Consider the following 144,179-nt stretch of genomic DNA (forward strand, 5'->3'; position numbering starts at 1 on the left):
ATGCTCTTTCTATCTTAAATGATTGTACAGCTCCCCTCTCTCCTACTTTTCTGCTGATACCCACTTAGATTTTGACACTCTTCATCCTTAGTTTTACTCTGCTTATAAAGTGCTGCCACTGATTTTGATGGAAAAAAACTGTGATTATCTCTATATATGTTGAATAGGTAACAATCCTTCTCATCAGGAGTGATATAGAAGTTAGTTGAGCAAAGATATTGCGGCTGTGAACAAAACCTGTGTGTAAAAGCACCTTTTTGTCCACATGTCAACAAGAGCTGGATTTCAGCAAATTCTTTGCCTCTTGAGCTGTGCTATATGATTTTAGCAGGGTTTATTGATGTAGCAAAAATGGTATTTATCACCCAGTTTGGAAGATAGCTGTAGGAAAAACAGTGTCATTTACCCCTTCCAGTTTATTTAAGTGAACTGGCTCATCTAAAATCATAACTGTGACAATTACAAGTGAATCAAAGCCTAAATCCTTTCTGGACTTGAACCTTGAATGGTGTAAAGAAGCACAGTACCTCCCTTGTCTACGGTAGACCTGCACACACATCTGCATAGGACCTGTTTTGTTGGTAATGTGGATGGCAAAATTCCTTGTGAGGAAAAAAATCAGGTTACCCGTTGAACAGCACAGACGTGCTGCTGGGCAAAAGCTGGAGACTATGGTTAAGCCAGAAATATTTAAAAATGTCACTTCATTGGTGTTTTATTAAAAGGTCATCTGGCATGTTAAATAATGGGTGATTTCTGAAGGCAGTATGTGGAGATAAAATGGACACTTGACATGGTATGGAACATGCACAGCTAGTGTTATTTCCCTGGATGGACCCATTATAATATTTGCAAAATGAATGTTCTCACCAGGTCTTAATCATCATTTGCCCAGGTGAACTGCTAATTAAGCTTTTTAAGGTCAATAGGTGGTTTTCTTGGCATGCTCAGGAAGTTGTACATCGAAGTTGTACATCTGCACCTTTTCAAACCAGCATCCTGGGTATCTACAGTAGACAGGCAAAAGGTTTCTGAACTGTTCAGAGCCTGATGGTGATCTTAAAAAGTGACTGCCTGAGCTACTTTCTTGTTTCAATTTCTGTAATGAGTTTCTGGTTTTAATTTAGCAGAAACATGAAATTCAGTGCACTGATGGGGCTTGTCTAAGACTCTTGACACAGACATCTTCTTTATCTCCCTCACTTTTGGAGCTGTTCATTTCCTCCTCAGAATTACAAGCCCTCCTTACAGAAGGGGTCTTGGAAAAGGCAATAAGTGCTATCAAAGATCTACCTGAGAAAGGCAATAAGTGTTATCAAAGATTTACCTGAAGAATAACATACTATTCTGGCCTCAATTAGAGAATGGGCATCAGTTTAGTTCCCTTCAGAGGAAGCATTTCTTCCATCTCTACTTATGAACACGAGCAAAATTGCTGTTTCATCTCCCTCGTGGTATCTGTGATATATAAGACATCTCAAAGGAAATTTACATCAGCCTGTTATGACTTTATACCTCCCCCATCAAATAATGGCCTTGAGCATGGAACAGAGACCTGAGGGAAATATGACAGAGAAGGAAGAGAGCCAAGCAATTAATAATATTTATAATACTGCCTACGTTCAATAACCTATGATAAGGTTAGTTCCTTTTTTTTTCTTCATTATTTCTCTGCATAAAAGCTGCTGCATGATGTCAGTACATATATGTGCATAGAAGAAGTATGGAAAAGACTCGTTTCAGAGTCTGTGTCTATTTACAATTTAATTTATTATATTTTACACTATACACTATGAATACCCAGGAAATCCCTGTGCTCAGTGATATCTAGGTCTTGCACAGCTAAAAGTACACAACAGAAAACTTGGGCATTTTACTGGCAGGAGACCCATTTGCTTAAATTAGCTTAAAGAATTGAGAGAGAGAGAGATAATTACTACAAAATTTATGTGTGATAAAAAGATATTTTGTGTGTTCACTCAGGTGTAGTTTTCTCAGGTGTAATTACTGAGTTACCACACCATCACGCACATAATACTGGGAGAAAGAGATAGCAGGAAAAACAAGAGGGATCACTTGAGCCTATTACTTTAGTTAATACGAGATAAGGGAGGTGCTCCTTGGCATGGCAGGGCCAGAGGCTGGCTTAGAGGACAGAACTGTTGATGTAAAAAGTCAACATGTCAAGTTACACTGCTAAGTGGAGCTGATTTTATGGTGGGCTTTTCACACAGGTGATATTACCTAGTTTTTAATTACTGCAGACAGAACGTCTTAACATAGATCCACTGGAGGACATATCAGTTGTCATTTTGTTGGTTCCAGTAAGTGCTCCGAGGTCCCAGTTGTTACTGTCTGTGAAACATGCATTGTAAATCTTATCCTATGTGAATATCCTTGGTTATTGATTCTTCTCTGAACTTGGCAGTCCTGTCAATAAATAGGGGGGTTGGTGGGGGTGGTGGTGTAAAGGAAGAATTAAAGGAAAATCAGTGTCCTTGCCTTATTCAGTAACCTGAACAGTTCTTGGGAAAGAGTCCAGTACAGGCACAGTAGCATGGTTAATTAAAGCAGTAACATCATTAGTATACTAATTCAGTAGTGTGTAGATGTTTGGTCCATGTATATCAGGGACACAGTGTAATTGTTACCCTTCTATTCTTGGTTTTTAGTTTTCTGGAACTACGTACAAGCTGAGGTAAAAGTAGAAGTGGTAAATAAGTCAACTAATACCTGAATTAAAAGACATAAAATTTTTTAGGGAAGACTTTTTAGTGCCAGAAAGAGCACAATATTATCAGGTTATTTGGTCACTAGAAACCTGAGGAAGCTGTTCTGAGATGGCTAATGTATGGGCTTGGATTTCTGCCAAGGAGCCACTGGGATCCATAACGAGGCAGAGGATTTTGAAAACTCCTTATTCTCCTGTACCCACACAGACAGATTAATGTGTGTGGGTCAGGTTTCTCTCCAGTCCGACACTGCACCCTGGCTTATTACTTTACATTGTAACTCCAGCAGGGCAGTGCCACTGCTGACTGAACTCTTTAGTCTGTTGCAAATTGGGAATGTTATTAAAAAAAAAAATTTTTTTTTACATTTTTTTCCCTCCTGTTATTCAGATTTCATTAGTTAATTGGATGCATGAGGTACTGCATAGAGCTACAGAATGATGCTGAACCTCTGCTCCAGTCTCTGTCCTAATTTGTATGGAGCAAGATTCTCCCAGTGTTTCTGCTTTAGAGGTCACAGAAAAAAAACAATGCTGCTGACATGACATTCCTTTTTCAACACTATTAAAAACAGGAATAATGAAAATTTCAACACCTCACCCACTGCTAATGTAAATAAAGTATCATTCACTGTGTCCCACACTAAGTACATTTAAGAGAAGGATTTGAAGTGTAATGTGTACATTAAATAGCAAAAGGCAAAATGTGCCCTCGTGCATACACAGATTCTGCTGAAAGACTCACAACCAAACAGGAGCAAATTTAGGCCCCTGTTAAATCATAGTAGAACTTGATACAGCGCCTGCAAGAATTCAAAGCGCTTCAGTCAGAAGACTGTTATCTTACTTTGGAAAAGCAAAGCATCCAGACTGTGGTCTCATGCTTGCAATCCATGATTTAATGAGTGTTGTATCACACAGGACAGTATTGTCAGGGTTCATTCATAGTGAACATAAAAATAGGTATTGACACTGCAAACACAGTGTGAGCTCACCTCACTGCTTCAGGAATACTACACTCATTGTGGGCTTGTGGAAGGAAACTTTGGGATTTTCTCATGGAAACATTGAAAAAATATCGATTAAAGCAAAATCCTAAGTCCATCTTCACTTTACCTTTCGGGACTGAGACTGGATTAGGAGTTCTGATGATTTGCAAACAAAAAAGAGCCCAGGGCCACTTGGAGAGGCTGATAGCATGCTGTCTGAGAGAGTGATGAAGATCACCAAACTCTCCAGAACTTAATCATTCGTGCCAATGAAAGCTGACAGAGTAATGCTTTTTTTCAAACCTTAAGGTTTCTCAGAGGTGATATCTAGTCCCATACATCTCACAGGCTATCCTCAGAGCTGGCCCTCTGAGTCCTGATATCTTGCACATGGATACAGGGACATGCAAGGACTATTCCTGCCTTGCTCAGACATTTCCCCCTTGTTTTCCTCCCATCAGAAGGCAAAAATTGAGAACACATTCCATATTCCCCTCTCTTAAAGGATCCCTGCTGCTTAGAAAATCATGTTACTTCTCTTTCGGAGAAGAAGCTGTTACTGGTTGTTACTTCTTACTACTAATGGAAACCCGATTGGGCAGCTCCATAAGGAGAAAATGTATTCCCCAGCTGTTCTTTATTTATGTATTTTCCACTGGGAAGCCTGCAGTGTTTGGGACTGATGCTTCCTGACATCAAAGTGTTTCTGATGAAACCAAATAGTGCCAAGCACAAATTTTACGAGGATTTTGTTTTGTTTTATTTTATTTTATTTTATGTTATGTTATTTTATTTTATGTTATTTTATGTTATTTTATTTTATGTTATTTTATTTTCCCAAAATTTTCTACTTTGGTTCCTTCCAGAGGTCACCCTGTGGATCCCAAGCGCACGGCTGCGGCAGGACAGCAGAGGGAGATAGTGCTCAAAGGAGGGGGAAAGGCACAGCCTTCCTCCGGGACACCCATGGCCGGGGGCGGCAGCCCAACAGCATCCCGTCCATCAGAAACGAGCAGTAATTGCGTTTCCATGGCTTTGCTCTCCCGTGGAGGAGCACTGGTGTGGGTAAGTGGCAGCAGGTTGCCTCCCTGCCCTTCCCCGTTGGCCAAGAGCAGCAGTGGCCATCCCGAAAAGGGTCCCCGTAACTTCGCCGGGTGTCCTGGCAGCGATCCAGCAGCCTCGTTGGTGATTCCTCTCAGGCAGTGACCTTGCTGGGTTACAGCAGCATGCTGTACTGACTTTATTAAGGCGTGCCCTTTATTGAGAGTGTGTTTAGTGCATGTGTTGGGTCTCTAATTAAAATGCTAAAATATGGTTCCAGGAGAAAGTTTAACAGATTATTATCTTTCCTGCACAGAAGGAAGAGAGGGCTAGGACATATCTGTTTAAAGTGACTGTGCAAATGACATTTTGATGTCCCATATTTATTGTACTCTCCCCCCAGTAACTTGCATATAAAAGGCTGGATTATACCAGCCTGCCCCAGGAAGAGGTCGGAGAATGAACCTGGAGTCATGAGCACTCTCTCTGGCTACCCAGCCTTCCCCCAACACAGAATCACACAGAATCATTTAGTTTGGAAAAGACCTCCAGAATTATCCAGCCCAACCTTTCCCCCTGCTTCCCGTGGCTGGGATGCCATTTTGATCAGGATAACATCAAAGCCTTATTCTTCCCTGCTGAGCTGTGTGTCTGTGGTAGTGTGACTCTTGGTCCCTTCTTTTCAAGTAAGCCAGAGAAGGATCGATAATGTCTCATCTGGAATCCAAGCTCTAGTTATAATTCACCTGTCCCACTACTGGGACAACTTTCTACTAGGCCAGCTTTATGCAAACTAGCAGTTAAAAAACAGTGAGAAAGAGAGAAAGTATTTTCAGACCATTGGGCAGGGAATGAAAGTGAAAGCTTCTCTGATGTCAAAGGGAGCAAGAAAACATGTTTGGCTCTACATCTGGAGATACATTTTTCTTCAAATGTATATACAATGCATGCTTCAGAATATAACTTTTCATTAGAAACTGTGGTTTAGAATGGAACTGAGACCACTGAAACAGGAGTGGTACAGGTAAATGAAAGGTTTATGCAGATTACACTAATCTATTCATTAAAGAAAACTGTAATTGTAGGAGACAGCAAGGCTATAAGGAGTGTTTCAAGAGGACTGATAATTTTGAAGATTGCTGCAGGCGAAGAGACAAAGAAGAGTTTGGAGGAAAAACAGTTCTGGATGGGTGAAGCGAGCATCTGATGGTGCAAAGTCTGGAAAGAAGAAATAGGTTATTGAAATATTGAAATATTCAATAACCTATTGAATAGGTTATTGAAAATACTTAGAGATACAGTAAAAGAAACTGCAGCTCATATGTTGAAGAAGCTCACGAGGGAAGAAGATACATGTGAAAACTCACAGTAGCTCATGGTACTTACTGGGGGAGGGGGCAAGACATGGGCAGGAGGAAAAAAGATGAGTCTTCAGTGTGAGGAAAGCTGACAGTGGCCTAAAGCATACCAGGCAGAGCTAAAAGCTAATACTGGAGAGGGCTTTCAGTGAGAATTGGGTCTGCTGAGGGCAGGACGAGAAGGCAAGGATGCAAACTGTAGAACAAACCAGGGGTGAGGCCAATGGAAGGACCCAGGGGAAATGAGATAAAACGATAAAGGGATTTGGAGAGGAGAAATATCATCTGCAAAGCCAGGAAATGTGGGAGAGCTTTAAGGAGATAGTGTCCTTAATTTTACTCCTACAACCCTGCAGCAAGTATTGCAAAGGGGACATACCAGAAATCTTTATTCATTGGTAATCTCTAACTGTCATAATGACCCCTTGGAGGTTTTGGCAAACTCCAATTTAAAATAGCTCTGAGATACACTGACATTAAAAAAAAATGCAGCATAGTTTCAAGAGATCTTAAAACTGCCCTAAATCAATGAGGAGTCTTCACCTGCAACTCAGGGTCTGGAGCTCAGCTGTGTATTTTGGTTTCTCCAAGCATCTCCTGGTTTTATAACCCGTTAATCCAGTGATCCCCTTTCCTGAGCAATATCACCCAAGGTAATGCTGGAGACATGGAGGTGAAAAGGAGGGTGATTTAGTGCTTTCCTGCCAAATGTGTATCCATGTAATGCGAGGGCTCATTACATGGATAGCCATCCACTGTTACTAAGCTATCTGACCTAAGCAGGGGTTTGCCTCCCTAGTGTAATGGCTCTTTCTGGCCTGACCATTTATGAACATGAATCTATAGTCCTCTGGTATCTGTGGCGTCCTTGTGCCTGCAGGTTCATAGCACAGGCTATTTTCAGTGACTCCAAGAGGTGGATAATTCCCACAAGAGAGTTAAACAGAAGTCCTGTTTCTTACAGTGATGTTTATTAGGAGGTTTTATGCATCTCAGTGAGGAGGAAGGGAACCAAATATTGCAGGTGAAACATATCTTGAGCTCAGCTGAGTGCAGCTGTCAGCATTCTGCAGGTTTGAAGCCAGGCTACTGTGTGCTTCTCAGTGGTCCTGGGGCAACCAGTGCTGAATGACAGATCAAGTCCTCCAAGGAGTTCTGGTGCTATGAGTGACTTACATGTATTTATCAATTGTCCAGAGATACAGGAAGACGGTGAGGTGAGTTGTGGCTTCCAGAGTGTGCCACAGTTTGGGTATACACAGATACCCACAGAGCTCAAGGTCTCAAATTAAATATGGAATGCTCGAAGGATCCCTTTTCTCCTGTGTTCCAGGTGAATCTAAATGCTTCCACAAGCACTGCTTCCATCAGTCAGGAGAGCTGGATATAGAGCAAAAGGAGAGAAAAGGAAGGAAAAACAGCTGGTTATGGCTGTTTAGAATATGTTTGTGCATATGTGTCTCCTTTTCCAAACACTTTGGGAAGAAACAGTCTGCAACTGAAGTCGCATCAAAAGTCTGATTCAGAGCGCCTAATCAGGTAACTTTTACTTACCCTGGTGAATGATTCAGTGGGATTGTGCATGTGAGTTCACAAATTCTTTATGCAAGTACAGGAAGAAAAAGAAGGAGAGAAGTTGCGCTTTAGGTCCTTGCTGGTGTAAATCATTCAGATTAAGTCAGTAAGAGATACCCACTTTCACTGGTTGCTTATCTGATGACATTTCGGAAGAACATAGGAGATAAAAATATTAAACGAGAAAAACCACAAAGTTGTGGTTATGGCATGTCCCTTCCTGACAGTGTAGGGACAGAAAAGAGAACTGAAATGGTAACTATTCATGAATTATGTAAATGGTGGATATTTATTTTTCTGTTTGTTACTTCATGAATTGACTTTGGAAGACATCCCTTTTTCTCACTCTTCCTTGTTTTAAATTATTTGTCCAATTCTTCCTGCAAATAATTCACATTTTAACTCATCTGCAAGCAGCATAGTGGAAGACTTCTGAATGGACCTGTGGGTCTTTTAGGGTCTGTGAACTACCTTCTTTTCTTCTCTCCCATGGACTTTACAGGGATCAGATCATCAGCATGAATGATGGATGCACATTAAAAAAAAAATTGCCATTGAATACCCATGAGCTGCACTTGCTTTTTGATTTTCACAGAAACAGATACAATTCCAACTGGGAAATGTCAGGTTCTGAAAGGCAAAATTTTTTCCGAGAGATGAGGGCTCTGGAAGCCCGTGTCCCAACTGAGTTCAATGAAGTGTTAATGATGCAAGGGGGGACAGAGAAATGTTCTCATCTCCCTAAGGAGGTGGTTCTCCATAACCAGCTTTTAAGGCCAGAACCTCCTTCACTACAGTCAGTGAGATCAATAGTCAATGCAAAGGTGCAGGAAAAAAAAAGTGTCTTTGCTATTTTTCAATCTTACTTTAATATTTGAATTCGAGCCACTTCAAATGGTCTGGGGTTGGTTTACACCTTCTGAAGTTACAGGTAAATCAAGCAGCTGGCATGGATTTGGTACATGCTCCCAAACTGGGAGACTCTTTAAAAGGATAGGGCTTGTTTACAGCACTGAAGCCTCTGCTCATGGGAGGTCATCAGAGCCTGCCCTTTCAACAGAAACAGCTAAATCGAGAGGGTATAGTAAAAGCTTCTTTGAGCCAAAAGAGGGTACTTTAAAACTGTCTAAAATTTGCAGTGTGTGCTTATCAGCCCTTCTGCCACATGGAAATTGCTGTGTCTCATTATAACATTTACAGTTCTGTCTGTCTAACTGGTTGTGTCAGCAGGGAAAACACCAGGCGAGCAGGCACTGGAACGCCTTCGAATGCTGACCAGGAATAGAAACACAGACACTGGTGCCTCTGGAAAGTGATGACCCAGATACTTTCCCACTGTGTAATTATCAGTCAAACATATAAATGCAAGATTTATATCACCTGGATATGAATTCTTATGGCTTTTGCTGTCACAAATTGGGGTGATGTCGTCACACAAATGATGCAGTTACCAAGTAGATTTTAACAAACCAGCATTTAACAAGGGAAGATTAATGAACTATTCAAAAACTGAACTTTTATACATACTGTTTATACAGGAGTAATAAAAAGAAAAAAAAATGGGCTGCCAGAGTACTGATGGCATGCAGAATATTGAAATAAATAGCTGATGATGCAAAAAATGCTGAGAGAGGAGTTTATTCAAGCCCTGCATCATCACATGCTCGTATCATTGCTCTGGAGCTGTGTCACACCTCAGCTGCCTGTACAGTCCCCACGACTGGTTCTTGCCATCGTTACTCTGGAGCTGCTACTCCTGACCCCACTGTATATATAACATGGGGGGAGTTGTTCTGTCAAGGTAACAGGATATTAGTTGAAAACAAGAAGCTCTGAATGTTTATTTGTGAAAAGAACAGTATGTTCACCGATCTGAGTAGTTGATAATTGCTTTCTGTAATGTCTGTCTTCAGCAAGCCTCATTCCAAGGTGCCCGATACTGCCTAGTACTGGGAAGTACCTCTAAAATTAATATTAAAGTAATTACTTAAAAAAAAACCCTCAAACAACCAACCCTACATGCTATATATAATACAGCAACAAAGCAAACCTAACACAAAACATGAAAACTTCAACATTTGTATTACATCTTCCTCCCCAGAATCTCAAACTCCTTGCTAAGTGTGGTCATTCTAAACATCTTTGGTATTTTTAGTTGCTTTGTTTTCTCTGAATACTGAACTGACAAATTTTTTTTCAGATTCACTACTGTGTTTGTATTGCAACAGATACTTAAAAATCTCTATCTTCAGATATGTATATATTTTATTCTCTTTTCAATACTGAAATTCCTGTACTTTGGAGGTTTATTGTTGCTGCTACTGAAAAATATTCAATATGATCTCAAAATGTCTTGGAACAGGACATGAGCTAGAAATCCGCAGTTGGTGAAATAAGGATATAGTCAGTGATATAGCGTTACATAAGCAGGAATTCTCCAAGGACATTTCAATGAAGTCCTCTGTTGCTGTGCACAAGATTATTAATGATCACAAGTGGTCAGAATGTTTTGCATGGTCAGGAACGGGATAGAAATAACACTCAGCATTTTTATTTTGACAGTGGGCTAGGATGGAAACATGGTTTGTGTTAAGAGTCTATCCTTACTGTAGTAGATCAGAAATCTATTGATCTATTGATTCTTCTGCAAGCAAGTGAAGTACAATGTCTGGGGAACAGTGCAACCATCACGCTGAGCTTGAGAAGCAAAGGTTTATGACACTCTAGAATATACTTAAAAGCAAGAAGAGGAGATCTCTGAGAGGAAGTGATTGCAGTTCTCTGGAGTGACTGAAGGGTGTGTGATAAGCAGAATCCCTCCAGAATAATAAGGGGAGGCCGGAAATGGGAATCACATTCTTGTTGGTGTGGTATTTTCCTAACCACATGCTTCTAATGAAAATTATTGTGGCAGGGTCACTGAAAATCAGTTTAACCATATGGCAGGCACGGGGGTTGCTTCGTAATGCGTGGGTTTGCCAAGGATTAGAAATCTATTAGAGAACAGATTTAGAATTCCATTGAAGAAAGTAATGAACTGCATTTCAGTGGAGAGAAAGTAATCTCAGATAAGCAGAGAGCACAGTCGGTTTGACAGTGGTGAGTGTTGAAGAGGTTCAAGAGGTGAACTAAAAGTCACACAAAACCACTGAGGAGATAAAGTGAGGTGAAGTTCTTTTATTTGTTTATTGTGCTGTGGATTTCTTGAGGAGGAGTTCTGCAGATGAAGTGCCTGCAAGAGCAGCTCTATTAAAAGCAACTCTCAAAATACTGAACACACAGGGCTAAAGGAGCGCTTAGCTAAGGAGCAGATAAAAAGGTGTCAAAAATCCTTCCAATGAAAAATTAGAGGCTAGTGAATAATGCTGTTTCTAAATGTTCGGTGAACTATTAGGAGACCAAAATTATATGTAAATTGACTCAACAGGATACAGAAAATCTATCACGTTAGATGGGAGATATTTTATATCTCCAACGCCTGAAAGGAGACCAATATGGTATCCCAAACTTTCATTTTGCAAACCAGAATCTAACCCCCAAAACCCTAGAAGGAATCTCTGTCTCATTATAGAGTGAACTGTAAACAAATAGTGATTCTGGTTCAGTTTCCTCATGTATTTGGATATGATACCTGTGTTTCCCGTGAAACTGCATAAATATTCTTTTTTTTTTTTTTTTCAAAATAAAGAGCAGTACCACAGAAATCAGTATGCAAACAGAGCGTTGCTTCAGTATCACTGCCAGGCTGCCCTGGATTCCAGACTTGACGTGTCATGAGAATTTATTCTCTCTGCATAGCATGTATATTGGGCCTAAATTAGCTGTCAGCATAGGTGGATACTTCACGAGAAGTGAATTTTTACCTTTTGTTTCTCTGTGCTATGGGAAACATTAAACTCTACGGGGGTGGTTTGCTTTCTTCTCTGCCCACCTATCAGCAGATAAAAAAGTGAGCCATTTCTGGGTGTGCCTTTGTTTCTACCATTCCTGAGTTCATGCTGCATAAAGGAAACCAAGAAAGGCCATAATATTTTGAGGTATAATTTGCTGTTTATCTTGAGTGGCATCTTATAAGATGCCCTTCCATTCATAGACCTGTAAGAGTCCACAGAGACCCCCTATAAGGGGGGTTATTAGCTCACAAACTATCTGACCTGGGATTCAGGGGTCTTAGGGCCAATGTTTGGCTCTGATTTCTGTGTCACTTCACACAAATCATTTAATCATTGCACATGCCTGTTCTGTGTCAGTTGAATTGATCTGCAGTGTGGAATTTATCCACCCTGGAGGACGCACGGTAAGAAAGTATTTAATCTCAGGGTAGTGAGATCAGCCACCCACAGGCCTTCTTGCTTGGCCTTTTCCCCCATCCTTTCTTACAAGCAGTAGCTGATAATTTCTTACCCACTCTCAGGCTTTTTTACTGGTTTGGGACGGATATTTTGGGCTTTTTTCTTTTGGGGGTGTGCGCATGGATTTGGTTTGTTGGTTGTTCTTTTTACCTTGTATGTTGATGCATTATTTTCTTTCCATTCACTTTTACCATTAGTTCTTTCCGGGTGTTCTCTAATTGCATGGTCTGGCCCCACTAAGCTGCAACTTAGAATCACTTTTAGCCTTCAGTTTACAGAACAGTGTATTAACAGTGCAGTGTTACAATGAAATCTGCTTCTCCATGCTTGTCTCCTCCTACTGCAAAAGAATTCCATTTGTGTTTCCATTCTACAGTCTTTCCAACTTAACAGCTTTTCTCTTCCAGCTCAACAGCCCCATGCCTGTAGCCTCACTCATATCCTTCCCACCTTGTATCCCCCTTTGAAACCTTCTACACCTTTACTCTCGACTTCCCTGGGCATGTTGGTAGCAATTTCTTCCAGTGAAAACTGTATGTACCTTTCCCCTTTGAAATGACTATTTGACCGTCACAGATTGCTTTACAGTCTTTGTAAAGGTTCTGTGTCATCATCTCCACTGATTCAGGTGCAAGTTCCTGAGTAATGCTCCTTCTCTAATCACCTCCAGTTGCCTCAATACCATCCTGTTTTGTCCTCAGTCTGTATCTATATGTTTCCCCTATGTTACCCACTCTTTTCTTTTAGATGCTCCAGCTTTTTCTTCACAGTACAGTCATGCTTTGGCCTTTCTTAATAAAAATTGCTTGTGCACCCTTGGATTCATGTGCCTTTACATATTCCCTCTTTCTTCTTTTAATTTCTGTGTAATCGAAAGTGTGATTTAGAACTCTGAAGGTTTCCTTTTCCAGTTATATCTCACTTTTCTCCCCCTTTTACTCCATCAGACCCGCCCAATGAAGTTACTAAAACCTCAGAAATGGCCAGGGCTGTTATTCGGGGCTTATTTGCCTTGAAACATCAATTACATTCATATCGAGTGTCAACCTTTCTCATGATGGCCATCGTTCTTGGCAATGATCCCAATAAATATCTGAAATTTTGTCATGTTTGTTATCTTAGCATGTTTCAAATCTTCTTTAAAATTCTTGCCCATAAAGCCATTGGTGATCCAAGTCCTCCCTGCCATGCTGACCAGCACTGATTCACAGTTTTCCATGTGCAGATCCATGTTAACTATTAATGTCTCTCATATTGCTCTGGTGACAGTAACTGTCTTACTCTGGATCTGTGTGTAGCCCAGTCAGGTCTTGCTCCATAATTGCTGCTTTAAGTGCTACAGCAATAGTAATAACATTAATAGTAGACAGAATCCTATTGACATTCAGCACTGCAATCAACACCTTCAAAAATGCTTATAAATAGTACAGAGAAATTATTGGCAGGAAGGTCAGATGATTTCTAGGTTGCTTAAATAACAGAAAACAAAATTAAATTCCTCTTAATGAGTGTGGCTTGCGTCTGATTTTCTTGGATTAAAACAGATTAACCCACTAAACATATCTTCAGATCCTGATTCAGTTATTTCTTTTCCTGAAGCTAAAAGATGTTTAAGTCCTTCTTGTATTGATTCACTATTTCCCTGTCACTGTGACAAACAAGGATATAACAAAAGAATTTGGCAAAGAAGGGGTTAGAGGACAGGTTGCAGCCACTTGATCTGAGTGTTTAATCAGAAGGGTAGTCAGGTATGGTAAGCTGACTCTCCTTTTTACACTAATAGAAAAGGATGTGGGCTGAACTGCTAAAAAACAAGTTTTTCAAAAGAGAACTCCCAAGAGACAAGGATGGAAATGTGTTTTTCTCTGGTGTGTGGCCAAAGATTTTAGTGTGAATATTGGATTATGCAAGCTGTTATTTATGTCTAGCAATGGAATAATCAAGACCTCCCTTACTCTTACATTTTTCTGCTGCCCCATAAAGCCAATAACATTTGCATGTCTCTCCATCCTTGCTTTGAAGAGCTTCACACTTCATCTAGATCCTAATTACATCATTAAGAAAAAGTACTCTTTCTCTCAAGCCCGGTAAAATCTTTACCAAAACAGTGTTCTCTAATTGTATTTCTCATGCAGCTTCTTACCTGAACCTTACAAACTGGGCTTTGAATGACCCCTGTTTCTTATGCAGCCATCTCCTGTTCTTCCTAGTGGTTTTCTTGTCAACAAGAGCTGTTTCTTTCCCAGCTCTCAACTATTTTGCATTTCTCAACAAGGCAATCTCACAGACTATCTCGGCGTGACAAAGTTAAAATATGATAATCTCTTTATCAAACTTCTAATTTGCAAACCCCTAACCCAATGTGTATTTGTAGAATCACTTATGTCGTTGTGGCTGAAGGGTAGGACCCAGCACTTCACCTTCTTGAACCTCATACCACCATCCTCAGCCCATGGATTCAGATCCCTATGCAGGGTCTTCCTGATGTCCAGCAGGTTGACACTCCCAACCAAACTGGTTTGCCCTGCAAACAGGCTGAGGGTGCACTCCATCTCCTTCTCTAGATTATTGATGAAAATATTATACAGAACTGGTCCAAATACTGAGCCCTGGAGAACATCACTAGAAACTCAGTCCCAGCTGCAGTTAACTCTATTCAGCACCACTTAGTGGGCCTGGCCATCCAGCTAGTTTTTTATTAATGAATTAATATTCTCCTATATTGATAGTGTCCCTATTACCTATGCATTTTCAGTGTATATTTTTGCTTTTTAAGGTAGAGCAAACCCCAGCTTTAGGGATGACTGGAGCATTTGTGTGGTTATTTCCAGCTTTTTTCTTTATGGCTATTACAGCATATTGATTATCAGAACATAATGGTGGATGGATTTTTAGTAAATTAAAATTTTCTCTGTAGTCCCAGATCTCAATGTGACTGTAAGATTATAGAGATATTATCCAGGTAACAAGGGAAAAATCAAAGAGAAATTCTGCCTTGAAAATTTTCCACCAGCAAACCTCCCAAAATATATTTTCCTTGTATTTTGTTAGTCAGGTAGTCGAATTTTCCCTTCCTTCACTTTTTTTGAAGCTCACCAGAGAACCACAGGGAAACTCAAAGGACTTGGTGTTAACCTCACCCAGGGACTGAAGTGTCCCTCCTGGCCTCTCATATCCATCTGGTTTTGCTTTCAGGAGGGGTACAGGCAGAAGGCATCTTCTCCTGTAAGAAGGGACTGACACATTTGTACCCTTAGAGGTGCATTCTTCTGGTGGCCTGCAGTTCATACCCTTTGTTCCCTCAGTACAGGGAAGTTGTAGCTTTCATCATGCTTCACCACCAGCCAGATCCCTCCAAAAAAGACTTGGCTTTATCCATCCATCCTGCAAAAATATAGGCTTTGGGCTAAATGGCAAAAGGATAATCACGGTCGTGTAAGTAGTCACTGAAAACACCCTTGAATTTCTACAAAGCCTTTTCTGAAGAGAAGGCTGTGACTCAAGGTTTATAGTATTTCTTGGCGAGACGTTTTTGAAGTCTGTAAGGTCATGCAATCACAAAGTGGTGCAAATGTAAAGGCCTGACAGAAGGGAAGGTGTTATTTCCATACATAGCATCTTGCTACCAAGGCAGGACTATGTGGGGATTGTACAGTTCTTCATACACTGAAAATGCACTTCAGTCTCTGATATTCATTGCTGGGTCTCCATCTCTAATGAACAGTCCCTTCAGGCAATATTTAATTGGGTAGTACAGTAATTTTGTGATCAAGATATAAATTCATTACAGACTGGATTGTGACTGACAAACTCATTTCACCTATGACCTAAACTGAATATGAACTCAACTCTTCCCAGGTAGGAAGCTGGTGTATAAAATTGTTTTCAACTGACTGCCAGGGGATTTAGAGTGCACATTTTTAGTGGTTTAATCTGGGATTTAAACCTGAAACCAGTTATTAGAAGAGCTGTTCAAAACCAAGATATACAGATAAAGCATATTTTTTTTTTCAAAATGGGATCACTTCACAGAACTTTAGTGTTACCAAAATAGTGCTTTTGATGGGACAGATGGAATGATTAATTTTTATCTTAGCATTGAAGTACATGGCTGTACTATTTATCAGAAATATGTTTACAGGTTATGTTCTTGACTATCCATTAAAAGTACAAAAGCTAAAATAAATGTTACAGTGCACACAATGTGTATATTTTTGTATGTTTTGCTCTTGATTACTGATTCAGCAGTTTTAAAAGATACTTTCCATGAAATGGAATACAGACAGCACTAATGGCAGATGTTGGTCAACTTCTTCTTTAAAACAAATCCCTAAAAATTTACCACAGCTGGAAGGAGATGGAATGGCTTCCTCAGAGACTTTAATATGTTGAAATTAAGCAAACCAAAAATTACTTTTATGCTGTGCAGTTAATAACTTTTAATAATCATTAAAATTCTCTCTTTTTTAACAGAAATTAAGAACTCTCTAGCTTCATGGCTGGGTGAACAAAGACCTTTCAAGAACATTTCTCTGCTCTTTGGTAAGTTTATTGTCTTAATAGATATTCCCATTGATCACTGTTTGCTTTACATTTTTCACTTCGTATTTAAAATTGACATATATTTGAATACTTACCATTATATGGTCAGTGGAGCTATTCATTTAATAGGTCAAATAATCATTATATTTCACTGGGAGGCTGGGGTTTAATTCATTTAACATTTTAATCTTCCATCAGTTTTTCCTTTAAGAGGATTTCAGTGCATATACAGGATTTGTATAAATCTGTGCAGTAAATTTATTCTTTTAACAGTTTTATTCTTTCATCAGAAATTCATTTAAATGGATTCTACTATATATCACATTCACTGCCAGTGTGGCTTTAGGTCAGGCTGTAATTGATGCAAAAGCAATGAGGTATTAAAAGAGAAAGGAAATATCTGAAATTGGAAAGGGTTCAAAAAGCATGCCATTGTAAGGCCATGACATTCCTTGGATATGATGAGGGACGGACCACTCATAAACCATTTTGGTCCAAAGCCTGGTATAGTTGCTAATTTCAGGTTTTGCTAAAGTCAGATTTTGTGCTGAGAGGGCAGTTACCTTTAAAGCTTGAAGGGGCACATCAACACAAAAATCACCTATCAGGGTATAAATATGGTCCCCTCCATAGTGCTAAGTCTAGAAGCATCAAAACAGAAAACAAATTGAAGAAAATGCCTTCTTTTTCTTCAGTTTGTTCATGCAAATGCATTTGGCATATTCAGGGTTTAGGGTTTCTTTTTTTGGGATCATGTGGGCTGTCCTGTTGGTGTGGGGTGCACAGAGCAGCAACTTTAATACATTCTTTAAGGTAAATTGGTAATGACAAATACGTGCAGCATATGGGAAGACTTTTAAAAAACTTAAACAGAGTTAATTTGACTGTGACCTTTTCATGACTTAGCTAAGGTGTTACACTGTGGATCGATACAGATCCAGCCCCACAGCTCTCTATGGGTAACCTTGCTGACAAAAGATTCTGGGTCGTGGATCTGGGGAATCCAAAGACAGTCCAAAATATCAATAAATTTCTTGAAAAAAATTCAAATAAAAAATAAATTGTTACACCTCTATTTTTAAAGGAAAAACATAAACCTGGATCCTTTGTTTTTATTTTAGATGTATGGCCCTTGTATCTCAGTCAATTTTAAAATTGTTCTTTTGCAAGAATAGCCAATGGTTGGAAGGAAGTTTGAAATATAACATTTCAGCACTGATGAGAAATGGATGATTAGATCAATGAAGAAAAATATAATGAAGGGTCTGTTGAACATGTACTGTGCTTCTGATTTTAATTCAGCAAATAACTAGCTGTAAAAATCAATGATTTACATGTAAAACTAAAATGCAGTCTTACTCAGGACTTACAATAGTTGCACATAATTGCCTTTGTTTTCTTCATGGTGACCTTTTAGATGGTATTGTGTAATTATTTCCTTTGTAATAACTTTTTAATTTCAAACATGTCTTGAGGACCCAGGCTATGGCTCAGAGCACAACTCATTTTAGACTTATGGTTAAAAGTACAGTGAAGATAAGGTTTAGTATTAGGAGAGGCACAATGCCTAAATCTCCAGCTGTATTGAGGCTGAAAGAAGGTTGGCAAGAGGAGCAATATCCTGCAGAACAATTTCTCTGCTGACAGTTTTTTTTTATCTGGGTGATGGCTTCTGAATGTGGGCTCAGACTCAGCCCATCCTAGTGGTTGGGGTAAGGGTTTGGAGAGAGACAGTTTGCACTTTCTTCAGTCAACCTGATAATCAGTTTTTCATTTTCCCCTCTAAGAGAGCTCTGTATTTATAGGATATCCTTCCATCATATTTGAAGTTACACCCTTAGACTGGTATGATGGTTTTGTGTGCTAGGGACCTAGTTCCTTCAGCTTGCTGCAGTGAATTTACTTTTGACAACCAAGAAATTTGATTTTTATAATGAGGCATAAATCACAGGAAAGGGTTGTCTATAATGGACTTCAGCAGAGTTAGGAGCAAGAGTGCAGTAGTTCATATCGAGAGGATTTTAAAATAGCTGCACAGTAGAGGACAACCTCTTCATGGAGAAGGAGAATTTAGAGAAATTTGGGACCGCCAGGTAATAGTTACACAACTGGGAGGTTTAAAAACTGCTATTGTCTTGTTATGGTCCATTGTGGTTCTGGGATGGCGCTTGGTTTGATATATAGGAATGCCACTGGGCCAGGAAGCTGGCTGAGAACAGAAAGATGGGGTGAAGTGCAGCATGCCCAAAACAGCTGCAGTACACTGAGCTGAATGTTTGTTAAATTGAATTATACCTTTAAATTAATTCAATTGAATGTGAGAGGAGTGAATTATAAGTCATCCTTGGTGAGGCTATAAATATGGCTTGATAGAACCTACCACCACAAATAGGAAAAGCCAACAGTAATGTATTTGCATGTTTACATATCACTCCCCTGTGGTGGATTAGCAAGCAGAAAGAAGTCTAAAACCACAGGGGGAAGGTTTAAATAGGATGATGCAGACATTAGTGAATGATTAACTGTAATTTCACAAAGGTGGAGGGTAAGCCGTTCATTTTGCAGAATCTCACAAATGTGTTTTGAACGATTAACTAAATTTGCTTGGCAAAAGTTTAATTAAGGCTGCCACTGATTAACCACAATTGTTTAACTCGGTGTATAGATTGGCTGCACACACTGCGGGGAAAGCACAGCATTACCCGACACGAAGGTGCTCAAGGGCTCTTGGGAGTGTCTGTGCTGGCTACCCCTCTGACACCCCACCTCCAAAGAACAGAGGGAGATACTCAGAGAACATTACACAGCTCTCCTCTGGTAGCCTCTGACTGACTCCCCTTAATGGAGTGCGTACACATACCCAGTGTGCATACGCAGCCAGCGCCGTGGGCCTGTGCCCTGAACAGGGTCAAATCCCCAGTGCAATGATGGATGCTGCCTTCCCCACTCCTGGCACTGGGTCTTGTGTCTGCAAGTGAGCTCAAGGCAGGGAATGAACGGAGCTCCCTTGCCTTCTCCTTTGCTCCTGCTTCCTCCAACGCCCCTGCCCTCCCCTTCCGTCTTGTTGCTCTTGTTCATTATGAGCCTGAAAGTGATCTGTCCCTGGCTGGTTACAGCAATGTTTTCAAGTGCTGCTTACTGTCTTTTATGGGCAATACTATTTTGGCACAATTGGACACACTCATGAGAACAAGTGACAACTGTGTCATTTAATTGCTTTTTCTTTTTCCTTGTCAGAAGGAGAAAAAAAGACTACTGCTCTTAATGATAACTTATGACAAGAGCTGATTAGGAAATAAGTATTTCCTGGAAAGCATTTTGAGAGGAAGCACAAATTTGCCTTAAAAAAAAGAACAAAGAATTCTTTTCATGGGTTTATCACAACCTTCGTACCTGTCGTTTTACTCCACTATTAAACATTCTTCCATCTTTTCATGTCATAGATTCCAGTTTTACAATGAAGCTCTGGTTGTCTTTATCCCAAGCTCCCGTGAAGAGGTGTTGATTGTCACATAATGGCAGGCCAGGTGAATCTCTCTGATGGCTACTGAATGCAGCTCTTCCTTTTAAACAGCTCTGTGAATGTTATTATAAAATTAGTAGGAAAAATGGTACATTTCCATGGTTGACATAGTGACATTTCAGTTAAACACTGTTTATTAATGTTCCTTATGACTAAGAAGACTCCTGAAATCCAGGCAGGATTTCTGGGGCTTCCCAAGACTTGACAAAGATGTCTTACAGAAGCAGATCCTCCTGTAACTGCATCCGTTCTGATTTTAAGCCTAAATCATGCAGTTTACTAGTGTTCCATCCACTGGCTTGGTGTTCCTCCATATGCTTTGAATACTTCATATTTTGGAGACACTTGGTATTTTATTTATATCTCTCCTATACTGTGATGTTTGCAGAGTCATAGTGTTATTCAAGCAGTAATTTTGCATGTTTCAGGAATTGCAGCATTACTTCATTAGCAGTTTCTATCAATGCTCCGTTCCAAAAATATCTGTTACCTTGTTTAGAGTGATTTTCAAGCTAACACACAAAGTCACTGAAAGGCAAACAAACTCATTTTATTGTTCTCTTGAGAAAGCCATATGTCTTGCTCTATATTTGCACCCAAGGCCTAAATTTAATTTCTAATATACCAAGTATGGTATTTCTGTTCTTCTATTAGCAAGTTTTAGAAACTAGCTAATTTTTAGCCTGCTTGCTCTCTGTTTGTTTACCTTTAAATCATTACTTTATATAGCAGTACAAGAAACAACACAGTCATATATTATCATAGACACAAAAAGTTTAAAAAAAAAAAGGACTGGAAAACATGAATTATCTTTAGATCAGGTTATTAAGAGAGTTCATATCAATCTGCTTCCATGCTTTGTTTGTCCTTTGAATATTCATAAATAATTAGCTTATCTTCTTCTGTCAGTGTCTAAAATAAGGGACTAATGATGTCAGGCTAGCTTGCTTTGACATTTATGAAATATGCTATGATCTACCTGTAACTGATTGTAGGGGTTGCTGGAAGAGCATATTTTTAGATTGCTTCATTTTCTGTTATCAGAAAATCTGTCAGCCCTTAGCTGGGAGGCTTTAGCCATTCTCCTGCTTCAAGGAGGCGTCTACGTGTCATGCCCTTGAGAAGCATCTGTTGTTTAATTTTGTGAACCGATGTTTGGGTTAAACTGCGGAAGATTAGCCAGGTCCTCCGCCTTTTTTTTGTTCCCCCTCCTGTTCTTCTGAGCCCCCAGGGCCTCGCAGGGAGCTGAGTGATGTCTCTGGGACAGACATCACAGCCTGTCAGCTGGGTGCCCAAGGAGGGCCTTGGGACCAGGGTGAAGAGAGAAGCAGAGGAAAAGCAGGTTGGTTGGCAGTAGTTCCCCCTGTTCTCCGACCTTCTGAGGCTCAAGGTAACCCATTCCCTTGCTTCTTGAGGCATCAGCTTTGAAGTGAGCTTTCCTTCCCTCCCAGAGGCAGGGTTTAGACCCCTCCCTGCTTCTCCTACAGGATGCCTTGGATTACTGTCTTTATTGATAACATCACACCAGGTCCCCAAAGGGGCAAACTGAAGACAACACAAATGCCCTGCATTCAGGTATTTCTGTTCTTCAGGAGCTTTTTGAAACTTCCATACTTACAGTTGCCTGTCTGGACCACTTCACTATTCTTTCATGCAACTGCAATTTAGCCAGAATGGGTAGTTTCTCGTTTTTCATCATTACCAAGCTGCCTTGAACTCCATGTGTCACTTCTCCCACTGCTGAGCACAAATCCGGGCTTGCCAAATCCAGGCTTGCCCACTAAAGTGCTCTTTGCTCACCACCCACCCTACACCACACCGAAGGGCAGAATCATGTGGGTCAGGTGATGAAGATGAGAGCTTGTTCCTTTGCAATCCCAGCAGCCAGCATTTGTCAAAGAACTAAAGAAAATAAAATAAACAGGAGGATCTTCTTATTGGCATGCGCTGTATGAAGCAGCTCTGTTTCAACGTGAGCAGGCTACCTGCCCCCACAGAAAAATCCACAGACCCTATTCTCCACCCTGAATGCAGGAGATTCAGCACAGATTTGGCAACTTGGAAGTCTTAGAAGCAATTGACAGGTCTCAAGAGAAAGTGCTGGATTGCCATAATCCGGTTGTGAGGTGACAGATGTTTGCTTAGCTGCGTTCAGGTCACCAGGTGGGATTGCCTCTATTCTTCAGGTTAGTCCCAGGACAGAGGATAAGTAGTAAGATGTTGTTCTGAAATTCAAAGTACCAAGGGGTTACAGAGGAACTCTTTCTCTGTCAGAGTGTTTTGATGATTTGTGGCTGTCTGCTTTAGATGCTGCACTGTGGCTGCAGATTCTTCAAAGTATCTGCTGCTTCCTGCAAGTATAATCTCAATTTTGTGAAGGTTTAACATGAAGCGGCTGTTTCACAACCATATGGTGACCTGAGCAAGACACTGGACTGTCTGGATTTCAGTAGTTTTACTGAATGTAGGTTTTTATGTCGATACAGAAAAATGCAAGACAGAGAAGTTTATTAAATCTCTCTGCATTCACTTTTACTCTTGAAGCAGCTGCTTATGCTCAGCCTCTGAACTGAGTCAGTCAATTTACTCCAATAGATACTAAATCAGTTCCTTTATCCTTAATAGTTAGCAGCAAAAGGCACATCTGATAAAATGTAGAGAAATCCAACACAAAACTTAAGCTTCTCTGACAGAGAAAGAAATGAGTCCTAACTGTGACTGAGCAGGTTAATGGCAAAACTGCACCAAGTAAAATCATTCTGCAAAATGAAAGCAGGATCAAAGACATTAGGTACAGGCAATAACATATTTAAGGTGCAATAAAAAGAGTGTCTCAAGCCATATTTGTCAGCAACTATTCCTGCATAAAGAATGTCTTATAATTAACAAAAGATTACAGTTGAGCTAAGTCTTAACACTTTGCATTGCAGATTTTCTATAAACAAAGTGATTTGTCTGGCTTAACTCTGTATTCCAAGTAACCTTTAGTAAAGGTTTACTTCACTGAAAACTACCATCCATCTCTTAAATTTGACAGTTTTATCTGACCTGGCTCCCTTAAACATTTTACTTTTTTTTTTTTTTTTTTACAAAGATTAAAAAATACACTGTGGAGTAAAATTATCTCAGCTTTGAAAATATGAAATTGCATCTGAAGCAATGCTTCAGTATGTAGTAATTTACTGTGGTAGCTTTAAAGCACAGATGGGAGAGTATAGAAAGAGGATTAAGCTGCTTTCCATATCCTAAACTTTATCAGGGATAACACAGAAAACTGTGTCATTCATTACTGCCTAGGGAGTTCTTAAGTGTTAACAATTTATCCAGATGATACATTAGAAAAGCTAGGAAGTATTTTTTTTCATTAGCAATAACAGACTGCAACTAAAATGAAAGCCAAAGTTGCACTGCAAGAGTTTTATTCACACGCCAAACAGAGGAAATTAATTGCTTCACCTAGAAATATTGATCATTGTACATCTAAGCCAAAATCTAAATGCATGGACTCAAGAAATGCACTGCTGAAAAATTTATTATCCTGACCCTTTATTTCAAAGAGAGTTCTTTTTTGTTATATTAAAAATAAGGAATAATGAGACTGTTTGTGATACTTCATGTCATGCAAGGTTTGTGTTCATACACCAAGCTTCACATCACAAAACCAAAATAGTTTGGGATTAAGATCAGAACCTATTAAAATCAGAAGAAACACCCTCATTAACATTTAGCAGACTTTGGATCAGACCTATCCAAAGATTCAGCTGATAATACCAATACATGCAAGAGATTACAACCAAAGTCTTGTTATCCCTTGTAATTATATCCCCCTCATGTTTGTTTTCACTTGGATGCTTTGGCAATTTTTCTAGACACTTCTGTTTCAGCTGTGCACTTGGATTTATCAGAGCTTTAGGACTGCATTAGTATTTCAAAGATTTCTGAGTTTCTACAAATCCAGAACTGCAATCCTCAAGTGACAAGTATACTGTGGTTTTCCATAAATATGACATTACAGAGTTCTTCTGTAAAAGCCCGTTAATATAACATGGATTTTCATGAGAAAGAGAAAACTAGATTTATACTTGCAGGTTTTCTATATTTTCACAGTGTCACTGTTTTCTCTCAACTGAGATTCCCTGTGTCCACTCAAACCAATCAGCTTTTTTCCAGCAAAGCACTGTTGACAAAACCAACTGACTTCCCTGTGGTAATGCTACACACAGCAGCTCAGTACACAAATCTACAACTCTGGTGTGTGATTAAAATATCTGTCTGCTGCAGACTTCTTACCTGACTGCCCATAGCCAGTCCTCAAAAACGTTTTATTTTACTTGCTGCGAGAGTTTTAATTTTTCTCCAGTGAGCTAAATTAATATTTATTTTGTATTGGAGCTGGGACTGGGGAATCCTGTGGTATCTTCTGTCAAGTGACTGCTCTGCCAACCAGGCCAAGGAGTCATCTGCAAACACATGCACGCACATTCACACATCTCCTTAGCTCAACTGATACAAAATTAATTTGTATAAAAGCAGAACAGCTGATTCAAGGTTCTGGAGAAAGATAAAGTCTCTCACCTGCTGGTTGGAGAAATCACACAGAAGAGGAGAACAGAAAAACAAAAAGAAAATTTGAACCCTGGTGAGAAAGGATGCTACAATGTGAGGGCTCTGACTGGTGGGCTGCCAGGTAAGAGGCAGCAGGAGGGGTAAGTCCTGTCCACTCCTCTACCTTTATTCTCTACAAAGGTTCCCTGGGTATGTTTGCTCTGAGGAAAGCCAGCAGATTAACCACAGAGGTAACATAGGAACATGAATGCATAAATTATAGATCCTGATTTAGCTTAAATGTAGGGTAGCTGTCTAGCTGCTAAATATTGCCAAGAATTCTACAGCATCTGAATTTCTTCACAGACAGACTTTGCATTTCTAAGTATCATTAAGCATCTTAAGAGCAAGGAAGCAACTGAAACTACACATTTGAAAATCAGTGTTTTGGCTTTAGACACCCCATCATCAGTAACTGGTAGAATGACATGTATATGATTTGGCTTTTTAGTGACACAGACAGTAAGCTCGGCTGTGTGATAACATTGGTTTAGTCCCACATTCCTTGTCATGGGGATGCTGAAAGAATAACTGTGCTAAAAACTGTTAAACTTCAGATCTGATAACAGTGGTACCATGTGAGTGCCTATGATGAAGGTGAGAAGGTGTGGCCAGCAGAGCCATTTTGAAGTCCCACCTAGAAACAATACTGGGTAAAAACCGCTTCTAGAAGTTTGTAGCACTAAACCAATGCATGTGTGGCTCACTGAGCTGTTCCTGAGGGGTATTTGGAGTTTATTCATGAACATTATTTTCTGCATACAGCAGTGTTTTTCTTTCTGTGTTATTAGGGTAACATGGGTTTGAACTACATGTGGATTCAGTAGAGTTAGAGTAAATCTTGGCTGATCCGTGGTTATCCAGGATAAAAAACCCAGTCATCTATTCCACTGAATCCTACTTTGAAGAATTTGAGTGAAATAAGAGCAGGAGGAGTCACAGGGGGACGGGTCACTCTTTGATGTACAAGTCTTTGAACTGTAACTGTGTCTGTTGTCTGTACCCTTTTTGCAGATTGGTGGATGTCAGTCTTCGTCAAGGACTGTCCTGATTGTTCCTTGTTCTCATAAATAAAAAGAAGTTAGGCTATCCAGGTAGAAGTTCCTATTCAAATACAGAAATAATGCTTTGCAGTTTCCTCTGTCTCCCTTCTCAATCCATCTCTAATTCATTAGGATGATATTAATTGTGCTGTTGAAAGACTCTGTGCTACTTGAAGCAGAACAAAGCTGAAATTTCCTCAAGAGCAGGATTTTTGGTTTTGTTGTTTTAGGTGGGTTTGTTTGTTTGTTTGTTTGTTTGTTTTTCCCCCTCTCTAATTTTTTTTTCTTATTAATTGTGTTCCAGTTTTCAGGTTATCCATCATAGGCTTTTGGTCAGTTGCCTGAGGTGATTGTGTTCTGATAAATCAGGGCAGGGGGGCAAGAAAGGTTACCTACTCAACCTTTAATAAAGTCTCTGGAACTGCCAGCTCCAAGCATCTTGTTTTAACTAGGATGGATTTAGATGAGTGATAATATCCAGTTACTAGCTCTGAGAAAATCTGGCCATCTGAGGTACCATGAGGACTCAGCTACAGCAAGCAAGGCTGTTCCCCACAGAAATGAACATGTGCTGGTGTGCTGCCAAGATTATTCTAGGGCTGCAGATGGCATCTACAGTTCCCACTGTATAAGCCTGGGATTAATGTGACTGGTGCAGACAGTGTGTAGCTGATGCAATTTTTTTGCTGGGACGTGATAATCAAATTTAAATTTTCTTTCCCCTAAATATTTTAGAACATGCTGATGCGCCATGTGTTGTTCCTGTGTGTCCTGACAGCAGTGTACTCACTTCTTCCCCTTAACATCAGCCTCTTGTGCATATTTGATTACCTTAATAAAAGGCAGTAATAGTGGGTACAGACAGGTCCTATTTTGCAGGTACATAAAGGCATGAGTTGCAACAGGGCACAAGAACTGCCATTTCTCTTAAAGGGGCCCTAAAAGGCAAATACAGTTTGTCTCTCACATGGCATAGTATGTTTGTAGAAGTAATGGAAAGTGCTGTAACACATGGAGAGGCAGTAAGACAGTGTAGCAGGGTCATGGATAGTCAAAAACGAGGACACTCTGAGCTGGAGGCTCTGCAATCACATGCACAGGGACATAAAGAGCTCAAATTGCCACTGTGTCAGTCGCTGTATCCTTGCCTCTGAAAACCAACACTGCTGTTAAAGATTAGCGACAGGGGTGTGACTGCTTGGTGACACTCGATGGGCTGGCACAACCCAGATGAGAAATACGAGGCTTTGCTCGTACCTATCAGCGAAGGGTCTACCCAGAGTGACTTCAGAGACTGTAAGTGGTCTGTCCAAACAGTGTGGAGCTGTTAGGCTATGAAAAACAGCAAGGTGGGAAAAAGTGCTCTCTGTTGCCGCATCTATTTCTTGCCGAAACATGAAAATTAAGTTACGTGGTTGATTCCAGCTCATGGCTCAATTTGCAGCCCCAAAGTGTTTAGACCACTGTCTTTTCAGAAAGTTTTGTATTTCTTGAGTGCATTGGTGCTCACACTTCAGAAGTGCTTTGGAATATTGGAATCTCATTTTATTTTACTAAGTAGAGATTGAAATTTAAGTTGCAAAGTGTTAGAGAAAAGCTTTATTTGACACAACAGCAGCTTTATAGTCTTTAAGGTATAACTGACATGGAATACTGGTCTTCTCAGGTGGTATAAAATAATTTATCAAGAAAGATGGTTTTAAAGAGCTCCTGAATCTAATTAGAGATTCAATTCTCTAATAGAGAATTAGTGTGGTCAAAATGTGGTGCTTGTGCAGCAGAATTTATTTGGAATGATTTGTAAAAGAAGAGGCTGCAGGAAGCAGGTACATATCTAAATCAGCTAAGGATCCATGAGATATATGAAAACTGAGTGGGAAATTTCTGAGTTCCTAATTCTGATTTTCTAAAAGGTGAGTCACACACAAACCCAGTAAAAATATTAAAACATGAGCCAGGAGCTAACAAATGTAATTGTTAGGCTTTATTTTTTTTTATTCTAGATACTACTGCAGTGTCACTGTTTGCCGGTGAGTTACTCCTGATTTGTTTGAGAGTGAGAGCACACACAGAGTTAAAGAGTGTCAGGGTAGATTTCTGAGGACAGAAGCATATTTTTAATCTGATGTTGTGACTACAAATGTAGGCAGATGCAAGTCAGAACTGGCTGGCTAGGATCCAGAACCAGCCCAGAAAAGTGCAGAAAAGATGATGGTATGGACAAAATAGTATATTCTGCTCAGAAGCTACTCCTCAAGGTGCAGGGGTGGGAGGGGTGTGCTGTGTGAGCCAGTTGGCTCTTTCTGTTTCACTTGGAGCATGATGCTGTCAGCAGCCATCTGTGACTATCTCCTGGAGGTAAGGAGGTGCTTGGGAATGGGAGTAGGTGCCTATGGCCACAGGCAGTGGGTGCAAGTTAGGATTGTCCTAGAATCATAGAATCACAGAGTGGTTTGGGTTGGAAGGGAGCTTAAGGATCATCTTGTTTCAACACCCTTCCATGGGCAGGGACACCTTCCACTGGACCAGGTTGCTCAGAGCCCCATCCAATGCTGAACACTTCCAGGGATGGGGCATCCACTACTTCCCTGGGCAAACTGTTCCATGGTCTTGCCATGCTCACAAGAAAGAATTTCTTTCCAGTATCTAATCTAAACCTATCCTTTTTCTGTTTAACACCATTCCCCCTTGTCCTACCACTGCATACCCTTGGAAAAAGTCCCTCTCCAGCTTTCTTGTTGACCCATTTAGGTACAGGGAGGCTGCTATGAGGTCTCCTTGGAGCCCTCTCTTTTCCAGGCTGAACAACCAAGGTATTCCAGCCCTCTGATCACCGTGGCCTCCTCTGGAATAGCTCCTTTTTATGTTGATCCTTTTTATTTTGGGGACCCCAGAGCTGGAGGCAGCACTGCAGGTGGGGTCTCACCAGAGCAGAGCAGAGGGGCAGAATCCCCTCCCTCCCCTGCTGCCCACACTGCTTTGGATGCAGCCCAGGATATGTTTGGCTTTCTGGGTTCCCAGTGCACATGGCTGGGTCATGTCCAGCCTCTCACCCACCAGCACCCACAAGAGCTGCTCTCAATCCATTCTCCACCCAGCCTTTGTGCTTGGGATTGCCCTGAGCCAGGTGCAAGGACTTTGCGCTTGGCCTCGTTGAACTTCATGAGGTTCACACAGAGCCACCTCTCAAGCCTGTCAAGGCCCCTCTGGATGGCATCCCTTCCCACCACTGCTTGGTATTGTCAGCAAATTTGGTGAGAGGGAATTCAATTCCACAATCCTGTCACTGATAAAGGTGTGTCCTCAGGCTGTATCCAGCATAGTGTATAAATTGCTGGAGGAACTCGGAATTAAATTGCCAGAAATGCTCAGATCGATAGATGGATTCCTTTTGGCTTCATTTACCTTTGGATCACGTTCTCAAGGAAGAAATAGATGACTAAAGTCCTTAACCTGAATTCTCATAGGCAAAAGTGGAGAGGCAATCTTTCTTGCTGAGTGGATTGGAAAGTCTCTGCTAGCCTTTGGAAATTCTGTTCTAAATGCTCACGCAAGGCCTGGGTGGCTACAAACTTAGAAGGTAGCACTGATTGTTTGGGGCTGTTTCTAGCAGAGTGTGCTTAATAACACTGTCATCTTGATATTAAAAAAAAAAAAGACATCAAAGTAAAAGGGAAGTGGGGTGATGGGAAACGGAATGTTTGGAAAACAGGCTGGTTCTTTGAATTTCCCAATCCATTACATAACAAAAATGCATGAACTGTGTGATTAAGAATACTAAGTAGTAAGTACAGAAATCAATTCTGTTTAGTGAGGATTCCAATCCCCTTGAGGCTTTAAAATGTTTTTTAAAGTCTAAGGAGGTGTGGGGGGGTGACATCTTTTCTGTAAATGCATAGAATTACTAAGCACAGGGGATTTATTTAACCAGAAAACTTACATTACCGAGATTAGACATCTCGTTTTCAAGGTGCTCCGGGAAGATAATGACTCCTATACCCATAATTCACTGTAGACATCAGTTTTGTCTGATAATACATAAATTGACCTGATGATAGAAGTTAGCAGTTTTCACTCTAAATAGCAGTGTAGTGCTAGATAGCAATAAAGAATGTGTGAGCCTGATTCATTGAGTTTCAGTAAATTATAGGGCAGGGGATTTGGCCCTCCTGTTTAGGAAATAAACATTTCCTCTCTGAAACAGAAACACAGTTTTTCTTTTGCTTAAAATATAAATGTTGGGGGGGGGAAGAAAAATAAAAAATAATAATCTTTGGGACAAGGGAAAGAAAAATGTGATTATTTATCCAAAAAGGGATCTTAGCTTCAAGGCACAGTTGGATGTTATTATGAATCATATGGAAAGCACCATGGACTTTTATGATGCTGTGTTTAAATGTGATCAGTTAGCAGGAGAAGGTGTGTGAAATTCTGATTGCAGAGAATTTGGTGGGAATTTTGCCAGTGACTTTAATAGACTCAGAGGATTCTGGATTCTGGAAGTTATGAAAGCATCTCACTTGCGTGTTTGAGTTAGAGAATATTGGCTCTTCTTGTCTTTATTTGCTTGATTTTCTGTGCTGAAGTAAATTTTATAGCTATTTACACTGAGTAAGTTTAAAATAATCTCTAACTGAGCTAAACTCTGTTGAAAATCCTTGTTGCAGAGGTGTAAAAACTGCTGTGTTGAATTGATCACTGCTCCTGTAAAATTGTCTTTTCAAAGGAGGAACAGAATATTGCAATTTGGCAGGGGTGAGGAGGGTTGTGAAGCTTTTTCTTTACCCATTTTTAATTAGCTGCTGAATGTAAAAGGAGGAAATGAAGAAGCTGTCTCTAAATTGAAGGAGATTCTAAAAGAAAAAAAAAATCAATATCGTTTAAGGAATCCGATTTTTAGTTGGTACTTCGTGGGTCCTTTCCAAACTATTAAGTAGATGTAATTTAGAGCCACTGATTGGAACATCTGATTCAGGAATATCGAATGCTGGTAGCTCTGCCTTAGAGACACTGTTGTGTTTGTGGTCTGAAATGGAGCTTTCTACCATTTGGAGAGTCTTTGGGGGGGACATTCATGATAAAAAATGTTAAACCTCTCTTATAGCAGCAGTCTCCTGGGTTCAACTTGGTCATGAGCTGTGGATCAACAAGGAAAGCATTCTGCACAGAACTGCTTCGTCACCTGCCTGTTGGAAGTGAACAGAAGGAGGTGAAATGATGCAGGGGTTTCATCCAGTGTGCCACCTACATGACTGCCTTCATGTGGTGTACCAAGTAGGCGTTTGCTGCAAGTTGTTCTTTCCAAAGGAACTGGGAGAGACAAGAGGAAGCCTCTAACTGACTTAATTTCTGAATCCCTCACGTTCCACCAGGATAGCCTATGGATCATAGTAGCAATGCACTGTGTTTACCTTGGAATGATAATAGAGTCATAATTCAGCCTTTTCTGTGGAGTGAATAGAGAAATGTGACCACTTTGCATATGATTGGTTTTATGTTTAAAACTTGTACTATATCAGGCAGTGGCATTGTTGCTCTTAGTTTTAAACCTGTCTGAAAACACTGAGATGACAGATAAATGATGATCACAAGAGAGGTAGTTGTACATTTTAATTAAATGTATATTAAATGTAATAAATGGAGGAGGAAAAAAATAGGAGTAAATATTAGTTCCAGATTTGCTGAAATGTGTCCAAGTTAACAACTGCTAATACATTATTATTCCTTTGTCTAGCAAACCAAAGAAATCTGCGAATTACACAGTCCTGCTGATGAGTTCTCCCAGCGGCAGATGAAGGTGCACCAGTAGAATGGCTGTCACTGGACTGGAAGCCTGGAGGCAGGGCCCACTTGTGAGCACCTTCATCATGGCTCAACTTTAAAGCTCGTATGCCATGTTAGATTATGGTTTGCCACTTACTGTGAGTACACAGCTGAAATCCAGTCTCCTGAAAAGGCCAAGGAGGCCTAGGGATCTCAGCTATGCAGTCTATTCATTGTGCAGGAATAGAAAACTCAAAATATGAAAGATTTGATTTGTGCACTTTTTTTTCTTTAATTTTTTTTTTTTAATGGCAAGGATTCAAAGCCCAAGCATGTAGAAATCACGTAGCAGTGAAGAAAGAGCATTAAATGCTAAGAGTGGTTCAAGATTAGAGCTGGGAAATGAAGGTTCAAGTGTTTCCTTTCTGATAAAACTCATTCTTGTACCCTCATTATAGTGTGGCTTTGCTGTTTTGCTATGCTACTGCTGCAGCCAAGTTCTCTATTTATACCAGATAAAATGTACATAGATGTCACAACTCTGATGTTACCTTCAAACTTGCTCTACTTAGTTACTGTTTTTTTAGTTATATTCAGAGCTCAAATTCTTTACACAGATGGCTGTGATATATAAATTCTTACTGAGTATGATATTTATATTATTCATCCTGATAAACCAATTATAAACTTTTGTTATTTATTTTAATTATTATAGTAAGTATTTCTTCACAGTTTGTAATGTATATGTTAGTCAAGGACTGGAACCCGCTGAACAATGTCATTTATAATTTACACCTATCAACACCTATCTGACCCTCACAGAAGGCTGTATTAGTGAACAGTAGATGTTTAAAATGTTACCATCTCATAAGCAGAGTCCTGACACTGACAGTTACTGACTCAAAAACATGTAATGTATTTGCAGTCTTTAGTCTCAGGGTTTTAGTGGCTTGCATCCAGAATATCTGCAGCAGTGCTTAGGGATCCCACTTGAAGTCTTCACTGAAAGCTGTTTCTTGTAAAGCCATTGGCCCAGAAGAGTGGAAATCAGAAAGGGTTAAATTTCTGTTTGTCAAGCAGGATATTTGAACCAAACAGTTTAAACCTGACTGGAATAACTTTCACCAAGTACTGTGACCATAGTGCCTTCAGTACAGACACGGACGGAGAGCTAATACAGATGGAAACAGAAGGATGAAAGCACCAGGACGTGGAAATGAGAGCAAGTGAACGCTGGAGGTCTGCTTTTTGGAGAATGAAGGAAGTCAAACAAGCAGTCTGGGCCCTGCACTCAGGAGATGTCCACAGAGTCCGACCCAGGACGACTCCTGGCTTTGATCTCCAGCTCTTTATTAGTGAAAAGCCTTCCTCTGGTTTTCACATTTTACTCCAGTGGAATCGTGCCTACCTTGTGAGATTTCAAGCCTGATGTGATGAATTGCACCTGTCCAAATGGTGAAGCAGGAACTGAAACGAGAGATGGCCCAGTGCCTTAGAAAGTTTCCAGATTAGCATTTATCTCTCTTGGACAGCTCTGCACTTTTGCCTTCCTACCATAGTTGCTTGCCATACATGTGTATCTGTAACTGTGAATACAGACTTCTTTTTATATTTTGATTTTTTTTCTTGAATTAGTCTCTTTTCTGCATGTCTACAAATATAAAAAAGCTGCAATTTAAAATCAAGAGATTAAATTGGCCTGAATGAAAGACACATTCTCCTGAGTTACTTATTGTCATTTTACTAGCTTTTCTAGTCTTACGGAGTTTTCCAGATAGATATTACTCTAAATAGGCATTAAAGAAAGAAAGGAGTAATTCTCTTTAGCTGGGAAAGGGTGCTTTTGATCATTACTTTCACAGTTCTTTGCACATGAGGTTTGTGCTCTTAGTTAAGATTTCCAGCTGGAGAACCTGAGGCACAGGAAGGATAAGAACTTGCTCCCTCACAAGGAAACTAGTAAGTGAGCCATAAAGCAAATGCAAGCCCATCTGTGGCAAGCTAGGCCTCTCAAATGTCTATTTTTGTGTAATCACATTAGGGAAGTGTCACTAGGTGGTAATTGACAAAATCTGTTACAGTTTCTCAAGTTTATATGAGGAGTAAATGAGAAGTCTCTCATTAATTTGCTTCTAAACCTATAACATTTGTCACGAAGCTCTTCATAACCAACCCTACTTTTCTAATATGTGAAACCAACCTGAAATTAAAACTGAAAAAGGAAGCCTGGGGAAAGCCTTCAAAAAGACTTTTATATAATTCACAGCAAATTGGAAAAGTGCAAACTAAAGATTTTTTTCTTTTAGAATCTTGAATCTTATCTGTCCTCTGGTGTTTGTCGGTTTGTATGAACCTTATCTGGGTTTTGCTCAGAGAGCAAACTAAATTATGTTAAAATGTATTTATTCTGACAAAGTACAGACATTTCAATTTCACTGGGATGCAGATTCAACTGGAAAATTAATATAATAAACTGAAATATTCAGGAGTGAGTGATGAATGAGATGCCTGTCATTTACAAATATGAATCTCTGAGCCCAAACAAAGAAAACCAAGATTTTGGTCACAAAATAACACTGCCTTTTCATTTGTGGTGTTTGGTAAGCAATATTATTCCAAAACCAGTCTTATTTCAGGTATTTTATAATCTGAAAAAAATGGAGTCTCACAGTGCTTTCAGCATTAATTCTTTGTCAGACAGTTCCACTCCACTACAGGTGATGAAATTTTCCCAATTTATACCAGCTAGTGACATAGGTTACTGTTTTTCTTTACAATTGCTTATTCCTTGTTTGCCTGTCTGTTTGCATTATAATAATCCTAACCCATGGATCAGCTTTGACCACTCCCAATTTTTTATTTTCCAGATTTGCCATGTTTTCAAACAGCAAAATTGGTTTAGTCCTAATCTTCATCATCAAGCAAGTCAACAGGTCAGGCAGCAGTTCGGTATCTATTCTTTACTGCACAGGCCCAGAGTATGAGGGGTTTGTATGGTTGTTTGGTTAGTTGTGGGTTTTTTTAATAATTTGGTTGTGGCCCACAGTTTTTTTCCCCCTGGTCCCTAAAGAAGATACTTCCATTTAAAATGTGGTCAATAATAATTACTGAATTTTGTAAATTAATTTATATGTCTAGGAAACCAGCATTTCATGAGAATTTCTGTGTGTCTCTTGATAATCTGAACAAGCTGAGAAGATTTGCCTTGCAGTTAGCTGTATATTCCAGTGGTCTTAGACAGAAGGAGCTTTATTTCTCTTGGATGACAAATTTTAATGGAAACAACAGCCTGCAAAGAGAGCATTTTCTAAGTTCATGAAAATCATTCAGACCATGCTTATGTTTTGTTAGTAAACACTGTTCTTTAATTCAGAAAGCAGTTCATACTGGCCTGGGGAAGCCTGTCTCATTTGATAATGGGCTCTGAATCCAGTGGATTATTGCAGGGATTTTATCTTGCAGTAATCTCCAGGGGGGAATGTACAAACAGCTGGGAGAGCAAGAAGGAACTGCATTGTGCGGCGGGAGTTTGTCGAGCGGAGTTTTAGGGTGCTGGAGTGGATCTCAATACCAACATGAATCTTTTCTGTTTTTCTCTGGTAAGTGCATATGCACATGTTTTTATTTAGTGGATTACTGAGTTCATAAACTGAACTGGAGGGCGTGTTTCGATGGAGCAGTAATGAAGGTTTTATATCACGAACTGTGCAAGGGTTGTATTACAACAGCAAGGCTCTCTAGCCTAGACGAAGGAGCTTTTGTATGAGAAATTATACATAGCAAAATATGATTCCATAAAGATATGAAGCAAAGAATGTATAACAAATGTACCACACACTATTTGTGACTACTGCAAAACCACGCAGATTTAGACATGAGGCATTTGATCCAAACACAGTGAAACGCCTCATATATAATTTAAGATTACTAAATATGTGTGTGTTATAATTTGCTTTAGGCTATGGTTTTGGGATTTTTTTTTGAGATGATAGTATCTGTTTCCCTCCTTCAGTAGTTTGGGAGAACTACTAGAACTTTTCAAATAATAGCTTTCTATTACCCAAGCATGAATAGATGCTCATCAGGGGTAATTTAGTCATATGGTAATATTTGCTCACAGACAGAGGACTTAAGATCCTCTTTAGTTGGGGTTGTTTGGGGTTTTTTTACTTTCTCTTTTTTCTTTTTTTCTTTTTTTTTTTTTTTCCCTCTTTTTCCTTGCCCCAAGGCAAGTGCTCAGAATGAACAGGTAAATCAGGATAGGAAATCCACAGAAACTGTTTCTGGTTTAAAAGCTTAACCATCTGCCAATACCAATGCCCAGTATTAGTGATGATAATTAGCTGAGTATATTTGCTGTATTTACCCAGCACAGTAGATCTGTTTGCCCATTTTTCATCTTTTGTCCAGATGTTTAGTATATCTTCCCCATATGTTTAGAAAGAACAATAAAAATCAATGTTCAAGCTGCACTAACACAAACTCAAATAGGGAAGCTGCTTTGTGTAAACCTTTGCTCCTGGTTGCTAAAGCTATCTTAGTGCAGAGTACCGGTGTTTTCTAGATCACGAGGATTAAAAGCTGTTTTTTTACTTAAAGTAAAATGCAGTGGTATTTCAGGATTCTTTGGCAAGAGTCACTCAGAAAAATAATTCCCTGGGAATTCAATGAAAATTTTGATCATAGTTTAATGTGAATGCCTGTGTATTTGTTCAGAGTTAACAATGGCTTCGTGGTACAATCTGTAACAGCTCGAAAATACTCATTTTTGAAGTTAGTCAGAAAAGAACAGTACTTTACTGTTCCACTGGAGCAGCTTCCTGTTTGCTCTGTAATTCGCTTTTAAAAGAGGTGTTGAGCCTTGTATCGGTTGAGAAATCAACGTTTAGGCAAAATGTCAGGTGGGCTGTGCGGGTGAGAGAAAGTCAAGCCCCACTTTCTCTCTTAAGCTCAGTGTGCAGCAACCCGAGTTTCTGTGGGAGAGGTAATGACTGCAGCAATAATGGGTGGTTCAGACAAGTGAAAGCTGGTGCCATGATAGTTTCTGTAATGAAATAATTAGTTCTGTTTAAAGACTGCTGCTAAGAAGATAACCTCCGTTCTTTACAAGCTTTACAGGGCAGCCATTCGGTCTGCTTTGGTAACCTTTTGCACAGCCAGAAAAACACAAGTTATCAGCATCTAAAGATAATTTATAGGTCATTTATGTGTTTCATAAAGTGAAGAGCCCTGTGCAGTCCTCCCTATGCATGTGACACAGTGCAGTTGCTTTCTGTAATCAGATTGTCTAGCTTGGAAATGAGCAAGTGATCCAAGGATGTACACTAGCCACTTTTACTGTGCTGACTTATGACTTGAAAAGACAGGCTAAAAAAGTGGTTGAAGTAGCAATACGAGGGTATTTTTCTATTCAAGTGAGTCAAGTAAGAAATAATGTGCAGCAACAACATAATAAGTATTTAAAGATGCTAGAGGAGTCAGGTTCTTTAGTAGATACAGCCACTGATGAGTAGAAATCACAGCTGATTTACATCAAGTGAACATCTGGAGCAACTGCTAAACCTGAAACCATGGAAGAGAAATTTAGATTATTGACAGAACAAAAAGAGCTGTCCAAAAAATTAGTGTTCTCATACAAGTGTTTACCTTCTGGAGACTGACTGACAAGATTTCAGACTGCAAAGTGTGTGTGCTTGCACGTATATGTGTGTGTACATATGCATATATTGTTAAAAAACATTGTTTTATAGCTCAGAAAATAGTTTTATACCCTACACAGTATAGTGGTTGAAGTAATCTAGATGATGAGGGAGTTACAAGAATATTCTGTTTAAAAACAGAGTATATCCAGACTTCTGGTTCATCCACAGTGGAGGAACACCGGTGTAGTTAAAAGAACATCAGTTCATGCTGTTGACTTTGACTCTCTGTGGGTTTGCCTTCCCACCTGCCCATAAAACTGAGACAGTTTTAGCAGAAGAGACACAGTGTTATGGGCCAGTGTAGGAAGTGGTGACATGGAGGTTGAGGACACACAATAGTCACAAGATGGTTGTAGGGGCTTTGGAGCCTCTGCCCTTCCCAGGGAGGCAAACAGAAATTAGTCCCCTCTGTCACCACCTGGGAGTCCTTTGATCTCCTTGAGTAGGAGTGTTCCAGCACAGTGTGTTTCCCCAGCAGTACTTTGTGTCCTGAGTTGACTTCAAAATGATTTGGTTTCTCCACTGAGATTATTTTTTGCATCAGACTCATTGCCTCGGTCTCAAGGGATTTGCAGGCAAATTAGATTTGTCTTCAAAACCTTGTGTGCCTCTCCCATTTACAAAATAATCAAAAGGATGAATGTCCCTTCTTTTGTAGATATATTATGTTAAAAGGTCAACCTTAGACCCTGAATTTGCAGTGTCTTTTCCATCTCATGGTGCTTAGCATGTCAGACAATTGAATCAGAACAATACTGTTTGTATTATGGGCAATATACAAGAGAGGGGTCCAAATCAAGCACTGCTTCTATATGAACTGCAAGGAATTATTCCACCAAACCATCTGTTTTGGTACCCTGCCTACTAAATGGCAGAATCCGACAAATCTGAGAAATAGAAGTTATTATTGAATTATGAAGTCCTTCAGTTAAGGTAGAATATTTTTCTTACACTATTTTTCCTTTATCGACTCTCCAGTATCAAGGGTATGCACACTGGGGTTAGCACCAATTCACCTGGAATATTGTCTGTTAAACCTATCCCACTGTTTCCTGACAGGGAATACTTTTTCTCCTTTGGTAGCATTTACAGATATTTCTTCACAGATATTATTTGCAGATATTTCTTTACAGAGGCTCCAATTAATAAAGTACACAGATTTAGAATGTGCCCAGGGACAAGTACCTGTTCCTGTTCTAGCAAACCCTCAAAAATAAGGTGGCTGCATGCAACTTACCTGTCAGGTGTAGTTTTAATGGTTTTTTTAACATCTGTGCCACGGAATCATTTGGTTGTCTGTTAGCTGAGGTAAGCATGGGCCAGGGACTGTTCTGGCAAGGGGCACCAGGGCAGATGATCTTACCACATTGCCCTGATTTGTTCTTGTCCATCATTTCATTTACTAAGAGAGATGCAGGAAAACGTATTTCTGTTTCAGTAAAAAACCCAAACCCCATTATTTCAGTCAAGTTTCCATAAGAAAGTGGATGTGAGGGGCATGAAAATCTTCCTTACACAAGGCAATACTGAAAGAATAGGCCCTACCTACTTTGACAGTGAACAGTGGCATTAGTAATGGGAACTAATGAAGACAGGGAAGTATTTCAGATACTTAAGAAGTGTCAACCTCTTGTATAGCAGAAATCCATGTAAGAAGGTCAGTCGAAAAAGGCTGTGACACTCCTAATCACAGTGTTGTTCAGATCAGTTATTCCAGTTGAGCACTTGTCTTCGGGTTTCAGCCAAATAAGATCACTTTCATTTGTCTATTTCTCTCCCATGAAGTAGCTTTCTAACCACCACTTCTGCTGGTAAAATATAAAGTACTGAGGGAAAACCTAGTCATCTCAGTGATTTTCAGTAGCATCGAACTAGTTATACGTTTTACTTTGATTGTTGGTTTAAAGATGTGGTGACAGCACAATGTAAAACGTGTTACATCTAATGCTATCAACTGAAAGAGGCCTTGGCACTAAAAGCTGATATTTCTATGGTGCAAGATACAGAGAGAATAAGTATTAATAAAGGTGGTGTTGTGATAAATTATGAACTAGTGGAGTCTCTATATGTTAAAGAAACCATAGAGTAAATAGAAAGATGCCAGTGCTGCTATGGCTATTGGGTCATGATGGTACTTAAAAATAGATTGGACTTAAAAATATGTGTTTTAACAACAAAGAATTACCTGAATATGGAAAGACCATCCTCCAAAGTGTAGTGTGAGCAGAAGAGACCTGAGTGGTTGAACTTTGTAGTGCTTCCCATGTAATCATATCCATGTACTCCTTATTCAGTTTAGCTGGTTGTCACCATACACATTTAAACCTGATCTTGAGAATGGCCTGGCTGCATTACTAAATGCTTCTCTCCTTCTTACAATCAGTCTAGTCTCTGCATGCCATGGTGATAATAACATCATGCAAAGAAAAGAACTGCAGACAATTATTTTCTTCCAGATCTGTCTCACACCCATGCTTTTCCTTGAACCTTGTCTTCAAACTCACTCTCTCTCTCACTTGCCCTTGCACTCCCACCCACATCCACACCCTCCCTGTTCCTTGCACACAAGCTCCCTCTTTCTTTTCTCTCTCTCTCCATTCTACTCCTTCTTCTCTCTACTTCTGCTCTACTCTATCCTTCTCTTTCTTTTTGCTTCTTATTCTTTCCCTTCCTCACAACTCTCCCTCTCTTCCTCTCTCAGATGCACACACACACTTCCTCGTGTGCACTAGCTCTTTATCACACATGATCATGCTTTTCCTTGCCCACTTGTGCTCTCACTCCCTCTTTTATATCAATGCATTGTGCCCTTGTACACCTTCTCATGGCTTTCCCCCCTTTTCTCTAACATTACCCTTTTTCTCTTAGTCTTGCACCCTTTCTTGCAACATTGTTCTTGCTGTCATGTGTTCTTGTGCTCACTTTCTCACATCACCTCTCTTTCCTAAACATTCTGGCTTAGTGCACTCTGCTTCCCTGCAAACTCTCTCATTCATGCTCCCTCTATGTCCACCTTGCTCATTTTCCCCCTTTCCTTCTCTTACACCCTCTTTCCCTTCCTCTTTTCCCATTCTTTCTCTTTTGCAATTCATCATTTTGTTTCTTTCCCTCTCTCTCTTCATATTATCTTCTCCTCTTTTGTCTCCTCTGTCTCTCCTTTTCTATCACTCTTTAATATGCTCAACCTTTATCTCCTTTCCCTGTGTTCTTATTATTTTTATGCCCTTCCCTGTTCTAAGAACCTTGCTCTTTCTTTCATGCTTGTTCTCCCTTATTTCTTGAACTCTTGTTCTTTTCCTTGTGCCGTCACACCCATCCTTTCTCATGTGCATTCTTTGTCATGAAAGCTTTCTGTCTCTCATTCTTGAGAGCTTCCTTTCTTGGGGGACCTCTTCCCCCCACCTCCCCCTCTCCAAGCACTTGCTCTTTCTCACTTTCTTGTCCTTGTTCTTTCTTCCAACCTGTTCTTCTTGTGTCCTTACTCTGACAAGCCCCTATTCTCATTACCCCATCCCTTCTTGTGACCCCACACCCTTTCTCTCAACCTCATCCTTGTACCTCCTTGTTCTCTCTCACCCATTTTTTCATGCACGCTTTCCCTTTCTCTGCCATATTCTCTCCCGGTTTCTGGTGTGCTGCCTCTCCCAGTCTCTTTTTGAGCTTTAACTCCCTGCCCCATTCAGTCTCCCTGTATTTCCACCTCTTCCCCTTCATTCTTCTTCAGTCTTGCCATCTTTCAGACACTACCTCTTCCTTTCCAGCTAACACACTCAAACTCTTTCTTGCACACTTGCACTTTCTCACATTAACTCTCTCTCCTGTGCCCTCACACACACACCTCTTACTGTGCCTGTTCTTTCTCACATAAGGTCACGTTTTCTTGTGTTCTTTCTCACTTGCACTGGTGCTTTCCCATGTGCTCCACTTCTTGCATGCATTCCCATTCTCCCATAATTCTTCGTGCCTCTCTCTTCCCGTGCCCTCCCTCTTTCACATGGACTTGCTTTTTTTGTGCTTACTTGCTGCTTCTTATCTGCCCACCCTTTCTTGCCCCTTGAGCTCCGTGTTTCTCACACAAGATTTCTCTCTCTTGCCTGAGCTCGCTCTCACTTTCCCTTTCTCAAGCACTAATTCTCACATGCTCCCCAGTATGCTCTTTCTCCCTTTCTCACTGTTTCTCCTATCTTTCCCCACCTGCTTCCTCTCTTATCCCCACTCTTTGCCTCCCTTTCTCTCTTTTCACTTTCTGTCTTCTTTTACTTTCCTTTCTTACCTTTTTTCTCTCCCCCCCGCTCTCTCCTTTCACTCTTCCTTGCCCTATCATTTCTCTCCTTTTTTATCTCTCTCATGCTCCCTTTCACATGAGCTCTCCTTTATGCTTCTGTTTCTTAATTAAATACTCTCCTCACAAAAGTCATGTATTAGTTCCTGTGGAGGGAGAAGTATGTGGTCACATTTTACACTGGAGAATCCTGGAAGTTTGTAATAAGGTTTTAAACTTATAATTTTTTCTAGAAATGCCTAATCCACAACCTCAGACAAGTAGGTGAACCATCACTGCTATATGGCAAAATACTTAGTAATAAAAAATAAATACACTAATAAAAAACCAGTGTTGCTGTCAAAACTCAGGTGGATGTTTACCATACCCATGTGTAGTGTGTTTCATAAACCAGGCAACAATGTCCCAGGATGCATTAACTCATTAGTTCCTACAATAGGCTCAAGTACATAACTTGAGTATTTTCAAGAACAACATGTAATATTTCTCCCAGAGCATTTATTTGGGCTTATCAAAACTCTGGTAGACTGAAGCAAATAAAGATGCATAAATAGACATTGTACTTGCAAAAATTAATCATGTCTTTGAACTGCTGCCTCTCCAGACAAAAGTATTGCCTGTAAAATTTTACGTATTAACAATATGACTTCAAGTATACATCTGTGTTTATCTTCTGTGCTAAAGGAACAAATGCCTGTAAATAATAATAATGAAATTGAAATGCTAATTTCAATGGTGTTACTCTGATGTAAGTCATACTGCTATAAATTTGATTTATTCCTTAATTAATGCAGTTAAAATTAGTAATCAAAATTAATTGGGAAAATATTCAGTGCAGATCAAAATGGCAACATCTAAAACGTAGGATCATCAGTTAGAGTGTCTTTAGTGTTGCCATCTGCCTTCGCTTAACTCTTGAATTATGAAATGGCAGTGTGTACATGTAAACCTTATTCTTGGAGTTGTGGGATAAATGAGAAAATCTCAGTTTCTATTACCATGTTTATATTCTCGGTGGTTGGAGAAAAAGAACCTTACATGCACGTTACAACATGGAGTTCAAAAATTTGAATGCAAGTGGAATTTATTTTTTATTTTAGTAATTATCATTATTTTGGGAGCCTGAATCATGATTATCAAATTCTGGGAGCTGGCAGAATTGTTTCTCTTTATTTCTAAGGAACGGAGTTACCTTTCTGCATCAGATTAACTTTTTATTCACGTTAAGAAGTGCTAACTATAAAATAGTTCATACAGAAGTTTTCATTGTTTCTAATTTTCACAGGAATTTTCATGTAGTTCTCAAGAGGAGATATACACCTGATTTTACTCCTTCTGAGCAGATAATATTAATTTTGGTGTACCCCGAATTTTACATCTGGCAATCTGTGGAGTCTAAGTTGTGATACTGTGAATTCCAGCACTTGGGTACTTATTGTAACTGACTTCTATATGCCTTTTTAGGGAAAGAACTAAATAAAGGATTTCAAAAGACGGGGGAGGAAAAGCACACTCCATTTTGTAAATCACAGAAACGTCTTGCTTTTTTAAAATTATCATCAATTTTATATGTTTACAAGTGTTTATCTTTGAAAATCTGTTTAAATGTATTTTAGGAGGGCTCAATGGACAGCTTGTACGAGCCTGTCCCAGAACATCAGGAACCCAAGGATACAACTACTACTGACAGCCAGGCTAGCACTCCAGCGAGCCCACATCTAAACTGTGGACCACCTGACAGGTCTAAGTCTTTGGTAAGTAACATTTGATTGCAAAGTGTGCAATTCATTTTGTAAAAAAACTATTACCCTGTATGCAGACACATGTGTGTTCTGCTGGCTTCTCTGCCAGTTTGGGCTATTTGGGCTCTTTAGAGCCACTGTTAAAATCTCATCTCTGTAGCCAATGACCTCATTTCTGTCCAGTCTTAACAAGCACACTTGAAAAGCAGGTCATGAGTTTCTCTACAGTTAGTAGCAAAGGGAGATTAGTGCAGCTTCACTGTATGAGGAAATTTCACTTTGCAAGTAATAACATATGAAAATGCTGGGAACAGATCTGAAAATAGTTTGTCTCTAAATGACATCCTATTGGTGTCTTTGGTTGTCCTTTTTATTTTTAAAAAAGTGCATTTCTAAAGAGTGTGAGTTGTATGAATTTTGTAACTGATGGCTTCTGGAATAACCTTTACATTTTGCAAGACCTCATTAGGTAAATGTCTGCAGACAGTTGTCTTCTGTTTTTTGCATTTCTTTTTTTCCTTCCTAAACGACATTATCCCACCTAATCTTTTATTATTGGTGTGCTGTTGGTATAATATATACCTGAAGCTTTGGCAAATACTTTAAAATAGTATATTAAATTTCTTAATCTTATTCATTTCATAATCTCTGTTACAACTGTATCGAAACATGCCATTCTACATTCCTAATGTCTAAAGGTGGACATTCGAATACAGTTCCAACATCCATTCATTTTCTCCTTTGCCATGACTACAAACTAACTTAATATTTAATGATTACTATACTAATATTTTCTTGGCCAACAGATGTTTGTCTGATAGGAGCAGTATTTAGACAAAGTTAAATGAAAAGACAAGATTTTTTTTGTTTGTTTGTTTGTACCCAGAATGTGACATATGATGTCTTAATAGAGCTGGCAATAGATAACTACTAGAAATTGCCCTTTAGCTTATCGGGGTGTGGTACATCCACAGCACTGTGCACTGCTATGGTTTTCACAATGTGTAAGACTAAGAATTAAAACTTCAGTGGTTGTATCAGGCTTATTGTTTCTTGCTTTTTCTTTTTTTTTTTATTGTTTTATTCTGTTTTTTTGATTTGACAGAAGTACTTCAGACTTTTCATTGTATTAGTGTAGAGTTAGGCTTCATAAATTATTTGACTAAGTAAAAATAATAAATCTATTTAATATAGATTTTTATTTCCATTGGACAACCTAGTGAAACAGATTTATTACTAGTGTAGATTGGAAAGTCCTGCACAATAATCTATAAACTGTAGCAAAACTTCTTTCACACTGCTTATTGCTGAGTTTTGTGGGATGGCACTGCACAGTCCATGAAGATACATGAATAGCAGTGAATAGAAGAATCCAGAACTTTAGTTTTTGCTACCTGTTATCATACATTTTTGTTTTCCTAAAGGGGATGTTTCAGTGATGGCCCATTTACTCATCACTAAATGTAAAACTCATCACCAGTAAAAACAATACTAAAACGGGTAAGCATACTATTGGCTCATGAGATATTAACAGGAAGCTTCCTAAGACTGGCTGTGGGTTTTATTTTCTGTTTTGAGAGAATATTCAGCTCAGCACTTAACTAAAAATAACGGCTGGGTGCTGTGTCACTGTGCTGGCTGTAGAATCAACACGATTATTTACGAAATACTCTCTAGAAATGGAAAACGAGATTAGTGATGACGTGTCAGCAGTAAGACCTATGGAAAAATGTCACTAAGGCCAAAGGCCTGTGTGTAATCTTATCTGCTATTTCTAGCATGTGAGTTATTAGACCTACACCTTGGATGAAGCCGTTAAGCTTATTAACTGAGCCCATTTGTACTTCTCCCCTATTTTTAATTCCGCCACTTGGTTCCAGGCTGCGGGGCAGCCCCCACAGCGTGATAAATTCAGAACATTATTGACTCCATTTAGCCATCTATCATTATTCAGTAATGCACGTACTTAAGTGAACTGCTAAGTAGGTGTGGGCTTGAGTGTGTGTTTAAATGGTTGGCTGAGGAACGGCAGATTCCACAGAGCTCTTAAATCTCCTGAGAGTGGAGCAACCTGCCATGGCACGCTTCCCCCTCAGGAGGCTTTGGCCCCTTCCTTTTTCTTACACAACTTGAAAACCAGCAGAGCAGGCATCCAAGGTCTGCTCTCCTCGAATTTAAAAAGGGTGACTAGGGCTAGAGAAAATGTTTCCTTATATTGCAACAAGGTAGTTATTTTCGTGCAGTTATCTTGTCTGTTGTGATTCGTCCTAATCACAGCTGGGCTGTGGTGTTCTTCTGGGGAGGTAGGAAATACAGGGTACTGTGGACACTGAAGCTGTGCAGGACATATTTCAGTGAGCATTCTCCTTGGTCACCTTTCTTTGACCCATGGATCTCTTTGCTCCTGGCCAAGTATCTTCACAAGTGGCACATCCTGGATGAAGAATAATCTTCCTTTCATTTACACTGTTCTTCTCCTTCACACAATTGAGGAGACACGTTTAGTTTACAGAATTTGCCTGGGATGTTCCTACTCTGGGTTTCTGTGGTACTGTCTTGGGCCTATTACACACACTTGCCTTTTGATTTGAATACTCTTGGAGAATCGCCCTGTTTAACTTTGTAGTTACTTTGCCTGTTGCTCAGCTTCAGTAATATTCCCAGATAGAACTTAGATTTATGGAGTTGTTTTTGGACTTCGTGCATAGCAAATCTGAATTGGACCTTCCTCAGAAACAGCTGGTAGCCATCAGCACATAATAAATCAGATGGGTGCTCTTTGTCTTTGATGTAACTACACTGTTAACTGGGAAACTCAACTTCTACCCCTTGTAGCTTGCAGTCTTCTGCCTCATGAGCTATCTCAAGTTCCTAAGAAAAGTCTTCGGTATTAAAACTATTTTCATATATTTCCTGTCAGACTGCAATCACCAAATGTCATGAGATCCACATATTTTTAAACTGCTGACCGGGATTTGATTGACTACCTTGTACAGCAGCAAAGGGCCAAATAATTGATCAGTCTTTCCAAGTTGCTGCCAGGAAAATCACAATCCTTTTTGATACCTGCTTTAATGTGCAGTGTTTTAATTGGCATTTGATTTCAGTGAGAGAAAGAAGAGAAAGTTATCTGAAATGATCATTTCCCTGTTTGCAAGTCTTAACAGACACAGGAGTTTTCTCAGCCGGCTTGGAAACACTGGAGGGACTAATTCAGCTCCTTATTCCAGAGTCATTTGACAAATCAGGGCAGAAAGGACCTTGTCAATAATTTCATCCTGCTAGATTTCTATGTGTGCAGTTTGTTTCTAGGAAACAGATTGTTCTCATTTGGTGTAGGGAAGGAAAGATTTGTTCCCATAAACAAAGTAATTATGCTTTTTGGAGGATCTAGGTGAGTCTTTGGAGAGTCTAGGTGAACTTTAATTTATATGCTAAGATAAAATATGTTTCTAAAAACTAGTTTCACGTTAAAGTTACATACAATTTTAAGTGTAATCAATGCTGAAAAGATAATTTGAAAAAGTACAAACAGCAGTGATTTATTCTTGTACTCCAATTTAGCCAGCTGATTCAAAAATAGCAAGAAGGGTGTGTTGAATGAAAGGTGCCATTTTTAAATGGCCATTTAAATCCACTATCATATTTCATTTTGGCACTGCATCCCATGATATCCAGTGAACTCACATCAGTTATCACCTCAGTGTATGATGTATTGTCATCAGTGTAATTTAGCTGGACTCTAGGAAGCCCATACAGAAGAATTGGTTTCAAATTGTGCAGAAAGAGATTAAACCCATGTTTCATGATCCTCACCAGATGTTTTGCATGTGAAGTTATGAATTAGTAGTCTTTCCAGGTATATGGCCACACTGGGGTTTAGAGAGGATTCTGTCTCCATCTTTTTCCCTGGATCATGTACAGATTTTAACTTACAGTATCCTTTGGTCTCTGAGCTCCATGCATAATGCTTCCTTTAATAAGCCTCTTTGAAATCAAATATTTGATATTTTTTAATGAGATATTGACACTACCCTTTTAAATAAGACTTAAAATTGCTTTTTTAAACATTTTTCAACTTCTCTGTGTTGCTTATGCACCTCATCTAGTCATTTCTCTTGAGCTATTGAAAAGATTTGTACCAGGACTAAAATGCTGATTTTTTTTTTCTTTTCAGCAATAAAATTATCTTATATTGCTTACATTATTTTGAAGTGGATGATAAATTCTGTATACTCTTTTGATTTGCACACAGCAACTGTGAAAAAATCAACACATGCAAAAAACCTAAATCTGTGTGGAAACTGCATACATTTATTAGCATTCACAAATATCCAGGCTAGAAGGGCCTCCTACACTCAGCTAAAATAACTTTGTGCAGGAGAACAGCCTTTTCTCAATGCACTCTCCTGAAGAAGCTTAAAAAAGTCTCTGATGGGTTTTACTGAGAGAAGGGAAAAAAAAATAGAGAATGCTCAAGTATGCACTTACACAGTTTAATGTAGTACATGGTTTGGTTTTTCATCAAGCAACCTGGATGACACTGTTAAATTTTACTGTGGTTAGAGTCATGCAGATGTAGGTAGTGTTACATGAAGGAAAAAGCTTAAACGTATCATGAGAAATGGGTCCATACACTGAAGTTTTCGTATTTATGAAATTATGAGTGTTTATACTTTGTTTTAATGTCTCTTGTTGCACAGCAGATTGAAGTGGTATCATCATGGACATTTTTATCCCAGTTCCTGCTTTCCAGGCTGGAAGAAATAGATATGAAAGTGATGCAGTGCCTTGATATTCTGTCTTAGGGGATATCAAAATATTATAGGGAGCAGAGATCTCTTCTGTCCTAGCATGACATCCTCAGGTTTTCCTACAATTAAAATTAACTTCAAGTCCCTGGTTAACTGTGACAGCAAACATGCATTGAGATGTTTTGCCATTATTTGCCTGGTGAGGCACCCTTTTGTTCACTCTTTCAGCAGGTACACAACCCTTCCCACATGTTATCAGGTATATATTTTGTCTGGGTCCTGGTGTGTGTGTGGTCTCTCATCCAGGTCAGTGCTTGATTCTGATCAAGCGCAACTTTCAGTTTTATTTACAGTTTCCTGCACTCTTCCACATTCCTCTGCATGTAATGGCTTTAAAAGGTGTGTGTCCTGTCTTCATCAGAAAACCACATCCCATTATGACGTGTGGGTACTTTAATCCTCATAGATTTTAAGATAATCATACTATGGAAGAAATATGATATTGATTATTGTGGTATGATTCTCTGTTTTTTCAGGGGTATTATGGTTGTCAGCTTCTTGGGAGCCATGGATATTGAAGCTTCCTAAAATCAGGACACATAACTATATATATTCTCTTCTGCACTGTCTCCTCCACAGCTTCAGCTGTTGGAAAAAGAAAGACTGGAAATGCTAGTGGATATTAAAAACACCCATCATTGTCTTATCAGTGACAAAAATATTATATTTGGATTAAAAAGTTTTGATTTTCATAGATTTTTTTCTCTATCTTTTTAAAAGGAATTTCCTGACTTTGAGAACACAGTGACCAAAAAAAGAAAGTAAGTTGAGACCAGTTCAAGGTCTACACAGTGTCACTATGTTTGTCTGTACCTTTCATCCTTGTTGTTTTATTAATGTTTGCCAATGTTGCTTTGATTCTCATAAAGTACATGTATTAATGTTGCAGCTGAAAAGCATGTAACAAGCTTGTAATGCATTACTAAAGCTCTTTTGCCATGATTTTTCCATATACACAAATCTTTCTTCCAAAATATCAGAACCAGGACAGCTAAAATCAAAGGCAGTTAATCTGGGCTTGGTTTAACCATATGTCTGCTTTTTCTGAAAGATTGAAGTGGTAACCTATTTTGCAGGATGTTTGCACCATTGACCTGATAATCTCCTGAGAAGGTTTTTTGTTGTTGTTTGTTTGTGTCTTTAATCCAAGTAAAAAATTAGTTTGCAAAATGATTCAGATAAAGCAGGTCAGACAGTATTTTATGAATTATATTTGTGACAGCAGTGTGCTTTGCATTCATTTTTAAAAGCACAATGCTTGTGGTTTGGGCTAATGATTAATATGTATTAGCAGGCAGAGGAATTTATTTTGAAAATTTTTTTTTTTTTTTGCTTCAGGTTGAAGGATATTGCATTTCTGTAGTAGTCTCCTTCAGACAAAATCTGAAATCCTACCTAATGGAATGATAGAGACAGGTCTTATCTGTCTGCTCTGACAGACATGAAAATCCCTGGAGGTTTTATGTTTTTGTTTTTTTTTTCATTTTGGGTAGGGCTCCACTAAATTCAGAACATTAATGTTATCTATGCCTATCGCTAAGAAATCTCAAAACAGATAAAATTTTCTAAGAAAAATCAAGAGCTCCTTTGTCTTAAGTCACAGTTTTAATCTGTTTCTGGTCATCTCATAAAAACACTAGGAACTTATCACAGAGATGTATGCACTCACAGCTGTGAGATCTCACCTGTCTGTCTCCAGCCAGGGCCTGGTGAAAGTGCTCCCAGAATTTTGTTAATTAAAGTATGGGCATAACTCTATTATTTGTGGTTTTCTCATTGTTCTTTAACACTTTAAAGGAAGTCAAACTATTTTGTTGGCCTTACCCAAGGTTTACCCTACCAAGATCTACCAAATATGATGCAATTACCTGCATGCCTAATAGTGTCCTACTTAGATCAGAACTGTCTGCCCCAGGAATAAAAATAGCAACTGTATCAAATTTTTCAGTGCAAATAAAACTATTTTATTTGAAACTTAATCCTATTCTAGATTAATTATCAGAATTTAGAAGGGTTGTTGAGATCATTTGACTGATCAATAAAAAAAAAAATTAGTAAGCTGGAAGAAAATATTGGAATCAACATGAAAATATTTTGCAGCAAAAATTATTTCATTGTGAATGTCCAGCCATCAGTACCCTGGCATGGTATCTGTAGTAATAAGGCAGAGATTTTCATACTGGCCTTTTCTGTAGATGTGGAGAAAGGGAATAAGGAATTATCATTCTCTGTTCTTTCCTGTGTCAGGGCAACAAAGAAACACCAACTTAAATAGAGTAGCAGAAATAAAATAAACAGAAGTATGCCTTGGTTAGACAATAAGAATTAAATTGTGGAACTCTGAAAGCAAAAAAAAAAAAAAAAGTCATGGTTTCCTCATTACAAAATAAAATTGAGTACCTATTTTTGCAGAATGAAACCTCAGATGCTTTCAGAGCATTGTGTACCATGTGGGAGTAGATGATTGGGTGAATGAGACAAGCCAAGTAACTCCAACTAAAGCCAGTGGGAATTGCACAGCTAAATCCCTGTGCCCTGCTTTGAAGAATTAGTTGAAAATAACCATATTTGATTAAATGAACTTCCTTTTTTTTTTTTTCATTCTGACTTTCAGCTAATGGTAAATTCTTTTAATTCTTTTAGATCCATCCAGAAGTCCATGTCTGAAAATGAAGCATTTGGTTAGTAACTGCTTAAATAATTTACTATATATTTCCTAATCTCAGAGAGCCAACTTTAATTAAGGGTCTGATTTACTTTAGAGCTGCTGGAGCAAACGCAAAGGAAAGGGAAAAATACAGTTAAGCCATCAATATAGTCTTCCACCCTCCCTGCCTTCCACAGACACATAGTAGGTAGATGTTGAAAACAAACTCGTTAAACGTAGTAACCATGCTGAGATGTAAAGAACCTGTTCTGGGACAGCATTAGAAATACTCAGCATGTCCAATGTTTCTTTTAATCATTTCAATAAAGCCCTGAAATATCTCTGATCTAATAAAATTCAGGTCCCTGCCCCTTGCCATTTTAAACTACTTTGTAATAGCTTTCACAAACAAGTTCACCGAAGAAGAAATTCAGGTTTGCTTTTTTTTTAAAACCCATCCTTACACTGTTGTGTATTATTTTATACACTTGTGGTTCAATGGCTTCTATTTTGTAAATCCTCTATAGGAAATAATAATCAGCTTCTTAAAAAGTAAAAGTTCTTTTTTTTTTCTTCTTTTTATTTTTCAGTGAGAGCTTCCTGTTAACATGCTTTCATTTATTGTTTGGATTTTTAGTTTAGTTGTTGCATCTAGTCCTTACTGAGTAAAAAAGGTTGTTACATCTGCCTGTAAAGGTGCAGCTGTATTTCATATCAACGTGTCTCGGGTAGATGAAAGCTCCCCTATGTTAAGGCTTCACTCTGTAGCCCTGCACTGGGAAGACTTTCATGTAGATCAGTGTCATTTGGTCTGCAGCAAACAGGCTGCCATGAATTCCCAGCACTTGACGGGATCAACAAGAGCTTTCATGAAGAAAGTTTTCTGACGCAGAGTGAAACCCACCATTAAATAAAACTTAACAAAACAAACCCGGAAAGCACAAAACCCTGATAGTTGATATGTTGTGAAGCATGACCACTTTGAAGCTAACTGAGGGAACAGGAGAATGGCCATCTCTTCTCAAAGCCAACCTAGTTTCTGCCATCCAAGCTGAGGCAGCACAAGCCTTGGAGTGCTTGGAGGGGGCACCTTTGATGTTGTTTCTTGCAAAGACTCTAGCTTGTTAACTGTAAACTTAAATAATATCTATACAATTCCTGGAAGCAAAAGAAAGGCACAGATGTTCTGTGGGCTCTTAGGTCTTAAAATCAGGGTTAAGGTAAAAAACCCTTCTAATCGAGTTTTTAACAGTGTTAAATGAGGTATTAGCAGCAAAAGATAATAAAACCTGAAGTCTGACTATAATAAATACCATCCATCCATCAAAATCCATATACTGCAAAATCATCAATTCATTTCCATGTTGAAGCAGATGCTACACGGTTCTGCAAGCTTGTTTGATTTGCATTTTGATGCTATTTTTATAGAATTTCCTGTTATTTCACGGGTTTGCTATGAATTCAGGTGACTGCTCTCTGTGCTTTTACTTTAGACAGGAAAAATGTGAATGGCACACTTTGGCAGGGTTCCAGGAAGCCGGAGAATGATTCGTACATCAGAAGGCACTGTCAGCTTGAAGGTAATTGCTAAACATATTTCAGCTGATTTTGCATTTTCCACAAAGTATTTTAAAGGGCACCTAGGAAAATTTCTCATTTTTCTCCAATAATCCAGCTAAATAATTTGTCAGGTCCTTTTGAGATTTATTTTGTCCTCAAGGGGGAAAAAAAGTAGTTAAAGTAGAGCTTATCTTAAAATTGGTAAGCTAAGAACACACTCTGTGACCAATTGACTCTCTAGTCCATGGGCCAAAGGAGACTTTGCTACGGTAAATTGCCATAGTTGTGTTGTATAGGGCTTGCCAACTGTAGAAATCCATGTTTCCTGGATATTTTACGCTGTTCCAGGTATCCAAAAGGGAAACAGTGCAACTTTCCCCAGGAAAATAACCCCAAGACAGGTGCAAAAGAGATTTGGTAAAATTTTAGATGCAAGTACTTTGTCTGATTCTCCTGTTTTGACCAACTTTGTTAAAACAACCTTGCAGCTAATATATGGGAAGCTGCTTATGGCACTGTTTAAGAGCTGACCAGTATAAATTCATTAAAACAACACTGAGAAGTAACAAGTGAGCAGTCACCTTGTCTAGTTAAACACAAAAATCAAAATGTTTTGACAATCTGCTTAATGTTGCTTCCAGGAATGGCAATTATGTTTATACTTTTTTTAAGGGAAGGTAGATCCCTTATAGTTGCCTAACCAGACCAAACCAGACAAGGTTCAGCAGAAGCAGAAATCAAGAAATCAAGAGATTGAAGTGGGTGCATGTTTTTTCTCCACTTAAGTCAACAAAGCAGGAATATGGCCATTGCCTCAACTTTTAATATCTTCTGTTCAAGTGGTCTAGAGATCTTCCACTGCTAAGAGAGACTCCCCTCTTACCTGGATATGTCAAAGAAAGAAAAGCACAGGGCACCACCTTTCCCTCTGGATTGTATTCCCTTCACCACTTGAAGTTAATATCTTAAGTGTTTGGAAATAGATCTAAAATTGCAATATCTATTGTATTTGCCCATGTATGGGCTAATTAGGATTATTGACCCAGAACAAGAAATAAGAGAGGACAGGAAAATTTAGAGAAACTCTGCTCTTGTGATGAACTAGAGAGAGGGAAAGAGACCTTCAGTAAGTGTCATTGCCTTGCAAGGGAAAAGGTTCTGATTATAGGTGAAAGAAATATTAGGTATTTCTCTTCAGACAAGTGTTACTTTTAACCAAAACCCTTTTGGAATGATTCCTCAAACTATTCCAGCAGTTGTCAGTTTAGAAGTGGGGAAAGGCTGAATGAGAAAGCAGAACTTTTTGACCTTCCTCCAAAGTCTTTTCTACTCAAGGCACTTTTTACCCTTTTAAATATCCAAAGCATGCAAAAGAAGCAGTGCACATTTTAAAAGCTGACAAGTGTTGTAATTGAAGGGCAGGGGCCCAGAGGGAACAGGAAGCAAAGCTGGCAGCTAAATAAAAATCTCCCTTTTCCCTGCTGCAGTAAAATTATTTCAGGGGAAGTCCCCTTCACACAGTGGTGAAAACTACTGCAAGGAGATTTACAGTGTATCACTATCGATCAAGATAATTTGTCATTATTGATCAAACCTTTCTCTTAGCAGAGATAATCCTTCAAGGTCTGCAAGTCTATTGCATAATATGAATTTCTCTTAGATGTAAAATGCCATGCATGGTGGTCAGCATAGGCTTCTCTGCTTACTTCAGAGCTATGTTCACAGATCTGTCTCAAATCTCACCAAAATCAATGAAGAGACCTCCACAGATACTGTCAGCTTTTGTATGAAGTTCTTAATGCCACTGTGTGTATTTCCTCAACAAAACCAAATTTTCCAGGCTGATAAAGCAATGAAAACATACATCCCACAGACACAATAGTGGGAATATTTGTGTTTGCTCACAAGGCCAAACCCAAATCATCGAGATTTGCCATCCTAAAAGCATCATTGCTGAAAAGTTGACTTGCGAGTCACAGTCACTGGGCTTCCTTGAAAGAGTATTATGGGGACAAACAGGAAAGAACTGACAACTCTCAGAGTCAGCAGGTGTAATTCTGCACTGCTCATACTTCATTCCACAGGAAAGTGACTGGTACCCACTGCCAAACTAGGAAGACAAGAACACTGCAGCTTATATATGTCTTTTCCATGGAGTTTTTTTTTTGTTTGACTGTTTTTTTACACAAATACCCTATTCCATAGTTCAGTGGTTTGGAGAGCTGATCTAGGCAAGATTTAAGACTAGTGTGGATGCACATTATTATGGCCAGCAAAAGGCATCATGGTGGGGGGGAACACTAAGGTTTGCTTTAAGAACTTGCTGTTTTCATTTGGTTTTGTACAGAATTATGTTAAAAGTAGTGTCACTGCATTTAGTCTATCAGGTTAAGGACATTATATGTAACCCCTCAGTTTTTTTGTGATTCAGCTGCAAACAGCTACCAAATAATACTATTTTGAATTAGACTGTAAGAGGACTTTGGGGCACAGGACTGAACACGGCAAGACAACTTTGAGACTAAGCTTACAGAGCACAGGGCTCCAGTGTGCTGAGATGCCTGCAGGAGGTGAAAACAAATTAGCCTGAGGACCAGAAAGAACCCAGTTATGTTAATCATGTGTTGCATAAGCACTGCTAACATGAGTTATGCTGCTTCTAGAAGTCCATCCAGCTCTAAAAAGGAATAAACAACCAGATTGTCAGAAACCAGGCCCTCAATGACTTCAAGAAGATTTGTAGCTGCTTAAAATCTGGGCTAGGATTCTATGTACCTCTTTGAATATAATTTTTTGTGATCATGACCTTTTTTTCATGGGATAACTGAAGAATTTCAGTCACGGAATTATTCACTGACTTATTCTTTTTCTGTAGATTGCAGAGAAAACAATGCAATCAGTCTCACCTGCCTGCAGTTAGCTTTTGTGAATCTGTATGTTAATAAGCTGTCCTTTTGCAAACAGGAGAGCTACTGATGGTTTAAGGTATTCCTCAGCAGCAATATGGATACCAAGTTAGAATTCATGAGGAAGAAAGCCCTCAACATATTCCTATTGGTTTCTAGTAACTTTGGAAAATTACAGTAGCATTCTGTGCTGTGATTAGCAGATAATTTTTCTTCTGTTTTGGTGTGGGTTTTTTTCCCCTGCAAAACAACTGAGCGCTTCTGATATCTGTGGTGATGCAATCTAATCACTAGGGCCATCCTACTCGAGCATAATGGAGGATGCTTTGCTTTGAGATTAGGAGTAAGAGTAGATCTTTCAAAGTAGACTTACATAAAGTAAACTTTTCAAAGAGTTATTGCTCCTTGTTGCAGTGAAGGTTCATACTCTTCCCATGCAAAGCATTCATTTCTTAGAAGAAACAGGAGGGTGTTCATCCTTTGAAAGGAATTTCTAATCTAACCTGAGTTGAACAGATCTCAATTGCAAAGATCATTTTTGCCCTTAACTTTTTATATGAATATTCTACACTTTTCTGCTTTAAATTAACAGAGCAAGAGAAAGGTCTTGGTGGGGTTCTGTGTTAGTAAACTGAAGACTAAGTATAGATAAGAAGGAAGCATGAATGAGTTTTCTTTATGTGAGTCAGTTTGCCAGTTCGTTCTCCAGTCTTACTTCAAAGCAGTTTAAGATAAAATGTATGTTTAAATGATATAAGATTAACTTCACAGAGTCAGAATGTCAGCTCAAAACATCAGTGCAATTCAAATGATATTCCTCATAATAACATAAACCAGAACATTTTAAAGCATGTTTTCTCTTTTTTGGTCATAATTCACAGAAGATAATATTATTGCTGATGGAATACATTTGCTGCAAGGAAAGAAGATAGAAGAAACAACATGCCAGGTGAAAGAAATACTCTTTCTAAAATCTAAAATTTCATTCAAATGAAATGCATATTTCTTGTTTCCATCCAGCATTTACCTAATCTAAACTTTATACTCAGTATGCTTGTGTATTTTAGAAGCTGAGTTTAAAGGAAGACTCTGGTGACTACCAAAGTTGTTCATGATTTTACTTATGCAGACCACATGGATTTTATTGCGTAGGAAACCTTCTCTTTCCCTGAGTGAATCCATTTCTGTTGAACTGATGTGCTAGAATTGTGTCTAGCAAGATCTATACTAAGTGTTTAGATTAGTCCTCCATGATTCATGTTGGCATATGTATCCTAATGCTTTCTGAATTTCTATAAACATATACAACATCTCATCTTCCTAATACTACATTAATTATCCCACTAGCATGAGCAGTAAAGGAAATCTGACCCATGGGTTTACATAATCATAACAGCATAAAGGTAGGTAACAAGCTATCAGCTGGTGAACAGCAGAGAGGTGAGGAGAAAGACTTGTATCTCTGGAATTAGCATGACTGATGCTTGCTTTTTATTCACTTCCAGCCCGATGTTTGCCCTGATAATACGTTACTTAAAGGAACAGTTCATACCTATTGCAAACCATCTTATCTCTGCTTTCTCTGCTTTCACAGTTTGGGAATCTGACTAAAAATGTGTAACACCCCTGTCCATATGTGTGTCTTCTAAATGAGGAATTCATACAGTAAATTATTTAGAAGCTGAAAATCTATTAAATTTTCCTTTGCAGAAAAGTATTAAATTCAAGGTGAGCACTCAACTTTAGAAAAGGCTCCAAGCTGAGTTTCCTCTGTTGCTTCTATGCAATGTCAGGAGTCCTTTTGGATGTGTAGGTTAAAAGCAAGAAAAAAACTGTACATGCATCACCCTGAAGGCATCTGAGATAAGACAGAGAGCTGTGAAGACCCAGCATTTAGGCAGTGCTCAGCTCCAGTGTAGGCCAAAGACACAATCAGGATTAGAGAGAAAAGTCAAATGATCTGCATATCAGGGGACAGATGACCGTATTGGAAACTTGAAAGTCAGTGTGTTCCAGGTTCCTCCTGCTTTCCCTCAGGGTTTTATCTGTCTCCGCACTGTTAGTTTGTTCCCATGATTATCTCCTCTTCCAGCTGCCAAAATAGTAGCTGAGGAGGGAGGAAAGGAGAAAAGAACTCTTTCTTTTCTGCATCTCTCATTCTGTTTCTCTGATTTGTTCTTTTCACTTTCTAAGTATTATGGAGAAAGATTGCTCTTTGATTTCCCACAACAGTTCTTCCCTTAGTGCGAGGGATCTCTTGCTCTGCCCCTGTCCTGCCATGGCAGCTTTTGGGCTGATTCCTGGTTAAGATCGTGGAGGTCATTCCCCAGACAGGACAGAATACGGAAGGGAAAAAGGGAAGAACAAATAGGGAATAAGGCCTATATTTGCTCGGAGTATAAGTTTTCTTAAAATCCCTTAAAGCTTCTTCCCATGAACCATTTGTCCCATTTTAGAAGCAAAGTTCTATTTTTCACTTCTCCAAGTGTTTGAAGGCACTTCTTGGGGTACATAAATAATGAGCTGCAGAGACTTGGATACCCCCAAACTTTGGTACCAATTTAAGAACTACTGCATTTGCTTTTTAAAAAAATTCAGGGTTTATGACATTATTTTGAATTTTAGTGATTGTTACCTCTCGCCTTCATTATCATCAAGATAACATAGATACAATGCTCTTTTAAGCTTCCAGCATAGTCTGATTATGTCTGCATTCATTTGCTGTGCTGCATTATGTACACAAATAAGGAGATGCTAAGAGAACAGCACTGTGGGGAAGGCTCTCACTCTTTTTCTGCAAAGTCAGCACAGATGAGTGCCCGTATGAAGTGCCTGTTTGCTGATGCACAGAGAATGGGGATCAAACAGGAGGAATTAGAGGTCTGCATGGAATTGCAAGGCTACAAGTCTCAGGATCACAGCAATGTGGTGGGATAGCTCTCACAACTGAGCTATCCTCCAACTAGTACTCCTGTCTTTAAGAGGGTTGGAAAGAAAGTTCAGGGAACTACAGAACATTGGTACCTCAATCCCTAGGAATGTGATGGAGCAATAGGCACAAGCTGAAATGCAGGAAATTTCACTTAACATAAAGAAAGCACTTCTCTAGTGTGAGGGGCAGTCAAACACTGAAGAGGCTTCCTGGAGAGGGTATGAGAAGTTCATCTTTGGAGATTCTTCTGTCAGAACACGGACCTATGCGGCTTGCTCTGGTGACCTGTTCTGAGCATGGAGTTAGACTAGACAATTCCCAGAAGTAAATTCCTGCCTAAGCTGGTCTATGTGAGTTTGTGATTCTATAAGGCATGGAACAGGCAGATTTACAAACAAGAGTAAATAGCATAGATGAACATTTTAGATTTTTTCCCCTTGTTAAAGAAAAAAAAAAAAAAGAAAGAAAAAAAGAAAAAAGAAAGCGAATAGTTTTCCCTGAGTCCTTCACAAAGGATTTAACCTTCCTCCGTTTCCCAAATTGACACTCATTCATTCTGTAAGTGCTGGAAAACAGGGGCTTGAAACAGAAGTACAGGATGAGGGACATGATGTGAGCAACACCGCAATAATTGTACCTTACCAGAAAAAGTAGCTTTACCTTCTGCATTTATTTTTCGTACCTTTGTTCTTGTTTACTCATGTCTAGCAGGGCTCCCTTGATGGCTCAAACCCTTCGTAGCATATTGGAAAGGACATAAAATATCAAGTAATACAGTCTTTGGGCTAATACATTTTCAAAAATGTTTCATGCCTCATTTCTCACGTAAATTCTTAGGTTGCATTCAGCCTTCAAAGTGCCATTCATATTCATGAAGAAAAAAGGCCAGCGTTCATTACTTTCCTGATAAGCTATGAGCACTGTCAGGCTTGCCCATTGGGGACTGCATCAGTGCCCCAGGGAAAGTGTATTCTCATGGTGTTCCCTTTGTGAGGACATTGTGACCAAGAAATGGCTCCTGGGCCAGTGGTGGCAGTGTATTTAGTCCTGTCTTTGCTTAGTTCTGGGGATGGTCCCAATCTCCATGTGGTTTTAATGCAGTTCAAACTCACACCCTCAGAGCTCAACATCCCAGGCAAAATGAGGCGAACTGAGCAAGACCCTTCTTAGGGTAGCACTTGCTGCTCACCTGGGGGGTTGGTGCTGAGGGAAGTCTTCTCTGGCTTTCCTGCTCACCGAGAAAGGAAAGCCAAGATGTAGGATGAGACCCAAAGATCCTATACTACAGTGCACGGCTCTGCCACTGCACCGCATATGCTGTGGTGTCCCCAGGATGTTGCCAAGTCCCAGATAACTCAGGAAATTAAGACAGCTCAATATCAAAACAATTTCAGTGGGTGTCAGCTGGTGGATATCAGCCATTTACTTTTATATGCACACAGTCCTGCATTGAAAAACTGCTGATCTCTCATCTATATTCATCTACATGATGCAAATTATGTTTATTCCTCTTACTTATGTTGGATTTCTTTTTAATTTTATTTTAAATTATTATATTTTTCTTACCATCTAGGTGATAAACTATGAGCAATGGATTCCACCACGAGTTCACAATGCAGGTGTGCCTGGTAACAGTGAAATGGTGAGTTGCCATGAAAATTGTTCCTTTTTTTTTTTTTTTCACTAGCAGCCAGCAGCTGGGAAGAACAGGCTGTTTTAACAGAATTTCCTTTACTATATGTTCCTTCCCCAAAAGCTGAAAGATCTTTATCCATATCCCTGTTATTAATCATGATATCTCTTGTCTTTTATAGAATATCTTATTATTGCTCTGCTATTAATAATAGTGTTTCTTTATAATTTATAAAATATCATATTATTGCTCTGTGATTCCCAGGAGAAAATCTGTCTATAATCTTAGCCTGCTTAGGTCTGACTCTGCACTTATTTTGGACTAGCTGGAGTACCAGACTAAAATAATGGGAATATTTAAAAGTCAGATATATGTGGGCAGGAGCTTTATCCAAATTCAGTGCATTTTACACAGCTCTTTGTATAAACAGAGCAGAAAGTTCTCTATCATCATATACTATTTTAATAATCACTATGTGCAGCCAGGTTATTACTGAAACTTCCCAAAAATTTCTCTGGTGCAATAACAGGAGCGCCCTGGATGCAGTAAACATACAGCAATTTTTGTCTCCTCACTATTGCAGTGTGCACTCTGAATTTGGGCGCACAGGTAACCATGATTAAATCATTGCACTTCTTTGGGAAAGGCAAAGCAGTTGAAGGAAAATCACAGAGATTAGACTCTGCCGTGACTGAGTTCTTTAGGCTGAGAATTGACATGCTGTGCAAGTAGTTTTATTGGAATTAATGCAGTTACACCCAGGAAAGAGAGTGCTCAACAGGACCGAGATTGCTGGAATCCGACCAACAGTGTTTTACACTTAGCTTCCAAATTGCTGTATTTCTGTCACCAGGTTAATCCTCATAACATCTCACTGAGCAGAGATTTCGAAGGTATTTAAAATACCCCAGGATAAACTCAAAACAGTTTATCAGTCTCGATTCAGGTCTTTCTTCTATAATGCATTTTTCGAAATGCATTTTTGAAATTTTTTTTTTTTTTTGTCCCTAAATACTCATGCGCACTTCATGCAAATTGTTTGCAACTAAAGGGCAGCCTGTGATTTATTTTTTTACACAATTCATTTTTATTTGTGATGTGACATGATTTTTCATCACTAAAATCCACTAACCAGAGAAAATAATATTCTTGTTACTTGGTCATGCAGGAATTCTTTCCTTATAAATAGCTTTGCTTATAGACTGGGGAAAAGCACAGTTCACCTGATTGTCTGTCTGGTTTCTATATCAAAATGTTTTACCTCTATTTGGACAGACAGCTAAAATTCCAGCTTTGAACACTTTGGTAGACCAAAATAAAATACTGCAAATTTAAATGCTGCCCCAGCACCAGCTGATACTGCATGATCTTTTTTCTCCATGAAAGGGGGTTGCTGCATTTATTATTTAAGCATTTATGACTTTTCCCTAATGATAGACTCTATGAAATGAGTGCTTTTAAGGCAAAGAGGATTAGAGTTTGCCATTAATGAAATTATCTGAATAGATTATCTTCCATTTATCTTGATGTCTCCATGATGGAAATCCCAGATCATAACTCAAAGTCATCATGTTGCTTTTGTGTCGTTACTTATAAGTGAACAAATTATTATTGCTACAAGAGATCTTATATGAGAGCAATATTAGCATTTTAAACCCCTATGATTTATTTTGCAAAGACAACTCACAGTGAAAGACTGAAAAATTACACCCCAGTTTCTCTCTTTAGCTGAGGTAAAACTGAAGTCCTACTATCTTGAATTTGGAAGAGGAGAGAGGGGGACTGAAATGCAATTCAGAACATGACCAACCAAAGCATTCTTGGATTTGACCCACAGAGGATGATGAATACTCAGAAACAGGGTGTAAGAGGGCCCTAAGCTGACTGGAGTTTTAAGGTGGGTCTGCTGAGACCTTACCCAACAGTGAAGAGCCTCAAGAAGACCTAAATGGTTTTAAACTCCAAAATGCTATATTTTATAAGTCTACAAAATAATAAAAACATGGCAGAAATTGAAAGGGTTTTGTCTATATTAGTAACTAGCACAGTAGTATCTGACTATCCTAGCATTGAGGAAAACTGTAGCACCGCCACTACATTCCCTTTCTCCTGTAGATTTGATCATAGCAGGATTTCTGCCTGCTCTCGATGCACAGTGTGTGTTTAATCTACACACAGATGAAGGAAAGGTGAAGAACAGCAGAATAGTTGGTGCTGATGAGTTGATGTCCACTCTGTATGTCTTATGGGAGGTCTACCTGTGTTCACATCTTCTCAGTTGGACATCCAGGAGTAGCTGGAGTTCTTCAGCTGAACTTCTGGAAAGTGTCTTTCATCTTGATTTCATCTGTGATGAATTCAGTTGGTGGCACTCTGAGACCGAATCACAGCTTGTAGGGATAGATGTGAAATTCTCTTCAAAACTAAAATACTAATGTAGCCATAACGTACAAAAGACAATGGAGACCTGGAAGGGTGTTTATATTCAACTCCCTGGTTTCCTGCTTTGTTGCTGTGGTTGACTCCCAGTTTTCCAGGACACTCTGCAGATTTCAAGGAATGTAACATGCTGCTGAAAAGAGGGGAGTCTAAACCCAAGTGCCACCCACCGTGGGAACTTTTGCATTACTTATTGTGATTAACAAAAGGAGGACTCCTAAGTCCTATCCCTAAGGAAAGAAATCATCGTTATCTAATAATTTCTCATGTCAATTTATAGCTAGAGCAAGATGAAGTGGTCATGCAAATCATTTGGTACAAACCCTTTCAAGGTTTGAAATTAAACATCTGAATATACAGGAAACATCTCACTTATTCTCACTTACCTTTCACTAACTCCCTGCATCAACTGAATATAATTTCAACACTGTTGTCTCATGGCACAGACTAACTAAATACACATAAAATGACTGGGCATAGAGGTCTTGAACTTCTAGTTGTGCTTACAGAACCTCATGTCTTCCTAGAAAAATATCTGAACTTTTGGCACTTCAAGCATAGCAATCTTTATAAACAGTTATCTGTCAAGTGAACAGTGGACTTTTTTAAAATCTGAAATCAACATCCACCCTCTCCCTTATCAGTGCTGCAGGGAATGGATGTGACTTGTAATGTGTGAATGCTGGAGCTTCTGATGTGCTTCATGCTAAGACTTTGTAAAGAGGCTTTAACCCAAATGAGAGCTGGGGAGTTCAGGGTCCCTTGAGACCCATTCCTAAGCAGCCTGCCCTCTACACATTAGACTGCTGGCAAACTCTGGGATGCCTTTGTCTCAAAGGATTATGCATGTGAGGAAGAAAAAAGCATCTATGATTGTGTGACCTATTTGTTGGGGAGACTGCGATAAGCACCTTCTGATAACATCAGCGCTAGCACTTAATCACTTCAATATTACCAAAGATTTATTGCTACAATGCAAAATCATTATCAGTTTAAATAGGTGAATATCCACAGAAGGCAGACAGTATTGTTCCAAAAAAGTAGTGAGCATATATGATCAGATGGCTGCATTTCCATGAGGTTCCTGCTCCAGGAGCCTGTAGTATCTAAACCTTGAGTTTCTCGGTAGGAAGCTGCTGGAGTGTACAATAACAGATTTGAATTGTCTTTTCAATTGTTATCATTTAATCTAGGACACCAAGTAAGGCCTTGAAAAAAGAAAGACATCAGTACTTCAGAACACACTGCCATAAACACTTAAATGCAGTAGCTCACCACATCAGGGATTCCTGTGAACACTTAAAAGGCTTCTAGATAATGTAGTGGATGCATGTATTAGAATGTTTTCTGAAACAAATCTGGAATTAAGTACTAAGTAATGCTGTGGTATTCAAGAAATGTAATATGTGAACAGCAATATGAATAATGCCCTAAGAATTTTTTTTTTTTTTTACCTATTTTTCCCAAGCAAGGAAGTGCCTAACTTCTAAAGCATTGTGTCAATGATCAGTTCTCTGAATCTGAAACTTTATCATTCTCCAAATTAATGCCTCGTTATCCTTAGCTTTTATTTGTAGGATTTGAATAATTTTAATGTCTTTGGGGTTTTTTTTGCCAGGGTACAGAACCAGAAGATAAAATAGAGTCCATGGGAACATTAAAACGATTGCAGAAATTGGTCCGAACAAAAAAAACGAGTACACAAAGCTTGGAAGATGTCAAGCATGTTTTGCTCCCCCTCAGTAAGTACAGCATCATATCAGCATTCTTTCCAACATTTGGCAAATGGCACTGTATTGAACATAACTGTAAACAATCCTGTCCTGGTCTGTCATTCACCACCCACAATTTTCAAACCCCAGCTGAGATGTTACTGTGATACCACTTGAGTGCTGACTTCCTCATAGTGTGAAAACCTGTTTCCTGTCACACTAACTCGAGTTTTGTAACAGTATATCTCGCAAGTGGGGATTTTAGATAAATAGAATTGTATAACAGCAGGGCCTCCGTGATGGGGAAAATTTGTTTTTGCAGCAGTTCCTAGTTTTGTATCACGTTTCGGATCAGAAAGGCAGAACTCAAAAATGTGAAGATAACTTTCAGTGTTAATCCATGAATCAGTAGCAGCTGGGAGTGCAGGAAGGTCTGTGTTATGATAAGCAAGTCGGCCTCTCATCATACTTGATTGCCTTGGGCCATAAGACAAAGGAATTCTACACTGATTTTGGGATCAGGTGTCTCCTATAGATCACTGATCTGACTGTGCAGCAGTTCTTCCTCTGAACTTGTGTTGCCAATTTAAAAGTGCATGCATTTTTTGTACAATGCATTTGTGTATATGATTACTTTGAAACCAGTACTAGCAAAATGAGTTTAAACTGTCTGATGAACTACTGCTCCAGCCAGCTCCTTGCTTGGGCTGAAATGCATGAAGAAATAATGAATTTCAGCCACTACTTTGTAGCTACATACTGAGAAGGGGTGGGAGAGGAATCATCCAGCAAGCTTCCTGAACTTTTCCAATATCTAGGTTAAACTCGCGCTCTCTGCAACTGTGACATCCATTTAGGAAATTTTCATATTCGGGGCAGAACCAGTAAAATTTGCCAGGCTTTTGAGGGAAGAAGACAAATTTAACAAATGGAGAATAAATCTTACTTTTGGCACAGACGTCTGACCCAATACAAAATAATTTCCATCTCCCTAATTATCAGTTGGTTTTTGTTTTGATTTTGGTTTTTTGATTGTTTTGGTTTTGTTGTTGTTTGTTTTTTATGAAGTCCTTTTTTTTCGTTATATAGAATGCAACAGACAGCATTAAAAAAAAAAAAAAGTGCCACTTTATGAATTGCAACATATCATAACAGAAGTATTTGTATTTTTAAAGATACGTTAGAGGATGCTTGTCTCTCTGAAGAGGATGAAGAAGCACTAACTTCCTGCATGAAGTTGGCAAGACCTCAGGAAAAGAAGACCTGGAAAGGCAGCTCAAAGAGGAAAGAAGAGAGTGAGACCAGGCCAGATTTTATTTCTGCGTCCCTGGGCCGAACATACACTTCCAGACTTAATAACTTGGGAACTATTTCAATTCATTCAGAAACCGAATTTCACTTGTGGAGTGACTGGAAGCCGTTTCCTGACAACCAGCTCTGTCCTTGTGACTTCTTGATTTCAAAAATAGAAGAATGGGAAAACTGTACTTGCTCTTCTCATCAGTCACATCTCACATATTCCCTAACTGATATGGATCTACAGTACTCCTGGGTAAGTGGAAGTGGTTTCTTTTGTGCTGATATGCATAAAAAGTGGAAACTTTTTGCTCTGATTCAGCACTAAAGGGATGCTGTCATCTTCCATGTGGTTATGAAATGCAATAAACCAAATTTAGATTTCAGGTAAATGGATGTGGATGCACTGTTCAGGCTAACACCGGGGTTCATATAGCCCTAGGTAGTTCATTTTTAACCATGCAGACATCAGCAGCACAGAGATGGAAGGCTTTAGGCTATTCTGTTTCTCATCAGCACACTCATGTATTTTTGGGTTTTTATCTGTACATTAAATACTCATCCTTCCAGGCTTAGAAAACTTTCTGGAAGTCTGGGGTGAGTCAGTAAGGGGCAATGAAGCAAATGGTCTTGAATCAGGTTCCTAGAGGTCACTGCAATTCTAGTAAAGGGCACTAGAATTATTTAGGCAAATATCAGAGGTTGAAATGGTGTCTATGTTTCTGCCTTCTTGGATCAGCTCAGCTGGTAGAGCCTATTTTTGCAGTAGCCTGTGTGGCAGCAAGAAGATTTTAGGGACAGAATCAAAGAGAGTTTAATCTTGGTCTGAAATTATCTTTCCGGATAGTTATCTAGGGGAGGCTTTTGTATTTTAATTGATGTCTTTTTTTTAAAGGGGTCTTTGAAACGGGAAAAACAAAAACAAGAAAAAACTTTTGTTGGTGAGATATACAAAATGTAGTCATTGCAATGAGGCTTTTTTCCCTCTCCTCACTGGGCACAGCAGGTCTTCTGGCACTCCACATGGTGGTAAGCACATTGAGGTGGGGGGGGACTGGTGGAGTGAAATGTGTCAGGGAAGCAGTAAAGAGCAGCCTCTTTTCCTTTCATGCCTGTTCCCTCCACAGTGCTCTGGGGACAGAGCTGTCTCTCGCTGTGAAATAAGGCCAGCTCCCAGGAAAGTGCACCTAAACCACAGGGGGCAAGATACCTGCTGAAACCTGCCAGCTGAGTTTTCAAAAGGAGACCTGAGCAACCGCAGCCTCCTGCTGCAAACACCGTGTTCTGTGATGGGTGCTCATGTATCACTGGGAAAGGTACACGAATAGATGGGTGGGTCTATATAGCACCCATATTTCTGAATACATGGGGGTGGTAATTCAGTTCCTCTTCAACGACGCAGTAACTGACATAACAGGCAGTACCTGAAACATGGGATTTAGCCAGCTGCAGCTTTTCCTGGGATTTGATGTAGAAAACAGAAAGTCTAAAACTTCCATTGATAGAACTGTAATTAGAAAAGAGAGAAAGCAAACTACCCCTAAAAAAAGCTGAGGAAGGTGCAGCGCTGCAACCCTAGACAGCCCTAGCACTGCAAACTCCCAGGGAGAGTGCCTGCAGACAGACCTCTGGGGCAGAGTGTTGGCAGAAATAGGCTGGGAGCTGAGAACAAAGCCTGTGCTCTGCTCTGCCAGGTGAGTCCTCCTGCCTGCCGGTAAATAGGACTCTCTGTAGAAACTGAATGGTGTCAGGGATGCTGGGCTCCATCACATGCCTGGCTCCTAATGAAAGCAGCTTTCAGCATCCCAAGCCAAGGATGAAGTCCCAGGTCAAAATAGTAATAGATGTGTCGGTCAGATTTATGAGACCATAAGTGTCAATTCAAGTAATTTTTTTCATTTTGTCACAAACAGGCTGTTAACATTCTCTGCCCTGGTGAGATTTGTCCTACCCATGTTACTATTAACTGCCAGCAAGGGGTTTAGTGCGTTTTTTTCCTGAATTGTTTATTTTGCCATCTGCCTTCCTGACGGGCTCCCTGACTTTAATGTATCTCTGTGGGCTTAGTGTCTTTGGATTTAGATTACAGTCAATGGCAAGTCATCTCATTCTTTGCATTTGCATTCTACCAACTGGCTCAGTTGAAGATTACAGAGACTGGATTTTCAGTTTTGCTGTTTAAGGATCAAAAAGAGGACACTGGTGGTTTTGCTATGAGAGGATCAGACACTGGGGATGGTGCAGATGTTCTTTCTGATGTCGATTTGCTTATTAGAGTAAACCCAGTGTATTCCATGATACTCTTTCTGATTCCATGAGTAAGAAGGTATAATTTAATTTTCTTGACTTGGCAACTACTCTGTTGTCTTTTGCTGCAGCATGTTGTAGAGGAGATTGTCTGAGATGTACTGCTGAAATGCTTGTTAGGATGTCCTGAATTGAGGCATACAGGCAAAACTAGTAGATGCAAGACTAAGATCCAAGACTCTGCTATTCCATCAGCAAACTGTGGCTTAGCTGGCTTGAGGGACAAACAAATATCTAGGTTGGACACATGTTATTCAGACTCATCTCAGCAGCATGCACAAAGCTGATTGAGCCTAGCCTTAATTAAAGCCTGAGTTGCAGATAGTGAATTAAGTAGTGCTCTTCTGTAATCACAGGGAAAAAGACCTGGACTCTCTTCAGGATAGATTGCTGTTTAGAGAGACAAAATATGAGTAATCCTAATTCCCTTCCTCCAATTTCTTCCCTTGACTCCTTTCTTCCTCTTCCGTTCTTCCTCCTCAGCACTTTACATAGCCTCCCTCACAGTGTTTCCTATTGCCATTTTTTTTTTCACCTAAACCAGCAAAAAGGCTGACAGAAGTCATCTGAGCTGGTCATCTAAATGAGAACTGTGAGAACAGACTGCAAAAATCACATCCACCTTCAGCTACAACAGGCTCCTCCAGCTCCAGTTACCCTTCCTTCAGCCTCCCCCCGTTAAGCTCACAACACTCCTCTGCCCCTGGCTCAGGGACGTTGCAGACAGCTCACGTCTCACCCATCCTGACCACCTTCATGTATTGTGAAAATATTGTAGGAGTCTGTGTTTCTGTCCTTTAATGAAATCCAGAACTGTGTTACCATTTTGTAGCCACAGTGCCACTATTAGCAACTTTAGGCAAAGTGAACTTATACATGGGGGGGGCGGTTGTGTGTTTTTGTTTGTTTTGGGCTTTTTTGATTGTTTGTTGGTGGTTTTTTTTGTTTGTTTGTTTGGTTGGTTTTTTTATTATTATTGTTTAGCTCTTTACAACATAATTAGTGGTTGGTCAGAATTCTGCCTAGGGCAACACAGAGCATTGCTTTTCTTTGGTGTGTCAAGAGTGCCATGTGATATTATTGTAACTGGTATTCTTTCCAGAGACATGAAATTTACAGTTAGTTCTTCCTTAAAAGGTGGAAGATTATGTTTTTAAAAATTCAAAATACCTCGGATTAAATATATATATATATATATATATAATTGTATGCTTGCCAAAGAAACTACTATGCTGCATATTTTCTCATTATCACAAAGTATATTGGGGGGAGAAATGAGTGATGCAGGTTGATGTTTGTGATGTTACGAATCAGATAAAAATCAGGCAGAGAATGGAAAAAAGATTGTCCAGACACTGCTTTAACAACCACTTGACCTAAATGTGAAAGGTTATTGCGTTTTAATGCTTCTTTTTATTCCTCAAGCTTAGCCCTGCAGAAAACAGTTCAGCTGTCTGTCTCAGAATTTTTTTAAATTGTGGTTACTACAAGCTGCCCTTCTGTTATTTGTGAGCTAAGATCCTCACTACCCAAACAAAGCAGTATACTTAGAAGTGCCATGTCCATATGACTTCTATACAAGATATTTCAGCCTTCTGTTGCTTTTTCTCAATCTGTGCAATTGCATAAGACTTTTGCAATCTCGGATAAGGCATGAAAAATCCACAGTCAGAGGCTTTCAAAGTACAGGAGCTCGATAGGCTTGAACGGACCTGAAACTGCACATTGTGGGGTCACAGATGAGAGCTCCTCTTCACATAAGGGCTCAAAGTCTGTCCTCCAGAGCCTGAGACAGAGAGGAAAAAGCTGATGAGTCCCTTTCTCCTCTCCCGCAGCACTTTTAGATGCTATTTCACTGGCTGACCCACCCAATCTCCCAATAACTGTGCAATATGGAAGCTGTGTTTGTAGAATCATCCAGGAGAGAGAGAGGAAACAACATCCTCTGTTGGAGACAAATCAGCAGAGTTACTGGAAGTAGGTCTCTCTTCTTCACACATCTGAGCAGCATGGTTAAGTTTTATAGAAGAAGAATTTAGTCATTGATACCATAAGAATATTTATCTGTTGCAACCTGTGTTTGGCTTTCAGTGAGAATGAAATACGAGGGTAGAGAAGACCTGGGATTTTGATGAGGAGAAATAAAAAAATCTAAAGGTACTTCAGAGCAAGATACTTTTTCTCTCTCATTTTCAGGTTAAGGGGAGAGTAGAAAGCTTCAAAAGATTGGTTTCTCTCTGATATGAATGCATTACATTGTGATGTAATAAGTTTGCGTTGTGGAATAATAAGTTTGGGAACGCTACAAGTGATTTTATGCCAATACCTGTATTCATTCTCTCCATATTCCTCTCAGGAAAGTGTCATGGTCTTGTCATGCTCTGCTGTTGTGTCTGTAGTTCTCTGCAGTGTCAGTAACCTTGTGGCTTCCTGCTTTCCTCCTGGTCTGGCTTGCTTTCTTGTCAGACAAGCCGTTTCTCAGCATCTCCCTTTGACCCCTGGTAGGCATGTCTAGTTTGACACTCTTTTTTTCAGTTGAAGAAACACACTTATTCTCAACTCTGGTTTTGGACATTTTCTTATCCCAACTTTTCCTGACATATTGTACCTAACAGGATCTGGTTCCCCTGTTGCCCCACAGCAGCCTTGCTTCTGTGCTGTGGTGCTCCTACCCTGCCCTCTGCACTGCCTCTGCTGCTCCTGCTCATCTTGGTTCTCAAAAACATGCTGTGTATAGCCTTGAGGTTTGTGCAGGTTATTGGATCTGTGATACCAGTGACTGAGCATTGTTCCTGAGTTTGGTGAAGTGGGGAGGAAGGGTGTGGACAGTCAGTACTGAACAAAGAGGACAGAGCGCTCCTCTCTGGCAAAATGTGCTCTGAAGCTGAAAGTTGTATTGACCATTTACACAGCCCACTTGTGGGAAGATTTCTGCTTCGTTTCAGCCAACAGTTTCTCCTGCACACTAGAATGCTGTGGGCTTCAATGGACTTTCTGATTGCTCAGTTTTCTTAAGCAATTTGACTGTTTTCTGCAGGTTCTGATTTCTTCAGTAATGTCTTTCTGTTGAGAGACACCTGAACGTGCCTCAGAAGAGCTTTCTCAATTGCATTTTGAATCCTCATTTGGCACAAATATAGCACGAAAAAGAATGCCTGGAAATCCCCAAATTGCCTTTCTGAGACACCAGTTTTCAACTGGTCTGGTCACTGTAGCTGCTTCACTGCCAGTAAGAAGTGGTCCTTTTGAAAGCCGTAGCTTTTGTTCCTATTTCAGTGACAAGGCAGGAAGCCAGATCCTCACCAAGTACAAATCTATTTCCTACTAGTTAGAAAGTCCTGCTTAGCTGTACCCAAGCTGAGGCCCAAAGTCTTTGCCCAGGGAAGACATAAAGGGCAGCTGGAAGGGTGGCAGTAAACAAAACCATCAAGACCACGATGATGGGTGTTCAGGTGATAAGCTGTGGCTGAGATATGAAAACAGGATTTGTTTTCTAAGGTATGAAACTGTCCCCAGCTGCTTCTTTTTTCGTCCTATCATATCTTGATTTACAAGGCTCCTGACAGGTTTCCTGTTGCTTTTTATAACGTTCTAGCTAATTTCACCTGTTACTCCGTTCTTCCCACCAGTCCAGCACCTCATCCCTTCACCCTCTGTACTCAGCACCTCTCTTGCAAGGTAAAGACAGAGCTAAAACACCCCCATTCTCCCCAGACTGCAGACTTTGAAGATACATGAGCTGATAGACAAAAAGGAACAGTGCTACAGTTAAATTTAGCACATGATTAAATTCAAAGGCATTCACTTTTTCCCAGTCCAAACCCTGTTCCAGAACCTTGTGAAAAGTTATTTTGCATTTTAAGACCTGTGAGGGGGTAGGGATTGAGATATGTTTATGCAAGTCTGTTGTGGTCAAATGCCGGTGAAATTTGAATGGCTTTGGTTTTTTAACTGGTGAAAAGTCAAGAGCCAGGACTAAATTTTCGGTGTTTACTTTTCTTGGAAATACCAAGCAAAATATGGACTCAGACAAAAAGACAGAAATGCCAGTGAACTTAAGAGCACGTGTTTCCCTGATGCTTCAGAGTCTGTAGAGGTTTGTCTCCTGTCGCAGGGAGCTTTATTTAAGAAACAATTACATCAGTAAGTTGGTAAAGTTATATGTCTTGCTTCAGTTAAACACAAAAAGTGAGAGAAAATCACCTCTGAAAGTGCAAGGCTTCATCTCTCAAGCTTGTGCTTGGAAGAGAGAAGCCTGCGAGGGTGTCCAGCCTCTCTAGAACTGCACCATTGCACTGTGCTGATAGCCAATATCTACCACTTCCATTCCACATCCTACAGTGATTTTTGCTGTTTCCTGCATAGTAATGTGAAAAAAAATGTGTCCTCATCTGTGGTGACTTTGATATTGTAGTCTTACAGCAGGTTTTAAAAAATATGAAAAAGCTGATGCCGCTGCTCTTCACTATGGTAACTCTTGTCCTATTTTGTATTTTTCATACCTTACTAGAATTTTCATAACTATATAGAGAATGATGCCATACTTTTCATTAATCTTAGAGGCATGTATACCTACCTTTACCAAAAAGCTTGCCAAACGTTTTCCTCTCCACATTTCTGGGCTGTTCTGTGAAGTTGGATTGCTAGCACTTGCTAGTATATATAAGGCAGAATGGTAATGAAGTGAATTTATTTGCACTAAAAGATACTTTAGAATATCACAACATTTTTAATATGGTTACAGATAACTGCAGAACATTGTAATTCACCTTAGCAGATTTCATGGGTTAGCTGCTGGGTACTGCAGAGCTACAGCTAGAGAGAGAAATGAAAGATTTGGGATTACTGTCATGAATGAAGTGAGAAGGGGACTGTAGTTGTTGAAAGTGTGGGGAAAATTGTGCACTTTGTATACTTACTCTTTGTAAATAGTGTATGAATTCTTAATAGAAAAAGAGGAATGCTACCTACTTCATGAAACATGATTAAGTGTCAAAATATAATTAAACTAAGTGCAGTTGTTGATAACAAACTGTCTGATGAAAGGATGGCTTCCTGTTAGCATCCTTTGGAATTGCCAAAATGATGCACTTTTGCATACTGAAGGAAATACATTCTCTTGCCTGTCTGCTGCTTTACACACCTACACTGTGATAATATTATCCTTATGTTGATCTGCTGTCAGCCCAGTATTTTATAATAGACATTTTTCTTGGGTTTTTTATTAAAAAATAACAATAATTATAAAGGTTATCTTTCTTCCCATACACCACACAAAGCAAAAAAAAGTACACGTTACTCTGCTTGAGTAGAATGCTCCCACCGAATGAATCAGCTAATACAGGCTGTGTTTTCATGCTGTGTTATCCTAATGCATCAGCTCCTGATGCTGGCAGGAACATTTTGACCAGTGAAGCCATCAGGTGCCCTGAGATAGGCTTATCCAAGTCTGCAACTTTTAAAGTGCAATTTATCTTCTCACACAAAGTAATGCGGTTTTACTTCTGCATAGATTTTTGAAACCCAGACTTTTTTTTTTTTTTCCCTGATCTTGTGCTTGTTGACTTGGTGACGGGCTTCCCGTTTGTAGTCAAAATGTTTAATCTTCACTGTGCTTGCATTAGCTCAGTGCACCTTTTATGTGTGCTCATCTTCATTCAGGAGAACAAGCCAGCTCAGCTTCAGGTTTCTTCCGAGTCCCTGATGAAGCTGAAATTAAAGTGCTACTCACATGACTAATTAGGTAAGGATTTTGAGGCTTTGGTAAGGAAGCCACAACTGAGGATGTCTCAAGGATCCTTACTGACCTTAAGTTACTAGAATACGTAAGTGGTGGGTAGCAGTGCATGCCACAATGCCTGATACTCCTTGTCTTCTTCCCTAGGTAATTCAAATGACTTTTCTCTCAGGGGACATATATTTTCAGGAAGTTCTGAGCTGGCTCAAAACCTGATTATGTTTGCTTGCTTGTTTTGTGAGTGTAGATTAAGCTAGTTATTCTCTTTGGTAAGTCATTTTTGTATGTTTTAAAGTGCTCCTGTAAAGCTTATTTGTGAAATAAGCCTTTCATTAATCAGAAGAAATTAGTTCTGTTTTCATCTTCCTCACGTAGAAACGAAGGGAAAGTCACACGATATTGGTGCTCAGCAGTGGCATAAATGGAAGAGTGAGGATTTTCAGTGCCAGAAAGGCACTAAGGTTTCCAGGGCTGCAGCATTATTTTAATTAATGCATTTCAAAGTCCTTTAAAAGAAACACTTTTGTTGTGACATTCTCCAGAAGTAGGGTATGTCTTGCATAATTTCACACTTGTTTTTAGAAACTGAAAATTTAATGTGAATACTGGGTGTTCATCCAACTTTGAAAAAAATATTTGTGGGTGAAATGAACAAAAATAGGGCCTGAAAAATAAGACTGGAAGTGAAACAATGGACGCACAGTGGACACACCTCTAACTCTGCTATTAAAACACTTCTTGGTATTTAGATCATTAGAAGACAAAAGCCAGAGCTTTTCAGAAAGAACTGGAAAAGGTTTCATATCTGACTGTCCTCTTTCATTTTGAAAGGAATTCACCTATGGTAATGAAATTTCTGGACCAATTTTTTGTAGACATTTAATTGATTGAAGAAGTTCACCTTCCCTAATACATAAGGAGAGCAAATTGGAAAGTTGAACACAACATAATTCTTGCTGGAAGTGCTTACACTCCAATCCATTTGAAGAAATCTGGCTGAATATTGTTTTTGCAGAAGGACCAAATTAATTAGGTTAAATGACATGAAACTTCTTGTTCACTTCTACTTACAACTTATGTTTGATAGCACAGCACAAGAAATGATGACAAACAGTGTGTGGGAAGTCGGAAGATAAAGAGTTCAGATAGTTCAAGATCATGAGGAAAAAACTTTTGCAGGTATCTTGAGGGTTTCTATATTTAGTTCTAGGTTCTGTAGGTGTTTCAATACCTAGCTTTCTTCCCTCACATTCATGCTTCCGCATAATTCCCCTAAAAGTTACGTCAGGATAGTATTCAGATTTTCTAGTTTGAAAGGCTTGAATTCAAACTCCCCAAACTTTTCTTGCAGCTGTATTTGCTCAGATTTTCTGCACATCTAACCACAGGGTCAAAACCTTAGAATTGCATGCAGTCAGTGATCAACTGCAAAGTAGATAATTTTTAACATAATTTCTTAGTGTTTTCCTGAACTAGAATGACAAAATGAATCCACATTCCAGTTCTTCATAACTTCCTTAACCCCATGAATCATGATCCAGTGATTAAGGATGTAGATAATACAGATTCAATTCCCTGCACTTCTACAGACCTCTTGTGTGATATTAGACAAATCACTTGACTTGTCTGCCTCAGGCTTCATTTGCAAAATGGGGATAGAATGTTATTTTACACATCAGACGGTTGTTGCATGAGCAAGAATACACATTGCAGTGTACCAGAAGTGCAGGAGTTCAAACAGGCTCTGACATCTCCATTTAGATTCACTCATTGCCCTGAATGAGACAGCCACTGAGTAGAGAAAATGTGGTAACTAATAAAGCTGCATTCTTAAAACTGCATCATAAAATATCCACGCATAGGGGTGAGATTCAGGTATCACACATGGCGTTCATTATGCCTTTTCTTGACTTTAAAACTTTGTTTTCTTAATCTAATGAGTTTACGTGTGCGTATGGTATGTAAGGGTGTTAGTTTTTAGGGTTTTAGGTAAATAGGCTTTGAAACACAAAAATGTTTCAAAGATTTTTTTGTGAACTTTCCCCCCCAAACTAGAGGAGCATAATATTAATATTTCGCTTCACCAGTTTGTACACAAATTAAAAACAAACATATAAACAAAATTTGCTCTCATCTGGGAAATCTATATCTGTCTTTCAGAGTTTTGCTGCTCCTGGAGAATCTTTTCCAGTTTGGTGCAGAACTACTGCTACTTTTGTTCAGCAGAACTTTTAGCAGATCTTGGAGCTGTGGAGGGAAAAGTTTTGTCGCCTTTTCATCAGCCTCTGCTTTCTGTGGCAGCAACAAGACAAAGGAGACAGAAAACACACAGAATAATGCATGTGATAGAAGTAAAAAGGAGAGAATAGGTGAGAATAGGTGGTAAAAAAAGATTCTCTAGAGAAGAGGTATTCAAGGTATGAGTCAAAAGCTCACACACCTTGTGGGAGGTAAGAGGAGAGGAGTTTGATAATATAATGAAAAAAGGTCAAGATTGGTGGAAGGAATATGGAAAAAAAAGTGGGGTGTTTGTGAAGAGGCAAAGTATCAATCTCTCTTTCCACAGAGCACAGTTTCAGAAACAGCCTCCCTTTTCCATTCCCTTCTCTCCCCAAAGACAAGTTACTGACACATAAGTAATTACCTTAAACATACTGAGCACCATGACTGTCCCTGTGAGTGCTTTTAGCCTACAGGCTGAGATAAAGCATGTTATCTTAAACCCTTAATGAAACAAATTTATGTGACTGCGCTTCACTTCATCTTGTTGATGGGCTAAGAGAGCGTTCCCACCCCATTGGTGAGGCTCAGCTGAGCTGGGGCAGCTTAGTCAGTTGTGACCATTCAGCCACAACCTGCAGTGTCCCATGAAATCCTGAGTGAGGCAAATAGACACTGACCGTGACCAGCAAAGGGTGCAGTGATCACCTTGCCAGTCCTCACCAGTGAGGGACTCAGCGCCAAAATCCAGCTGGTCTTTTTTGTGGGGGAGCTCAGCATGGCTGCAGCTTTCCCAACCTCCTTCACCAGTGCCCTGGAGCAAGTGGTTGTTGGATCAAGGTAACCATCTACACCTGCCAGACAGATGCACAGAGCAGGAGCCAGACCTCCCTGCAGTGAGGTTCAGGTCTGAAAATGAGAGAAAAATCAACCACTCAAGTCTCATTCCCAGTATGTGTGATTTGGCTGTTTGCTGACGGAGCTAGTTTGACCCACATCCTGCTTGATTTTTAAGGTATTGCTATTAATGTCAGCATCTGAATCAAGTTTTGTAACAGTAAGCCCACAGGTCTGGTATAGAATGAAAAGAAAAAGAAAAAGAAAAAGAAAAAGAAAAGAAAAGAAAAGAAAAGAAAAGAAAAGAAAAGAAAAGAAAAGAAAAGAAAAGAAAAGAAAAGAAAAGAAAAGAAAAGAAAAGAAAAGAAAAGAAAAAGAAAAGAAAAAGTTGAAAATTATCACCTTTTCTTGATGATGGCTTTTTGTGTTTCTCCTGGCTATAATCAGGTATCACATTATTTAGATGGGTAGAGAGAGAGTTTTAAGCCCAAATACAAATGAAGCTATCTTGTCCCTCTCTGTCTCTTCCAAATAATGATTTTCACTCACTTGATACCATATTCAACATGAAAGGAAGAATAACATTTTCCCTTAGAAGCAGTGTGAAATCAAAGTCCTGCAAGTGAATATGCAGTATGCCACACATTATTCCTTTTCATGTTACTATTTGCACAGCAGTCCTAATGCTGTGATGGCACAGCAATGTGACACTCTGACACCAGTGAAAAAATTCTGCAGGAGATATTTACTGGTAAAAGGTGGTTCAAACTATGAAGAGTTTTCTGACAGCAGGCTGTCATTAGAGCTAATCAGAATTTACTTCTCTTGATATTGATTCTAATCAGAGATAGGCTGGCAGACATCATGTTCATACCTTGAAAAAAATCCCCTGCTGCACTGTCAGTGCTCCTGTGTTAAGCTGGTCTAAATACCAAATGAAGCATGTCATGTTTTGTGTATGAGATTAAAACAGAGAGCCTACATTTATTTTTGTATCAGTTCCCTTTATCGAAAATCTCATATTTGAGCTTTCTGGATAGATGTACGAGGCAACCATCACTCTTTATCTGTAAAGGCATTTCAGGGAGGCTGAGCTTCGGCTGGATGACTATAAAACAACAGTCACATAAACCTGCAAATTACGTGGCATAAAATGCCCTTGTATCTGATTAGTAACTGCAGTGTTCACTCAGGGAATCCATTGGGATGTTCTGGGTATGAACACTGCGATGTAGCCCCCATTTTAACATTCACCCAGACAAACAGTGTGCTGTTCTCTCCCACATCTGAACTCACAGCAGCACCATCCTGCCAGTTACTTTCTGTTTTTCATCACAGACTCTGCTTACAATAAATTGTGCAGGAAAACCACCAGTGACGCACACATTTCTGTAGGAAATCATTACTCGGATTCTGGATAAGACTGTGGCTGTGTTTTACAAGGCACCAACCTTGCTGACTTCGAGTTTTCTCAACAGGAGTATCTAGAAGATATAGACACAACTTTGGCTCTTACTCTTCAAGGTAATAAGAAAGGGATTTGTTCAATAGGTGAAAGCCAATCTCCTTGAGAATCCTTTTGTCACAGTAGTATAGATTTTTATTAGTGTTAGTGCTAACCTGACACAGTGCAGGTATGACTGATCTGTTCATCTGCTGCTAATGCAAGAGAATGTGTTGGGATCAAAGCTTGAGATAAGTTCTTGGTACTTCATTTTCCCTTTAGGCCAGGTGGTGTTGGGAACATGCCAAGGACACAGTCTGAGGGCCTGGCAATGAGACACTTTTTCTTACTCACAGGGTAGCAACCTCTTTTTTGTACCAGACACCTCTTTAAATTCAGTAGGAGCTCCTGAAAGAATGATCTTTTAGCCTGTCCCTGCCATATTTCCTCATGACTCCACTGACCTTAGAGGCAAAAGATTAGCATAAGAAAAGAAAGAATCATAATAATATTTTTTTTCAGGAAGAAAAGGAAGACCAATAGTCTGAGGGAGGCCAAATTCACAGTTCCTGGGACTTGGTGTGCTGAGGGTATTCCTGCTACATTGAGGCCCTAATGGTTGCTCAAACAAGCGTAGACTCCCACTCTTTGTTAGTGTCTTAGGCCTTTTCATTGAATGTATGTCAGTAAACATCTCCCAGTGTAAATTATTTAGCAAAGACTTAAGTTTTTGGATCAAAATTCAGGTATTAGTTATTCACTTTGCTGAATAGCCAGTTTCTGCAGGTTTCATAAAAATTAGGCTTTCTATGGGATAGGAGTCTTCTTGATACACTGTCAACAAACTGCCAAATCAAAGCTTAAAATATTCTTTGATTCTGTCTTGTCTCTCTAATATTCTGAGTTTCTGTAGCCTCTCCATTTTCTATTTCTGATGAAAAAAGCACATAAGAGCCTATTCAATAGAAAATTATACTTTGTTATGTGAAATCCCTAATCATTTTGGACCAATTTTCAATACTAAGTTCTGGCTGCTCACAGTGATGAGTTTGCAGTGAGTGTGGGAGTTTCAAAGATGGGACCTTAAGCATCCAGTTCTACTGCCCAGCATCCCAAAATTACAGCCTCTATCTTTGGAGTGAGTGTGTTTAAATAATTATAAACACAGTCCAGCCAGAGGTTGCAAACCTCTGTCTTCTTTCATGGATTCTTGTCGGGGGAGGGAGCACTTGACTTCACTTTTTCACACTTGTTCCTTTTAGTTTCCACAGAGTCTTTGCCATGTTGATTTATATGGAGACAGCTCTGTTGAGGATTAGCTGTGACTGTATCTGTGGCTGGCCCTTGCTCAAATCAGACCAGGAGAGGGAAGTATCTAGCTAAATTCTGGCCCATAATTAATACATACGAGGAAATTGTGTTCTGCTCATGAACATTCCTTGAGGAAATAAAGATTAAATTTGTTAAGTAAATTATTCACTGCAAATTATCACTCAGCTTCACTTGCTATTCTGAGATTTCTGCAGTATCTGAGTTAGATCATTCAGGGGGAGGCACAACCATGAAAGAAGAGGCTGAAGGCATGATTCCTTTCTTGTACAAAATATAAATCTTCTTTTAATTAAAATAAACAGACTAAGACACTCTGGGATTGCTTGGCATTAGGGAAAGCAATGTACAGCCCCAAGGTATCCTTGAGTCTCCAGTTAGATTTGGACCAGATTTGTCTGATGGACAATGAAAAACGAGTTGCTAATATGAGGAAAGTATCATTTCATTTGCTTTTTGACAGGTCGCCAGTATGCTAAACCTTTCAATCTACTTCACACCCTACTTTATAGTTTAACAGAGTGATCAAGTTTTGAAAGGATAAATTTACACTGGGAGTGATCTCTCCTTTCAGGGCAAGGTAACTGGATGGAGCTCTGAGGGGATATGGAGCTGTTGCAACACTTTGATACCGTGTGGGAGGGAGGCACATAAAGCACTTGAATATCCAGGACCATTCATCATGGTCCGTTCATTAAAACTGAGTAATGATAATAATAAGCTATAAGGTATGTTGCCTTTTATAAATATAATGGCAGTGGGAATCATTCTCATGGGGTCATCTTAATTATTTTTAAGTGGATAGCCTTTTCCCCCATAAGACTTTCCAGATAAAAGAGTGACATTGCCTGGTTATTTCAGGATGGAGGAGTCAATCCAAGCCCCATAAAATTCACCTGAAAAACTTCTATTGATTTCACTGGAGTTTGGATCAGATTCAAAGCCCAGCAAGGAAATGGAATAAGTTACCTGCAGTCATGTCCAGCAGAAAACTAAGTATAAGAATTTTTCTTTTAATTTTACATAGATACTCATTCTCCTTTGAAAAATTAGTTTCAAATACAGAGGATATAAGCACCAAGCTTATTATTCATTTTTAATTCAAAAGAGCTCCTTTTGAAATGCATTGGTTAACCAAATTAAATGAACTTAATGTTATATATGTTTGATTTTCTTCACTTTGTTACTTTTTAAAACTAGTGTGGGTCACCTATCCAAGGGCAAGAACATAATCAGGTCAGCTTTCAAGCTGCTATAATTTTTCTGATATGTGGATGAGGATAGGAAATAGATATGGGTGGGTACTATATCTCTTGAAATAGCCTCTTTCCTCCTGTTTAACAATAAATATTCTACAGAAAGGAAGCTCATATATTACTCTTCAGATGAGTTCCCATTTTATTAATCATGAAGATTTTAACAGTGGCCTGAGACAGGAAATCACAGTGTAATGATCAGCAGAGCCTGATTTAATCCTCACGTTTGGATCAGATTAAAAAGAAAACCAATATACTGCACTGTAAGTCTAGGTAGATAAATAACAAGTTTAATTACATTTAAACATACATACAGCTTTTATAACAATGTATGGCTCTGCTGAATTACTAAGGCTGATTAAATATCCATGGTAAAACCTCCTTATGCTTAGAAACTTAAACTGACATTTCAGGTGGTGTTTTCAAATATAGAAAGGAAACATATCTCTCATAGTTCATAATTATTAACAATTAATTATTATTAATAATATCAATTATTATGAACTCTGATGGATATGTTATTTTTATTAACGAAAAATCCCTCATTTAACTGTGTTTTAAATTATTGTAGCTCAGATTAAAATGTGAAGTGAAACATCTTGGTTAGTGGGTTGAGGTTCAACACACACTCCATTGCAACCCACTAGCCTGGAGAGTTTTTTTTTACATTTGACAGAATTTCAGTATCTTAACTCCAGTTACTCCTCCCCCACTTCTTACCCACCCCATTCTTAGAAGGCTTGGAAAGGAAAATCTCATAATACCATTAGCATATAATAGTTATTCTTTCATCAGTTGGTCCATTCAGTTGCCCACCCATCAAAATCCAAGAAACCCTCCAAAACTGTTCTTAAAACTTTAAATAAAAGTCAAAAGAGCAAACTGAAGTAGGCTGAGGAGCCTGTCCTTGGAGTACTCATATAGTAGAGGAGGAGGAAGAGAGCAATTCATCCAAGAGACTACTTGTCTATCTAGCAGTGTCTTCTCATGCATGTACAAAAGGTTAGAAGTGGTTTTGGGACTGGGAAAGGCAATTCTAAGAAATAAGACCTGTGCATTACTTACCAGCTTTCAACCATCAGTTTTTTTTGTGGTTTCAGTTTGGGTGGTTTCTTGTTTTAGCTTTTCTTGAAATTCGAGTTCCATCTAATCTAATATTAAAAGAATGACATAGAGAAAGAAAGTCTGTGCACTGAGGATTTGGATTCACAAGGACTTTGGAATTTTTATTAGGTGCAAGAGACCTCCACAGTGACTTGCTTTTTCATAAGTGCTTTTATTTACGCAAAACTTAGGAGTAAAGGCTACTTAGAATATATTTATTTGGAAAAAAAAATGGAAAATTTATTATCAAAATCTTGAAAAAAAAAAAAAAACAACCCCAGAGTTTTTTCTTGACACTTACTTTAACCTTTTTCTTGCAATTTACTGAGAAATATATTTCTTTTTCATTTGTAGTAATCTTAAATTAGAGTTTAATTGAAACCCTGTGGGTGACCCAAAAAATTTGGGGTTTTGAAATCGAGAATTCGCCTCCATGTTTCAGCAAAAAGTTGGGAGTGTTTCATAGTTTCAGGTTTTGTGACCTATGATTCACAACAAATAAGTTTTACTTAGAATACTCAAGACTTTTGTTTGTCTTTGGCAAATAATACCAAGCAAAATGAAGCAAAAATTAAAAGCTATCTTAATACCTCCACATTCCTTTAGCCTCTGGGCTGCTTTCCAAGAGGGTGTAAAGGACCTTTGCCATTCTCCTCCGTCTCTTTGCTGTAAGCCTTCTGTTGTAAGACTTACCTTTTCTCCCTGTGACTTTGTCAGCAAATCAAGGACAGTGGAGGACTGAAAAGTGCTGTCCAAAATCCACGATGAATGACAAAATAATTATTTCACCATGCAAAAGAAAAAGATGGCTTTGGATACTTCCCTTCCCTACCAAACAGTGAACTTTAATCTCAATGCTTTTATTACACTACTGTAGAGAGAGGAAGGGAGGTGTGAGGGACCAGCTGGACCACGCACCCACAGTACAGTGCAGATCCCTTGGTCCTCTGAACATCAGTACACCTTCTTCACAACCGAGTCCCAACACATGATGAAATAAAGGCTCAGTTAGTGACATGAGGCTGAGAGGGGGAAAGCGAGAGAGGAAAAGAGGATGATTTTCTTGAGGTTGTCCAAAGTCTTTCTGAGGCCTGATGGTGACAAAGAAGCAGATAAGTTTTAAAACATTTCTCACTTTGAACCCTGTCCTCCTTTTCAACTCGTCTCCTTGGTGCACCTCTCTCTTTCTTGTGCCCGCCACTTCCTCCCCACCTTCCTCACCCCCCTCCCCAACCAAAGTGTTCAGTTTGCTCCCCCACTGCAACAAAGCAGCTGCGTGAAGTCACATCCTGATAGAACAAGGAAGTAACTAACATAGACGTCTGTAGTATCCCCTGTTGTGCTTAGTTTGGTCCCAAGGCAGTCGCGGCTGCACATCCGCTGGATAGACGTGGGTTAAACATGTTGAAGAGAAAACCATCTAACGCGTCCGATAGGGAGAAAAGTCAAAAGCCAAAGGTAAGAATGTTCAATTTTTGTTGCCAGTGAACAGCAGCAGGAATTTTTACCAATTTTTAAGAGGAGGGTTTCCTTTTAAATCCTAGCTTCAGGAATTTCCTGACTTGCTAGTGAGCGGCTCAGTGCTATAACCTCAGGTATCTATTTGAATATGCTCACTTGATGATAGTAAAGATTCAATTCAAGGAATCATCACTGTGAAGCTGCTATAGCTGTGCTAAAGAGTCCTGGTACTGGACTTTGTCTATATTTTAAGTTCTTCATCAGTCTTTTAACAGAGGAGCTCATAAAATCCCCTGTTTCCCTTTGATCTATGATAAATTGATGGTGTCCCAGAAAAGAGTGTGAGAATTGGTGTAGAATTAGAAAAGCTATTAAATTTGTTCCTTATTTTAATAAACTTGCTTTTGCATCACCATAACCAAAGGAGGAGAGGGTACTTGACAATTAGTGTTTGTCATCTTCTTTTCTCTGGGAATTATTAAAATTTCAGCCTGAAAGAAATACTCTGAATAAATTGATAATGTGCTACACAGGACACTTTCCACAATCTGGAATCGTAAGAAAGGAAATGAGAGTTTTGCAAGAGGCATAACAATGTGTTCTGTGATAGAAATTTATTTTCAGTCCCCGCATTGAGTGCAAAATGACCTCTGTGTGTTGTATTGTACATGAGTATTGCAAGACTGAAGTGAAATGGCTACTGCTTGACCTTATCCATTTCTGCCTCAGTTTATCAGTGCCAAAAATTTAACAAAGAGATTAGAAAAGTCTTTTAGTATATTTCTGTTCCCAACAATTTGGCATCTCCTAGTTTACAGACCCGTCTTCTCATTGTTTGGGAATACGCCTCCCTTAGTGACTTTTGTGTCCTAAAAGACTATTGCAGACACTGTTCCAGCAAGAATCTTCTGGTTTTACACAGCATTCACTTTTGCATATTGTGCTTGCAGTTTTAAACTATGACTCATTAACACTTAAAATTAATATTTTTTTTTTTTTCATGGATTTGAAGCAATTTCAAATCCATCTTCCCACACACGAATGGTTTTTTTAAGCATTGCACTAGTTGGTTTAGTGTGCATTTTCTTCTGTTCAATCATCATACTGTTTTTTAATGGCAGGGAAGAAGTATAATTAATATCTAATTACACTATAGATTAAACAAGAAATTACCATGAAAGACTCTGTGAATAGGCTTTGTTTTCCTGTCTGCTAAATATTTTCAAGAGCCAGTTTTGTTCACTCTCTTCTTCTAGAATAAGACATTTCTTAACAACAGTCTGATTTTAATTTTTTTAAAAATTTTTTTTCCTTCTCAGTTATTCATTCATGAATTCATTCCATACTATTAAAATGCTGGCATTATGGCTTCTCAATCATATATATATATGTGTGTGTACATAATGCTCATGCATTTGATTCACTGTATGTGTAAAGCAGGGACAAAGGGACTCAAACCACTTGGCTGAGTTTCACAGCTGCCAACTTTGCTGTGCTGTCTTTGTCTTACTTTGTAAGTGTTTACAAAAATGGAAAGGTCTCGTTGAAGTGTCTCAGGATGTCTTTCTGTCTCAGGAGTGTTCTTTGAAACACTTCACCTACTGTTGGCCCACTTCTGCACGGAGCTTTGCAAACTTTCCATGACGAGAGGGCTTTTGCTCAATGTGCTGTTCGCAAACAGGGCATTGGAGGAAAGTGCCCCACTTTGCATAGAATAGAAATCTGACTTTGCTGTAGGACTTTTTGAAACTTGTCCCACAGAAGCAACGTAAATACTGAACTTGCTTAATGCAGAATTGGGTAAGTTGGGGCACAGGTCCTTACCTCCCAGCAGAAGTTACAGGATTTCACAAGTGACTTCCCCAGATCACGTCCTGGCTGCCCCTGCTCTGAGCAGGCAACATTTGGTACCTCCTCATACTCACAGGTCAGGATTCCATTGTCACTGTGGAGGTCTTGGGCTACCTCACCTTGCCTTTAGGCAGCTTAGACATCCAGCACATCCACACGGGGCCAGCACAAGACATGTGGGAGACCCATAAGGTCTGGAATGTTAAATGAAAATCAGGTCTGCTACCCTAGACCTCAAAGAGATCTTTTTTGGTAGCTGACTCCTAATCGTGATTACTGGTTGTCTTTATCACAACCGTATGAACTTCTGTGCGTTAATCCAAGTATTTTACCAAGATTTTCTTTTTAATCCCTTTGGATTTGTTCCTTTCCAACATGAAGAATGTTGGCAACCAGTTATGCCTTTTGGTAGGGATGAAGGAATGAGATGCAAAGCTAATGTTAAGGCCCTTCTTGAGGCAACTCACTGTCCCTGTATAAAGCCTCTCTTAGTGGTGGACAAATGGCCAGCGCAGCAGTAATACAGGTTTGCAGCATCTAATTGCCAGTTCTCTGTGTGCAATGCATTTACCTTACTTTTTTACTATTGTGGTGCTCAAGGGACTTCTGCGGATGTGGTAAGTGCTGCATAGACAAAAAGTCTCTCTTAGGACTCTCAGTTTCTGCGATGAAAAGTTTGATCCCGTGCCATGAAATAGTATTGTAGTTTTTTTGGTTATGCAGCAGGATTTCAGTAGTGATGCAGTCATGCCAATAACTTATTTGAATGTCTGGCAGCTTTTGTGTATGCATGGATATGCATATAACTACTGAATGCATTTTATGTAAACTATATAAATAAACATTCATTGTTAGGCAAAAAAAAAAAAAAAATCTACACCTGGTGTCATGTGAGAGAAAACTGGGAGAGAAATGGGAGGGAAATGCTTTCAAAAGAGATCGTGGAAGGATTCTGATCCTTTGCAAATGTTAATCATTGTAGTTGCATTACTATTGTGGAACTGTGCATTTGTACTTTGTACATCAGCTGAGGATCCCAGATAACAAAATTATAAAGGAAAAGCCCTAAGGGTTAAAAGTACCCTGCTTAATATTGAAGAAATTCAACCAATTGAAGGGCTAAGCTCTCTGTTTCAAGCCTATCTAATCTAACCTAAATGATTTTCTCTCAGGACAGAGCCTGTGCCTCTTCCATCCCTTCCTTAAGGGCGTCCTTACCTGCCCTCCTTTCATTTCTGCCAGATGAGACACAGCTTGGTTTACATGGTGTGGCTGTTCTGAGCTGCGGAATTATTTGTGGGCAAGTGAGGTCAAACAAACCAGGTCTTGCACAAAGCCCTGAGGTTCCTGGTCACGCTGATGGCTGGACTCAGCTCACTGCAGGGAGAGCACGTGCATTGCTGGAGTGTTTGTTGCAGGGCAGGAAAGCGGTGGGGGTAAGGATGCTTTTACCAGATGTGTCTCAGCTGTGGGTCTGTGCAGTCTGTCCCACCACCCCTCAGAGGGCTGGGGAGGAGGAGGGCAGTTGACTTGGAGGATGAAGGAAAGGCTTCTGAAAACACCTGGATTTTAGCCTCTTTGATCCTTATGATGTTACAAATGTCAGTGCATCTGGGGAATGGAATGAAGCAGATTTGGAGCGACGGAAAGAAAAAACATTCAAAGAAACTATACAGCCTTCTCTTTTGTATGTGCTTCAGGCAGCACCATACAAACAAAACACCCTTAAAGAATTTCACGGATACTCTGCATTCTATTTTGCACTGTTTTACACGTTTGACCAGGTGCAAATAATCTGTAAAACATCCCTGCATTGTCTTGCCCACTTCACACGGCGTAATGTGCTGGGCAGAACCTATTCCTTTCTCTCTCTCTCTCTCACGTTCCTCCGGACACAGCAAACTTGAGAACTGCCTGATGATTCTTGGCTTTACTTCAACATGAAGCAAAGACGACTTTGTGCCATTTTTCTCTGGCTTGACTGAAGAAAGTCTTGTGTCTTTATTCTACATGACAGTTGATCCATGTTTATGCTAAAGGTTTGAGACGTTTCTGTTTCCTTATTCTGCTTCCAAATGTTCTTGGTGCTTTAAACTCGTCTTACTTCTGGTGTGTAAGACAATTCAGGGTCAATGCCTCTGCATTTTGTTTAGGCAAAAATATGTTCAAGCTTCTAATTAAATCAATATTCACTCACTTAGGTGATAAACCTTTATTTGTTTTCAGGGTTATGAGATAATAGTGGCAAATCCAATGGGAGCAAACATTTTAATATGCAGATTTATTCCATAGTACGGTTTCATGCCAGTAATTTTACTTTTTTATAAGCTTTAAATAAACCCCTGACTTCACAGAAATGAATGCACATTTTTGCCATAGACTTGAGGCCAGAATTTCCCCTTTTTATATATTCGTCACAGAAGGCCTGATCCCGATTCTGAAAACACTTAAGTGAATAAATTAGCTGTGATCCCATTGATTTCAGTGGGATTATCTGAGTAAAGTTTATCGCTTACCTAAGTGTTTGGAGCCTGTAGTGCAGACAGATGCTATAAGCAAGTTTTTTGGTGCTGTATTTTTATCAGACAGTGGCTTGTGCCTCTCCAATGGGGAATACTTATTCAAGAGAAGAAAGTAGAAAATAGGTACAGAAAACCTAAACACCAAAAATAATTCAAGGCATAATTAGATCCTCTGTAGGACAAGATCTGCAGTCTAGAGATTGCTCAGTGTTAATGAATATTAACTAGGATTTTTCCTTGAGTGAGGAAAGCCGAAGGTTTTAATTTTATTTCAAAGGTAAAGACTGGTAGAGTTATGAAGTTTTATATTCTTTTCTTTCCCCCCTGAAATTTCGAGTGCATAATAAATGAGCCACTGCTAATGTCACAGATGCTAATTTTCACAACCACGACTGAAGTGATGTTCGTTTCCATTTGCATTTCATTCTAACAATGATGAGAGGTGATGAGTTGATGATAAGCTGTTTTCACCGTACTGCCCGCTGTGCAAATTTATGCTTATAGGCAAAGATGACACATAGTTCTGTCATTAAAGGTCTTTACTGCACTGCCTCTTGAAGAAAGACCGTTTGTCAAAATCCATTTGAACTCTGTTAAATAAGCAGAAACAGATGACAACATCTGGGAAGTATTTTTAAGAACCTGGTTGTGTAAATACCTGTGGGCCTTTATCAGGGAGGGTTCAGAGAAAGAAAAAGATACTTGTAATAACCATGTAGGTCTAGATGGGGAAGGAAGGGATTACAGGTGACACTTCAGAAGGTGTTTTCTGTCTCCCTTAGGCTTCATAAAAAACTAGAACAAGGTTAGAGTTAACCTTGGGTTATTTTCCTTCTGTGAATGGAAGGCTCTACAATCATAATACTTCTCCTCTTACTTCTGGTATTGTTTCTTCATTTATATTATCATCTTGCTTCTTGCTCATCAGCTAATTTTTTTTTTTTTCAACAGCAGTTTCAGAAAGTTTTTTTGTGTCTTAACATATATGTTAGCATATCTCTTCTAGTAAGGTCTTGAAATTTGGGGAATTTTGTTTTCTCACCAGAAAGTCAGGGTTCAGAGTCTTTGAGGGGAAAGAACAGCCATCTCTCACCTGCCCCTTGGCAGGAGGCTGATTAGGATGGCCAGACTCCACATTTTGATGCTCACATCAAAACACAGGCTCACTGAGGGCTCACATAACTCTTGGCTAGGTTTTGTGTCAAAGCAAAAATTGTATCTGTGGCCTGGTCCAGTAATGACATCTCTTGTGTGTTCCCCTGATTACACTACTTTTTAAATTTTCAACCAACCTTCCACAATATTCAGATAATTTCTTATTTTTTCCTTTTCTTGGTTTTCCTTCACTAGCCAGGCTTAAGTCCTTAATAGCAGAATATTTTAAAACAAGTGAGAGCAAATCTCCTGAAGGGAATACTGACACATTAATATTCATTTTGCTTAGAGTAACAAATCCAGTTCAGTTCTTTGTTTGTTTTCCTAAGCAAGTAAGAGCATTTCAAGAGGTATGTCTGAACAACCTTATCCAGCCATTTTTAGAAACTACATCATCTATAACTGTAGTCTCTGATAAATATGTAGCACAACTACCAAAGTGACATAAATCAGCATTTAGTTGCCTTCTAATTTTTTAATTAGCTTTGTAGAGCAGTTGACTTCAAATATTGTGTTTCTAGGAAACCCAGAATACCCCAAATTAACAATTGGCCAGGATGTCTGTCATTGCTGGGAAAAAAGATCAGTAGCTACTTATGGGCAGGACTGGCAGAGGATGTGGCCTACAATCTTCTGTAGTTTCAGTGCTCTTCTAGGAACCTGTGTCACAGCAAAATCCAGACCAAAGTCATTATAAAACCATCACACTTGGCAGCTTGTATAAGGAATCTGTGGATGGCTACACACACTTCATCCAGAGGAAACAACCCCTTGGTGTGTGGGCAGAAACCACTGGGAATACCCAATCCTAAGAAAGGAAGAAAAGTCTTCTGGGTCTCTGTAATCACAATATCCCTTAACCTTTATCTTCTGGAAGGCTGCAACAAAGACAGCAGGGTTACTCCAGCTGTTAGAAACAGTTATACTCTGTTCCACAAATTATCAGTGGCAGTGTTTTTGCTAGACATTTTGCTGCTTGGCACCAGGCTACAGATTATATGTGCTCTGAATATTTAGCAAGTCTTATGCCCTTTAAACTATCCTAATGGAAAACTTTGTCTCGTGCCTCAGATAGCGGTATTCTGTATGTGTGTTGTTATTCCACAGGGAGATGAATCACCACCTGCCTTTTTTTCTCCCCATGTGAAATCTCTTCTGTATACATGCTTGCTCTTACCTTTCTACAGTGCACACAAAACTATGTTTTTACTATTTTTCTTCTTCTCAAACTTGGGGCTGAAATTCCACCTTAGGGAAGAGTTTGGAGACACTGAATTATTATATTAATTGTTGGGCCTAAACAACTCATAGCTCAAGGCTTGGGGTCTTACAGCTGGATAACGACTTCACCTGCACACATTCTTCAGGCTGCTTAATTGCCAGTCATAGAATCTTCTGGCACCTTTCTGGTAAGCTGAATGTCAGCAGCAAAAGGTCTTTAATCATCACTGAAGTTGACATGACTGAAGTTTTTCTCTGGGAAGAAGATCTAGTGACCAACCTCCTGTTTTTCACTGTTATGTCTTCTGGGTGGAGTTTTAGTCCTAATCCTACTCTTCTATATCTTTGTCTCTTTTATCATTGTTACAACCTCACACTCCTACATTTGATTTCCATGAGATGCTGAATGGTTATTTCCCTGAGAACTGCAGGAAGTTGGAAGTTCCTCTCCTTGGTTGCGTTGACCTCGTTCAGAAAGTTTGTTGTTCTTTCAGGTATGTGGAAGGGAAGTGAGACAAGAGGTTACTAGAATGCTTGAGTACTCGGTTTTAGATTTTTCTGCAGTGTTTCTCATGGACAAGATAAACACTAGAGAAGCTCTGTTCAATGACAAAACATGGCAATGCTATGGTGCAGTTTCATGTCTGCCCTCTACCATTATGTTCGAGATAGAGATGGAGCTTTGTCACTGAGATAAAGAAATCAGCTTCACTTAGCAACAGCACAGCCAAAAGCAGGTGTGAGAAGGTGAGATGGCAGAGTGGCTGAGACAGCTGAACGAGCTCGCTCAGCATGACTCTCTGCTGCCTTCACCTGTGCAAAGTGGGTGCTAAGCTTTACCACTCATGAACTGCTTTCACTCGCCACAGTGGTGCTGTTTTTCTCTTTTAGTTCTGTCTGCCTCCTTCTTTAAGATCAGATGTTCAGCAAAAAAAACTCTTCACAGAGCTGCAAAGGAGGCATGGTTCACTGATGGATGAGAAGCTCAGAAAGGGTGCATGAAATGACTGATGATGGTAGAGCAGGCATTCAGCTCTAGTCACAAGCACACAGCAAGCCTCTTCTGATGTCGTCTGTTGGCCTGTTTCCATTATTTTCTTCCTGCCTCTATAATGGAGTTTATATTTGCTTGATTAATGTATCTTGGTAATTGTGGCAAAATGTTTGAAAACTTTGTATTTGGGATTTTAGCCAGTATGAGAATGAATGGGAAGAGGCAACATCTTCTCACCTGTTTGTGAAAGCTTAAAACCTTGTAGCTGGGAAAAACCCCTTTGCAGTGATAGGGCTGATTTCAGGAGGATTTGGAATATGGCCTTGAATTTGGGGTTCAAAGGACACCTTGGAAGGCCTCGCTGCTGTCTCTGCCTCAGTAGCAGCATCTCATTGGTGTCTCTCAACTGCATGTGGCTTTCATGGAGATTGTGGGAGAAGGAGAAGGGGGGAAGAGCTCGGTCTCAATTTTGTCATGTGTCAGAAGGAAAACACACTTCCTGCACCTGGCACGTTTGTTTTTCATGAAATGAAGCTGTAGTTTTCCACTGAGCTGTGACTGCAGTAACCCCATGCCACAGAGACAATCTGGGAGAGGGGAACTGATGCGCCCATGCTGGTACCATTTGTTGTGCCCAGTACCCCAGGGAGCTGTTGATTGCATTCATTCCTTTCTGGTAAATGAGTGACCTGAACAGTATCAGGTTGCTATCTTGTCTTCAGATGACTAGATTTTTTTCTGAGATAGCAATTATAGAGCTTATGCTACAAAGAAAACCCAGAATTTAACACATCCTTACTTCTGAGCTAAGAATTATCCTTACCTAGTCCCAAACCGCAAGGAAAGCCTCAGCTGGCAGCCTTCTTTCCGTTTCCATAGTGGTCCAAAATCAAAAGGCAACTGCACTTATTTTATGATTTCCAATTTCCAAGGAGCATATTTTAGATTCCCAGGCGTAAGTTGTGCAAGCATGTCCAGTTTTTGAAGCCTGAGAGGCTTCAATGAAGTGCCACATGTCTTTTTTCAACTGCACAATAAGGATAACTTATAACAGTAAGTTATGACAATAAGCCAACACTGGAACTCAGGTAAGGGAGGATACATGAAAGGGAAAAAAATAGTGACTCTGGTCTACATTTCAAAGGAGTCAAAAGTTAACCCACTATAATGAATATATTATTTTATTTTCTTGTTGGTTTGTTTGTTTTGTTTTTCAAGATAAAAATAATTGAAACAAATGGACATACAGATCTGATGAAACACGAAAATTCACAGTGACTGATGATAGATACTGCACTGAATTTTGCTTCTCTACTGTAGTGCATCTCCATTAAGGCAATTTCAGCTAATCTCACTATGGATTCATTAATCAAGTGTAGTCAGGATGTCTGAAAAGAGATAATGAGGGGGAAAAAATGGCCTATTGTTTGGGTCTTATTCTTCAGCTAGTTAGTTTGTTTATCATGTTCCATAATATTTGTACCCCGATAAATAAGTTTCAGTTGCAATTAGTTATCATAACAGACAACTAGCACATTTTTATTTACTTACAAGTTCAAAATTATTCTATAAATAGATCAATTAACTTTGTGTTATCTTTACATCTCATGCCTAAACAGATTTCCAGCCTGCAGTATCAGTTAACAGTGACATGGAAGCAAGGTGCACCATTAGCATTTTAACATTTCCTCCCTTTATCCAAAGACACAAACATCCATGGAGACAAATTCCCTAATCCTACATCTTTTCTCTAAGCACTAACATCCTAAGTGCATACTGCAGTATCAGCAGTCCTTAGTGCCTTCCAAAATTTCTCCTCTAAAAAGCCTAAGAAAAGATTTGTTCATTTTTTTACTTACTTTTTACTCATTTAGGATTACATACTGTATATCTGCCCCACATAAAGCTGTCACTATATTACTTAAAAAAAAAAAAAAGTTGAGGTTCTAAGAGCCTGATGGGGCTGGAGGCTGCTGAAGATGGGAATGTTTATAAGCTCTGTGATATTAACTGCAGCACTCAACCTCAGGTGACATAAAGCATGCAAAAAAGAACTTTCTGTCAGTTTTATTATTTCTAAAAAGGTTCCCCTTGAAAGAGAAGAGTGACCTTGCTCTGCTGAGCTGACATATGCCACTGAATTAATGGCTAAGCTTTGCTGTAGGGAAGCTTGCAGAAACATTACAACTCCAGTGGCTGAGTTTGCTGTGAACATTAATCAGGGGAACCAACATGATGTATCAAACACTCATTTAAAAGTAATAAAAACTAACTTTCTTTTTCTCCCCTTCCCCCAAGTTTCTTAGAATTAGCTGATTGTTGGTCATTAGCTGTTGTCAAGGGTAAGACTGCAGTATGGCAGTAAAACTTCTATAAGTGTTTTCTAAAGTTTGCTTACTCTTCAGAAAAAAAATCAAAAACAAACAAACCAACAAACGAGCTTTTGGGATGGTCAGGTTTGACTGTGACTTCGAGGTTATTTTTTAATCTTGTTTCCATGTGTAGAAGGTCATTTGAAGGAACACCTTCCACTGCAAATGTGCTTCTCCCTGGCAAGGAATGCACAAGCTGCCTTTCATGCTCGGTGACTCCCTGGAGGCAGAGCGAGCTTCCACAATATGGGTGAGCAAAGCACAACATAGGCAAGGAGGCTCTTGCTGCTGTTCAAATAACCTCCGTGGAGGATCTTGTGGTCGAGTTGAAGAGGCTCTGACCAAACCATTGTCTCACCAGGCAGGAGTATTTTCTGCCTATCCTGAGTTGCTGTCTTCTCCTAAGCTCATCTTTGGGCATATAAGTATTTTTGTCTTCACCACAAATGTGCTTGTGAGTAATTTCTCTCGCACAGCCAAACCCTGCCAGGTCAGGACCTAGATAACACACAGCCTTAATAAAATCATGCTGTATAAATAAGCAGGGGAAAGACTTTAATTGAAGCTAGGTGATTCGGTTTTAGAGTATAAGAATACATCTGCCAATTCATCTGATTTGAAGAGGAGAAAGTTTCAGGAGAGGAAAGATGTTGGTATTTAAAGGATTAAAGATCAAAACCCGCAGTGCCTTATGTAGTGTTTAACCAATCTTTTCTCAGGTAGCACTCCCCTTCCTGCAGTGATGGTTTTGTGGAGGGTGGATTTCAAGGCTCGTCCCTCAATGATGTTTCTGCCCATGTGTAAATCAAGGGTAAAAAAAAAGGATAGCAGGGAGGTAGAAGTGCACATCATGCCAAATCCTTAACTGTCATTTTCATGGCTCCTCTGAGTTTGTCACACATCCTTAACCTTCTTTTAAAGTCATTTTCTTTTCATGGTTTTGTGTGCCACTGAAAGTCACTTTTAATTAAATGTCATATAAATAATAAAGCCTTAATTACATAATTATTGCAAATACCTGTGTGCACACTCCCAGAATTGGACAGACTGCCAGAAGAGCACTTGGGGTGACTTTTCTCACCGGGAACTGACAGTGCTCTGCAGTAGCTGGGCAGGAATGATGGTGCTCAAAATTCAGGGTCAATGTTCATTTAAAGAAAGAGGAGTCAGATCCTTCCCCCCCCTTGCACATTTTGCAACACTCGCTTGCACAAAACTTTCCTACTGTTAAGACTGACTTTTCTTAAATTACTTCCTTATTTAGTTCCTCACAAACTTGTTTAATCAACACAGCAGATTTTTTTGCCGGATGAAATTGCCTTTTTGCTCAGACATCTTACATGGCCTGCTTCTTCCTGAGGAAGACTTAGAGACCTTACAAGCCTTCCCAGTCTCATTTACCTTCAGGAATGGTGGTTTCCCCCTTGCTCTCAGCTGCCCCAGTGCCTGTGCGAGGTGCCCCTTGAAAGCACTCGAGATGGGTTTCTGATGGAAACTCTGACGTGCGGGCTGGGTTATCTGGAACTACGTGCTTTGTGTCAGCGGAACTTTAGGCTTGAGAGAACGAGGCTGGTACCAGATAGAGGTACAGATAAAACAGCTGCTCAGTGTTTACTTTGGAGAGCAGTTTGTTCACCTGGAGGAGTGTTAGGTACGATTAGCTCGTTATTCAATCCAGCTTTTCTTTTCCAGTCCTTTCCCATCATTAACATTAGCCAGTTTTGCTCAAAGTCCACTCTGCTCCCCTCTCTCCCCACCTCCATGCAGCTATTGAATACCAGGCCACAATAACATTATAGAGTCATTTTTAAGCCAATTAAAAATGCCAGTTCAGTATATTGCTCTATTTGAGTTAGCAAGAACAACATGTATCTTTTTTATTGCTTTTCACTGGTGAAGTACAAAGTTTAGGCCATGTTTCGTGTGGGCTATAAAGTTATATTAATAGATTGGTTAGTGGTCGGAAGTTCTGCATGTGTAACTAATGTGTAAATAGGAAAAAATCCCTGAGATAGAAAGGTCATGGTGTCTTCTCTTTTGTTGCTTCTCTTACTCTTTGGAGAGTTGCCTAACCTTGTATGCAAATTCTCATTCTTTATACAGAAGTGAGGGGATTTTTGGTGGTGATGTTGTTTGGGTTTTGTTGTTTGTTGGTTTTTTTTTTTTCACAGAACATCCCAAAAGCTAAAAATTGCTGTCTTGCCATCTGGGAAACTAGGAGACAATTCTTTTGATTATCTGTGCAAGAAGATAAGCTAGCAGAGTGGAAATTCATCCCTACTTGGTAACTCCTAATTTCATTTTCAGAGTAGTTTCCTCCTTCTGAAGGGACTAGGACCATCAGAGAATAGAAGAAATGAATCAAATTCTGATCTCCACTTGTCTCCATCAATCAGAGCAGAAAGAACAGGTTGTTCTCTTGAGGGCTGCTATGGCTTCTTCCAAGAGAGAGGGAAGAAGACAAGTGTCTGTGGCAGGCAAGGAAATTGAGCAACATGCTGAGTTCCCTTTTTTTTACTCCCAATGACCACATTTGCCCCCATAGAGCTTACACAGTTTGGGTAGTCTGAGGGTGAATGGGAGCTAAAAGTGAAAATGCATGGAGGAATTTGAAGAGACAGACTTGTGTGAGAGGGTCAGTGCAAAGCCATTGCATCATGCTGGACTCAAAAGATATTTTGAATAGGACTTGAAGCAAAATATAATGGGCCAGAATTTCTCGCAGCAGGGAACCAGATCTCTGAGCAGTGTGAATTGTCCAGTGGAAAACATGAGATGAATATCACCCATAATGAATTTTTAGCAGGATAACTGCTGTCAGATTTGGCTCAAAGGTTGTCTTTAGGCACAGAGAAGCTCTGACTAGTTTCTCATAAGAGCTAACTGACTTCTTTTATGATATGTCCTGCAAGGGAAGGATGTTTTATAACTGGAAGACATGTATTTCAGAACTTGTTGTTGTTGTTTTACTATTTGCATAGCATACCATACTATTTTCTGGGGAAAATTATAGGGTATTTACAGACAAACCCGACCATCTACTGCAGACTGTCCAAATTAAAATAAACGACAATTACATAGCACGTATTCCTGGATTTCAGGGAATCAACAATACAGGAGAAGATGGAAGGAGGATTTAAAATACTGAAAAGTACCTGTGGTATTTTTTCTTATGCTGACTTGATATACCAAAAGGGAAGGGATGAAAGATAGTGCACTGATTTATAGAAACTACTTGATCAGTCCTTGTGTGGGGAAACACAGTTCTTCCCTGCCCATGACTCCATTAGATATTACTGAGCAAATTCCTATTTGCTTAACATATCCACTGGTAGCTCTTGCATGAATCAAGTGAGAAAAACCACTTAACTTTATAGGATGGTATCAAAAGTCAATAGCGTATTTTCTCCTGGTAGCTTTGCATTTACTTTAAAAGCTTCTCTTCACCTGGAAATAAGGCCTGTCCCTATCTTCACAACGTAGGTGTTCCCTGATGCTAATGCAGTGACTGACACTACTGAAAGTAATAGTCCCATTCTCTTTGCAGCCAGGAGCTCCTAAATCTGCTTTTCGTTATCAGTGTAATGGGGTTGGATACGTTTTTAAAAGGTGGTGCCTATTGATTACTTAATGGAAAAAGTTAGTATAGAGAATTGCTGAAACAGCCCTATTTAGTGCTCTCCAGTGCAGCCAGACCATTATCTAGAACAGTGGAATTCATCCTGTAACCCTTATTAATATTTAATAAGGATGAAGCAACATTGAAGTACACTACGAAATAGCCCAAGGCTTCTGCACATGTAGGATATAAGGTTGTTTTGAGGGTTGAAAATGAATAACTGATTTCCCTGTGCTCGAGCTGTTTATAGGTAACACCAACAATAAACAATGTTTTTTCTCTTGTTCCTTTTAAAGTATTTGCAGCACATCTGCACTTTGATACACAGTTATTCCTACTAGACATATTGAAGTGATTGAATGCAACAGAAAGGTCAGTGTATGTTTAGAGATCGCTGTGGGAGACTATTTTATACTTTCCCAGTATTGCTGTGAATCCCAGCCTCCCTTTCTATCCCTCCCACTCCATGCTGCAGGGCACATTTGGCTGGGTTGACAAGCTAGTGAAAGGTGTTAATCCTGTCTAATAGAACCATAATCCTTGGGGCTGTGTTTTTATATCATACTATTGAGCTAACCCCTTGTCACAGGACATTGTTCATCTACTTGATAGCAAAGTTCTTTATGGGAATTTTAGACAAAATTGAAGTGTGCAATCCAAATTGTCCTTTTCAATTTCACGAGGTAAAAACAAACAAACAAACCCACAATGTTTAGCCAACAGAGATTTTCTGAGAGATTACAATCAATTAAGAGGAGAGCTGTGTTGGTTTTTTCTTTTTTTTTTTCCCTCCTCAGTGAATAGTAAATGTCATTTTACTTGTCCAAAAATATTCACAAATCTGGGTCAGTTTCTTCAAATAACCTTTGGCTGGAAATATTTTTCAGGTTAGATGTGCCCAGAAATGTAGAGGAATTAAAAAAAAAAAGGTTATTTCTCTTTCTGTCGAGCTGCACTGCTTAGAACATGGAGCCAAAATGTGGGTACATTTTTCTCTTCCATTTGTCTGTGTTCAGGCCTCTCCCCCTGCTATGTCGACATCAATTTTTTGGGGGGAAGGTGGCAGAGCTGGTTAATACATAAGTTTGGAAATACAGGGAAATATAACAGCAAGGAGCTTTTATTTTCATTTGTGTTCCAGGGGATGCTGATTTTCTTCTTCTCAAATGAAGATTTTAAAACAAAGTATTTTCACGTGGCTTCCTCTAGCTTTTTGTTGTCTTTTTTTTTCCCCTCTGCAAAATATCTTTAGTTTAAAAGGGACTGCATGCAAGAGATAAGGGAACTAATATGGAGAATAACCCCATCATTTATGAGCAGGGACTGAAAAGATGGGGTCCTTCCTGGATGGAAACACCCAGGGCTGAGAGATTTCTCCTTAACTTGTCTGGAAGCAGGTCCATGCCGGCATTTAGCGTGACTGCAATGCAAAGGCAGGCGAAGAGATGGTCTATTAAACCAGTCCTTTTCTCCTCCTCCTTTGTTGTCCAGAGGATGACCTACCTCAGTTGCTTCTGAGGCTACCTCATGGAAATTTTTGCCTGGTGAAGAAGATTGGAACTCTGTACTAGTAAAGCCAGGAGCTCACAGCCCTCTCATGTTCCTGTTTGGAAAGCAAAAGGAGGTAGCTGGAGATTCCAGGTGAAAAGGGCACAATGGGTGCTTTAGAAACCTGGGGAAAATGAAAAGATGACTCATGTGGCTGAGAGTGGGGGAAGAGCAATGGAACAAGGAACTAGTTTGGCTGAAATCAAGTGGGCAAGGCAAAAGGATGACTAAGTACAGGAAAAGCTGTACTTAGCTGTACTAGCCAGGTAGTCTGAAATCACTTATTAAATCAGTCAGGATGTATTTATTTTGTGGTTTGTAATTTAGTTCAGGGTTTTTTTTTTTCCTCCAGAGGGGATTTTGAATACTCAAAAATAGACTGAGATGATATTGCATCGTATATAATAGTAAACCCTGCTCAAGAATTCTGATACTGCATTAAAGACTTTCATTTAGTATGGAAGAGTGAAGTACTTAAAAAAAAAAAAAAGTCATTCTGGATTTAGCTTTAAGTATTGGTGAAGGTATAAAAGCAAGCTCTTAAAGACACTGTATAGTGGATAGATGTACAAATTCTGGCTGTTATTAGAGCCGCACTTAAAGGGAATTCTGACTTGCCATCAGTGCCAATTTTATGCATCTTGCCACCACAGGCAGCTCAGTGTCAGATAGCTCTACCTGGGCATGTCTGACAGGTATTTCTGTACGACCTCTCACCTCAAAATCTGCTGTGCCACTTCCCTCCTTTCCATACCACTTATCCACATGCAGAAAGGGTGAAAATTAGAGGGAACTAAGAGCAATCCATTCACAGTCTCTTAATGTACACCTCAGGTGATGCAGCTTCTCTTCCGCCAAGTAAAGCTGTGACATGGGGGAAAAAACTGTACCCATTTATGTTTAAAAATCAGACATTCTAATTGGACAACTGAGAACAAAAACATGAGGCCTGCCTGATTATTCTGTTACCCCCTCTGCAACATATGCATTTTAGACAGGATGTATTTACAGTCCTTGGTGGTCCTTGCTGATTCCTGTTGGAAAAGAACCATAAATAGTTTCCCCAGCTACAAAAGTACGCTGTATAAATTGTCACAATTTACACCACCATACCTGAGTCTATAGGTTGTACCATATTTATGGGAACAGCTTTTTTCCTGTGCTCTTAGCAGTGTTTCTGGCCTACAAGTAGCACATAGGTATCTGAATATAAGTAATGTGAAACAGATGTTGAAGAACTGCTAATCATATCCATTAGCTAATTAGTATTTGAAGCAGCATTGTTTCTCTTACTCATTTTTCTGCTTCTGGCTGTACAGACACAATTTTTTTTTCCCTAGTCACCTTCTAGTTGGTTTCTAGCTGGATGTAGCAGTTCACGCTCCACTGATATGGGAGGAATTTTTAACACAAACAGGTGACTTGACAGTTGTATTTAAGTCTTAATAACAGAACAAAAGACCACCAGTGAGTCAAGGTTTGTCTTCTCCTCTTTTACAGCGCACAAGCAGCTTTGGAAGCTTTGACCGTTTCAGGCATCACTCGATATCAAAGACAGATGATTCACCTGAGGTCTGTATAACACAAAGCTTTAATTTCTTCTGGTCACTTTCCCATGGCAGTTATGCAAAAACATTGGGAAACTAATGTGTGTATTTTCTCACTGATGAGAACTTTGCTCATGTCCCTGGATCTGTCTGGGTGATTGAGGACTTGCCAAAATGAACAGGAGAATCACTCCTAAACTTTAGCACTTTGGTGTGGAGATTAGAAACAGTTTTTCAAAAAACCACAAAAGAGCACTTCACAGTGGTGCATGCCCAAAGTAACCAGCACTTTACAAGAAACCCTCAACTATGTCACATTTGTTTTCAAGACCCCTGCAAAAACCTCCTCAATTCTTATTTGAATAAGGGGCAATAAATAATGGGAAACAACATTTTCTAGCATAAAATATATTTTATTTCTTTCATTCGCACATACACTGGCGTGCTGCAAACCTGTTTATGTACACGATTTCCCAGGAAAATGGCCATGACTGACTTTTATCTTGCTAACTGTATTAGTGTCCTTAATATTTCCCCGTAATTCCTATTCCACTACCCTGCGTTTTACTTTCATGGTGAGTTGTTGCTTACTCTTTTATTTCAAAACAGATCTCTGAGCTGGAGACTATAAGTGACATTGGAGAAACAGTACAAACCAAAGCAGCAAACAATGGAGGAAGTCTGAGTAAGAAGATGAGAGCCATTTCACTCACCATGAAGAAAAAGATGGGTAAAAAGTACATCAAGGCACTCTCTGAGGAAATGGTAAATACAGCCTAAGAGTCTTGTGTTTGTTGACAATACATGTGAAGCAAAAATTTTATGTTAATGTCTGCTCTTCATGTTTCAACTGTCATTAGCCATGACAGTCCATAAAAGCAGGGTAACACATACTGAATTAAACCAGTTTTTGGTATGTACCCTTTCTTTCATGTACGTGTTAGTGTACATGCACATACACAGCATCACATGGTAAGGGACCAAGTGGAGTTTTACATCATTTAATTTTGCTTTTTCATCAAGGACCATATGTACAAGCAGCACAAAAAAATGTCCTGATGTGAAGAGAAGGGAATATCAGCTGAACCCCATCATCAGTCTCATACTTAAGTGGTTAAAAAAAAAACCATTAGAAGAATTTATCTTTCAATACAAGAATTATTTCCAAAGTCTGTTTTGTAAAGGTCAGCCAGCATCCTAGAGAATGACAACTCATATGCCTTATCTCTTTTTACCTTATCTAACTTTAGTGAAACTATCCTTATTAAACATAAAACCCATAATGTTTCACTCACTGCAAACCCTGTTTTCTCAATACATTGTGTCAGGGAGTTCTAAGGAAAAAGAAATTACCACACTCAACAATCCTAAAGAATCTAGCTACTCTGCATCCTATCTCACACATGTGTCAATGTGAAACAAGTAGGGAAAATAAATAAGAAATCTCACAAGTAGAAAACAGTATTTCACAGGATAACTTTAAACAGGTTTTGGAGGTCAAAGACAAGGATCCCTATTTCATTAGTTTAGGTTTTTCGGTTGTTGTTGGTTTTGTTTTAGTTTTTGTTTTGTTTTGTTCTTCATAAAATTAGAGAGGTGGCAATCCATGTTGTTTATATTATATTTTTATATTTACCATCTGCACATTTACAGTGACAATTCCCATGACAGAAATTTAGTGGATTATCTGGTTGGACACACATGTAGCATGATCTCCGTTCCTGCAGGAGATGACGACAATTGATACCAGCCCCTGATTAATCTGTGGGTTGTGGTGCTGACTGGTGTAACAAGCACAGTCCTTGCTGAAAACCAGCATAGCCTCATTTCAGTGCCATGCCTGATATGTACCTGTATGGGTCTCTACTTCATACATGCACCATCATCTTTGCTTCACTGCATCAGTATAACTAATGAATAACTAACATTTCCCCAAATATAACGTAACATCCTAAGTCCTGCAGGAAATTTCGGTTGCATCAAGATATCATGCACACTGGCAGTGAGATGAAATCTGCTGAAGAAATTCCTTCCTTTGAAAGCTCATCACTATTTCATTTAGCTGCTACATCTTCTCTAACTTACCTGTGACCGAAATATGGTTCCTATTGTTTTGAACAGGCTTGTGATTCCTGAGGTGTGAGGTATTGGTGTAAACTCAAGGGGCCAATTTCACACACCATTAGGTTTTGTGAGAGAAACCTGCATCTGTTAGTTCTGAAAAGCAGGGGATTTTGAGGCCAGTGTGTAGGCTGAGCAGCGTGGTGAGCACGGTGCTGGAACACACCGATGTCATGTGTGTGTGAGAGCTGTCTCCCGAACGCCCTGGCCATGCTTTTCACAAGTTCGAGGCAAAACACAGCTGGTGTCAGCTAAAACTTCACCACGTGCTTTCAGAATTTAACTTTACATTTCCTTCTCTGAGATGAGCAGAAAAAAACCCCCACCTAATCTGGCTACCTGCAGATTTCCCATTACAAGCCTTCGTCTCTGCCATGGTATATTGCAGTCTTCCGAGAGGGAGAGTCAGTGTAGCTGTTTGGGCAGGGGTGGAACAGAGTGAGTGGGACAGAGACAAGACAGGGAATTTCTCCAAGGTTCTAGGGGTGAGTGCTGGGCACCCACAGTAGCAGGTATTCAACTTCTAAAATGCTTTCTCTCACAGAGTGGTTCTTAATAAAGTGCAGTGATGAATTAATGTCCAGTGATGATTTAAAATTAAAAAGAATGTGTTTCTCTGAAATACATTTCTTGGGGGTTAATGTCTGATTTTTGTGTTAAAGAATGAAGAAGGAAAAGATGACAGTGATCCTGGTGGTGGAATACACACTGAGAAGGTATCCCTAAAAACCAGTGACTCTTTGGAAAGTCTCTATAGTCTGAACAGTGGCCAGAGCTCATCTAGTAAGTACCAGATATCTATATTTCTTATTCAGTCCCTGGATCAATATAGTTATTGTTTAAGACTGCGGTATCAGAGCTGGTGATGGTAGAGAGCTCTTCAGTCTGGCAGACAAAAGTGTAATTTGATTAAATGGGGAGCAGCTAGGGTAGATATAGCTCTCTCCAGAAATAAGCTGAGTGTTTTCAAGAGTGGAAATATTAACTGAATTAAAAAAATTGTGTGGATTATAGAGGATGTTGCTGGTAAATATGCCACAATTTTTTTGTGGGGTTATCGCTGCTATAGTGCTGTCACCCACAGGGCTGCAATCACTGGGTGCAGCCACAAGAACATCCTCCCTGTGGGTCGTGGCCCACAGATGTGAGGCAGACAGTGAGAGGCTTCTCTGAGATGACAGGTGATGGGGGTCTGACCTGGCAGCTTCAGGTCATGATGCAGAGAGACACAGCCCCCTTGAAAACCACTGAAACCCCTGCTAACAAGGTAGTCTTGGTCAGAGGGCAGATGAATCTCTGATGAGAAGTTTGCCTCCGCCTCTCCCTGCGCTGGTCTGCTGTGGACATGGGCTGGGCAGGCCACAGTTACCCATGATGAGATTGCAGTGCCACCCCTGCAGGCACTGCTTGAGCCCTGACTGCAGACTGGAGCTGCAGTCCACATCATTTGCACTTAGCAGTTAATCTGGCCCTGAGATGGAACTGAGCACTTAAGCAATCACCTCAAACAAAACCATTTTTATGATCATTTTCTATGATGTGATTTGTGAAAATCGTATATGGGAGTTTACTTCCAACACACTGCTGCTCTTATCTAAAAACATATTTGGATGGGATATTGCAGAGCTTGCTCAAATTTGCTTGAATTACTCTGCCGATATTTTATTGCTCAACTTGGATGAAATGACAGGCAGAAATGTTGATAAGATTAAAATTTCCCCCTGCAATGCAGGTTCCTTTGATGTTTCAGCTAGCTCTGTAATGAAATAAAATAACTTCTACAGTACTTGTTTTCATTTCTCTGAATAAACAGGAGAAGTTCAGCAGAATTAATTCCCTAAATTGCACTTTTAGGGTACATTTTATTAATCCGCAGAGGTAATATTTCAAAAATCTGTAAGTAAAATGTGTAGTCTATTAGTATCATCTCCAGAAAAAGATTACTGTAGGGAAGATATTAATGAAAGATCTCCTACCCATTTTCTTTGGTCTCTTGTAGTATGATTTTTATTGAATGTATTTATCCTGGAAAGTGTCAAACCCAGACAGAGTACGCTCTGTCTCTGATTCTGTGTTTTTTAAACAATTTTCTCTCTGCTGCTGGGCAGAATTGTGTGTCTGGGCACTTGGTGCAGGAGATCTCTCAACCTGACTGTCTTTCAGGTGGGGTGACCAGCTGCTCAGATGGAACGAGCAACAGGGACAGCCTCCGGTTTGATGACGAGGTCCCCTACAGTGGCCCCTTCTGCGGCCGGGCCAAAGTCCACACCGACTTCACACCAAGTCCTTATGACACTGACTCTCTGAAAATCAAGGTAAGACAACCACCAGAACTCCTTCTTTTCCTGAAATGCCAGGGAGGGCATTTCTTATGTGTGAAGAATATGTTTATTAATGCATTTTTAACTGTTAGACACACGCAACACTCTGAAAGCAAGACCCACCTGGTTTTGCAATGCTTCTGTAAGGACTTAGTTCAGACAGTGCTGCAAAGCCAATTGTTAAAGGCCTTTTAAGGCATAGATTCCATGTAGGTACCCCATCATGGCATCTACCTATATACCACAGCTTTCCTCAGAGTAAAATACATGTTGCTTCTCACATACTAGGTCTGGAGTAAGACTAAAGTCTCGTGGGATGTGAAGTTGTCTCCCCATCTTTTTCAGTCACAACTAGAATATATCAGAAGCTCACTGGCACCCATTGTCTTTAATAGAAACTGTTTGCCTTTCCATGAAGCTTTTCTTTAAGCCTACCTTTGAACTATGAACTTTCTTTGGCCCAGACGCGGCAGGGTTGTCTGGGCTGTGTGAGTGAGGAAAAAGAGCAACAGTTGTTGGCCTAGTTGAACATTACTAAAAAAAATTGAACATTACTAAAAAAAATCTGACCCTTTTCCTTCTATTCACAAACACATTCAACATCATCATCCTTCTGACTACTCATGTGTGTAAATCTGGATCTCTTTAGCATCTTCATATCCAGATTATATTCACACTTCAGCATCTTTTCTTCTTCTTCACAGCCTCTTATTTTTGTCAAAATCCCCATCTCTATCTCATGAATACTTCCTCTCCTCCTCTCCGGCCTAACCTACAGCCATTGCTCTGCTGATACTTGCAGTCTTCACCACTTGCACTCCACTCCCACTGGCATCTAGGGCATTTCTTTAAAACAGTTTAACTGTAAACCAGCAAATATCTGCTTGTTCACATAGGTTCCTTTTTTAGTCACTAGGGTGGTGTATTTTAGAATTATAAACTAATACTGTTGAAAACCCCCATACTTATTTCACAAAATTTCAGTACCCTGAATCTGAATTCAAAGTGCATCTGCAGCTTGGCTTAGAGCCACTGCCTAATCCTGATCTGCATCCACATCTGGAGTTCCTGAGCCTGCATGATTGTGTAGAACAACATGTGTGCTTATAGAGCTTTAAACAATTGTTTGTTTAGTTTCCGTTTCAAACGTGCTCGCAGCTCTGAGCTCCATATTCCAATAAAACCAGGTCACCAGAACACAGTCGATTTTGTGCTTGGGTTTCTACCAAAACTAGTGTCACCACTTGACTTGCAGTTTCATGATCAGACCAGAAAAGATTTAAAAGTTTTGGAGTTGTTAACACATATTTTTAACAAACTTGTGTCTGATTTCTAACTTTGTAACAGAATGCCAAATGAAGCTGGCATTTGTTGGATAACTCTTCAAAGACTTTCAACATTTTCATCAGTTCTGTGATACGTGCCAAGGAGACAATTTTGAGGTCCTGGGAGCAAGCTGTGTGGGGTGTATGACTTAAAAGAAAGACTTTTTGCTACGAGAATTACTCAGTGATTCTTTTGCTGAGCTGAGGCTTTGGTTCCCACAGTGTGGCTGTGAACACCTTTACCAAAAAGCCCTCTTGAAGTAGCTGTGTTGTCACTCCTTTTAGCAGTCATATTTCTTAGTGAGTGGACAAGTGTGAAGAACTGAAGTCTCTGGATCTGTCTGCTAAGGCCCTATCCACTATTTTCTCTGTCAGTTGTGATAATAATAATGGAAAAATTTGTCAGTCCTTTGGGAAGGACAGATAGGAAGATATTAAGGGAGTTAAATGTTCTTTATTGCCTTTGAGAGATGCAGCCAGTGTCTTTTACTGTAAAAGGTTAAGTTCACCTTTCACATAGCTCAGCTATTGGTTTTTGAAGCCCCTTTAGGGGCTGAATAATAAGATTATTGTGTGAATGCTTTGGCACATATTCAGAAAATAACCTCACAGTGATCCCTTGCCTTTTGCAAAATCTGTGCCCATTGTCCATGGCAAAAGTTGATTGCTAATGCAACTGTATCCAAGTGGAGCACAGAAATGGTGAAACAGGGCTGCTTATGCTCACCTTTCCTTCACAAACTTTTGGAGATAAGGACTAGCTCCATTTTCTGTAATTATTTTTGTGGGAGTTTATAAAAACAAAGGTTCTAAATCTAGGCAGTTTGAAAAATGATGGCTTTTGATCCATAAAGGAAAAGCTACATATAACAAACAAGAGGTGTAAGCAGTGGTGTGCCTTTTTTTATTGTTCTAGAAAGGAGACATCATAGATATCATCTGTAAAACCCCCATGGGCATATGGACAGGCATGCTGAACAACAAAGTAGGAAACTTCAAGTTCATTTACGTGGACATTATCTTGGAAGAGGAAGCCGCACCCAGAAAGATAAACCAGCACCGAGGAAGCAAAAGGACCAAGCCTAAAACATTGCAAGAGCTCCTGGAATGTGTCCACCTGCAGGTCAGCCAGCACGCTTCCCAGCTCTGTGTGAAACGTTTCATTTCTGTGCGCTCGGGTTCGGATGCCATTTACGGGCAGGAGCAGAAAGGCAGCTTTCAGCAGTTTTGATGTCAGCAAAGCTTCATATCTGTCTTTTGTCTGACATGAGTGGCTTGTAGAACCGCATTTTACCACCTCATCTGGTCAGGCTAAGAGACTCCACACAAAGAGGCACAGCGGTGTCTTGTCAGGTCACTGTAACCTGACTGCAGCTGTGTGCTAAGTGTAGGTGTGTGACTGTGGACACCTCGGGGACAGGACTGCAGTCTGACTCCACTTCCAAAATCTAGATTCCGTGTTTCTTAATTTCTCGTGATCTTTAGGGAGCAACAGTCTTTCTGCACTGTGCTCATGTTGCACCTCTGTCCCTCTCTGCAACCCTGTTTTTCAGCCGAGCATCAAAGCGTAATGGGGTCATGATTTACAAGTAACATTTTTAATAACGGTAATTGCTTTGCTGCTGATGCAAACGCTCCTTTCCCTGGAGTAGGTACAGGGTTTCATACTGAGTCGACACACAGCTCAAGGGGGACCATGTGTGACACAGCATGGCTGAGGGCTCCCCCAGCTTCTCACCCTTGCTTGTATCAAAGGGCTCCTTCTGTGCAAACACAGAGCACACCTTTCCTCAGAGGCCCTCCTCGATTCAGTTTGAAAGGCACTCATGGAATGACCCACAGAAGTACAGATAATTGGCAGACTAAATAATTTTGACAGAGCTCTGTCCTGGTCCAGTTTGCTGCTGGACTCTGTTAGAGTTCAGGCATAGATGCTGGGAAGGCCAGGATGACCCCCAGGCATCTCTGCCTCTGTCCTCTCTTGCTCTCCAGCTTTGGTTTTATGCCAAAGGTGAGTCAATCAGAGTGGAGAATGGAGCCCTTTTCGACCTGACAAAAAAGTAAATGTGGAATTGTGCCTATTTCTCTACATAGTTCTTGTTTCCATGAGAGGATTTGCTTGTTTCTTTTTGCAGGAATATGCCTCAACCCTCTTGCTAAATGGCTATGAAACTCTAGAGGACTTAAAGGATCTACAGGAAAACCACCTGATTGAATTAAATATTTCAAACCCGGAAGACAGGGCAAGATTGTTATCAGCGATTGAAAATCTACAGGATTGTGACAGTAAGTGTTTAAGCTTTGTTAAGAGTTCTGTGCAAGCTGAAACATATTTAAAGAAATAGTGGTTCTCACACTGCTCCCTTAAATGATTTTTCTTTTAAATATGAAACGTGGAGTCAGATGGTTCTCTTATTTGTTCAGATAGCAAGCCATACATCACTTCTAGATATGTGTATGATTACTATACTAGTAACACATGAATGACTTAAAATTTCTTATTTATAGGTCCTACGCTAGAGACTGGTAGCAATTATTGCTTAGGAACAATCCTATCTAACTCTGGTTGGGGACTGAACCCTCCAAGAGTTTAAGTGACTTCCCAAAAGTCATAAGGTCTGTGCAAGAGCAGAAAATAAAACCTCCCCAACTCAGCCCCAGTATGTTAACCAAAACAGAGCTTGTTTTAAATAGCTGCAGTAACGAATTTTCTTTAATTCTTTTAAACAACGTTCTGCAGAAGAATATGGATTTTTTCCTCACTTCATCCCACACTTATCCGAATTATTTTCTTTTGTAGAAAGGTTTTGTAAAAAAACCCAAATATACACTAATACCTGCTCTGCATTCTTTTCTCAAAATTAATCTAACCTACTTTTTTCCATAAGCTTCCAAAATCTGAGCATACAGTGTGTGCATATGCACGTGTATTGATCACCATTTTGTTTTCTTCACTTTTTCCTTTCATGGGAAGTGGAAAAGCTAGGATGCAGAACAGAAAAAACAATTTTCATAATATTTTAATGATGTTTCCAGTCTGACTTCCAATTTTAAATAATTTATGTCAAATTCTTAGAAACTACAGCTAAGCATCTACTTAATTAGACACTCAGCCAATACAGGAGATGTTTTCTTCTCCATTAATATTTGTGCATACTCACCCATACTCAACCCAGCTGAGCAGTCATTTCCTCAAATGTGCACTCGCAATTGAGTAGCATCTGAAAGAAAGAGGAGAAACAATGACTTCCTGGGATATTTAAATATCAGTTATTGTCAGACATCCACTTGTTATCTCCTCAGTCGACAGGCAGCTTTCCAGTCTTTTTTTCTGAATTTTTGGGCTTTTTTGGAACCCCTTCTGTACATTCAGTCTTTCCTGTTCTTATTCAGCTTCCAGGGAAAGGTAAGCTTCTTGCAAACATGTTGGAGAGGTGTTAGAAAAGGGGTTTTTTGCCCTCCAGGTCCAAAAGTTCTTTCTGGTCTATGGCTCTGTGACAGGCTAGAAAAGGACTCTTGACGGGCTGTCTATGTAGAAACAGTGACTGAAATAGTGAATCCAGGAAAAAAAGGGTTATATTTTTCAAGAACTGTCTTGCAGGGACCTACCTGGGAACCATCTGAAAATATGTGTACTGACTATACATGTATTAGTGTATGCTTTGTGGCAACAAGCCTTGCTGTACTTTCTGCACCTTTTATTGCATATATTTTTTTTCAATATTTAACACCAAAAAATAATGAAGAAAAACGCTAGATTGTAATTTTGCAGTTTGGCATCAGCATGAACGCTAAACCGAAACATAATGGTTTTTAACAGACCACACAAGTGTTAAACTATTCTGCAGTGGTGAGGATATGGTTTGCTATTTATGTTCCTTGAGAAACAAAAGCACAGCAAGCAGCATCAGATATTGAACCTTCTTTAGAATATAACACCACGTTTTTTTTCTGAAGGTGTCTTAACACCTAATGTTCTACATACACCTGTGCAAGGACCAAACCTAACAAGTCTTTGCATGCCCCATATGCTGAAAATTAATAAATTTACCTTTATTACCCAAATGGGGTTCTTCCTATATTAGCATCTCATGGGATTAAGTCAGTTCTCCAGGCAAAACAGTGTCCCTGATGTTATCTGGATGGTAGTCTAATAGTTCAAATTCATGTAATGATTCTTGAAATAATAGCATTAAATCTTATAAAGTGGCCCATGCTTTAAAATCATCGATGACACTGTAGTCTTATTTCAAGAGATAAAATGAGTATTTGCTTCACATGCACTTTAGATGGGAATAGCAAATCTTTCCAGTATTCAAATTCAATAAAATAATTTCCCCAGAATTTATGATTAGTCACAGGGACCAGACCCACAACAACTTTATATGTCATGCCAGCTGTAAATATTCATTTAAGTCTAGTGGAGTTTGGTAAGACTCATGTATGTTTTAAGGCAAGCCATGCATAAATACTTTACTAGTTTGAATCTGGAATCGGGACTGGATCAAATCCTTGCTTTGCCTGGTTGTGAAAGGCTCATAGCACTTGTCATGTGACTGGTAGGGACGAATTTAACAACCTGCTCTAAAAAGAGAGATACTAAAGACTAAAATGGATAGAAGTTATCTGTTAAGTTGCTATAACGAAAGATGGGGTGTCAAGATGATCTTGGGGATAAGCTCAGCATGAGTCTGATGTTGTACCAATCATTTGACCTCTTTGTCCTTCTGTCAATCAGATTGGAAAATTGGGTTGAAAGAGCTGGGTGCTACTGCAAAAGTGAATTCTGCATCTGAACTGAACTTTCCTGGGTCATTATTTTTTTTTTTTTCCTAAATGGGCATGGCTCAGTCCAGCATAAATGATTTTTTAATTAAAATTGATTTTCTGCATTGCTTAGAAGTGAGCTGCATAATTACCCACAAATACAAGGTAATCTGTTTACTGGCCAAGAGTATTCTAATTAGAATTTCAGCACTTTTCCAGGTAAAAGTTCACTTTTGTTATAAGCTTTGTGAAAAAAACTATACTAAGGCCATAGACCATATTTACTCTTCTAAGGCCATCTTTCTCATAGCCCTTGGAAGACTTCCATGTCTCTGAATTGCATTCATACTTCCATGAAGTACGTTTGATTAATGGATGGAGTGTCAGGTATGGTCCAGAGCTGAAATACAAGGGTTTCTTAGTTTTCGTGAGTCTGCTATTATTCAGAACAGACAAGCATGCTGGAACATAGCCTTATTTTACTAGATTGTACTATAATTGCAGTAAACCAGGATTTTATATTTTTTTAATGTGTTATCTGATCTTTAGAGATGTTCAGATGGGTTTACAGGGCTTTCAATTTCCTTTTCGCTCCTTGGCTTTTTCTTGATATTTATTGTAAGTGATTTCTTCATGCCACATGCTTGTGGCTATATCATTCATTTTGCAGAATAAACATTTTCCAACCAAAAGACCTGCAACAGTAGTTTCCACGTTACATGCTTCTTAAACCCATACAAAATGTACGATTTCTGTCAGTGAGAATTTTTTAATCTTACATTTGATTCAAACCTGGATGTATTTGAAATGAAAAAATTTGCCCATCTTATACCAGGAATTAAAAAGTAAGGTGTTTTTTGTTTGTTTTTTGTTGTTTTTTTTTTTTTTTTTTTTGCAAATGCTACCACACAGTGTTTTTAAAGCAGATTTTGCTTCCTAGCACTGCACTATCTTCATTCTACCTTTCCTGAGAGTCCAGACCCAAATTCATCATCTTCAAGTACTTAACAGTGCAAGGCTATCCTACAACTGCAAGGTCTTGTAAGCTCTTCATGACCTTTCCTCCCTTCCCAGATCTCTTTTTAGATTTTCTATAAGTTGATCAGACCTATATATTTGGGACAAAATGATTGGTTTTCATGAATTCATTGCTTGTGAGGGGGGAAAAAAAAGGTCTTTTTCGTAAAGTATTTCTTAATAGCTTTCCATTCTTCTCCCAGATGGCTCCTAGACAGGAGATGGATGTCTGTGCTTTTGTAGGATGCTATTTTTAAAGTGAGGCAGTTGCTGGATGGTTAATGAATAAAGTAATAAAAGAAGTTTTGAACTTTTTTTTTTTCTTGACCGCTTCCCAGGACACACGTTTTTCTGTGTGCATAATAGGCTTGATTCTCTTCTCACTCAGATGATTTAAGTCAAGAGGTTCATCCCTAAAGTCCAATGGGTTACATTAGTCTGAAGCTATTCTGAGCTAAAGAAGAATTAGACTTCATTGGATATGTGCATACAGTTCATTTTATGGGGGAAAAAAAAGAAGGTGAATATGTGCAGTTTGGGGGATAATATTTTACGCTTATGTCCCCAAATCCTTTCCTTAGCTTACTTTTCATATTTAAGTGCAGATCATACTCTAAATTCCAATGCCAGTACCAGATAAGATTTGTTCTTATTTATTGTACTTGGACAGCAAAATAGTAGTTAGCTAAGGACATGACTTGCAGTTCTCAGCTGCATTCCTGACGTGAGAATCAAGCATCAAGAGTACTATTTTACACTGTGCAATCCCTTTAAATACGTGAGATCACACAGTATCCTGTCAAGGTCAAATAGTGCTCAAAGACAATCTCTCCTTCTGTACTCTGGTACAACTCATTGGCCTGGACGTAATATTTCCAGATTTCCCAAGGAAGTTCATCCTTGCATAAGTATTAGTACATTTCACCTCTTTTAAAGGCACATCTGTTTGCTTCCAGATTTTAGAGAAAAAAAGAAGCTTCTCATTTCTGTTTTCACCATGCACTCTCACATCAGTTCAGTAACTTTTCCCTCCCAGAAAAGCTATGCCATTGACTGCAGGGAGAGCAATCTTTTCAGTTGCATGTCTGTACATCCACAAAAGGTTTTCTTTTTTTCGGTGCCCAAAGTATTGAGAGTTTGCCTCCATGAGTTTTGCCTAGTGATGGCATGGAGTCTCTTCTCTCTGGAGACATTCCAAACCCACACAGATATGATCCTATATAACCTGCTCTAGGTGACCCTGCCTAGGCAGAGTGGTTGGGCAAGATGATATCCAGAGGGGCCTTCCAACCCTAACAATCCTGTGATTCTGTGATTCTGTTTAGTTACTGCATGATGCTGCTCAGCACATCACCGCTGCACCTCCCAGGAAGGCAGGCCAGTGACTCAGCCTAAAGCACTGTGCTCCTAGCCCAGTTCTCCTTCTGGACAAAACTCATGGAGGCAAACTCTCAGAGGGCACACTCATGAAGAATGGCTCGCTGCTGGGTGACCTTATTCTCGCCCAAGAAAAAAATCCAAGCCTTCGTTCCACTCATCTGGTTTAAACTGACGTAACCACACAGGAGTCGGTGTGACCCCTGTACATTCTTGAGCCGAATTGCCTTAAACCTAAGCTCAAAGCGCTCACCTAATCAGGACTTTAACCTCATTAAGAAGGGGAAAAGAGCTGTCGAAGGAAAAAAAGAACTCTATCCCTACGTGTGTCATGCACATCTATGTCACTGGGTAACAAACCCTCATTTTAAAGATCTAAGCAGCGGGGGAGATAAGTATGCGTCACACGTCTCTTACCAAGGCTAAAGGCCTCACATTTTTTTTTTTTTCAGAAGTCTGAATATAATCCTACCGTCCAAAGTGGTGCTGGAATTTATGTGTCAAAATGATGCATATCTTGGGCTCTTCTGGCCGTATCATAGACAACAGTGACTGAAAGCTATTTATCTTATGTGAAACTGCTTTGCTGTAGAAAAATGATAGGACTCCCATGCGTTGATAAGATAGTTATTTCCGATGATTCCGCAACATCTAACAGCAGTTTAATTTTGTCAATTCCTGTGTTTTGTGCATCATAGCTTTCTTCTGATGTCCAGAAGATCAAGGCAGCAAACCTACCTTTACTTGAAGGTATACATGCTAAAAAAAGGACTTAAGTACAACTGAATATAAGAGAAAAAAGCTTAAAAAAAGAAAAAGAGCTAAAGTTTTTTTGCTCTTCAAATGAAGCAACATCTAAAACTGCATGCTGCATGTATTTACAATACTCAATATCCTGTTCAAGTGGTTTAGTACTTACTGCATGATATTTAAGGCTGCTTTAAAGAGAAAAAAAGGGCCAAAGTTTGCTTTCAGTCTTTTCTTCTTAAATATGGAGGGGGAGGGCTTATCTTCAACTTTTTCTGCTCAGAGTGAAAGGTAGAAAATACAGTATTTTTGCTGTCTCAAAAACCTGAATATTCTGTAAGTTTTTCATGTAAGAAAAATTCTATTAGGGAATTATTATAGGAAGTTTTACATATTTGCATGCTTTGTAAATAGACATTTCTTTTTCTCCTAACTGATCTAAATTCAATTAAAAAAAAAAAAAAATCTTAGTTCCAGTCTTCTATCTTAGCCTTTTTCCCTGAAACACACAAGGGACACATTGATACAAAACAAATTTAGGATTTGTTTTTCACATAGGAACTACTCAGATTATCTAGACAACTAGTTACAAGGCACTAATGCACTGACTGAAACTGCATTTTCCTTTTAACCCACTGCTTACTTGGTCCTCCCACTGTAAAACAAAGTGGATGGAGGCTCCTCTCTGACCTTGAAAATGTAAACAGGATTAACACTTTTTTAGGTCAGTGCTTGCCGGGGCAGCAGATGATGCTGGGGAAGCAGATAAAAGCACCAGGGAGCAGCATTAGGCTGATGAGGGGATTAGGGCGGAGGCGGGCAGGGATCGCTGCCCACGGCCGCACAGGAGGCTCCGGGTGCTGCCCGGGACCCGCGGGGTCTGTGCCCGTGGGATGGGGCTGCGAGGAGCTCATGACACAGTTTAGACAGGGCTTTACTGGGGCATCTGCTGGTCTTTGTGCTAAACTACTTCGGTGGCTACTAATAGCAGCAGTAATGCCTTCGCTGGTGTAATGCCTTTTGTAATTCCTGCCTGACTTAAATCAGAAATCAATTGGACCCTACATGATCAAATATTTTCCCTGCAAAGAGAGATAACATTTGACATGACAAACTGCTTTCTGTAAAGTGAGAAGGAGATCAAAGAGTTACAGATATCAATTAAATCTGCTGAAACGTGTCCTCTTTCAGGCAAGTGCAATTAACCACTAATTTATTTGGGAACAAGGTGGAACTTTTATTCCTTGCAATATATTTAAAGTATTTTTAAAATTATTTTAAATACATCAGGTTATGTCTATAACCTCAGGCTTAATGCAAAAATGAGAAAGTTGAGACTTTGGATTCTTTTCTTCAAAGATCAGATTAGTTTTACAACTTATTTAGGCAATTGAAAGTTAGAAAATATTCAACAGACTTAATCAGGCCAAACAAATCTACTTCCATCAAGACTTCAAAATGTTTCTCAGTATATCACATTGGTTTGTTAAATAAGTCCATTGGAATCTCACACAATGAAAAAGGTCTCTGAAGAAACTCTCCTGCTGTTCTGTTTCACTTTAAAAGTGAAACATTTCAATTTTTCATTTCTACTTTATGCTTCATTATACAATATAAGATTAACAACAAAAAAAAAAGTCAAATGTAAAGTCTTTTCCTACTTCACCTACTCTTATAATTGCCAACAATTGAAACAAAAGTCAGTGTGGATTTTCTTTGTAGAAATCTTAAAATTTTGGGACCTAAACTGGATTTAGCTTTTGACAGAACAATAAATATTACATATTAGGACTTCCATTCTGCCTGAACTTGAATTGAGACAGTTTAAATGTGACTCAAGATCCAAAGCTAACTATTTAACCATGGAGTAACAAATCAAGTGAAATAAGGGAACTGTCTTCACAAAAGCAAAAAGGTTCCATTTTTTCTGAAGGGCTAAAAATCTGGGGTAAACCCATCTGTTTCCTCTGAGACTTGTTCCCTATTCTTTGGAAAGCCAGACACAGTTTGAAATAAAATACAGTTAGAGGGGGTGATAATAGCACACACACACAAAGAAAAAGTAGAAAAGGGAAAGATTTTATATTTTATAGTTTATTTTCTTAAGAAATGTTCTGGGAGTAAACATCATGTATCTCAAAGCCAGAAAAGAGGAATACACAATTTAAAAACAAGATAAATTGGAGTAATGAATGATATACAGGTATGGCCTGTCTTCTTGAGCTTTTTTTGAGAGGTGTGTTGATACTCTCAGTGAATTGCATTTTCAAGTTTCAACAGATTAGTCATACAGCAGCTAAACAAGCATAAATTATTTGCAAGATAATTTGCTTCTACTCAGTTTTGGAACAGAGTTCAGAAACCATACAGCAGAAGTCAGGCATCTCAGCTTTCTCTGAGGTCTCTGTGTTTTGGAAAAAAACCTTCTGGATACCAAGCTAAGCTTAGGAAGTTTCCATCAGCCACCCACTCCCACTGAAAAGTTCAGTGCTTTAGAAAACCTGGTTACCACATCTTTATGCCGAGAACTTCTGAAGACCAGAGCATTTTATCTCCCTGCAAAGCACACAGTGCATGTCAAACGTTGGAGGTTACGTTCAAAAGGCACAACATCTATAACGCAACGTTATAAAACATGAAATTGCCTGAGCAGACCCTGGAACACACGGACGTAGGCGTGTATCTGCCATCTGTGGGCATGGTGACCTCACATGGCGACTGTGGACAGCCTAAAGGACGTCAGGCTGAAGGACAAGGCCAAATTCTCCAGCATTCATCTCTGAGAAACACACACAGAAGGATAAAAACCAGCCTCAACGTCAACTCAGATGTTGTTATACTCGTGTAACCATATTTTTAGATCTTTGACTCTGAGGTTTCTGTTTCTGATGGACCAAAGATACTGATCATGTGTGTGTTACCAGCCCTGTTTCTATAGTTCTTCAAGATCAGTCATGCTGCTACCTCAAACTCTTTCCCAAGATGCTTATTTTGACATAATTTTTTTCTTTCTTTTTCTGTTCTTTCTAGTTGAACAACAGCAAAAAAGTGAGGACAGTCAGGAGACGCAGAACTTAAACCCTTGCCCAGACTCTGACAAATCACAGTTAAACGACTGTCCAAGAGATTCTGGCTGTTACATCTCATCAGAAAATTCAGATAATGGCAAAGAAGAAGCAGACCCAGAAGCCCTGTCTGACATGGTGCAGTCAATAACAATCACTGAGACAAACTGACTCAGTCCTGCTGCTTTTCTGCGGATTTTCAGAAAAGACAATCAGATTTGGCAGTATGATGGAACAGAAGCAGGAGACAAAATATTCTCAACACCAAAAATCTACTTTTGTCTGATGTATGATGCTCCAGACTGTTTAATATGTGGACACTTGATAGCTAAATGTTAGTTGATGATAAGAATATCTCACATTTTTCTTTTCAATGAATTCATGGACTTTTCACTGAAAAAGTTTATACATAAGTATTTATAAATATTTGTACAGCGAATGCATTTTCTATAATAATAGAGATATTTTTAGGTTGTGGTTCATAATCTGGAAATGTTAATTTCTGGAACTGTCCAAAATGTAAATATTGTACATATTTATTTTAAAAATATGTGGATTAATCACACTGTCTCTATTTTCAGCTGTGTTTTGCTGATATATGTACAGAATGTACCTTCATTGATATATCATCATAATAAAAAGTGGATACATTCATACTCTAATTTGAAAAGTACCAAGCTAATTCTCATTAATATTAAAGCTGTTTTATACCACTCTTCTCCAAAACGAGCTCTAAAGTAGACTATCATCTCCTGTACTTTATCTTGAAGGCATGAAAGAACTGTAGGGTGAATCTGAATCTAGTTCTCTGTGTTCCTTATCCTTTAGAAGAACACAGCCACCTGACTGGCTTATGCAGTGTCAATTCTGTTATGGTTATTTTCACCTGTTCTCATTTGTCCCAAGCATTACACAGAGAATGCAAGCTTGGAGAAAAAAATAATCAGTACCAGTGCTATGCTTTTATGATATTTTTCTCTGTGCAGCTGTTGCCTTTTGTGTGTGGTATGAAGTTTGTTAATAGAGTATTTGTTTGTATACAGAACTCAGAAGCTAACACGGTTATTGTGCATGATTGTCTTTCATATGAGATTTTATTGTCTTTTCCCAGCATATTTCACACTGGAATACACATTTTGACTGCATATCTTCTTTTGGAGTACTTCCTTCAATAATAAACAGAATCATGTGTTTAAGCCCTTTAAAAACTACTTGATTTTTAATGTGGTCATTACATTTCAAAGGCTGCTCTCTTCTAAGACTAACACAGTAAATGGCAACTCCACTGAGCATTTTTAGCATGCATAATAATCTGTGTATCAAATCAGTAGAGAGACTTTTTGCGCACTCATTAGTCACACAATTTTCATAATTTAAGGCATTTTGCAATTATGTTAAAAAATTTCACACATATTGCTGACAGTTTGAAAGAAAATCACCTTCGGAAGAGATAAAACATAAAAAGTTCCACCTCAAAAGGAGTATTTCTGAAGAAGCTATAAACAAATGGAAACCTTTTCTCTCTCTTTTTTTTCTTTTTTCCCCAATGTAAATACTTTCCATTCTTTTCATGACACCTCAGCTGACTACTGCTGTCAGGCTCCTAATACACAGATCTGCTTTGAAGGCTGTAGTATAAAAATTGCAATTTTAGAAAAGGGCATTAACTAGGATTCAAAGATTTGGAGTAAATAAACTCTGTTTAGGAAAATAAGCCAGGAAGGGAGCTACTAAGATTTGTTTCTGGTTTTAACTTTACTTTTTACACTGGCAGCAAACATCATAGGCTGTAGTATAAAAATTGCAATTTTAGAAAAGGGCATTAACTAGGATTCAAAGATTTGGAGTAAATAAACTCTGTTTAGGAAAATAAGCCAGGAAGGGAGCTACTAAGATTTGTTTCTGGTTTTAACTTTACTTTTTACACTGGCAGCAAACATCATCATTTAGCAGCCATGATCCCATACTGCCAGGCATGGTGGGGATGCAGAATCCCCTGGCAGGATGGAGGATTGGTAGAACCTGTGTCAAGCAGCTACATTTGTTAATGCTTTTCTAGCGAGTAGTGCGTCATGACATGCAGTACTGACACAGCTTAATATGACTTAACTTCTGAAATAATGTATTTGAGTTGGCTTCTGTCATCTCATTCTAGAGGAGGACTAAGTCAGCTTGAATTCCTCCAAGAGGGGCTTATCTTTTGGCTTTTGGGGCAGAGTAGCTTAGTCTTCAGGTTGCTTCTATCTAGACATCTGAAAAACTGCTGAGCCTCTAAAAACATGTTGAGGTGAGTTTAAATATGATTAGTACTGTCAAGAAACAGCTAAGTTAGCTGGGTCGAGGGCTAACAACCCCAGGGACCGGAGATGTATCCTGATACCAACACTCCGAGAAAAGTTAATTTGCATAGATTTGGAAACAAAAATAGGTCTCCCTAACTAGCTACAGTGAGACAGGCAAAGCTTTCAACAGAGCAAAACACCTAAGAGCTGATTTATTTTACAGGAATTAAACTCTGCCTAGTTTGGGCTGATGGCAAGAGTATAAAGGTGTGAGGTTAACTAGCTGGAAATTAAGGGCATGAGCTGAGACTTACTTCTGTTTCTAATCAGTAAGGCTTTGTCCAAAGGGCTTCTTATTTAGAAAAATGTATCAACTGAAGGCTTGCTCGAGACATTTGTAGCTTCCTGCAAAGGCAGAGCAGATTAGATCTCAAACTGAGAAACTTCCGTTCTGTCACATTATTCTGAGAAAAAGAATGAGGAAATTTCGTACCACAAAGCAAGAAAATGTGTTCTCTACAAGAAGCATACCCAACTTTCTTTCACCTCTCAGTAGTCTCATTAATCACACTGATCATGGATTAAACTCTTTGTAATGGCACCAACATTTCTCCAACTGGCTTTAGCGCTAGGTAATCTGAATAAAAGAGAATTCTAGGAACTGTTGGGAAAAGTCTGGTGCAGATCTTAGCTACTTTTGAGTAATCTTAAAAATGTCCCGGACACAGGGAAGAAAAGAAAGCAGTAGAGGTTTTGTTCCTCTCTGTCACTTACTTAATAATATCATGTCCTTTTTCATTTTTATTACCCTTTCTCTGCCATTAAGGAGGACTAAAACATTTGTAAATCTCTTACGTGGAGGTAACCAAGAGTCCACTGTTCCCTGCAGTTACACAGGGATGCAGAACCACTCAGTGACAGCAGAGATGAAGCTACTGAGGGTAGCCCTGCTCGCCTTTGGCCAGTGGGGCTTTCCCCAGCAGAAGAGAGGCTGTGCTGCAGGTGCACCAAACCTCCCCCAGGGCTGGGGTGCTGGGCTGGCTGCTGACACGTGTGCTGCTGCCTGCCCACAGCAGAAAACCACTAACTCAAAAAGACTTTGTTGACCCACAGAAAAACTCTCCCCAGAGGAGAACCACCTCTGATCAAAGCTAACACAACATTTAGCAGCACTGCCTCATGCTCAGCACCCTGTTCACAGCTGCACCACGTTAGAGGAGGGCTTCTCCACCAGCAAAGAGGGGAGCTGAGTGCCAGATCACAGCCCCGTGATCCACGTGGAACGGCCTGTAAATCCCAGGAGTCAGCATCCCATTCTCCAGACTTGGTAACAAAACTTCTGAAAGTCAGAGTGCGTAAATGCAGCAGCACAGAGGCTTGAAACAAGGAGGGTTTTGCTTTCATTTCGCCGAAAGCAAATGAAAGGTGGGAGTGAGCACAGGAAGCATTTGGTGGAAAGTGGGCAGACCTATGGAAACTCTGGAGGAGACTAACTACTAACTACTGGCTGCCAGCTGGACTTTGCCCAGCAGTCCAGCCAATTTTCTACCCAGCTTTCCATCCCATACTCCACCAAGCCTACCACCGAGTGGCCAGTCTGTCCAGCGACGTGAGGAAGCCCACAGCTTGTCGGCTGTGATATAAAAGGTGCCTTTATACCACAGTGCTTTCTCCCAAGTAGTGGCAATTCAAATAATTTCTAGCATTGTCACGGAGCTGTGTCACACTGGCAGAATCTTTAGAGGCTGGTGCAGAGATAACAGGCCAGTACTGAAAGAAGAAAGGATACCTTGGGTGCTGTGAAACAGGCCAGTTTCTAGATGTCACTGTGTTCACAGGATGAGTACAACCTGCCCCTTCCCTGGAAATTAGCTGTTCCATCAATTCAAGACCAGTATAGTCCTTTCTGCCCACTGCTAAACACATACATACACACACAAATCTGTGGTCAACAGCTAAAGGAAGATAGACACACCTACAGAGTGACTCGGTGCCTTGGGTCACACTGGCAGCTTGGTATCTGTCCTAAGACAGCCTCGGTGGCAGTCGTGCAACTGAGTCACAATTCATCGGAGATGCCTGGCTCTTTTCTCATGTCAGAGGGAAGTAATTTCAACATGTCTAGTAACAGCTTGGCAAAGCCCCTGCCTCTTTTTTACAGCTCAAGGATGAGGTTTTGGGCTATGTTAACCACTGAGGAGATTATCTGTGTCACGCTCAGAGGTCTGCGGGCTGTGTATGTTGTACTACTGCTTTGTGCTCTTTGGTCAGTTCCAGGGACCCAAGACATGGGATGGTATAAGCATATTCTTTTGCTCTAAGAGTTCCTGCATGAGGTGTTCACTTGCATCCCTGATCCTTGGTCCCTGGCAGACAATGAGCAGATTTTTGCCTACAGCTCAGGAGGATGTAGAAGAGCCAATACATCTGTGTAGAGCATTCAGTTTGTATGTCCCCAGTGCTTGTCTTACTTGAGGAACCCATAAATCTGTAGCTCCTTATCTGCCCCTAAAGTCCTGAGGGCTGGCCAGAGGTCTAGCACTGGCTGGAATCCTTGTTGCAGGCTGACAATCAGCCAGGGACTTTGTCAAGCCTTATATTGCATCCAGCTCTGGGGTCCCCAGCACAGAAAGAATGTGGGCCTGTTGGAGAGAGTCCAGAGGAGGCACCAAGTTGATTAGAAGGATGGAGCACCTCTCCTACAAGGAGAGGCTGAGAAAACTGGGATTGTTCAGCCTGAAAAAGAGAAGGCTTCAGAGTGACCTAATTGTGGCCTTCCAGTACCTGAAAGGAGCTGACAGGAAAGATGGAGAGGGACTATTTTAAAGAGCCTGTAGTGACAGGACAAGAGGGAATGTTTTCAAACTATATCAGAATAGGTTTATATGAGCTTTTAGGAAGGGATCTTTTGCTGTGAGGCTGATGAGGCTCCAGAACAGTTTGCCCAGAGAAGTTGTGGATAACCCATCCCTGGGAGTGTTTAAGGCCAAGTTGGATGGAGTTCTAAGCAACCTGGTCTTGTGAAAGTTGTCCATGTCCACAGCAGAGGGGTTGGAATAAATGATTTCTAAGGTCCCTTCCAATTCAAATGAATCTATAATTCTATGATTCTACAATTAACCTGACCCTAGGAAAAGGCTGGTCTGTTCCTTACAAGACCAATAGAAGTGGTTGCAAACCTATTTTCTCCTGTCTAGGAAAGGCCAACAAATGCCACCACAAGCACATGGCAAAAGGGACTGGGAAACAGTAATAAATTCAGACTAACACAACTGTTAAATCTACAGAGTTGCATCATGTATGCATAATTAACAGCAGTCATTGCAATGAACCTGAATTTCTTGGGAAATACATATTCTCTAGAAGGAGGAAACAGGTGGGAGGAGGTCCATGATAGGCTTGGAGGGTTTGAGAAGGTCATTTCATTTTCTGTGTCTTTGCAGAATTTGTTCTGACATGCTTAGAAATCTCTGCTAGGCATGAGAACTGTCTGCTGACAGCAAGAACACAGAAAATCCGCCTGTGCCAAGAATTCATACACAAATGAGGGACAAGAGGGCTGGAGGGCAAGTGGTGTTCCTTAACGGTTCACATACCTTGGCTGCTTAATTTAAACCTGGCCAGCGTCCCACAATGTGCATGTTCCTTGGGCAGAGCCCACATGTCCTCACCTCCTAAGGCCCATTCCCCATGCCAACCAAATACATGAATACCCCCCTACTCACTGATGCTGTGGCAAAGCCTGGGCTTTCTCAAATGATCCATGTTCAGGGGTCTCAAGTTTCAAAGTCTGTTTCTCCATGGGTCCTCTGTGAGGTCACTCTTACAGTGAGTGAGGATTAGAGCAGCCCTTACTGCTGTCCCATTACTTTCCCAAGCATGGAAGGGCTCTCCTGTTGTGTGCCATACACAGGTTTTTAGGGTGGAACGTCAGAGGCGTAGACAGGTTGTGCAACTCAGCATTAGCACATGGAGACAAATCAAGACTGCACAGGGTCATAGGGTGGTTTTGACAGACTGGGACAAGGTGATTGACACATTCTGGCTATCAGTCAATTCCATATGGCCGAGGGAGGACACTTTCAACCTTAATCATTCCCAAGCCTTAGCTTTCCTGTAGAAGGAACCAAACCGTGTGAATCACAGCTCCCCTGAATGCAAACGAACACACACAAGCGTTAAGAGTTGCTCAGTGACTTGGGATATGGTTTGAACACAGTAATGTGTGCTCTGCCATCAGGACAGAAAGCCTGCGCTGCTACTACTCCTCATTTCTGAAGCACCCTCATCTGGACACTACTGACCTGCTTCACTCAGATGCCAGGTCTCAGTGGCTGCTCCTGCAGCTGGTTAGTTCAAACAGAGCTAAAAATCAGGCCCCAGCCTTTTGTTACTTTTCTGTGAAAAGAAACTAAGTCTTTGTGCCTGTGATGGACATTATATCACATCTATCACCATCATATTTGAGAGCAGTCCCTTGCTGGCTATCCTCCAGGGAAGGCACTTCTTAAAATACTATTGGCAATAACCTTAGACTTTAGAAAGTGCAAATGTATAAGAAATGGAAAGAGAAAGCCACTCGTGTGGTGAAAAAACACTTCAGAGAAAAATGAATACAGCAAAGCCAAGGAACTTGCATACTTTTAAAGAAATCTCTCTGTATTTTACCTAAGTGCTTTGCTTCCTAAGTTTGCTCTCATCTCTAACACAAGAGGTGAATGACTGGCATTGTTCTTTATATCAGCACATTAAAATAAAATGTAACTTACTAAAGAGCTCCTCTTTAAGCCTCTCTGTGGTAAAAATATACAGAAAATACTTATTTTACTTCCTTGTCAATGTTTCAAGCTATGTGGCTGTTTAAAGACAACGATGAAGTATCAGAAGGACATAAAAGACTATATTAGTTATTAGCTCTGCGCCACTCAATTAATGCTACGTACATGCCTAAAGGACATCTACCTATCTTTGTTCTGCTTTTTTTTTTTTTTGACAAAATGTGTTAGCAACCTTTGCTCTTTTTAAATTTGTTAAGCAAAACATGCTTTGTAACCTAGAAAGAGCTTCTATCTGGGGCTTTGGAGGGGTTGCTTTTTTTATTTTGCTTTCAGAGGGGAGGAAAAGCCATCATCAGTGGAAGTGGTTTTGTCACAAGAGTGACTTTGCCAGCTATGGCTTCATTTCATTAAAGAAAAACAATGGGAAAATTAACTGGTTTGAATTTAATTTGTGGACATATTTAAAACTTAGTTAAGGGATTAGAAGTGTTGTGTGTTGTGAAAAGCATGAAGACTGTGGCCAGATGGGACGGGCCCTACAGGTCTGTACTGAGGTCTGTGAAAGATGAGGGCTGAGTGTCCAGCAGAACAGGACCTGTGCACGAGAGCAGCTGTACATCCTCTGACATAGCTTTAACATGACAGTGAATGTGTGCTTGCTATAACACTGGATTGTCCTGTGAGACAGACCAACCACCTACAGTTCTTGCATAAACATAGTCTCTGCGACACCGAAATTTCATGTTTTACTCCAGCAAAAGACCTGAATCTTGCCCAACTGGCAGAGAGATTAGACATTATTTGACAAAAATAAACAAATTTGTGTGAGTCATGATTCAACAATATAAGATCCCAGATAACAGGTTTAGCTACTGTACAGTACTTCATACTTTCAAAATTGAGAACAGGGGATCATTTAATTAAAACCTATTCAACTGAAAATCCTATTTATCTGAAACAAATGTTTGTCCTATCTATAATATCAACAAACTATTCACATGAGCAACTAGCAATAAACAACAGAAAGATGCACAATGAATGTCAATTAACACAATTTGCTATCAAATAAACTTGCAGTTTATGTATACAGCTTTAGTACTGTCCTGTGTATCCATTATAAAGGTCAATTAACCTCAATTGCAGCTAGTCAGCTTGTTCTAAAACAAAATCAGCATAAGATACCTTTCTCTTTTTTTAAATCAGCATCTCAGCAATTCAGTTGCCTGGCACTGAAGAACTTCTAAATTGCTAAAAGTCTTTGCTAAAAGTTTTATGTTAGGAAATGTCAAAAAAAAAAAAAAAAAAAGACAGTGAGATTGGCTGAAATTGTCAAGGTGTCACAGTGTGCCTGCATAAAGCTTTTAAAAATATTCATTATTCAGCACATAATCATGGATTCAGAACAACAAAGAGCTTTGGTATGTGTGTGCCTCAAAGGATGAAAATCTTCCTAAGTAAAGCTTTCGATGCATACACTAATCCAAGACTACACTAACAAATCTCTTGAAATGGAAATCCTTGCTGAAAATGGCCTGTGTGCTTTAAACATTATCAAAAGGGTTTTTTTCCCCTCTCCCCTTTGGCTGCAGAATGTCAGCATTTATGGTAAAAGTCAATCAGGTGCTCACTTGTTCTGCTTAATCAGGAAGAAGTGGTACCACGTGAGCACTGGGAGCTCTCATCTGGAATTGCACAAGCATCACTAACTCAAAGGACCATCAATGTTGTAGAAAGCAAAGGCAAGTGGATAGAAGTCTGACATATTGGTCTGTGAGAAAGGCATATCCATAATACTTTAAATTAGTATATTTGCAATCATGCTCAAAAATATGTGTGGATCACTGGACTTAGGGAAACACTGTTTTCTCAGATGCTAATCATTACATCATTAATAAAAAACACACAGACACACAAAAAAACCCCACAAAATCAAACCAAACCAAAATCCAAACCAAACAAAAACCCAAAGAACCAATATGGATTATTGATCACTTTGCAGGACGTCCTCCAGTGGCCATTCTAGCCACTGACCACACTGACCATTGATTTGGGCTTATATCCAATCTGTCAGTGTTTAAGAGGTTGTTTAATTCTTAAAAAATAATGGGAAAAGGGGTGGTTGAAATCACAATTCTGGCCCCGCCAGAATCTTCTACAGTCTTTTTGAAGCTGATGATAGTTTCAAAACTACTACAGTGGTGTATTGTCTCCTTAGAAAAGAAAACATATGAGACTGTACAAAGACCTAGGGGGGAAAAAAAGATTGAGTTCTCGGCGTGTACTAACACACCTTCCTTCTCAGAAGGTTAACAGGGGTTCTGTGCCTTCTGTGTCCTTTATGAACTTTGTCTTTGCCTCAGGCAGACAGTGTTCAGTGCCACAGTGCAATTTTTTCCAGCATTATTGCTGCTGAGGCTCATGGAATATGAAAAAATAAAAAAGCTAAACCTTGAGAACATAATTATATCAGACATAAACCTGTAGGAAAATGCTTTGTTTTCAGGGTAAAATTCACCTGTGCCTCTAAGGCCTATGAAATACTTGCTTACAATTGTAGTCTGAAAACTGCAGTCTCTTTTCTACATTAGACTATCCTGACTCACTGCTTTATCCTACTTCAGTGCTTAATTCTTCCTAAAGGTGATCTTTGCTTACCACTCCACTGCTCTAGCAAACATCAAACTGCATTACACTGTTTAACTTACCAGGATTGCAGTAGTAAAAAGAACAACTAGCACCCATAAAAAGGTAAGAGTCACATCCCTGGCTGATGGGTATGTGCTTCCAAAATTCAGCCACAAACATGAACACAGTTCATGCCTACAGAGGCAGAAAAAAAGAATTTGCTTTTCATTTTTTCACGTTGCTAAAAGAAGCCCTCCTAAAAACAAGTCAGTCTCTGAATCTTAGCATTATGGTTCCAGCATGAGATAGGGTGAAAACAATATGCTTGGCTTGTCTAGCTAACAATGAGTGGCTGATCTGTATGGACCAGACTAGAATCTTCTGCTAATCTTTAGGTTACACATAAAAACAGAAAATGTGCAGGTATTGATCCAGGGTATGCAGAGATGCTGCAGTTCCTTCAACTGAAAAAAATAAAAAATATTTGCTATGGTTTCTTACTACTTGAAAAACTTTGCAATCAAACAGATCTGTACTCCTGTAAGAACTACTTGCACCTCATAAATCATGGTTTGGTCTGGTAACAGAATAAGAAATAGACCATCTGAGTCAGCCAGCTTGGTGTAAGGTGATACCTCCTAAAAGGCATCCTGAACATCATCAGGGTCTTGTGAAACAACATTTTGATTAGCTAAGTGAAAATGAATCACAAATGTTGGCATACAGCTATGCTATCATTTTATTCAAAGAATGATCAATCAGTAGTAGAATGATGAAACATTAAACAGAAAGATCAATTCAAGACATTATATTCTTACAAGTCTCCTAGATCCTCTACTCAAGATCTGATAGTTTCCACAAGACTTATCAGACATGGATGATAATTATAAAGATATGGTAATTGAGGGCATTAAATCAAGCGTGTGAGCTAGATCTGCTGTCACAGCAAGAACTTCTTCGCTGAGAACTGGCAGAGAAGGATTTTCTTCCCCCTCGACTGGCACAGCAGGATCCTCATCCAGCCACTGGCACAGTAACAGGTTCCACTTTAAATCTACCCTATCCACACCCTGTTGAAGTAATTCAGTTAATTGCATGCGTCAGTCTTTGGAGAAATCTTTCATACTGCTAGTTATGTCCTTGGATGAGTAGGGTAGCAATCAAACACTGAGGGGGCACACTGCTGCCTGCTAGACCTGGAATCACAGAGCCAAGAGTCCACTTAAGCACCAAGCAACCAGGCAGCCCACAAGATCAACTAAGCTTTTAAATGCTATAAATTAGTCAAGAAGGGATGTGCTGTAAGCATAAATGTGTGAACCACGGTGCACAGCACTATAGAGGGGGGAAAGCCAGCCAGAGCATGACTCGACAATTTAAAGGATTTGATACTAACATTAGTTTATTAAATTTCTTTTTTTTTTTTTGCTTTAGGGGGGGAAAAAAGAAAAAGGAAAGAAAGAAAGACCGAGTAAAACCAAAAGAATTGCATTGAAGCCCAGACAACACATTCACCCAGACAGATGAGACAGAGTTCTTCTACAGACTGTGCCAATATTGACTTCCACATAAAGGCCTATTTTTTTATAGAAAAGGTTAACCTTCCACAATTTACTTACTCATGAAATATAAGGTGAACAGAGACACTAATGCAAATGATCCAGTATATTAAAAAATGCATTGAGCCAGGAAACATTCAAAGTTCTGTTATAAATTATCTTTTAAGGTCTGGAATAGCAGACATAGTGGCTGTGCCAAACCCTATTAACTGGAATAGATGGATTTAGAAGGAATCTTCTTTTAGGGTTGGTCTCTTAAAGATATAAGGGTTTTCTGTCCCACTCATCCTTTAAAGATTATTTTTAAAAAAGGGTTACAGATAGCAAATCACTTTGTTAGGAGCTGAGTAGCAAAGTAGATACAGGCAACTGGAAGTATATATTTCAAAGGAACAAGGTATAATAACTGCTGTTTGATCCCTTCATATCCTATCCCAAAAAAGTTATAAGGGTGGGGGAGAAAAGGGATAAGTTGGCTTGGTCAGCTTTTGATATGAACTGAAAATGTTAGGCTGTGGTGTTCTCCTTCCTTGCTGCCCCCAGAGAGCAGTGAGAGCAGTAACCAAAGACAACCAGCAGATCTTAATAATAAAGTTTTTGTGCTTCTCTCTCCAGCCTGGGACACCAGAGAGACAAATTCACACCCTCCTCCTTTATTTTTACTACTATTCCACTGAGTCAGAGAATTTGTGGTAATGCTGGGAGTTTGAAAGAACAGGAGCCTATGAAGAAATTCCCCCAAATTTCCCACTGATGGGGAGCCGAAAGGCCCTTAGGTGTTAGGTCCTAACTTAAGGCTTGATTGCACGAAATAGCCCATTTGGGGCAGGAATACTGTGCCAGGTCTCTGTGCAGACAATTTTATTCTGCTGTAATATAGCAATTCTTTCCTCTTTATGACAAATCTAGGGTTGTGGGAGAAGGTTTTGTACAGATCAGTTTCAATTAAGCCCCAATTACAAAGCCCTTGCACACATTTCTTGGTGGAGGCATATTTTTGCTAGGTAGAAAATTGCTAAACTCAAGAATCAGGGAGCTTAGAGATAGGATGAATCCCTTTCCCTATGGGGAATACTGTCCCTTAGTATTTAGGTTTACAACTTGACAATATTTGATGAGATGAACGGAAAGGTTTTTATACAGAGTAGGACAGTCTTTAAAATGAATTATATTTTTCCTTTAAACATGAGTAATGTGCTAGCTGCTGAGAATTAAAAGGGAAGAAAATAGAAACATAAAAAAAAAATGTCTTTCCTTGGGTACGAGATCTGATGTAGAGATATTTGCTATGTAAGCTGTGCTGAAAACCCTGTAATGCTTTGGAGGGACCACAGTGGTCTGGCTTACCTGCTGTGATTGAGGCACAACAGGGTTAGTGTTGAGACAGCACGAGAAATTCCCCAGGAAAAGGATTTCCTCTGGCAGGTGTATTGACCCTGGGTAACAAGAAATGCCAAAGAGATGCTGGATTTGAGAAGAGGTTTGAAGAGATCTTGGTTCAACGTACCCTCCTTCAGTCAGTTTATGTGAATCCAGTGTTGCATACCTTTGCAAAGCCAAAAGAGACAGCAGACTATGCTGTCAGCTGGGTTTGGGTTTCACAGTTCTTCGCTCAATATGTGAAGCTTTTGTGAGGGCCATTCAAGTTCAGCAGTCAAGCATGGAGCAACCCAGACACCATGTCCTCACATGTTCAGGCACTCTTCACAATCTGCAGTATTGTAATACTGTGTAAAGTACTACTCCGAGCCAAAGCTGGTCTCTCCTACACCTGCCAGAAGGTAAATTGGCAGTAGTGATTTTTACAGCTACACTTTCTCATTCATTTTAAAGTCGGTTAGTAACTTACAGGCTTCCTTTATTAGAAAGAAAAGTGCTTGTGTGGGATCTGCCTGATGTGCTCTCACTATCTGACATTTAATCATTCTTTTTAATTTAAGCAAAAGAGATAACTCCTCTTGTGTCTAGTCTCTTCAGGAGGTGACTTACTTCCTGTGTAATTTCACTTCAAGCGGCATGAAAAACAACTATGCTGTTCATCTCCTCCTGCCTCCTCATTTTTAGCTCTAAGGTATAGAGCTTGGTACTGTTGCACATTATGCCAGAGGTCTATTAAGCAGCATACTGGTGCACCGATCTGGAAAAATGTAGCAGGCAATGATGCTGGCTGCATTCAGCACGAGCCTCGTAAATCCCGGGCACATTCCCTGCATCGCTTCAGAGGTGCCGAGGTGAAAGAGAGGAGCTGTGCTGTACCTGCATGCACGACTGATTGCCAGCACCGAAATGTCCCCTCAGAGTGCGCCGCTGCTCCTTGGCCACCTTTGCTCCAAGGAGGCATGTCAGCAAGGGAGGCAAGAGACAAGAAAGGGAAAGAAGGGCGCAGGGGATGTGCCCAGGTTATACCATCTGTATTCCTTGGGACACACTGTTAGATGTTACATGTCAGAGCAGCTCTCCGGCTTCCCCGGTCTGGCCGTGGGCTGGCAGCCAGACACGGAGTTAGGAAGTCATAAGCAGTTTCCTCACTCTGCTTCAACAAACGTGGACTCAGCAAAGCTGAATCTCTGGCCCAGCGCCTTTGCTGAACACAGAGCCTGAGATGCTGGTGTATTTTTACCACTCACATTCTCTCTCGAAGTCTGAGACAGGAACTTTTATGCAGAATTCATTCACTGAGTTTTAATTCTTCGCAGGCAAAACAGTGTGTCAGCAGGTATGGTCTCGCTCCCTGAAAAAGTAACCATCTGCAGGAGCTCTTCCAGTCAGAGGGTCTCCAGGGCTGACACCAAGCTCTGCAAAGTCAAAGGGGGTGTTTGAAAGAAAGGGCTCTGGATTCAGCTCCAAAGCCTGTCAAACATTTTATGTATGTCACATGGCACTCCTTGGAAAGTATCACTGTCCCTGTATTAGGGACATAAACTGTAATGTAAAGAGACAAATTTTGCTGAAGGCTCCTAAGCAAAACTGTGGTGGTTGATGTTACAAGAAATATCCTGTGTTTGCCTGCGTTCTCCTTGGATCATGCACCTCTCAGAGTATCAGCACCTCAGCTCTCACTGGTGTGAGCTGGCACAGAATTTGGAAACAACCTCTCAGTTTCTATCTGCAAGGGAGCTTCAAAACAATGCCTGCCTGTCACCAGCAGTGAGCCACCAGCTGTGAAGCCAGGCTGCCCTTGCATTGCCCATGCTGCTGGACAACCTCACCCCTCAAACCTTTCACACCAAAGATCCAGAAAACATCAGGAATGATGCTCCAGCAAACCATTTGTGGTATGGGCATGAAAACCAAAAAAAAACCCCTTGCCTTGATAACGGTTTCTGAATTAAGATAAATACATCCTCCATGTGCTGAGTGTGACTGAAAAAATTAACGTGCTCTTCCTCCTCTGACCCTGATATTTCCTTCACCAGCGTGCTGGCAGCCACCTACTACCCTCCAGACCTCTCCATCCTTCCCAGCCATGGGAGGCTCCCTGTGCAGGTCTCCAGAGCAGCAGTGCACTGGGAAAACCAAGCTGAGAAGCTTGACTCCCAGCAGGCCAGAAGGGCAATGATGAATCCTCACTAAAAATGCCGGAGTGCATCTCACCCAAAGGCGGGTTGTCTGTCAGTGCTGTGATGTGGGTCTGCAGGAGTCAACCTGGGATAGGCACTCGGTTTTACCTGAGAGCAACATCGAACTGTGTGGACATGTGGGGAGACAGCAGTGGCATTTCCAGCCTCGTGCCTGCCTGAATGGGACAGTCAAGCTGGAACTATCCCCCCAAGGAGGGTCTCCTGGGGGCGGGGGGCAGCTCTGGATTATGACCACAGTGGTCTCCCTTCATTACTGGTACATGGGGAAAGAATCCCAGCTGCGGGGGCCACCGTGGGCATCGGGTGGGACACGTGTGAGGGGAAGGTGTGGGAGGTCACAGGCCCTGGGCAGGCGTGGGGAAGGGGAGGGAAAGGTTGGAGTGCAGTGGCTTGTGTCAAGGAGAACCTGTGGGTGAGCTCCTGGAGCTCCCCCAGACCTCACAGCTCAGCTGCCCGGTGCTCCACCATGCTGGAAGTGCCTCCCATTTGGTAAGGGGAGTTAATTCATTTGGTTTTGCCCTAAAAACGTTGCATTAGAAAGCTCCTGTTTTCTGCAGGGTTACAAAGGATAACAAATGGATGAAGAGGCCAGGGGACCGAGCTCTGGCAGACGAGGCGAGAGCCATGCTGAGGAATACCTCATGTTAAACAAGCAAGATAATTATTCTGCTCTACTTAGCACCGGCTAGGCCTCATTCGGAGAATGGCATTCATTTTGGGGCACTGCATTTTAAAACAGACAGAGAAATTGGAGAGAGTTCAGAGGAGAGCAACAAAAATGATTTAAGAGTTAGTAAATAAGACCTCTGAGAAAAGGTTACGAGAGCAGGGGCTGCTCAGCCTGGAGGAAAGAGGACTGAGGGGAAGCATTACTGTCTACAAATATACAAAGGGCTGTTATGGAGAGGACGTAGACCAATTATTCTCATTAGAGAACAAGGACAGAACAAGAAGTAATGGGTTTAAGATGCAGCAAGGGGGAATTTCGATTAAATATTAGGTAAATGTTGTAACTATTGGAAAACTTAGGCAGTGAAACAAGTTTATGGTAAAGTTTGCAAAATCACCTCTACCAGAGAAATGTGTGGCTGAGACGAAAGTGCCGTCTATCAGGGCTAGGCTAAGACTAAGGAAATACAGAACCTTTCTTCATTGCACAGAGTTGTTCCTGAGCCCCTCAAAGGCAGACAACAAGGGCTCCTAATAAACAGAAAGCTACCAATTCAGCAGAAAGTGAAGGGTTTGTGTATACACACATGAATGTGCATGTATATGAATACTGCTGAAATTAACACTATGCAACACAAGAAATGCCATCAGTAGTCACTGATAAGTAGTCTTTATTTTTATCCCATGTTTTGTCCCAAAACACCGTGCCTCCATATCAGTGTTTCTCCAACACTAAGGCAGTCATGACTGGGACATCAGTAAAACCTTACATAAATTTCAGGGTTCTGGTTCTACATTAGTTTTCTCAGAGGATGGTGAGCTTGGCAGGAAGCTCACAGCGCCTGATTTACAACCAAAAGAATAATGTGGATGTGCCACAGATAGACAACTGTGCTACTGACATGGATGCTCCTGCGACAGCTCCATCATTTCACCCCGCTGCCTAGTTCAGATACAACTGCACAACAAAACCAGGTCCCTCCTACTCAATGGGTACCTTAACTGCAAGTCAGAAAACAACAAAGGCACAAGCAGGGAACCGCAAGTAATTGAAGCACTGTGTCACTCCTACTGCTACGTGCAGTTTTAGAACACTGCAGAGCCTGAGAAATGCAACTTTCTTGCTATGAAAATAGAGTACAAACAGAAATACCTGTATCTGAAACTCAAATAATACCTTAAATTTAGGTTATCCCTACCATTTCTGGGAAGCCCTAAATGCTTTGAAAATCAATACGAGCAACTGTCAGAAGTTTAACAACTATCAATACAATTGGTGAAATTTTTTTAAAACATCAATTTCACCTTTTGTCATTAAAAGAATATCCAACCCAAACCAAAAAGGCTCCCATGCTAGGTCTACTCTGAATCTTCAAAAGCTATTCTGATAATTTTGAAAAATTTGGACTACATAAGACGATGGTAACGTACCACTGAGCCTAGAGCGAGGGTTTATGCTGAAGTCATAAATTTATTCGGAACGGAAAAAAAAATGGGGCAGAGCTATCATGAGCAAAGTGTTAGTCCAACTGTGAAACACTGAAAAGGGTGACAGTGTAGCCAAGTGCAAGCACAAACTAGTTAATTGCTACTATACTGTAGTCATTGGGAAACACTCCTCTCCTTGCTGTAGGTCAGTGCTCTGGAGAGGTTATCATCCCTGACCAAGCTCTTTGTAACATTTTTTGAGGCTATCATAAAGGCAAGAACGAAGCATGTGCTGATAAAGAACTGATTTGAAATGTCAGCCTTATGGAAGAAGGTGCCAGCATAGCTAGCTGGATTTATTTTTTTTTTTTTTGCCCCTCAAATACAAGAGGATTAAAACCTTCCTGGTCAGGAAGAAAACCCTGAGGAAAAGAAGCCAAAAGTCTGGCAGGGCTATGAACCTCATAGCCATAGCAATAATTTTGCAAATGACTAATAATAAGGAGTCGATAATCCAAAGGATGATCTCTGAAGTGAAGAGCACCAAATTACTTCGGGGAGAAAATCAATTACCTCCATTTGTGGCTGCACAGCCTACAATATGCAAATACACAGAAATTACCATAGTCTCAGAAACCTGAATATCAACTTAAAAGGGAAAAATCCAAGGAATTCAACAAGAATCGCTCAAAAAATACCATCTCCATGAATACTTTATTGACACAGCTGCAATGTTATTGTAATATTCTTCATCACAAAGGCTGACAGCCATCTAGAGGTGTCAGCATCTATGAAAGAGATGCTGCACTGTGGTGAAAGCGGAACGGGGTGACTGGGTCTGGAAGGCAGTACAGAAATCAAATTATCATCAAATATTGTGGGCAGATTTTAAACATTTTTCTCTTGCTGAGTGGTGTCTTACTCCATAACTGGGTCACTGAAATTAATGGAACTACTTGCAAGTAAAACAGTACTCAATTTGCCCTAGAGCATCAGAGTCTGACCCACAGTACATATTCAAATGTCACCTTGTATTTTAATGCATCTCAGACTTGAGGGGGTTTAAAAATTATTATTAATTTAGAAATAGATTCCTTATTGGGATCAGACTCTTTTTTTCACTAGAAGCACAAATGTCTTTAGAGGAGATGTCTGAACATTTGGCCACTTGTTACTAAAAATCCCATTTCCATGCCTGCGTAATCCACATTCCCTGAAGGTTTTGAGAGCAAGAAGCTTATTGTTGATGAAAAGGGAGAAGAGAAGCCTAAGGGCTGCTTGGGAACTCCAGATGGACGGAGGCCTCCAAGGGGAGGGTGCATTCCTCAAGCATCTGCTGGTGAGCCAGGAAGAAGACTGTATGGGGCAGACCTCATTTACATAGCAGTTAAGCATCATCGGGTTTAGGCACTTTGGTTAAAACGCATTTAACCTTTGGATTTAAGGATAAAATACTATTATCCCTATTGGGGGATAACTGACAAAAGGACTGTGTCAATTGTGCTTGGAACGATGAGTCTCCCTAATTACAAGCACCGCCTCCACGACCACACTAGGGAAACCTCTGAAAAGACTGGGAAAAAAAAAGAAGACAAGAAAAGTTTCATCCAGAACAGCTTATTTAGGAGCAAGGATTTTTCTCAGCCTCAGCATATCCCTGGTATTTTCTAAAAATGGGAACAGAATGGTGTCACTTCTGAGATGTCAAAAAGAGCTGAAAGTACTTGGACTCAAGCCATGGAGAGACAGCAACCCAGCTGAGGGACATGGATAAGGACCTCCTAACCTTATTACATGATATGAGAGAAGGGACAGACGCTCCTCTCAGTGTTAAGAAAAAAAGGAAAGCAAAGCAGTGGGAGATCTTTGTGCCACATAGGTGAATTTTTCTAGCTCTGGCCAAAAATTCTTAGACTTAACAGAGAAGACGGGAAAAGTAATTGCGAACTGCCTCACAACTTACATCTGTGAGAGACTGGGGTTAAGACTTCACTTGGAGGAGAAAGTCTCACCTAGTACAATTTCACTGTTCCTCAAGCTTATTCTGTGACCCCTTTTACACCTGCTCTTCAGAAACATGTGGGGCTGATAAACACCTCCATAGATAACTTCATTTAGTGTCCCAAGCTGCTGGGATGAAGTACTAAGTGGAAGTTATTTAAATATTCTTTATTTTAAAAGGCAACTCCTAAACCCTGAACATAGACCTCATTAACACCTGTAGTACTTCGCTGAAAACATGGTGATGTGTAAGAAGCTGCAAACTTGTCCAGTATAAGGTCCACTGAAGTATATGTACTACACAGACCACATGCCATGAAATCAGATTGCCTCCAAGGATCGTTTTGGTCAGCCATGAAGTTCTGGTCTTTCAGACACCCTCTCTGCTGGAGTGTTGCTGCTGAGTTAATTTTCAATCCTGAAATAAACTGACACTGCACCACAATATTTGGCCTTTTGTATGACAGATCTCATCAAGAATTCAGTTCACCAAATCTTGACAAGAATTTTTCTTTTCAAGTAACAGAGGAATTATGTATATATATATTTAAAGATAACATGGTAGTCGGTTGCCTTAGTAACAGGATCTTTCAGCCATTGTATTTAGTATTTACTCAGCACTGGAAATGTACACTGTATTGAGAAGAAATGCTGTATTTTTATTAGGTTACCCCTGTGTATATGCCCATCAGCAGCAAATTCATGCTGTGTAGTTTGACTTTCCATTTCTGAGTTATGTGAAACCTCTGAGAGCACGCAGAAGTGAAACCAGGGCACCTGGTGCAATGTATTTTTGTTACAAGTGTTTTGAGAGAAAAAAACCACTGTTGGGAGAGTTTAAAGCACTGCACTAAAGATATTCCTTGTCTCTCAATAATATCTCCAGCAGCAGAATAGCATAAAAGCATTTCTATTTCATGATTTCATATTCTACTAAAAAAAAAAAATCCACAGAAAATAGTTATGAGAGAGGATATTTGTACTGTGCCAGTTTCCAAAACTGCATTAATGTGCACTACAAATTAACAAGCACTGTTAAATTCTGTCTTACTTCACATTTAGGGGGTGGGGAAATGTATGTTTAAAGTGCTATTCCAAAGCCTGCTTCAGTCTAGGAGAAGCAAGGCACCAGTTACAGCCGAGCCAATTAAAATGTGGGAGAAATTAAGTGGAATAGATCCACTTAATTTTGGGACGAGCCAGGATGCCAGAAAGTTCATCTCTCTTCTTCTGCAAGCATGCCATGGGATTTTTCATCCTCCCAGCAAGACACCAGGGCTGCCTTCAGATGCTGAGTACAAACCCACCTCCTCCAGCTGCCCAGCACGTCCTGCGGGGAGCGGGGCTGGCTGGGGACAGAGTGCCACCTACCGCGGCACCGAGTCCTTCCTCCGGGGATGCGCAGAGCCGGGCCTCGCCCTACTCCAAAACAACAGGCAAAAACCCCACAAACCCACTCGGCTTTGATGGATTTCGTTTCAAGACCCAAGCAGTGAAGCAGGCCCTTCCACTCGGCTGGCCAGGGCTGACGGGATCACAGCTTGCACCAGCAGTGCAAGAGCACACTGCCCAGGACCTTACAGTCCCAAATGTGCAGGGCTGATGCTGGAGAAGGTTTAAGTCCCTGAACTAACCCAGCAGTCTGTTCCTTGTCATAGTCTGCACATCACCTCTTGCTCATAAGGTAACCCGGCTACTGCACCGACAAGAAATCCGCTCCTGGGCTGCTCTCTCTCATTATAATTTAAGACAGTGTAAAACATTTCTGTATTATGTCAGTTTAATATCTGATATTGCCTCTGGCACAGTGTTATATCATACCCTTACAGGATGATGGACTCCAGTCTAATATGGCTTTTCCTTCTCTAACTACTGAGATCCTCTATCCATTTTGCCATTCAGACGGAACAGAGCCCGCTCAGATAGACAAGCAGAATGTTATAGTCACATAGAATAACCTAAATGAAATTGCAGGCAAACCATTTATTCTATATTGAAAAATAAAAGCTGGAAAATAGACATTCAAAAGGCGTAACAGTGGTGAGAGCAGGTTGAACCCACCAGTTCGGCTGCTTAAAGCACTATCCAACAAATCCAGGCTTTTTCTTTCACCATGAACAGCCTTCTCCCCAGTCCCAATTTTCTCAATTCTGTTTAACACTAAATATTGTTGCATAGATGGGTTTGGAATTGACTTTTTGGTTAACTGCTGAAAGACTGTGCTCCCAGATGGCATTAGTGGACTCTGCACTTCCCCCAGAGGGACACGTGGTTCACTATTTTCCGTGTGTAGGGCTCTGCTGGTGCTCCCTGACCTGGAAAAGCCAGTGATGCCACACAGCGTGGGTACAAGGGAGGCTACAAAGCACCCAGCTGGGTGGAAGTCACCAGCTGGAGGAAGAGAGATGCGGATCTGTTTCCCAACAGAAATCACTTCCTTCAAGTCAGTCTCAATGGTTGCGTGTGAAAAGAAAAGTGCTTTTTCCCCCTGCTTCTATTGCCATCCTTGAGTATAGGATAGAGAAAGCTTCTTGTTTGTGTCAAAAGTGGAGGGCAAAAAAGATAGATAATACACATTGTTTAAAAATGGCATAGAGATGGCAAGCTGATTTTCCTGACGGGCCCTCCGTGAATTATCTCATTATCTCAGGCTGCAAACTAAACTGCATTTTTCACAGGACTGCCTTTTACAGGAAGAGTTCTGCAACTGTTTATCACATATTTGAGCTAAAAATCTATCAATCTGAACTGAAAAAAAAAAAAAAAAGATGAGTTCTGAGAAGTGGGGAAAGGTTAATAAAGCTTTTTGTCTTATATGTATATAAAAAAAGCTTTACTTGTCTGTCCTGGTCAGCTTTTAGGGCCATGCGATTCAAAACTAAAATATATGAAAGTCACATTGAAAGAGGCTTTTCCATAGAATTCTCAACCATACACAGAAATCAGAAAGAAGAAACATAATGGCAGTAAATTACTAGCCCTCAGTGACTGCAGATAACAGTCAACTCAGTGTTATGATATGAGAGATCTACTGTACAAAATCAAATTACCAAAGAGGTTTAACTATTTGGCTCCCAATCACAAACCCCTTGGAACTCTCTGGACATCCCATATTTTCCACATATTGAGCCAGAATGTGTAATCCAGCTTCAAAAAACTGCAAATTAGTAATCATGTCCACACACAATATGATATCCAAAGATTGTTTTGCTTTAAATTATTGTGAGAGGAACAAGGATGCTGACATATTTAAATTTGGTTTATTCATTAACACTGAAACTGAAAAACCTTTATTCATGATTTGGTTTTGTTTTATTTTGCTGAGATGGATATTGCAGGCTTTGTAAATGTGTGGCATCTGTATCTATCCTACAGTTCTTCTGTCATACCCAACTGCTTCTGAAGTGAAGGCGTGGAAGATGGTTACTGCAGTAAACGGCAGACAGAGAAGGACAGGTAGTATGTTATATCGTTCCTTGGATCCTTTTCAGCAAAGTGAGGGTAAAGTATTGACGTTATATGATATGAACTGAACCTTCATCTCCTTGTGAGAGAGGGGACAGCTACAGTGAGAGTAAACAGGTATGAAAAAAAAAATAAAAAGGAATGAGTTTGTTGTTCCAGCAGCTGACACTCTCAAGGTCCTTAGGAAAGGGGAAATCTGAAAGAATCGACATCTGTCAGCTCTGCTCACTTTGGGCCTGACTGACAGCAAGAAAAGAGCTATTATACTGAGATGGGAAACATTTGGGGCTTCTCCAGAACATATGAAGAGATGCATTCTCTGTCCCAAAAATTCAGCACAAATTAATATACTTCCACTACGTCTTTCTGAGACTGTGAAATCCCTCCCTCACACTGAGGTTTAATTGTAATTATGGGCACTGTGGGAGCACCTCAGCATGCCAACAGCACCAGCGCTCTTTGTGCCATGTGCTATGAAAAGAAAAAAAAAAAAAAGCAGCCCTGCCCAATGAGACTGTTTGCACACAGTCAGAAATGTTTCTTAGAACCACGACATAAACATACTGTTGCATTTTTATCAGTATTTTGTATTCGGTAAAAATATTCTGAAGCTTAAGGGCTCAGTGCCCACAAATCTGCTGGCACGCAGATTTCACATATCTTGTAAAGTCTACAACTGTGCTGGGCTGTGCATAAGCAATAGCTGATTTTTCAAGCACTTGCATAGCTGAGCAGCAGGACCGAGCCAAAAGCATGGCAATGAATTATTTGCTGCACGAAGGTATTGATACAGTCCAGCAGACCTACACGCAGCACAATCATTCAAGAAAGAGAGACAAAGCTGGCATCGGGCTTTTATTTTATTGTGATTGCACAGAAAGACTAATTTATGCTTCTGTGGATGGATCATCTTCTCTAGCAGTGCATACTTCTTCTGGAATGGGTCTAACTTTACAGTATCTGCTTCCAACAAACTTCTCTCCAGGCGAAACAGACACTTGCTACTCACACGACAGTACATGCAGGAGTGATGCTGAGAAAAGAAGACATTCTGTGGCCAACATCTTTGCTTGTCTTGTAAGGGTAATCTGACTAATGTCGGAATGATTCCATCAATATTGTCAGAAATAGGTTTAAGAGCCCTCCAGGTACATTGCAAGCCTTGGCACAGGGAACAACTAATGTGAAGTGGATGCCAATTGACCAGAGGTTCTGGGAAGGTACAAAGCAACACTAAGGACCTTGACTTAGGCTGATGATGACACAGTTTTCTTCTTCTGTGTTCTCAACATTTCTCTCCCTGTTTCAGACTGACCAGAGTATGAAAGAAGCAGGGTGGGATGTGCTGTCAAGAGCTATTGGTTTCACATATACCACACTCAGAAATTAAAATGAGTTTGTATAATGCTGGATGATCTTGCTCATGTCTTCATTGCATTTGAACTACATATCCATTAAACTGAAGTATGCTGGCTATTTATACAATAATTGCAACTCTGGTTCCTGCAGGACAGATATGTACTCTAAAGATCACTTGCAAATGCCACTACCACTTTGCCCAAACAGCAATTATAAATAAGGACACGCCTATCCCATTAGATCTTTGCTGCTCCTCCTCAATACAGATTCCTGTCCATAAAACAACGGAAGAAGGCTGATGCTGTTGTGAGCTCTCTGAAATGGTGCTTGAGACATCTTGCTTTAAACTGTATTGGCCCTCCAGGCTTGTTATCTATTCTGGAGTCACTGATATTCTGTGTTCCTCTGCTTCACGCTGTGTAAAGAGGAATACATGTTCTAAACTATTATTTCTCCTGTATACTTGGATTAGAAATAATTTGGGCCAGAGACTAGGAAAATAATCATAGCATAGTTGCTCCTGAAGTACCCTAAGACTAATTCGAAGTGATAACTGAAACAGATCTTCTGTGACAGTCAAAAGATTCACCGTGAAGGCCCAAAAGTTCTTATCTAGTGCACAAACCCACTGAAGTACTGTAGGTGATACCTACAGGAAAAGGACAAATGTAAAATACATACTCTGATACTTCATCCTCTGTACTCCACAAAAAAAGAACAGCAGGACTTTTTTCTATCCAAACATGTCACAAAACCTCCTTTTCTTGGGGAGCTCGCTGTTAAGGAAGCCACATTTGAGCGCATTCTTCTGTTTGTCCTTTTGTTGTCATTTATAACAGACAAAATTGATAAGCCTGACTGACATCTGTATGGATTTCATATGCACAGCAACAACGGGAATGAGAAAATGGCCTCCTGGGAGACTGCTGGGACTCTTGTTCATTATCATTATCACTGTCATGATTCGTGCAGATGATGAGACTCCCAGCCATCCCACCCTCCTTGTGCTACAGCTTGCACTCTGCAGCACCTTGTACGACGAAGTGCTGCAAACAGTTGTACCAGCAATCAGTTTTCCTGTCACCCCCCACAGCACCATTCTCCCTGATTCCACAGAGGGCACCCGAGACGAGCAGAAGGTGGATGATGTGTTCCAGACATCAGCACAAGTCCAAGCCAAGACAGGATTCAGCCCCACTAACCCAGGCTGCCGTGGCTGGGGAGAATTCAGCCAATCTCACAGCTGCCATTTGGCCTTGCAACACCTACCCAACCTCACTGTGGTGAAGCAGGAAGAGAAAATCTCAGCTGCCAGGCTAGCAAGTGCCAAAATGCTTTGTCTCTTCAATACAAGTTCTGGGTTATTATTATTATTATTACTATTCATACCACAGAAATCTGTATCAGCACGCAAACCAACTGAAATTCAAGTAGAAAAGCGGTAGAGACACCTGTGAAAATCTCATTTCTCTTCCAGACTGTTTTTCCTGGACACCTATTGGGTTACATTATACTGGTATCACTGCAACTGTATTCATGAAAGGGGAAATAATAATTTCATTGTTAACCTCGAAATTATTTCATGGAGGTTCAGTGAAATGGGTATGTTAAAGCAATTAAATAAACTGTAATGAAAAATGAGGCACCATTTTCATGACTTACGCCTTTACAAGACTTTGGATAACTATTGCAAAAGGTTAATATGCTTTATATGAATCTGCAGGTATCTCTCATACACTTACAGCGTTCTGGAGAAGCATTGCTGCATGGCAGAGACATCTGCTGGGAGCTTCTCACACTCCTCTTACTTCTTGTGCTCTCTGGGGCTGCAGATCCCGGGAACAGCCCCAAGCTGCTCCTGCTGCCTCCTGCTGGGGAGTGGGTCTCTGGCTAATGAAGAATTCAGCACACACCTGCCTGGTAATGGCCAGTCAGCCACTCAACGGGAGCCAGAAATCTTTAGGCTATGTGCTGGAATTTAAATGGAAACTTTTGCATCTAAATTGAAGGTTATACTCCTTTTCCAGCTGCCTGACATTGAGCTGTCTGTCAGAGGAAGGCTGGGCACAGCCGAAATCCTTCCCTTTCCCAACAGTATACAGTAAAGGAAGATCAATGTTTTTTAATTAGGGAAAGAAACTATCAGTGAACCCTTTAATTTTGACAATGTGATTGCACTAAGGCTAAGAACATACTATTACATAAGTTAAAAAATGAAAATGAGGTTTCAGGTTTAGGCATCTTCTAAATTCCTAGCACCAATCACCTCCCTTATCAGACCTTGACTCCACTCTCCACCTCCAAAGTGGATCCAAATCCCTCTCTCCCTTCCTCCTTTGCAGTGGGAAAGCACAGTTTGATCACACTGGGTTGCTGGGATCACACTGTGCTTTGACCATATCCCAGCACCCTGTGTTTCACTTTAGACACCGGCTTTAAGATGATTGAGACGGTGCAGAAAGCATTCACTGAGTAAACTCTAGAAAGAGGAAGTCCAGTTTTGTATAACAGCAGGAAAGAGGATGTTTTGCAAACTCAATTCCCTTTCCTCCAAGTGTGAGGATAGAGCCGATGCAAAGCATCCTACAAAATGAAAACAAGCTGTATTTGATTCCACGCACACCGAATGCTTGAACTGTGTTTAGCACATCACAGGTCTGCAGTTTGAGCAACACTCCCCAGTGTAGCAGGATTTTTCCTGCAGACACCAGTTCACATCTGATGGGAAACCGTTTTAAAACCAGCCTCTCTGCTCTTGCATTGTCAGAACAACTCTCTCCCTCAAGCTACTTGCAGACAAAAACATGTTTACCTCCACCTATCAAAGCACCAGGGGAAAAGAACAGCCCCTTGAAGGAAATTAAGCCCTGAAAACCGTTTGAAATGTTATAAACAGCTTACTACCAGAGTGAACAGATGCACTAAGCAGGATAAACAAGCATTTGGCTGAGACCCTCCGAGGGAGTCAGCTGCACGCCCCCGTTACACTCAAGCCAGTGGCAGGCGAGTGTTGAGGGCCTGGTGGGTGATGGCCAAGGGCCAGTGGATGTGGCATAGCTGGCACAGCCCAGGTATCCAAGCCAGCAGGCAGCAGAGGCTGCTCAGACTATCAGCCAGCATCACTGCAGCACCTCTCTCACCCTCACTCAGCTTTATCACGGAGGTTGGCTTTTTCAAAGCATTTTTTTGGGTCTGAACTTGCACTGCCTACCCTCAGGCGAGGATGCTCAACATGGCTGTATGTGCCTTGCCTGCTGTTACAGGGAAGTGGGTAAAGCACATTGTTTCAGGAAAAAAGACCAGCCTTCCACTGTCTGCCCTTAACCACGTTTATGCTTTCCCCATGAGGTAGTCTGCGGGGCAGGGGCTACCCATAGCTTTCCCCTCCCAGTCAAATAAGCCTCCCCTTCTATTGACCAATGAATATTCAATTATTCTGTGCGAAATCAAGCCATTTTCTCCAGAAACGCTGAATGTTCCCTTCTGATCCTGAACAACCCCGGGTGGGTGTAGCACTCCCTCAGATAACAGAGGAAAATAGAAACAGGTCTCACTCTCATGAATGAAAGCTCTGTGAGGGTGGGTAAAAGAAGCTGACGCAGAAGACACTATGGTAATACCCAAGAACACAAGGACAAGCTCACTAGGATTAATTCTGCTAATTGTGCAGATGCAAGAGAAGTCTGACATCTCTGTGTAGAGTCCAGGAGCATCCATGAGCAGGTCCTAACAGGTCACTGAGAAGATGTGGGGGGAAAAAAAAAAATTAGGCACTTCTGGAATTCATCTAAGCCTAGGTACTGAAGACCAAATGTTGCCTGCAAGGGACTACAGGGTATGTATCCTGGACTGAGCCTTCAAACTACATGAAAGCCCAAAACAGATGCGGGGAAGTCAGTGGCTTCTGAAGAAGCTTCTGCTGCAGGGCAGAAAGCCTGCTGAGATGCTCTCCTTGATTTGACTCCCAGGCAGGTGGCCCGT

General features: G+C 40.0%; 1 protein-coding gene and 1 long non-coding RNA gene across 4 annotated transcripts; both read left to right on the top strand.

The window, feature by feature from the left end:
- Window positions 1-4,687: 4,687 nt before the first annotated feature.
- Window positions 4,688-16,584, top strand: LOC114058549. The gene is made up of 3 exons (XR_003571473.1): window positions 4,688-4,785; window positions 7,453-7,658; window positions 16,520-16,584. It is a non-coding gene; the product is annotated as an uncharacterized LOC114058549 (long non-coding RNA).
- A 17,856-nt stretch (window positions 16,585-34,440) lies between these two features.
- Window positions 34,441-117,647, top strand: LOC114058562 (SAM domain-containing protein SAMSN-1-like). Of its 3 annotated transcripts, XM_027886032.1 has the most exons (17): window positions 34,441-34,471; window positions 34,985-35,121; window positions 43,123-43,260; window positions 48,783-48,823; window positions 50,706-50,743; window positions 52,203-52,289; window positions 56,057-56,124; window positions 59,681-59,749; window positions 63,798-63,921; window positions 65,067-65,443; window positions 99,665-99,736; window positions 100,321-100,476; window positions 102,495-102,615; window positions 103,996-104,147; window positions 106,395-106,601; window positions 107,614-107,764; window positions 116,417-117,647. In XM_027886032.1, exons 2-17 carry the CDS (start codon window positions 35,098-35,100, stop codon window positions 116,620-116,622), a joined length of 2,031 nt encoding a protein of 676 aa, XP_027741833.1. In that variant the 5' UTR covers window positions 34,441-34,471; window positions 34,985-35,097; the 3' UTR covers window positions 116,623-117,647. The 3 variants fall into 3 exon arrangements, with proteins under 3 accessions (XP_027741833.1, XP_027741836.1, XP_027741834.1); XM_027886033.1 differs by lacking the exons at window positions 34,441-34,471; window positions 34,985-35,121; window positions 43,123-43,260; ... (5 more) ...; window positions 63,798-63,921; window positions 65,067-65,443 and adding an exon at window positions 82,755-82,879; XM_027886035.1 differs by lacking the exons at window positions 34,441-34,471; window positions 34,985-35,121; window positions 43,123-43,260; ... (6 more) ...; window positions 65,067-65,443; window positions 99,665-99,736 and adding an exon at window positions 82,754-82,879.
- Window positions 117,648-144,179: the final 26,532 nt, after the last annotated feature.

Source organism: Empidonax traillii, unplaced genomic scaffold (assembly GCF_003031625.1).
Source record: "Empidonax traillii isolate 1590-97213 ecotype Southwest subspecies unplaced genomic scaffold, ASM303162v1 scaffold176:size2985712, whole genome shotgun sequence".
In the NCBI taxonomy this organism is placed as follows: Eukaryota; Metazoa; Chordata; class Aves; order Passeriformes; family Tyrannidae; genus Empidonax; species Empidonax traillii.

Excerpts from the sequence above, each read along its gene's own strand:
- LOC114058562 (XM_027886032.1), top strand. The coding sequence starts at position 35,098 with ATGAATCTTTTCTGTTTTTCTCTG. Across the intron at positions 52,290-56,056 it reads AAGGCACTGTCAGCTTGAAG|AAGATAATATTATTGCTGAT; the intron begins GTAATTGCTAAA and ends CATAATTCACAG. Across the intron at positions 100,477-102,494 it reads AGGCACTCTCTGAGGAAATG|AATGAAGAAGGAAAAGATGA; the intron begins GTAAATACAGCC and ends TTTGTGTTAAAG.